Source organism: Schistocerca americana, chromosome 8 (assembly GCF_021461395.2).
Source record: "Schistocerca americana isolate TAMUIC-IGC-003095 chromosome 8, iqSchAmer2.1, whole genome shotgun sequence".
In the NCBI taxonomy this organism is placed as follows: domain Eukaryota; kingdom Metazoa; phylum Arthropoda; class Insecta; order Orthoptera; family Acrididae; genus Schistocerca; species Schistocerca americana.
The window spans coordinates 366,182,433-366,304,328 of NC_060126.1; the positions used below are offsets into that span (position 1 = coordinate 366,182,433).

At 41.2% G+C, this 121,896-nt stretch overlaps 1 protein-coding gene across 1 annotated transcript; it reads left to right on the forward strand.

Moving 5' to 3' along the window:
* Nucleotides 1-63,058: 63,058 nt before the first annotated feature.
* On the forward strand, nucleotides 63,059-104,327 carry LOC124545282. Its single transcript, XM_047124165.1, has 4 exons — nucleotides 63,059-63,168; nucleotides 77,632-77,658; nucleotides 84,545-84,818; nucleotides 104,096-104,327. Exons 1-3 carry the CDS (start codon nucleotides 63,121-63,123, stop codon nucleotides 84,785-84,787), a joined length of 318 nt encoding a protein of 105 aa, XP_046980121.1. The 5' UTR covers nucleotides 63,059-63,120; the 3' UTR covers nucleotides 84,788-84,818; nucleotides 104,096-104,327.
* Nucleotides 104,328-121,896: the final 17,569 nt, after the last annotated feature.

Genomic DNA, 121,896 nt, shown 5'->3' on the forward strand with positions numbered 1-121,896 from the left:
GCGGTGAAAGTACAAAAACAAATTGTCGTATATAGCTCAAAGCGTGTACCGGTGTTCTGTCATTATTAAATTCTTTACTTTTTCTTACAAATGCAAACTGCTTATTATCAACGTTCTCTTCACTGAATTTGAGAACACGTTCGGGTTTGCGTGTGAATCTGTTTGTCTGTGTCATTTCGTACTTCAAGTTACGTAACTTTTCAGATTTTAAGTCGCGTAGCTTTTCAGATTTTAATTCGCGTAGTCTCTGTAAATTGTTCACATTATACACGCTGCGTGACTCTGACAAATGCTCATAACGTGGCGGATTCTGTGACGTATTGGTGACTGAAATAGTTTTTAATTCTGTTACTTGAAAACTTGCGACATTTTGGTTGTTCTGTCGTTCACTTTTATTATTGACTTCCGTATTCGGAGTGTGTGAAACTTCCACTGACTCTAAATTAACTTCGTCGCGAATCTGTACTGCGTTTTTAGGGCATTGTTCAGTGATTGCATTAATTTCGTGTATCTGTGTTTCGTTTGCTGAACATTGTTCGGTAACTGCAATCATCCCGTCTTTATGTGATTCGGTTGTGCCTACACGTGTGCTACTGAATTCTTGTGCAACAGTGCCAACTTTTTCATTACTGTTATTAGCACAAGTCTTCGTAACCTCACGTAATTGTTCTTTACTGTCCTGACATTGTACGGTAACAGCTGTAATCTCTTCCCTAACTTGTTTGTTCTGTTCGTTAACGTTGTCGTGTTTTTCGTTCTGCTGTTTAAGACTTCTATCAATTGTTTCTCTAAGTTGTTTGAAATGGTAGTCGAAACTTTCATCAAGTTGTTGTTTGAGTTTTTCGTCATTATTGTCAAGTTTTTCATTTAAGTGTTTGTTATCTTCCCTATGTCGTCTGAAAATAAAGTCTAATTTCTCACTTTGCAGTTGTAGCAATCTTGTCACAATTCGTACCAAGTCAGAATTAACGTATATTGGTGGTGGATCTGGAATTGTCTCGCTTTCCGTGACCATTTGGTCATTCTGTAATTTACAAAAACGTTTATCAGTCGGATGTGCACTATCAGACACTGTTCCGGAATTAAATAAATCCGTCGTACTTTGTGTATCCTGTTCATTTTCATTAGACAAATTTGTCTGTGCGTTACTTGAGTTTTCCAAATCGGGTGTGTTAAGCTGGGTAGCGCTCATTACAATGGAGCGTCCCGCGTCATCAATTGTCGTCAAGTTAACAGACGAGACAATTGAGTTCGTTTGTTCATCATTAAGGTGAAAGTCATCATTAGTGGTTGGAATGCACTGATTGTTAGTGAACGCAGGATTGTCATCATTACACTGCGTGTCGCATGTCCTATCGGCAAAGTTGTTTGGGTCGGTAATTTCATTCATAATACCTCGCGATACACTATTCACAGTCTTTCGCGGCATTTTAACAATAGTCAAAATTATTCACAAAACAAATAAGCACAATGCAAAAGCAACACACAAATACAACAAAGCAGCAAATTGCCGTTGACCTGTAGAAAGAAAGTCACAAGATTAATAAAAGCGTTGCGCCAAATCCTAATTATCTAAGCAAATAAGAGCAGATATCTGACTGTCGCTCAAAAGACTCTCAACGAAATTCGATCCTGGACTGGGTGTCGCCAAGTGTAACCTCCCCACCGCAATTTTTGAAAGAAAAAAAGTCAATAGCAATACTTAATAGAAATGGGGGCCAAGTGTAACCTCCCCACAAAAATTTTAAAAGAAAGAAAATGTAGCAATACTTAATAGAAATGGGAGCCAAGTGTAACGTCCCCACAATAATTTTGAAAAATTATGGACAATATTATTTAAGAATGCTGATGGACATGGCTCTATGCGTAACCTGCCCACAAACAAATGTACTGACAATGGCAACAAAAATGTGAAATTCGCAATCTGACTCAAATATAAATCCTTCAAAAGTAAAGTCCATTCAGTGACAAGAAAATTCAATTAAACCGAAATATCGGTCTTTGGCCCTGTGTAAAACAATCAGAATTAAAGTCTTACCTCGGAATAAATGGATGTCACATATCTGCTCTTGTTGTTGCGCACCGCTTGGAGGAACTGCATTGCAAATAATAATATTCTGTTTTTTTTTTTTTTTTTTTTGATTCTAGTGAAATTTTTCTTCAAAAGAAGTGGAATGAAATGGGAAGTGCAACGAGATCTTTAGTTCAATAAAAAAATTAAATTTTTGAAAAAATGCTTTTGAAATAAAAATTATTATTGGGGAACTTGTTGGAGAATAATTACAATAAATAAATTTTTACATTATCTAATGATTATATTAATTAACAGTATACCTTATTCCTCATCTTGACCATTGTTGCCGACCGCCTACATCACACAACCGCACTGGGCTGCTACTACTGACCGACCGCTCTGCATGACGACTACAGACTGAGTACTGCTCTCAACTAGACAGAGCTACAGACTCGCAACGACTGACTGACTGCTACTCTGCATAGCGACAACTAACTCGCAAAGACTACTACTGACTGAGAACCGCTCGCAACACTCGCGCGGTCAAGCGCATACTCTCTGGTCACAGATGCTACAATGCCTCGCCATCGCTGCTGCGTTACATACGTGTTTCAGGGAGTAAGACAGGGTTGTAGCCTCTCCCCGATGTTGTTCAATCTGTATATTGAGCAAGCAGTAAAGGAAACAAAAGAAAAATTCGGAGTAGGTATTAAAATTCATGGAGAAGAAATAAAAACTTTGAGGTTCGCCGATGACATTGTAATTCTGTCAGAGACAGCAAAGGACTTGGAAGAGCAGTTGAATGGAATGGACAGTGTCCTGAAAGGAGGATATAAGATGAACATCAACAAAAGCGAAACAAGGATAATGGAATGTAGTCTAATTAAGTCGGGTGATGCTGAGGGAATTAGATTAGGAAATGAGGCACTTAAAGTAGTAAAGGAGTTTTGCTATTTGGGGAGCAAAATAACTGATGATGGTCGAAGTAGAGAGGATATAAAATGTAGGCTGGCAATGGCAAGGAAAGCGTTTCTGAAGAAGAGAAATTTGTTAACATCCAGTATAGATTTAAGTGTCAGGAAGTCATTTCTGAAAGTATTCGTATGGAGTGTAGCCATGTATGGAAGTGAAACATGGACGATAAATAGTTTGGACAAGAAGAGAATAGAAGCTTTCGAAATGTGGTGCTACAGAAGAATGCTGAAGATTAGATGGGTAGATCACATAACTAATGAGGAAGTATTGAATAGGATTGGGGAGAAGAGAAGTTTGTGGCACAACTTGACCAGAAGAAGGGATCGGTTGGTAGGACATGTTCTGAGGCATCAAGGGATCACCAATTTAGTATTGGAGGGCAGCGTGGAGGGTCAAAATCGTAGAGGGAGACCAAGAGATGAATACACTAAGCAGATTCAGAAGGATGTAGGTTGCAGTAGGTACTGGGAGATGAAAAAGCTTGCACAGGATAGAGTAGCATGGAGAGCTGCATCAAACCAGTCTCAGGACTGAAGACCACAACAACAACAACAACAACCTAGGTACAAGAAAAGGCCAAACGTTCTGCATGAATTGGCATTAATATAGTACATAATATTTCAACATAATTTCAAATGTGTTAGTATAACTAAGCATTATGGTTTTTAAGGGAAAAGGTCTACATAAAACATCCACCTAAAAAGAAAAAAAATAGTAATTTAAAAAAAGTAAAGTCTATATACTCCATTTAGCCTCCTGGTAGACAGATATACGTTCAAATCCAGAAAGCACACGTTACTGGCCTACCACACTATGCTGCATTGCTGGATCACAAATTTGTAATTTATATTTCTGGACTACACTGCATTACACTACTGTACTTCGTATCAGCACTAGGCTAGTTTCGTCATTTGTATGAATAGTTAGCCTCTGCCAGGCTGAGGCACAGGGGCGTAGCTGCTGTGCCACCCAAGGAGTAGAGACTGGCAGATGGCTGATATTTTTAGCTGCCAGTGAGATCAGATTACGCCACAGTTCCTCATCCTTTATTACACTACCGGCCATTAAAATTGCTACAACACGAAGATGACGTGCTACAGACGCGAAATTTCACTGACAGGAAGAAGATGCTGTGACATGCAAATAATTAGCTTTTCAAAGCATTCACGCAAGGTTGGCGCCGGTGGCGACACCTATAACGTGCTGACATGAGGAAAGTTTCCAACCGATTTATCATACACAAACAGCAGTTGCCCGGCGTTGCCTGGTGAAACGTTGCTGTGAAGCCACGTGTAAGGAGGAGAAATGCGTACCGTCAGGTTTACGACTTTGATAAAGGTCGGATTGTAGCCTATCGCGATTGCTGTTTATCGTATCGCGACATTGCTGCTCGCGTTGATCGAGATCCAGTGGCTGTTAGCAGAATATGGAATCGGTGGATTCAGGAGCGTAATGCGGAACGCCGTGCTGTCTCCTAACGGCCTCGTATCACTATAGTTCAATTCTTTTATCTTGGCGGTTCGCGCATGCCCGCCCAGACGCTGGAGATTGCTGCGTTGCCAGTTGCACACGACGCACGCGCCAATAGAAGCAGCGCCATAGTATAGCATAGTTCGCAAGCTTACGTGTAGGGGGGAGCGCTCAGTTCATGAAGTAAAGCCACCACGGCCGCATTAACCCTTTCGCTGCTACAGAGACGTGTTCCCTGCATTCCGCGCTGTGGGCGATTTTGTCACTGCACTGCTCGCCTGTGCAGACACATTGTGTTCCGACTGCTTTGACACTCTTTATCATTCGATTCCACAAAACTATTTGGCTCAAAAATTAGATTTTTACCTATCTTCTTGACTGATACCTTCCCCCCATAAATGACTTAATTTTGTTTCGATGTTCAACGCAGTAATTATGCAGCATTAAATATAGTAAACCTTTGCAAGAAATTTTGAAGAGTTTGCAGAGGTAAAAGTCCATAGAGTATACCTTCCGTATGGTCGATTTTAGTTGCCACAATGTTGAGAATGAAATGTGGACAAGATACCTATATATTTCATTTAATTTAAGTACCACATAAGTGTCGTTTGTAATATTGAGAAATATTCCACCTTTCGCGACTGTAACAAAAGTTTTACTTACACTGGGCACGTTTGGCTTTATTTTAAAGCACTTCAATCAATCAAAAGGAAGTAGACAAAATACATTAAACAAAACTGTGGACTTACAAAAACATTAGGACTTGAATATACCGTCTGTCAGTGAAGTGCTCAGAGCTATGTCAAATATAATTTTGTGTGTGGCACACACAAACAGCACTTATTTGTTAAAACACTGATGAGCCAACACAAACGTTGAATATTGTGCTACCACAGCACAAAACTACGAAAGGTGACTTGGCAATGGAGGAGACAAAATACAGTCCTCTTATGATGCTTCAAAAGAGAGAAAAGCGTCTGGTCTAAATAAGTCGCTTATTACAGTTGCAGAAGAGGGATATATTTCAATACCATTGGTAAAACTGCGACTGTGGAACAAAAACAAGAAATAGAACATGAATACCATTGTGTATGTGCCATACCTTTCACCGATGGAAGTGCTTTAAAATAAAGCCAAACGCGCCGTGTGTATATAAAACTTTTATTACAGTCGCGAAAGACGGAATATTTCTCGATATTACATACGACACCATGTGGTACTTAAATTAAATGAGATATTGTTACACAGTAAATATTATATGAAATTTAGGTATCTTGTCCACATTTCATTCTCAACATTGTGGCAACTAAAATCGACCATACGGAAAGTATACGCTATGGACTTTTATATCTGCAAACTCTTCAAAATTTCGTGCAATGGTTTACTACATTTAATGCTGCACATCAAAACAAAATTAAGTCATTTATGGGGGGAAGGTATCAGGCAAGAAGACGTGTAAAAATCAAATTTTTTGGCCAAATAGTTTTTGTGAAATCGAATGATAAGAGTGTCAAAGCAGTGGGAACACCATGTGTCTGCACAGGCGAGAAGTGCAGTGATGACAAAATCGCCCACAGCGCGGAATGCGGGGAGCACGTGTCTGCAGCAGCGAAAAAGTTAATGAAGAGGCAAAGCACTAGAAATTTCATTCAAACGAATAAAATTCGTGACGTAAGGCGCTCCAATATTGTTTTTCAATAAAGAAAATATTAAGCACCGCACAAGGTTTGAACTCATAACCCTTCTCTTGGCAGACCAACACCTTAACCGCTCCGCTACCTCAGCTCATTAAACAGTGTAACTCCACAAGGAGTCTAACACCTCACGCAACTACTTATAAACACTGTTGGTGTGACTATGAATTACTCACGCTTCGTCGAAGTACAATAGGAAATAAACAATTACCGCTGTTCTTTATTGCGAAAAAGCAGTTCGTGAGATTGAAACAAACACCTTTCCATGCTATCGCCTGAATTAGGAGTCTTATTGCTTATTTGGTTTAATTAATTAATAGAATATGAAGCAATTGGTATAAAGAATGCTTCTTCCAAACTTTCTGTAAAAGAAAGTCTGCTATCAAGACATTGCTTTTGTTCTATTACTTTATTTATGACTGAACGTTTCTAACACTGAAGACACTCGTCCGTGCTCTGCACTGCTGTCGAGATCTGGCAACGTCGTTCTCTGTTCATTGGCTGACTGTGTTTTGTGACGTCAGATGCGCAGAACGAACCTAAACTCGGCCGCCAAGATATATGACGCGCACTTTAGCAGTCGAGATGACAGGCATCTTATCCGCATGGCTGTAACGGATCGTGCAGCCACGTCTTGATCCCTGAGTCAACAGGTGGGGTCGTTTGCAAGACAACCATCTGCACTAACAGTTCGACGTTCGACGACGTTTGCAGCAGCGTGGACTATTAGCTCGGAGACCATGGCTGCGGTTACCCTTGACGCTGCATCACAGACAGGAGCGCCTGAGATGGTGTGCTCAACGACGAACCTGGGTGCACGAATGGCAAAACGTCATTTTTTCGGATGAATCCAGGTTCTGTTTACAGCATGATGACGGTCACATCCGTGTTTGGCGATATCGCGGTGAACGCACATTGGAAGCGTGTATTCGTCATCGCCATACTGGCGTATCACCCGACGTGATGGTATGGGGTGCCATTGGTTACACGTCTCGGTCACCTCTTGTTCGCATTGACGGCACTTTGAACAGTGGACGTTACATTTCAGATGTGTTACGACCCGTGGCTCTACCCTTCATTCGATCCCTGCGGAACCCTACATTTCAGCAGGATAATGCACGACTGCATGTTGCAGGTCCTGTACGGGCCAAACTTGGATACAGAAAATGTTCGACTGCTGCCCTGGCCAGCACATTCTCCAGATCTCTCACCAATTGAAAACGTCTGGTCAATGGTGGCCGAGCAACTGGTTTGTCACAGTACGCCCGTCACTACTCTTGATGAACTGTGGTATCGTGTTGAAGCTGCATGGGCAGCTGTAACTGTACACGCCATCCAAGCTCTGTTTGACTCAATGCCCAGGAGTATCAAGGCCGTTATTATGGCCAGATATGATTGTTCTGGGTACTGATTTCTCAGGATCTAGGCACCCAAATTGCTTGAAAATGTAATCACATGTCAGTTCTAGTATAATATATTTGTCCAATGAATACCCGTACCCGTTTATCATCTGTATTTCTTCCTGGTGTAGCAATTTTTATGGCCAGTAGTGTATGTTATACTCAACTGTGCTGCAAAGGTGTTCCTGTCCTGGTCTGTAACATTTTGTCTAATGGCATGATGGACTTTCCTTCCTGAAACCGTACTGCAGGGGGTTCGTACCTACGACCTGCCTATGGCCTGTGGTCGCATGATTCACTGCTTAACACAATTCGACGCTATTCATGACTCTTGGTCCCGGCACCATTCCAATCGCAGCCATTTGTGTTATGGTAGTAACGGCAGCCTTCACATGGGGCTGTAATTCCCTAATCCAGCTGCTGCGTGTCTCCAACCAGTGGTGCGGGATGTCGCAGAATGTTACAGTGAGACCATTACACATGCGCAGTTGTGAAGGAGTTAGATGTCACTTGATGCACAATGAGATGGTCCTCCCTTGCGGTGGTCAGACATGGCTACCGGAACCACGTCGACAAACATGCCTGTGCTCACGTTTCCACTCAGTCCAACATCAGGCCACTGGCATGTACGAATGCCCACAAATCTGGATATTGCACCATCCGACCAGCCAGCCAAATATAAACCCACAATGTGGTCTCTTTCAAACTCTGTCAGGTGCTGATAACGCTTCCCACACGAGTACACTGTATCTGTAATAGTGATTACTGAACGTCTGAAGCTGTTCACGTCTTACCCTACCAGGTCTGGTAATAACACTAAACGCAAACAATATTAACACACTCTGGTGGCAGTTGTACCTGTCACGTAGAATTGCAACTCTACTCATTTACTTACCCGTGAATGGGTACAAAGTCATAATGATCTCCGACCATGTCTTCTGGGTGCTTCACCTTTCTTGTCAGACAGTATACGTGTGGGGATGGGGTGCTGTCAGCAGGCCCGGATCTAAAGGGGGTGTGGAGGCAAACCAGGGTAGAAACAAAGCGCCTAGCATTCAGCGCACATTGCTCTATCGACTGTATCCCTATTGGTCTTTGAGCATTTTTGAATACATTCTAAGGTGATTTCTGAACGAATCATAAGTTGATTTTTGAATGCATGTGTTAGTATACGTGATGTCTTTGCCGGTGGAATCCCCATCGAATCTAGAAATGAAAAACTTTCCCGCAGACAAAAGGAGATGGCTGAACCGAATTAAACCAGTTTGACCTTGTGGCCGTTAATGCCCCAGTTACCTGCCCTGGTCGTTAGTGTACTTTTCCGGCAGTGTGTTTTTCCTCGCCGTGTTGATGCTGTCAGCACGGTGTTTAGTTTGACAGCCTTTTAGTTGTTTATTCATATTTTTTTCTTAAGAGTGGTTATTGTGGCTTGGCTGTTTTAGATGCCAATTTTGAAGACATAGTGCAGATGGTATCTTCGTCCTCTGCTGATATTTACCATTGGTGGGGTGAAAGGGACTTGATTACGTTGTTGGTCGGTCCTTCAGCCATCCCTGGGTCTGGTTGCCATCCGATTATTTAACCTTACTCTTGGCTGCCTGTCTCACCTCACCTTACGTTAGAGCTACCTCCTCAGGCCGACCCTTGGAACACTTCTGAGCACCACTGTTCTGTTGGTTTTAGATTGTGATTTTCATTTTAGTCTTATGTACTGTGTGAGGCCTTCAGCCACCTATTAATTTAGTTTGTTTTAATTTTAAGATATGGCTTTCAGCTGGCTTAAAGTAAAATTTGATGATTGATTTCTTTAAAAATTAAATTTGGAAGTTTTTTCTGTCTGAAATTCTTGTTATCCAGGGCTTAAGCCCTGAGTTGTTCAATGTCCAGTGTGTCGCCTTCAGCCGAGCTTTTACGTGAAATATTTTTAAGATAAGGCCTTCAGCTGACTTAAATTAAGATTTGAAGATTGATTTGTTTAGAAACTAAATTTTGAAAGTTTGCTCTATCTGAAATTCTTGTTATCTAGGCCCAGAGCCCTTAGTTGTTCAATGTCTTGTGTGTGGCCTTCAGCTAAGTATTTACGTGAAATATTTTTTTTTTTTTTAGTAAGGCCTTCAGCAGCGTGTATTCTTTAAACCAATTTTTATAGCTTGTGTTCAGGCCTTCATCGGTTCTTGTTTGTGGTGTGGTTTTGGGCCTTCAGCCCAGAAGCTATCGCAAGTTTTCTTAACAAGGCATTCAGCTGTATTATTTTAATTTGATCCTTTTAAGGCAATGTGTACTTAAGTCGTTCTTAGGAAAATAAAGGCTTGTGTGTTTTGTGTAACTAACAGTAACTGATTACGGCCCCCTCCACAACCATAATCTGATCTGCTCTATCCTGCGTAACCAGATTTCAGTTAGGTTACAGAGCAGTTTTGGAAAAAAACTGTGTAGTAGCACTAGTTTCAAACAATGGCCTTCATCTGAGGAGTAAATCTCTGAGAATGGACGTTTGGAGGACAGCATAGTGCGATAGTGAGTCGTGGACTGTGGCAACACCAAAAAAGAAGAGAATCGAAGTGTTTGAGATGTGCTACAGAAGGATGCTGAAACTCAGGTGGACTGATAGCATAAGGAATGAGGAGGTTCTCCGCAGATTCAGAGAAGAAAGGAACATGTGGAGAACATGGAAAAGAGGAAGGGACAAGATGATTGCACATATGTTGAGACACGGAATAACTTCCACGATACTAGAATAGCATCAGATGGTAAAGACAGTACAGGAAGAGAGAGGCTGGAATACATCAGACAAATAACGGTGGAAGTAGGCTGCAAATACTACCCTGAGATGAAGAGAGAATTCGTGGTGATCCTCAACGAATCAGTCAGAAGACTAATGACCAATTCTCCCCCCCCCCCCCAAAAAAAAGTATTGGCTGTCCATTATAATGTTCTGGATTCTATTAGTCAATTATCCATCGAGTCAATCATGTATCTGTGAAGATACATCATATCTTCGTTAGTTGTCGGCGATGTGGTACAGTACTGGACGCCTTTCGGAAATCTAGGACGACGGAATATATCTGTTCACCTGCACCTACTGCTTGTGTAATGTCGTGTACGAATAAAGCAAGTTGTGTTTGACACGATTGGTTTTTCCTAAATCCATGCTGAATCTTTGGGAGACGCTTGGTTTCCACCAGAAACACCATGATGTTTGAGGTTAGATTGTGTTCTGTGAATCAGCAAGACGCAGGCATCAGTGGTATACGTCAGTAATTATGTGCAGCTAACCTTTTACCCTCTTTGTAAACAGGAGTAACGTGCACTCTTTCCCAACCATGTGCGATTATTCTTTGCACAAGTAGTTCTCGTTAAATACATTATCTGATAAAAAAAAGAGACAGAAGCACTGCAAAAATGAGGTCGGGTGTCAATGTAACTTCGTACTCAGACACGCCATCAGTAGGTATGGAAATGATTAAAGATGCAATTCTCTGTAACAGATAGAACACCCACCACATAGTGTTAGTGCCATTTGTGTTTAGTGTTGTTACTAGAAATGGTAGGGTATTTAAGGGGTATGAACACCGTCAGATGTTGAGTGACCCCTACGAAGAATATGGACGTGTCGCATGTTCGTGTGAGGGAGCATATTTGTGGTCAAGGTTCTGGTCGACCACATCTGACCGCCACAAGGGAGGATCACCAAACACATCGAAACCCCTCTACGTCAGCATGTGGCATCCGAGAACGAATATGGACTCCCTGAAACATTGCGTGTCATCCAGCAGCACTGGTTGGAGACTAGGAGCAATCGGACTTAGGAATAATCATACCATGTGAAGGGTGCCATTAACACCACTAGACAAATGGCTGAGTCTGAAGTGGTGCCATGACCAACAGCATGGCATGAATGATGTCATATTGTTCTAGCCCAGATGATTATTGTGGTGGTGGTGGTTAGAGTTTAACGTCCCGTCGACAGCGAGGTCATTAGAGACGGAGCTCATGCTCGGGTTAGGGAAGGATTGGGAAGGAAATCGGCCGTGCCCTTTCAAAGGAACCATCCCGGCATTTGCCTGAAGCGATTTAGGGAAATTACGGAAAACCTAAATCAGGATGGCTGGAGACGGGATTGAACCGTCGTCCTCCCGAATGATTATTGTCAGCGAGCATGATGGTAACGTGAGAGAGGTCCCACTCTTCCATTGTTTTTGGTGTAAGAACAATGTTGATCCTGGTGTCATGGCCTGAGGAGCGCCTTGGATTTGAATTCAGATCACGGATGGTAGGGACTAACAGAACTCTGATGGCACAGTGGTAAATCGTGGCCATCCTGTGTCTCATGCAACAGTATCATGGGGCAATGCTCGTCCAAAAATTCCACATGTCTCTGTTAACTGTATGTGTGATGTTGAGGTGCTCCCATGGCCTGCAAGATTCACAGATCTGTCACTAATAAATGAGTGGGGCGAGCTCGGACGTCAACTCTATACCAGTGTCTCTATCCAGGATATCAAGGGTAGTTATAATTTTGAGCCACATTGCCTAAGGAGACGATTCAATAGCTTATGACACGTTCCCAACTGAACCAGTGGGTGGATCCAGGCCAAGGGAGGCGCAACGTTCATTGACATGTAGGATCCTACTGTCAAGTTCCCTGTAAATTTGACTCAATCTTATAGTCACAGAAATAACACCACATACCGTCTGAGACCGTGAAGTTTCATATTGCTTCCTCTTCTCCTCAGGGTGCTTCACATTTAACTAGGACAGATGCTCGTTCCGCGGTATATTCAATGATATAAACTACCGTCTATCGACATTCTCGAAACGAAAGGCATCATGCAGTACGTAATAGGAGTATTCACAAAGTAGGATTGTCTCTTGCCCTCTGCAGTGCGTTACGCAATAGCAGTTCATACAGGTCGGCCGCCGCCTCTGCCGTGAATCTTATCACAGCTCCGGACGCGCTGCTGTATCCGTCCGTTTTTGATGACCCTCCCCCATCCGGGTCGCTGCACGCCATATGCTGCTCTACCAGCGAGCACATCCTATTACCTGCCAAAGTATCCCAGGGCAGGGGTGACCAACTTTTTAGCTCACCTGGGCCACGCTGGAAAAAGACAAGTATCTTTGGGTCGCACATAATTTAGTTAACACCAACAATAATCGCTGACAGAGAGGCCAAAAGGGAGAAGAAGGAAAAAAAAGACGTGATGGACCAGGACCAATGAGAGAATAGCATCGTGTGGTGGGTGTTTCAAACTGAAAATATGCGATGTATCATAACCATACATAAACCGACTTTTTTTCTTAGCGATCGTGCGATAGATGCCCACGTCTTCCGCCGCACTGATACTAGTTTTGGGCCACATCCAGACCAAGAGCCACCGGTTGAACACTCCTGTTCTAGAGTGGAGCTGACTTCATCATGCCTTTCCTAAACGTTGCCCATCTCTCGCCCTACGTTTCTGTTTATATATATATACGTTTACGGTTGCTTTCCCCCTTTCCTGTTGCAGGCGCAAATGCTGCGCTTGGAAAACGATTGTTGGTAGGTCTCCCTATGTACTTGAAGCTCTCTAATTTGTTCTTTTCGTGAGACGTACACAGAAAATTTAACAGCAAACGACATCGTAATGCAGAACACCTCTCTTGCAACGTCTGCCACTGGAACTGGCTGACCATCTCTTTGAAGCTTTAGCATTTATTAAACGAATCTGTAAAGAATTGCTCTGCTCTTCTTTGGATCTCCTCCGTTGTGTGTATCAATCGTATTTTTTGCTGATTGTTGTGTACATAGTTCCACGTAGTCAGCGCGTACACAACTTTCCCACTAGAGCGCAGCCGACTAAGCACAACAGCGCAGGCGCAGTGCTCGTCCGTGTCCGCACTTCGAGATGGCGCTGCCTTAGAGATGGACCAAATTCTGCTTCCGCCAATCCGTGTATTAATATGTAACGCAGCCAATGAGATTGCTGCTAACGTGGAACCTTTTCTCCTCGTGGATCACACTCGCGCAGTGATACATGAACACGCGAGGTATTATAACGAGTGTACAGACCTCCAATTAGTCGGTCTGCATTTGTCTGCACCAGTCTGTACAAGTCTGCACCAGTCTGCCTTAGTCTGTATCAGTCTGTACGAGTTCTACATTTGTCTGTACCAGTCTATAATCAAGTTTCAGTCTGCGCCTAATAAGATTACCATATTCCTGTACATAGTGATGAAGATAAATGTATAGATACTTTTGTCAAGTATCAGAGATATATGTGAGAATAAGATTAACGTACCAATACCAAAGGAACTTCAGATTGTCAATTTTGGTCACCGTCAATCTGCTACTCTAAGCGTGCCAGTGGCATTTCTATCGTCTGACCTAATGGCAGAACATAAACACGCCACGATAAGACGACGAGACACATTGCTGACACTCGCCTACTTCGTTAGAGCGACAAGTCAAATAATCAGATGGTGTGTGTACTGAAGGTCTTACAGTACGCACACCACACTGATACTTTGGATTCTTATGATACATATATTTACATATACTGCAATGAATTTTATTTTGAGCTAGTCCTAGGTAGTGTTTCTGTTACGTTTAGGAAGTGATTGTTAAACTTTGCTGTTATGGACAATTTTGTTATCATTTTTAATTATTAGAACATCTTGATAGAATTTCCAGTTTCCCTCCTGATGTTCTATGTGTTGTTCTGATTTTATTTTAAAAATTATTCATTTCTGACAATAGCAGGTTTACAGATTAGTTACACAAATTTAACCTTTAATTGTGAAAAAGGTAAGTAACTTACAGAAATGTTTGATCCAGCACTGATTGAAGTATATCATCAAGTTTTATTTACAAATGCTCACTGTGGCTACTCTTTGAAACACGCCACCTGTTCGATATGTAATCAGTTTCCTGCCAAACCTTACGAAAAAAGTTTTCATATATGGTGGGACTTGCTTGTGTTCTTCGTTCCCGCAGCTCGTAGACGTTTCCCGGAAGCAGCATAACAAACACTCAGTCTTTTACGTAACCCCAAACACAGAAGTCCGTTGGGGTTAAATCAGCTGATCGTGCTGGTCAATATATTTGTTCCACCCCATGCAATCCAAGTTGGTACATTCCTACGGAGATTCTCGACAATTTCGCGGTGATAATGTGGTGGCAGGTGTTACTCACAGGAGAGGAATTCAGGGCGGGCCGCATCAGACCAGTCGGAAGACTCTTGGTAAGAAAGAAGGGACTGCTGGCAGACCCTGTTTCGATTAAACGATTTGCTAATCAATAAAAGCTTGTCTTCGAGATGGTAGGTATTTGGTCCTGAATTGTCTCTGAACTGTAGTATCGGAGCGGGATTCATGAAGCCATAAACAACGATACGAAACCATAAACAACGATACGAATAACTCATTTGCGCATGCCACCTAGCGGGAACGTGAGGAATTAACAGTGGTATGCAGGAAAATAAAGTTGAAAATATACAGCATTCAGTAATGAGATTTTCTCTCCGCAACGGAGTATGCGCTGATATGAAACTTCCTGGCAGATTAAAAGTGTATGCCGGACCGAGACTCGAACTCATGACCTTTGCCTTTCGCGGGCACGTGCTCTACCAACTGAGCTACCCAAGCACGACTCACGCCCCGTCCTCACAGCCTTACCTCTGCCAGTACCTCGTCTCCTACCTTCCAAACTTTACAGAAGCTCTGCTGTGAACCTTGCGGGAGGGGGCGTGAGTCGTGCTTGGGTAGCTCAGTTGGTACAGCACCTGCCGGCGAAAGGCAAAGGTTGCGAGTTCGAGTCTCTGTCCGGCACACAGTTTTAATCTGAAAGGAAGTATCATATTGCATTCGGTGCTGCATCAAACTTTTCTGTAATTTTTTACCCTTTTCACAATTACTGGTTATTTCTGTGTAATTAATTTATAAACATCCTGTAGTTTACCGTAAAATTGCTACATGCAAATCACCAGTGCTGCAGTTCACTAGTATCATGAGATAGATTTGTATTTTTGAGAGAGGAACGAGCGTAACTGATACGGACCGTTTGGTCGAATTGTGCCGATGAACCATCCATCGGACGAAATACGCCGGAAAACCGTTTTCTTATTAGAAGCAGACGCTACTCAGAGCGGCGGTCAAGTGTTTAAATATTTGCCCTTTCGTAGTTTGTAGACTGTAGCCACAATTCCTAACCACAAGCTCGACATTCAAAACTTCAACCACGAATGGGCAATGGCTTTGATGCTTGTCAATGATTGATGTTTGTTGGATTGTGTTGGCTTGTATGGCTGTCTCCAAGCAACAGGAACCAGAACGTCCGTATCATCACATACAGTGGTGACACATCTGTACATTCTTGTGATCTGTACATTCTTGTGATACGCTCCGACAGCAGCGTTCCAAGCTGCTAGTAAGCTACACTCTTAAACACGATGTCGGATAGACGATAATAGTATCATATACATTGATGTGTAACATAGTTCTTACAAAAAGGGGCGTACGTAATGCAATAAAAAGCAGCAATAACGAAAATAAGACACCATATTCACCGTTCTTAAATTACCTAAGATCCCTGAAAGGTATGAAACAGTACATTACATGATTTTTTGGATATAACAAGTAAACCCCCTACTCTAAAGAATCGAACCCCCATACATAATAACCTTCAGACTTCTGATTGCTTTACAAATGAGTTACTGTGTTAAATAGTTGACATTAAGCATGTAAGTGAGTAAAAGTTTAGAAAAGGTCTGAAATTAAGTGTAAAGGTTGTTGGAAATCGCTACGTGTTCTCACTATCAACTATGAGTATAGTTTGGATTATTTGCACTCCGTTTTAAGAAAACCTAGTTTTTTGGGTATCTCAACGTTTAAGACATCATAGCCCTGAACTGTGTGTCGTAAATAATATAATTTTACAGGTGAATTAAATGGCACATTTGGATACTGTCAGTAAATTGTGTTGCGAATAGAGTTAATAGTAAAGAAGTAATAAACTAAAAGTCATACCTGACGCTGAAGGTTTAAATGTAGTAAGCAATAAACATTTTTTTTCTTTTCGTCATTTGATGGGGGTGTCAACTAGAATAACTTTCGTCAAGGTTTGAAATTACGTGGAAAGTTTATTAGCAGCCGCTAAGTGCTCTGTTTCTCAAATTCTGGATGAAAATGGTCTGGGTAATTTGCACTTCGTGAATCATCATGCCTCAAGGCATATACACAGTCGATAACTTTAATACGTGGCTTATTGTGTTAAAAGCTTTTACAGAATATTATACCTCGTAATGTGTAGGTTATGACAGCATTTTAAATTTTTAAATTCAGTCAACACATTTATATATTTATTCAGTCAATACATTTATATACTAACTTTTTTAAATTCAGTCAATACACTTTATTTATATATTCAGTCAACATATTTTTAAATACGGGCAATATTTAAAATTGTTTCCCCTGGTGGCCGCTAGATAGGCAACCTGTAACCGTTATGGAGAAGAAAAAAATTTCTTTTTAGGAGAAAATGGATAGTAAGCATCAGAATGTGAAGTTTTTCGGTTATGCATCGAGTCAAGCCAGTTATGAACACGAGAAACGGGAAAATGGTTTTGAATACAGGACCTGCATTATTTAACGTACCACATAAGCCACCACAGCTGTAACTGAAGAGAAACTGCCACACAAACGTTGTAATAAGTTTCCCAAAGAAGGTGAAATGAATTCCACAGTCATTATTGTTCAGAGGCAGAAACGTCGAAGCCACTATCATCAATATCTTCAACACAGTCTTGTTTCAGTGAAGAAGAAAATTTATTTAAAAAAAAATAGTCAAGAAAAGTAAAGTCAAGTGAAATATAAAAAAAAGTGCAATTTATTACACTCTGTGAAAAACTGCTATGTCTTAAGGGAGCACAGATAGCAACAGAAATACGTGGTTATTATGCATGAAATACCGTGTTTAAGTTTTTATGGCGTACATGACGTAAAGAGATGGTCGGCTTCTCGCCGCTAGGTGCGCTAGTGCCTCTCCAACTTTCAGAAAGTATCAATTTTCACGGCTGTTGAATGTCACGATTGTGCTACGCAATGATCGAGTGCTACGAACGCTTCGCGTATGTGAGGAGAACACGAAACAGTGTTTGCAGTGGGCACGCCAACGTGTACACTAGATTGCAGTTCAATAACGAACCATTGTCTTCATGGATGGGTTCTACTTAAACTTTCAAAGTGATACAAGACGTTTTTCTTTTCGCGGGAATCTGGGATCCTCTATCTCCCACCAAATATCTGTAAAAAGGATAACTTATGGGCAACTGTCCCCAGGCTTTTTTTCTTTAGGCCCGTCTTCATGAAGACAGGTAGAATAAAACCCCCAGCCCATTTTATTAACAAAAACAATTTTTTAAAATGTTTTGTTTTGCCTTGGTCTCTGTTTTACCAAACTCAATGTAGGAGAATTTTACACAACGGGATCAAAATTGCATTAATTATTATAACGAAAGTAATTTTTGTTCTTTGGGGCCCGCAGTGCTAAATATGTCTTTTAATGACATGATTATTATGAATAATAGCGAGCTGCACTGCTATATAAATTGTTTATATTTTATATAATTCACGGTGAGCTCATTTCGGCATATTGCCATCATCAGGTGTTCTTACATGTAACATCGTTGCTGTCATGTCCTGTCTTTTTTGAATTATTACTTTCTCCAATGTACACGTAGGAGAAAGTAATAATTCAAAAAAGACAGGACATGACAGTAACGATGTTACATGTAAGAGCACCTGACGATGGCAATATGCTGAAATGAGCTCATCGCGAATTATATAAAATATAAACAATTTACATAGCAGTGCAGCTGGCTATTATTCATAATAACGAAAATACGAAACAAATTGTTTACCTTTAAATAAAATTGTTTATATTTATCACATTTTCACTTATTCAGAGACTATAAAACGAGCAATATTTATAACTCAGCAAATAAGGCTTGTAAGAGCATTAAAAATTTAAATTACGAAGTTCAAGGTAGTAGACGAGCTTGCTTTTGTCAAGACGTGGTGTATTAGCACATGCAACCACTCGAAATTCGTTGCTTTTTACTTTTACAGGATTTCGAATATCTTGCGTCATTTGACATCGTCGAACGCTTCTTCCACGTCAACAAATCCTACGAACGTGTCTTGATTTTTCTTCAGTCTTGCTTCCTTTATCAACCGCGACGTCACAACTGCCCCTCTGGTGCCATTACAGTCACAATTTTACATGACTGTCGTGGTCGACAGATATTACATGTCTGAAGCTTATGTCTGCCCTAAGCCAGAAAACGTGCTAATTTCATCCTGAAAATAGGTAAAAGTCGATAAGGAAGGTATTATTATCACGTTGGCAGATACAGTGTTATATAATTAAGCTGTTCACCTCAGATATTTCCAGAACTGTTTAACATATCGTAATTGTGTTTGCACCTGAACTGTGAGAGCGAGTTCGCTAAACGACGGATAGCCTCTAAAAAATGGTTCAAATGGCTGTGAGCACTATGGGACTTAACTGCTGTGGTCAGCAGTGTCCTAGAACTTAGAACTACTTAAACCTAACTAACCTAAGGACATCACACACATGCATGCCCGAGGCAGGATTCGAACCTGCGACCGTAGCGGTAGCGCGGTTCCAGACTGTAGCGCCTAGAACCGCTCTGGCCACATCCGGCCGGCGGATAGCCTCTGTTTATAGTTTTATTAATTACAGAGACGTCGTTATCAACTTCGCTTTTCTCAAAAAACTATAGTAATCTCTGCTGCTAATATTGTAGTTATAAGAGAGGCGAATTCAACGATGTTTTACTCTTCAAAATCCGATTACTACTTTCGAAATAATTTCAGTATTTAGAACTTAATTTGGCTTTAGGTAAGGTAAAGGCAGTTCTGGGGTTGCCGTTGATAAAGGAAAAAAGGCTGAAGAAAAACCAAGACACGTTCTTAGGATTTGTCGACCACGAAAAAGCGTTCGACCGTGTCAAATGGTGCAAGATGTTCGAAATCCTGGAAAAGCAGTGTTAAGCTATAGGAAGAGACGAGTGATATATAATATGTAGAAGAACTAAGGGGAACAGCAAGAGTGGAAAACCGAGAATGAAGTGGATTAAAAAGGGTGTAAGACAGGGATGTAGTCCCAGTCAATACATCGAAGAAGCAACGACGGAAATAAAAGAAAGTTCAACACTGGGATTAAAATTCAAGGTGAAACGATAAAATTCACTTATGACATTGCTATACATACATACATTAATCCTTGTTCCATAATCATGAATATGACATTTCGTAATGATGTGGAACGTATCACTCTAACATAAGTTTTCTTCACACAAAATAATTTTATTTATTTATTTATTTATTTATTTTTTTACAGTTACTACTTCGTATATCCTCAGTGGATGCAGAAGATTCACACGATCTGTAAATGGAATGAACAGTCTAATGAGTACTGAATAAAGATTGAAAGTAAATTGAAAGACAAAAATAATGAGAAGTAGTAGAAATGACAACAGCGAAATGCTTAACATCAAAGTTGGGGATCACGAGGTAGATGAAATTAAGGATCATGCTACCTAAAAAGCAAAATAACCCATGACAGATGGTGAAAGGAAGACATAAAAGCAGACTAACACTGGTGAAAAGGGCAAGAGAAATCTACTGGTATCAAACGTAGGCCTTAATGTGAGGAAGAAATTTCTGAAAATGTACGTTTGGAGCTCAGCATTGTATGACAGTGAAACAGGGATTGTGGAAAAACCGGAACAAAAGAGAAATGAAGCATTTGAGATATAGTGCTACAGATGAATGCTGAAAATTAGGGGGACAGCTAAGATAAGCAATGAGGTTTTCCACAGCAACGGCACGGAAAGGAATCTGTGGAAAACACTGACAATAAGAGGGGACAAGCTGATAGGAAAGTTGTTACGACATTAAGGACTAACTTGTGTGATACTAGAGGGAGCTGTGGAGGGTAAAAATTGTAGAGGGAGACGGGTTGAAATACATTCAGCAATCAATTGAGGATGTATGTTGCGCAAAATACTACGCAGGAGGGCAAGGGCAAGCCTGCAACGAGTACGGGCGAACGAAATAGATTCTCTAGCAGCCTCGACTCACAATCCACAAATTAGCCCCAGAGAAACTGCGAGTGACTGGAGTAATTCAGTCCAGTGGTTTTCGCATTGCGCGCACAAACAGTTTCCGTTGGTTTTATATGTTACTTCTCATCGGCATTTTAACCAGCGGGACTGCAGAACACATGTAGAATTATGTCTCTCGGTTCTGATGCGACATCGAGACATTAGGTTCTTTCATGACCCTGTTTGTAACTCCCTCATTATATTTGTTTCTGTATGAAATTTAGCCCAACTTTACTTCCGACTCTACAAAAATCTACGTGTAACCAAAACCATGTATTCGCAAACTATTATCCAACTTACATCGCATGCTAACCTTTAACTAGACAGAACCTAATCTGAATTGAACTGTAACTGATCTGAATACAACATGTCTTTAAATTAAATGCGCAAAGGATGTAAAACAATTATCTGGCCCTAATCAAAATTTCCACTTGCCTCCCGTCTTGATAACATTGTTGCATATTTCTCGAAAGCACAATGTCAAACAGCAAGCAGGCAGCGGATAAGCTAAAATAAATATTCAAACTGTCGCATTCCACATGGTGTAACGTGGTAATGTATAGTGCTAAACAGTGGGATGGGGAGCGTAACTATTCCTATGAAATGATATTCCAAGACAGCGATTTTAGAATGAAGTATGTATTCAAAAACACAGAGTAAAACTTCGCATCACCTCCATACATTAGATTGGTCTGAACAATACTACGCTTAACAAAGTGAACAATGATTTAAAAAGGGTACAATGTTAACAGAGAGTTTCTATAAAAAATCAAACGGATTAATCAATTGAAATCTTAATGCATAATTCAGGACATTGTGGTAGTCTTTCTCTCAACACTGAGCAAGTGAATAAGGTTAACTAGCTGCCAATAATAATTTGTAGAAATTAGATGGGCAGTGCTGCAGTCTTAAGTCAGACTTCTCTTCAAAAAAATGTAACTTTATTCAAAATTTTCCTTTCGCCTTCCAGTATGTACATCATATTCATCCTTGCTGCCCTTTACAATCAATCTTTCTTCGTCTAACACATACAACCACAAGACCACACAGCACTACTGAATACGTCCGCTATCTATCACCAATCAACTAAGAATGTATCAGACTGCGGAGAGGCAAAGACTGTGTCACGACAACACCAAAGTTTGTTTAACAGTAACGTGGCTTGCTCTCTCTCTGATGTGAACATCGACAACATACAAAAATGAAAATGACATGACCACCTTAAAAGTTCTCTTTATAAATCATGGAAGCCTGTATGTCAGAGATATGGATTACTAGGCTGCTGAGAATCCACACGGGTGAGGCAGGTTGAACACCACAAGTAGTGAGGTGAGAAAGTTAGTGTAGGATTATTGGAGACTATATGATTAGTCATTCCTTTACTGAAGAAACATTACCGGTTAAAAGATACAGTCAGTTTCTTACCAAAGTGCTGCCACATCTCCTGAAGAAGAGTACCCCTTGAAGTACACAGATGTACAGTCGGACACTAACGCCTACATACACCCCCATTTTGTAGCATGTTGCGTACAGCCTGGATGCACAGAGGTAGACGTGCAACTCTGTGCCTGCGTCCACGTCCGCAATAACATAAACCAAGGTTTTCAGACCGGTGTCGTGCACTGCAAGCGTGATAGATTCAACAGTGTCTGTTATACAGAAGTCAACAGCCGGCCGTTGTGACCGACCGGTTCTAAGCGCTTCAGTCCGGAACCGCGCGACCGCCACGGTCGCAGGTTCGAATCCTGCCTCGAGCATGGATGTGTGTGATGTCCTTAGGTTAGTTAGTTTTAAGTAGTTCTAAGTTCTGTGGGACTGATGACCTCAGATTTTAAGTCCCATAGTGCTCAGAGCCATTTGAACCATTTGAACAGAAGTCGACATACACTTCAAGTCTGTCGTTAGTTGCAAAGAACATTGCAGTGAACACAGTGCAAGTGGTGTGGTTTGTTGTTATAACAGACGTGTATTGCAGTACATAACTCGATCGCGCAACATGGATTTAAAAAGAACCGAAATACCGGTGAAGGTGAGGAAAAATATTATTGAGCTCAGTAAAAAGGGCTTTTCACTGCGGAAAATTGGGGAAATTGTTAGAAGGAGCCATGCAAGTGTCCAAACTGTAATACAAAATTACAGGGTTCGAGGAAGTGTAGAAAAAGCTAGATGTGGACGACCACCAAAATTATCTAACAGGGAGCGCCGACACATCATTAGAAAAGTGAATGCGGATCCCAGAATGACAGCTACGGAGTTGGCATTAGATGTCGCAAATACTAGTGGAAATAATGTTCATCCCATATCAGTACGAAGACTGATGCACAATCATGGATTTTAAAGTAGAGCAGCAAGGAAGAAACCGTTCATAAGCGGGGTAAATGAACAGAAGCGCCTAGAATTTGCAACTCTGCACCGAAATAAAGATTCCACATTTTGGAATACAATACTTTTCACTGATGAGAGTTACTTTAACGAGTGTGATCGATAGCAAAAGGAGTGGCGATAAAGGAATGAAAGTTGGAAGAATAGAAACATTTTCCCATCAGTGAAGTGTGGTGGTGGAAATATTCTTGTTTGGGGTTACATGTCTGGAGCTAGGGTAGGTTATTTAATATTTATTGAAGGTATTATGGATAAATGGAAGTAGTTCATCATCTTAAAATGGTTCAAATGGCTCTGAGCACTATGGGACTTAACTTCTGAGGTCATCAGTCCCCTAGAACTTAGAACTACTTAAACCTAACTAACCTAAGGACACCAGACACATCCATGCCCGAGGCAGGATTCGAACATGCGACCGTAGCGGTCGCGCGGTTCCAGACTGTAGCGCCTAGAGCCGCTCGGCCACCGAGGCCGGCTCATCATCTTAAACGAGAATCTGAAGCAATCTGCGAGGAAACTGGGACTAAGAACAGACTGGGTGTTTCAGCAAGACATGACCCCAAGCATACGGCCATCATCGTAAAAGAATGGCTACTTTAATGTACCAAAACAGTTGCAGTCGTCTCCCCAGTCACGAGACATTAACCCAACTCAACATCTTTGGGGAGAACTAAAGCGTAGGATAAAAAAATACAACATCAAAAGCAAACATGATTTAAAAACAACCTTAGTGATAGAGTGGAATAACTTTACACCTGCATACACAAAAAAATTGGTGGAATGATACCGCAATGATACCGCAGGAATCTCTTCACAAATACTTGCACCAGGGACTGAAAATGTGTAATACAGTAAACTGTGGGCACTTCTGACACTGTATAACATAAATGGAATTGTAAGGAAGTATTTATTATCACATTCCTTTGCGATTTCCGGTTTGTGGCTGTTGCTATCTGTGGTGTTGTGTATGGGATGAATGTGGTTTCGGATTTTAGATAGATCGTGTATTTCCATCCGATATCCATATCATAAATTCATCTCCGTGGACAACGAAGTCTAGTAATTCATTTGTATATAATCTCTGACTCAGACCAACCTCACTTCTCAACACGAAAATCACTGAATCAAAGAAGTAATTTCAAATACAATGTTGCAGTTTCTCTTATTGCCAACAAGAGAGCGAAAACTCGTTGGAAGAACAGCAGGTATGAAGCTAGTAATTAATTGCTGCAGCTTAAAGATCCATTAATTAATTCAGTTGTCCTCCGCTGAGTGGCAAAGAGATTATATATGAAGTTCTAAGAGACAGTAAATAAAATTCTTCATCCACGTAAAAATATTTTCAGACTTTTCAAAAAACACCACTCTCTTTTTAAAATATAAAGTGTATTCTTCTCCTGACTTCTCTGCTACGTAACAATAAAATATGTCGTTTGAGGAAAAATAGTCTTCGTACTCTCAGTAAATCAGTTCGTTACTCTTAAATACACCCCTGGAAATGGAAAAAAGAACACATTGACACCGGTGTGTCAGACCCACCATACTTGCTCCGGACACTGCGAGAGGGCTGTACAAGCAATGATCACACGCACGGCACAGCGGACACACCAGGAACCGCGGTGTTGGCCGTCGAATGGCGCTAGCTGCGCAGCATTTGTGCACCGCCGTCATCAGTGTCAGCCAGTTTGCCGTGGCATACGGAGCTCCATCGCAGTCTTTAACACTGGTAGCATGCCGCGACAGCGTGGACGTGAACCGTATGTGCAGTTGACGGACTTTGAGCGAGGGCGTATAGTGGGCATGCGGGAGGCCGGGTGGACGTACCGCCGAATTGCTCAACACGTGGGGCGTGAGGTCTCCACAGTACATCGATGTTGACGCCAGTGGTCGGCGGAAGGTGCACGTGCCCGTCGACCTGGGACCGGACCGCAGCGACGCACGGATGCACGCCAAGACCGTAGGATCCTACGCAGTGCCGTAGGGGACCGCACCGCCTCTTCCCAGCAAATTAGGGACACTGTTGCTCCTGGGGTATCGGCGAGGACCATTCGCAACCGTCTCCATGAAGCCGGGCTACGGTCCCGCACACCGTTAGGCCGTCTTCCGCTCACGCCCCAACATCGTGCAGCCCGCCTCCAGTGGTGTCGCGACAGGCGTGAATGGAGGGACGAATGGAGACGTGTCGTCTTCAGCGATGAGAGTCGCTTCTGCCTTGGTGCCAATGATGGTCGTATGCGTGTTTGGCGCCGTGCAGGTGAGCGCCACAATCAGGACTGCATACGACCGAGGCACACAGGGCCAACACCCGGCATCATGGTGTGGGGAGCGATCTCCTACACTGGTCGTACACCACTGGTGATCGTCGAGGGGACACTGAATAGTGCACGGTACATCCAAACCGTCATCGAACCCATCGTTCTACCATTCCTAGACCGGCAAGGGAACTTGCTGTTCCAACAGGACAATGCACGTCCGCATGTATCCCGTGCCACCCAACGTGCTCTAGAAGGTGTAAGTCAACTACCCTGCCCAGCAAGATCTCCGGATCTGTCCCCCATTGAGCATGTTTGGGACTGGATGAAGCGTCGTCTCACGCGGTCTGCACGTCCAGCACGAACGCTGGTCCAACTGAGGCACCAGGTGGAAATAGCATGGCAAGCCGTTCCACAGGACTACATCCAGCATCTCTACGATCGTCTCCATGGGAGAATAGCAGTCTGCATTGCTGCGAAAGGTGGATATACACTGCACTAGTGCCGACATTGTGCATGCTCTGTTGCCTGTGTCTATGTGCCTGTGGTTCTGTCAGTGTGATCATGTGATGTATCTGACCCCAGGAATGTGTCAATAAAGTTTCCCCTTCCTGGGACAATGAATTCACGGTGTTCTTATTTCAATTTCCAGGAGTGTAGTAATATTCAACTCCACACAAACTAATACCTTCTACTTCCACTCAACGTTAAATTTTTATTAATATGTATAACACTTTACTGTATAGTTAAATTGTGATGGCGTCTCTTGGGTAAAATATTCCGGAAGTAAAATAGTCCCCCATTCGGATCTCCGGGCGGGGACTACTCAGGAGGACGTCGTTATCAGGAGAAAGAAAACTGGCGCTCTACAGATGGGAACGTGCAATGTCAGATCGCTTAACCGGGCAGGTAGGTTAGAAAATTTAAAAAGGGAAATGGATAGGTTAAAGTTTGATATAACAGGAATTAGTGAAGTTCGCTGGCAGGAGGAACAAGACTTTTGGTCAGGCGAATACAGGGTAATAAATACAAAATCTAGTAGGGGTAATGCAGGAGTCGGTTTAATAATGAATAACAAAATAGGAGTGCGGGTAAGCTACTACAAACAGCAGAGTGAACGCATTATTGTGGCCAAGATAGACACGAAGCCCACGCCTACTACAAAAGTACAAGTTTATATGCAAACTAGCTCTGCAGATGACGAAGAAATTGATGAAATGTATGATGAAATAAAAGAGATTATTCAGATAGTGAAGGGAGACGAAAATTTAATAGTCATGGGTGACTGGAATTCGGTAGCAGGAGAAGGAAGAGAAGGAAACGTAGTAGGTGAATATGGATTGGGGCTAAGAAATGAGAGAGGAAGCCGCCTGGTAGAATTTTCCACAGAGCACAACTTAATCATAGCTAACACTTGGTTCAAGAATCATAAAAGAAGGTTGCATACATGGAAGAAGCCTGGAGATACTGACATGTTTCAGATAGATTATATAATGGTAAGACAGGGATTTAGGAACCAGGTTTTAAATTGTAAGACATTTCCAGGGGCAGATGTGGACTCTGACCACAATCTATTGGTTATGAACTGTAGATTAAAACTGAAGAAACTGCAAAAAGGTGGGAATTTAAGGAGATGGGACCTGGATAAACTGACTAAACCAGAGGTTGTACAGAGTTTCAGGGAGAGCATAAGGGAACAATTGGCAGGAATGGGGGAAAGAAATACAGTAGAAGAAAAATGGGTAGCTTTGAGAGATGAAGTAGTGAAGGCAGCAGAGGATCAAGTAGGTAAAAAGACGAGGGCTAGTAGAAATCCTTGGGTAACAGAAGAAATATTGAATTTAATTGATGAAAGGAGAAAATATAAAAATGTAGTAAATAAAGCAGGCAAAAAGGAGTACAAACGTCTCAAAAATGAGGTCGACAGGAAGTGCAAAATGGCTAAGCAGGAATGGCTAGAGGACAAATGTAAAGATGTAGAGGCTTATCTCACGAGGGGTATGATAGATACTGCCTACAGGAAAATTAAAGAGACCTTTGGAGAAAAGAGAGCCACTTGTATGAATATCAAGAGCTCAGATGGAAACCCAGTTCTAAGCAAAGAAGGGAAAGCAGAAAGGTGGAAGGAGTATATAGAGAGTCTATACAAGGGCGACGTACTTGAGGACAATATTATGGAAATGGAAGAGGATGTAGGTGAAGATGAAATGGGAGATACGATACTGCATGAAGAGTTTGACAGAGCACTGAAAAATCTGAGTCGAAACAAGGCCCCGGGAGTAGACAACATTCCATTAGAACTACTGACGGTCTTGGGAGAGCCAGTCCTGACAAAACTCTTACCATCTGGTGAGCAAGATGTATGAGACAGGCGAAATACCCTCAGACTTCTAGAAGAATATAATAATTCCAATCCCAAAGAAAGCAGGTGTTGATAGATGTGAAAATTACCGAACAATCAGTTTAATAAGTCATGGATGCAAAATACTAACGCGAATTCTTTACAGACGAATGGAAAAACTAGTAGAAGCCGACCTCGGGGAAGATCAGTTTGGATTCCATAGAAATATTGGAACACGTGAGGCAATACTGACCCTACAACTTATCTTAGAAGCTAGATTAAGGAAAGGCAAACCCACATTCCTAGCATTTGTAGACTTATAGAAAGCTTTTGACAATGTTGACTGGAATACTCTCTTTCAAATTCTAAAGGTGGCAGGGGTAAAATACAGGGAGCGAAAGGCTATTTACAATTTGTACAGAAACCAGATGGCAGTTATAAGAGTCGAGGGGCATGAAAGGGAAGCAGTGGTTGGGAAGGGAGTGAGACAGGGTTGTAGCCTCTCCCCGATGTTATCCAATCTGTGTATTGAGCAAGCAGTAAAGGAAACAAAAGAAAAATTTGGAGTAGGTATTAAAATCCATAGATAAGAAATAAAAACTTTGAGGTTCGCCGACGACTCTGTAATTCTGCCAGAGTCAGCAAAGGACTTGGAAGAGTAGTTGAACGGAATGGACAGTGTCTTGAAAGGAGGATATAAGATGAACATCAACAAAAGTACAACGAGGATAATGGAATGTAGTCGAATTAAGTCGGGTGATGCTGAGGGAATTAGATTAGGAAATGAGGCACTTAAAGAAGTAAAGGAGTTTTGCTATTTGGGTAGCAAAATAACTGATGATGGTCGAAGTAGAGAGGATATAAAATGTAGACTGGCAATGGCAAGGAAAGTGTTTCTGAAGAAGAGAAATTTGTTAACATCGAGTATAGATTTAAGTGTCAGGAAGTCGTTTCTGAAAGTATTTGTATGGAGCGTAGCCATGTATGGAAGTGAAACATTGACGATAACTAGTTTGGACAAGAAGAGAATAGAAGCTTTCAAAATGTGGTGCTACAGAAGAATGCTGAAGATTAGATGGGTAGATCATATAACTAATGAGGAGGTATTGAATAGGATTGGGGAGAGGAGAAGTTTGTGGCACAACTTGACCAGAAGAAGGGATCGGTTGGTAGGACATGTTCTGAGGCATCAAGGGATCAGCAATTTAGTATTGGAGGGAAGCGCGGAGGGTAAAAATCGTAGAGGGAGACCAAGAGACGAATACACTAAATAGATTCAGAAGGATGTAGGTTGCAGTAGGTACTGGGAGATGAAGAAGTTTGCACAGGATAGAGTAGCATGGAGAGCTGCATCAAACCAGTCTCAGGACTGAAGACCACAACAACAACAACATGTATACATGTATGTACTCTGTGCAAAAAATTGAAGGATCAGTAGGCAACAAATTAAATCCACATTTGGCTTTGCACAAAATACTTTATTTTTCGACTCGGAAAAGAAAACTAACTGAACTAACAGTGAAAAAGTAAAAACTTACATCTAATCTTCGCCGCACTTGCATGGAGTAAACGAACGAAGCACGTGTCACTGGCTATTCCCACGTTCCCACAGCCCCTTTTTGGAAACTCTGTAATTGTCCCTCATTGCGACGCATTAGTTTGAAACTGGGTTCAAGGTCCCTACAACCTTCCTCTGCAAAAGCCTGGTGCCCTGCGACCTCACCCCCGGGCTCGGCGACCGTTCGGACAGAAAGGTGTCGACACATGCGTAAAAAATTCCAGATCTTAGGAGTACATATGAATTGTAATGTGGGTTAATGATGTTAATTGGCACCAAATTCCATCACAATTCTTCGCAACGCCACCGTGGACGTGTCACAGAATAAGTAGGTCGTTACAACCCCTCTTACCGAGATGTCACCCATTTCTCTTGACGTCTCTGCGTTGGAGCCCAGAACACGACACTCAACGTTGGAATCTCGCGGGTTTCTTATGGGTGGCCAAATAAAATATTTTAGACGCACCGCTGTTCAGAACTGACATGAAAAGGCCTCAGGGATGGCATAAAGGGTGTCAATGAAACGATCGCTCTCCCTGGGGCCGTCATTCCCACACTTTTCGCGATCGAAAACGATAGTACGCAGTGCGATGAGCAATAGGAAGATATTCTTGACAGAATTTGACACTACTGACACCCTCGGACATTTCAACCGTTCTCTAAGAACACTGTGTGGCTGTATCCCAATTGAACGTCATCGTAGCATTTGTGCTCTGGTGTACACGCAGGAACCACAACGGACCGTTCAAAACCATTTGACGAAGTCTGAACGTGATCAGAAGCAGCTAAGAGTACTTATGCTTTCCCAGCCTTCCTGTTGTCCACACACCTGTGGCTCGATCAGGCGGGAATGTAACATTAACATGTTAATGAATAAAACGGCAAAGGTTCCCTCTAATATGTACCCCCGCCCCACAGTCTGCAACACCCACGGTGCCATCCACACAACTTTGTTGAGCACGTTACAAGTGCAACTGTCAGAAACGCCGAGAAAAATCATGGAGTTACAGTTACCCTTTGCCGTTTTAGTCTCACACATGTTAATGTTACACTCCCGCATGATCATGCCACAGAGGGCGGGAAACAGGAGGATTGAAAAACCATAGTACCCTTTGCTGCATCGGGTCTCGCTCAAGTTTCGTCGAATAGTTTTGAATGGTCGCTAGTGGTTTCAACCTGTACACGAGAGCAAAAATTACGACGCGTTGCGTCACAAAGGAGTGCGATCACGTTCAATTGGGGTACAGCCCATAATGTCCTTAGAGAAGGGTTGAAACGTCCGATGTTGTCAGCAGTGTCAAAGATTGTCAAAAACATATACCGTTCCTCATTGCAGTACTGCGAACTGCCGTTTCCGACCGCGAAATGTGTGGGAATGAACGCCCCGGGAAAAGGGGTGGTTTCATTGACACCCTTTATGTCACCCCGTGAGGTGTTTTCGTGTCAGTTCTAAGCGGCGTTCCGTGTAATATGTTGTCCTCGGCCACCCATAAAAAACCGCATGATTTCAACGCTGCTGTTCTGACATTCATCGCTCAGACGTCAAAAGGAGCGTTGAAATGTGGGTAAGAGGGGCTGTGACGACCTTCTCATCGTGTGACATTTCCACGGTGGCGTTGGACAGAATCGTGTCGAAATTTGGTTCCAGAGTGACATCATTAACTCACCTTATCTACATCTACATCTACATTTATACTCCGCAAGCCACCCAACGGTGTGTGGCGGAGGGCACTTTACGTGCCACTGTCATTACCTGCCTTTCCTGTTCCAGTCGCGTATGGTTCGCGGGAAGAACGACTGTCTGAAAGCCTCCGTGCGCGCTCTAATCTCTCTAATTTTACATTCGTGATCTCCTCGGGAGGTATAAGTAGGGAGAAGCAATATATTCGATACCTCATCCAGAAACGCACCCTCTCGAAACCTGGCGAGCAAGCTACACCGCGATGTAGAGCGCCTCTCTTGCAGAGTCTGCCACTTGAGTTTGTTAAACATCTCCGTAACGCTATCACGGTTACCAAATAACCCTGTGACGAAACGCGCCGCTCTTCTTTGGATCTTCTCTATCTCCTCCGTCAACCCGATCTGGTACGGATCCCACACTGATGAGTAATACTCAAGTATAGGTCGAACGAGTGTTTCGTAAGCCACCTCCTTTGTTGATGGACTACATTTGCTAAGGACTCTCCCAATGAATCTCAACCTGGTACCCGCCTTACCAACAACTAATTTTATATGATCATCCCACTTCAAATCGTTCCGCACGCATACTCCCAGATATTTTACAGAAGTAACTGCTACCAGTGTTTGTTCCGCTATCATATAATCATACAATAAAGGATCCTTCTTTCTATGTATTCGCAATACATTACACTTGTCTATGTTAAGGGTCAGTTGCCACTCCCTACACCAAGTGCCTATCCGCTGCAGATCTTCCTGCATTTCGCTACAATTTTCTAATGCTGCAACTTCTCTGTATACTACACTATCATCCGCGAAAAGCCGCATGGAACTTCCGACACTATCTACTAGGTCATTTATATATATTGTGAAAAGCAATGGTCCCATAACACTCCCCTGTGGCACGCCAGAGGTTACTTTAACGTCTGTAGACGTCTCTCCATTGAGAACAACATGCTGTGTCCTGTTTGCTAAAAACTCTTCAATCCAGCCACACAGCTGGTCTGATATTCCGTAGGCTCTTACTTTGTTTATCAGGCGACAGTGCGGAACTGTATCGAACGCCTTCCGGAAGTCAAGGAAAATGACATCTACCTGTGAGCCTGTATCTAATACTTTCTGGGTCTCATGAACAAATAAAGCGAGTTGGGTCTCACACGATCGCTGTTTCCGGAATCCATGTTGATTCCTACAGAGTAGATTCTGGGTTTCCAAAAACGACATGTCACTCGAGCAAAAAACATGTTCTAAAATTCTACAACAGATCGATGTCAGAGATATAGGTCCATAGTTTTGCGCATCTGCTCGACGACCCTTCTTGAAGACTGGGACTACCTGTGCTCTTTTCCAATCATTTGGAACCTTCCGTTCCTCTAGAGACTTGCCGTACACGGCTGTTAGAAGGGGGGCAAGTTCTTTCGCGTACTCTGTGTAGAATCGAATTGGTATCCCGTCAGGTCCAGTGGACTTTCCTCTGTTGAGTGATTCCAGTTGCTTTTCTATTCCTCGGACACTTATTTCGATGTCAGCCATTTTTTCGTTTGTGCGGGGATTTAGAGAAGGAACTGCAGTGCGGTCTTCCTCTGTGAAACAGCTTTGGAAAAAGGTGTTTAGTATTTCAGCTTTACGCGTGTCATCCTCTGTTTCAATGCCATCATCATCCCGGAGTGTCTGGATGACAACTTCTTAGCTGTGGCATTTTTTTCGCATGTGTCGACACTTTGCTGGTTCAAGCGTCGCCGAGTCGGAAAGAGATGTCACAATGCGCCAAGCACTTGCACACTTACAAAGGAAGTTTGTGGGCACCTTCGACCCAAATTTCAAACTTCTACATCGCAGTGGAAAACAATTACGGGATTTATAAAAAGTGATCCTTTAATTCTGTTGCACACTGCAGATAGCGCCTCAGTGAAAATAAACAAATCGGGTGTGTGATTAATCGTATTTGAAAACCTGCGATTAAGTGAAAATTTTATATTCATCCCGTCCAAACATTCCACGCCGAGCTCCTTGATAGTGTTTATTGACTCCAAAACTGCGAATATTCTGGCGTCTCAGTGCACAAAAGTAACAACCATAATTTTGACGACTAATTTGTATAAGTTCATAATGAAGAATCACCATATTTGATGCACCGGAGAAGACCGGAGATCGCAGCATCCTTCGCCACTTACATGAAGATGGCTTGATAACTATGGTAAGAAAAGTAAGAAAAGTAAGAAAAAAGGTTAGTTCTGTAGATAACTCACCTTACTTCTCGACATAGTCTCCTTTTAGGGATATACACTTGGTCCGGAGATGCTCCAGCTTTTTCACCCCAACGGAAAAATACTTATTGACTGCAAATATCATACCTTATTTGATGGAAATTTCTTCCCAGCAAGCCACAGTTTCAAGTCAGGGAACAGAAAGAAGTCACTTTGGGCTAAAACTGATAAATAGGGTGGATATGGAACCAATTCAAAATCTAATTCATGTACCTTCGCCATTGTTAGCGCTAATGTGTGGAATGGTTAATTATCCTGGTGAAAGAGCAATTTTTTGTGTGCCAATCTTGGTCATTTTTAAGCCAACGTAAGTTTCAAACGATCCAACAATGAAGCATAATAGAATCCAGTTATAGTTCTGCTTTCTCCAAGTAATCTAAGACGATTACTGCTTGTGAATCGCAAAAAACAGTGGTCACCCCCTTACCAGATGACAAAATGGTCTTTGTTTCTTCGGTGCACTTTCACCAGCCTTTCCCCATTGTTTCGTCTGCCGTTTTAACTCTGGCGTGTAATGATGGATCCAGGTTTCATCAACAGTCACAAATCACCGCAAAATGTCTTGCGGATTGCGACTGAGCATCGCCAGACATTGCCTTGCAATATTGCGCCAGGTGCACGTTTGGTCGACTGTGAGGAATCGTAGCTCACGTCTCGCACACAGCTTCTTCACAGCCAATTATCTGTGCAGGATATTATGCTCTCACTCGGTTGAGATACCTAGAGTCTCGGCAGTCTCATAAATTTGTGTTCGGTTGGTTGGTTGGTTTGGGGAAGGAGACCAGACAGCGTGGTCATCGGTCTCATCGGATTAGGGAAGGATGGGGAAGGAAGTCGGCCGTGCCCTTTCAGAGGAACCATCCCGGCATTTGCCTGGAGTGATTTAGGGAAATCACGGAAAACCTAAATCAGGATGGCCGGATGCGGGATTGAACTGTCGTCCTTCCGAATGCGAGTCCAGTGTGTAACCACTGCGCCACCTCGCTCGGTTTTGTGTTCGGTCGTTTGCATTACCGTGTCACGGGTTTTGTCAATGGTTTCCCTTGTGGTGACCTCAATTGGACGGCTGGAGCACTCTTAATCTTTGGTGCTTGTCCAACTACGATTGGATTCATTAATCCAAAAGGAAACGGTCTTCCGTGATGGTGCAGACTCCACGCAAAATACATCCAGTTTTGTTTTTATTTGTATGGCAATCCAATTCTTCAAATAGAAATGTTTAATAACAACACAAAACTCGATTTTCTCCATTTTCAATCACACTCGGCATATTGACCAATTCAGACAGCTGCCAACAATGAAATGTACAGTGTTCATTGTTGAAATTCTCTACACTATCCTTGGAATAATCAAGCTTAACAACCACGAAAAAGCTACAAAAATGTTCCATTATTTCATGGAAATTCGCAAGACTTACTAAACCACCTTTGTACACCATCAGGTGGAAGCAGATATCGAATTTACATGTTTGGTTGCTGCAATGTATCAACAAACGGCAGGGTAATGCAAATAAATGAAAACATGTACCAGTTAAGAGAAGATTCATCAGTTCAGTTGAATATTTGAATCAATATTGAATTACACTGTGCAGCACAATAAAAGGGAGCTCTTTTTGAAAACCAATAATTGTCTCCCATTGCGACTCTCAAGTCTGAAATTTGGCTCACCCATTCAACAGAGTGGCGCACTTGTGTCTGGGGATGCAGACTCTCAGGAGTGTCGAATGGGTTGCCTGTCCTCAGGCGCTACAGCAGCAGCGGAGCTCCACTCAGCTGAATAGGTGTCAAAATTTCTGTCAGGTACACTTTTAAAGTGCTTAACAGGTGTGCTGGTGGCACCAAAGGTGTTGCCGAACTGGTGAATCTTAGAGGGACCCTTTACCGTTTTATTCACGTATTTCAATGTTGCAAACCTCTCCCCTCCCTCGATGAACACGCGACAGGAGGTGCATACCAGAGCAAAAAATGAGGTTGCATTACAGTCCAAATGAGTGAGATCATGTTCAATGGGACTGCAGCCCGCAATCTCCTTACGGAAGGATTGATCCATCTGTAGGGTTTTAGCAGTGTTGAAAATTGTCGAGAATGTCGTCCTGTTGCTCATCACACTACAAATTGTCGTTTTCGACAGCAATATGTGTGGGAATCAACGCCCCAAGGGAGGAGGTGGTCTCATCGACGCAATTGTGCTATCTCCTGAGGCTATTTTGTCCCAGTTCTGAGTGGCGGTGTGTCCGAAATGTTTTCCTCAGCCACTCTCTAACATTCTGCGTTGTGTCTGTTTGTTCTAAGTCGTGCCTCCCTACCACTTTCGCGCAAAGACGCTCTGAGCGTGTTTTTTAGGGAATTGACTAGTTTGAACCTGGGACCTGTTGCTGGTAAGGAGACGCCAGACCACACATGACATGTAGAGTTCAGAAGAGTTCAGTGAGACTAGCGATGATGTAATCAAATACTTAATGATTTCAGCGTCAGCTCCACTGCACTCCCTGTAAAAGAATCTTAATACTAACTAAATTTAGTGGAAGGGGTTCAAGGCTTTCCTATTTTTAGTTAGCTGGTAAAATAACATCGAGAAAGTAGTTAAGTTTACCATTGGAATTTTTATTCTACTCACAAAACATTGTTTATAAATTGCACTATTGATAAAAGGAAATATTTTAATACAGGATGATAAAAATCAACTGCGTTCAACAAAAATGTGAACAAATATTCCCTGAATGGGTTTCCAAGTTCTACAATGGATCGAAGGATGACCTATGCCATATCACATCTATAATCTACGTTTAAATTAAATTTCATAAAAGAGAAAACTATCAAAAATGGTCTACAGTGACCCTTAATTATCTTTAATTAGTTATTTAACTTGTCATAAATTACAGTGGCTGATCTGGCTTCTCAATAATTATATAACAGAAAAATCATCGCGTTTCAGATTTTAACTTCAAGTAGCAAATGTGAATACCATGAGCTTTAATTGACGATCGACACTAATATTACTCAAAAAGGGGATGTAACAGATGAGACTTCTGCAGTTATGAGTGAAGCCTTATGTGCACTCATTACCTTGTCGGTGGTTAGTCAGCGTCAGGGAGCGGCGGGCGGCGCAGCTCCACACACCTCGCCGTCTCGGAAGCAAGTGTTTCTAACTTCTCCTTGCCCGTGGTCTTGCGGTAGCGTTCTCTATTCCCGGCGGGGCCAGGGATTTTCTCTGCCTCGTGATGACTGCGTGTTGTGTGTCTTTCATCATCATTTCATCCCCATCGACACGCAAGTCGCCGAAGCGGCGTCAACTCGAAAGACTTGCACCAGGCGAACGGTCTACCCGACGGGAGGCCCTAGCTACACGGCATTTCCATTTTTTACTACAATTTACCGAAGTTGGTTTAAGAAAAGCTATCTGGCTGTGTTTTCAACTGACCAATCAGGGTCTCAATGTTAACCTTAAGCTCCGCCTACAAAAATTCTGTCTATCCAATGAGAAACGTTACACTTTTCGTGGTGGGGCAATGTTTTTAATTTTTGCTACGTAACAGAGACACGTATAGTCTCACGCTAAAACTTGCAGCTGGTGTGGCCCTTTCAGTGTTATCGTAAGATCTATACTGTTCTTCTGGAGGGCTCTATCTTTTAATATGAGCTGGGGGGTGGTCTTGGCGGTCGGCTGGCGACGTGGGTGTCCGTCCCTTATCGTAGGGCCTCCTAGCCTTTATGACTGCTCTCGTCTTCTGTTCTCGTTTCTCCCCTCGGAACTGCGTCTGTTTCACAGCGGGAAGGTATGACACGCATTTAGGCGTTCTTGTGTTAGTCTGTGGTATTCCATTTGCTCACTCGTTGATCGTATTACTTTGGTTAATTTAATGTCAGGATTTATTCGGAGCTATGTGACATACTGCCGGATTTGCTATCATGTCAGGGTTTTCATGGAAGGTGTTGGATTTGCCTGACACCTTACAACCCACAGCATAACCAAATGATTCCTATGCTGAGCGTCGTGGGTCAGACCTCCATTGCAGAGGCGTCAAGAGAAATGCGGTTAAGAGGAGGTGTGGCACAGTTCTCATCGTGTGACACGTCCACGTGGCGTTGGGTAGAATTGTAATGAAATCTGCTGCCAGGGTGGCGTCAGTAACCTGTCTTACACCTCACATAAACTGTTCTCTGACCTCTTTTTCGCATGTGTCGACACCTGGCTGTTCGAAGCTTGATGAGCCCGTGATTGATGTCACACGGCTCCATGCTTTTCATTACATAGAGGAAGAGGCAAATTTTAAACCTGTGTGCCGTAATGGGAGACAATCAGGGAGTTTCAAAAAGTGACTCTTTAATTTATTGAACCGCACAGAAAAGCTGTTTTCTTTAATCTGTGAGACTTGGTAGTGGTATGAACTCTCTTGCAGGCTACACTAAACGACGGAATGTGTAGAACAAGCCCACTGGTAGTTGATACACTGCTCTTGTCGAACAAGGCACCAACTTTAGTCACAAATACACTGTCTAGGAAATACTGTCCCAGAACTAAATGAAACATTGTTCCCATCACTTAGTTCTGACCAAGGTTTTCAGGGGGTTTCCCTTGGTTGAAATGTAAATGCTGGACCTGGAAATCGCTTCAAGCATATATTCCCAATTGCAATTCCCTGTGCCCCATTACCAGCTCGCCCGAAATTTGGTTGAAAAGTCTCTGACTCCACAACGGGTCGACACTTGAACAAACCGCTGTACCCAGAGAATGAAAAACATACAACACATAATTCCAGAACTTCCCAAATATTGCCATTTAATGATTCCTACGGCCCTACTCGCCTGCTGAGATATTTGGCTGAAAAGAACGAAATCTAAAATAGCCGCCTAGCCTTCGTGAGTGGGAAATGAAAAATAAATGAATAAATACTCACTTATTCATTTTGTCCTCTTCTTTGGGAAGTAATGATCCCGCACAGCTCTCACTATCTGGCACTGTTTAGCAGGGTCATGTAGGCATCATTGTAGTGATGAATGATATAATGAGTACAGTAGCACAAGTAACTGGTGAAGGAAAGATGAAAGCTATGGTGTTTGCAGATGATCTGATAATTTGGGGGAATAAGGAGGAGGAAGTAGAAGAGCAGTTGGACGGAGGGGAACGAACAGCACAGGAATACGGGATGAAATTTAGTATAAGTAAGAGTGAAATGATTATCACAACAAGAAAGGAGAGAGGAACAACTGGAATAACAACTGGTGGGGAACGACTGAGGAGAGTGGAGTGTTGCCAGTACCTAGGAAGATTGAAAAAACGACAGAGAAATAAACGAGCGGTGGAAAAAAGTAGAAGCATTTCGGAAGAGTGTCAGAAGCCTGATATGGAGCAAGGATGTACAGCAAATCAGTAAAAATGTTATAAACCGGTCATACTATGTCCCGATCCTGAAATATGCATCCGAAAACTGGGTTATGAGAGGAAGAGAGAAAAGCAAAGTGCAAGTTATTGGGATGAAATTCTTGAGAAACAGTATTGGAGTGACAAAGATAGACAGGTTAAGAAATGAGAGGATCAGAGAGTTAATGAAGGTGGAACCACTACAGGAAGAGATAGAAAAATCAAGGCTGAGATGGTATGGACATGTTAAGAAAATGGAAGAGAAGAAGATACCTAGAAGGATACACGAGTTGAAACTGGAAGGAAGAGACCAAGATGAAGACCGAGGGACTGAGGGCTGAAAGGAGTAGAGGAATGTATCCAGAAGAAAGGAGAAGACTGGACCAAGGTGAAGACGGAGAGATGGTGGCAAGACAGAAGACTATGAAGAGGCCTATGTTCCAAACAGACCCGTCCAGAGGCTGGAAACTGTCCAAGATCATGACGATGATGTCGGCGACTAGTCAATACATAACTACGAGCCTACGTGACGCTGCTAAATTCTTAGCTCTGATGATGGTTGCATTTCCTAAACCGGTAGTAAATTTAAATAAAATATTTTCTGACCAAGAACTTGAATATTAGAATCTAGAAAGTGTTTTGCTTCTCCTGAGTATCCGGCAGTTATTGAATATCGTCTGCTCTTCTGCGACCTATTCGAGTTAGGCCTACCATTGATCTGTCCATACCCTGTCAATACTCCATTTCAATTTTGCAAATTCGGCTAATGTCAATGCCTCGCACGTGTGAGTTAAAACGTGAAGAATACGTTGGCTGCAGACTCTTCTTTTCAAGACCACTGACATTTTGGGCTTTAATGGACTATCGAGTTATTTCCATAGTTTCATATGGCAGAAGATATCAGACTTAATGTCGCATTGTTGTTCAGTAGCTGATCAAAGTACACACACTCTTTAATTTCTTCTAGAGTTTTTGTGCCGATGGTCATGTTTGCATTCTCCGCCGACTTATTAAACATCGTGTTCATTTTCAAGATGTTTACCTTAAGTCCAACTTTTCTACAAACCAGAGGTCGCAGTTTTCCTGTGCTATCAGCGAAGAGCATGCAGTTTCAAAACTGGAAAAAACACGTTCGCCATTCGTACTGACCGAGTCGCCAGTTTTAAACTGACATTTTATTTCCTGGCTTCACAAGTTGTATAAGAATCGTTGCAACCTTATGTATTATTTAAGAGTCATTTTGATACTTCTGACCTGTACAAGTACGCTTCTAGTTTTCAAACCTAATGTGTGGATTCTGGTGTTGTTAGCGTGCAGTGCTCACAAAAGACACTGGATCCCAACACAAAAACGTTCCATTAAAACAAAAAACAAAGAGCAAAACGCGAAAAAAGAAATCAACAAAAGAAAAAAACGACAATGCTTTGCACAACTCGTCACGCGTTGTAAGTGGGAAAAATTTCTCATTTCCTATTTCGGAAATGAGATAGTAATTTGACTGATCGTAGATAAATGGTGTCGCAACATGGCTCTTCCGGGAAATGAACACTTTTTAGCTTCAGACGTGGTTCCAGCGTTCCAGTCACGTTCCATAATGAGGTTTACGAATCTACAATGTGAACATGAGCGTAAGAACAACTCTCCATAAATCGAGCTATGCTAGAAAACAGAGACAACGTTCAAAAGTTAATGTGTAGAAATCACAGTAGTAATGAGTTCCTCAACACTAAAACGATCTTTCTCCCTGTAGTTAACAACATTCCGCTGCTTAGCCAAGATGAACGATAAGCAATAATCTGGATAACGATACACGGGAGAAAGTATACCGGCTTGACACTGATATTGTTAGCACATTAGAAAGAAGAAAAATACTAGGCTTGGTAGCGAAGAATTGTGTTTGTATGTCAAAAACGCACCTACACATAGTTTCTTTTGTGTCTGTGCGCTTTGTCCATCATTTTACCAGTGCGTAGTGCCATCGCTGAAGTGCGATCCTGGAAGTTAAGAAAAATCCTGCTGCTGTAACCTCTCTATTGGAGATTTTGAACAACAAATTTCTTTCAAAATGATTATGGGTGAAAATTCAGAAACTGCCAATACTTGTGACTGGAATAGATGTTCATATAATTCGTATTTCAAATATTTTAGTTTCCCGATTCCCAAAGTAATTAGTGGGTAGATATTATGTCCTGACCCAAAGCCGTACCGACGTGTACTTGTGCCCCTAGCAGAACTACCAAAGCTCCAACAACCTACTTGACTAGCTATTCTGGCTTAGCGTAAGTCATTTATGGAGAGAGGAAGTGTTCTCCATAAAAATAGAGCGGCTTGCCCGTATGTTTCAGACGTCAACGTGGACAAAGTACGGCAGGTATTTGCAAGAAGTCCAACAAAATCTGTGCTTAGAACCGCCCATCTCGTAGACGATCAACAGTGCACAATGTCTTGCATAAGAGGTTTGGTCTGCAGCTGCTACAGGTGTTAAAGGCTGCGGACAAACCTCAGCGCTAATAGTTTACAGTGGAGATGCTAGGCAAGATTGAGGACCACCTGAAAGAAGCAATGGTGCACCTTGGTCTTCAGCGATGTAGGCTGATTCTCGTTGCACGCAAGTTGCGGTCTTCCGCGCGTACGACTTAAACTGGGTGTAATCTGTCTAGAACAATGCCTTCGTCAGAGACATACTGCTCCCATCCCAACCCTTATGGTCTGGGCCGGCCGGGGTGGCCGAGCGGTTCTAGGCGCTACAGTCTGGAACCACGCGACCGCTACGGTCGCAGGTTCGAATCCTGCCTCGGGCGTGGATGTGTGTGATGTCCTTAGGTTAGTTAGGTTTAAGTAGTTCTAAGTTCTAGAGGACTGATGACCTCAGAAGTTAAGTCCCATAGTGCTCAGAGCCATTTGAACCATATGAACCTTATGGTCTGGCTCGCGATAAGCTACAACTCTAGTTCATCTTCGGTCCTGTTCCAAAAGGATAATGCTCGCCCTCACACTGCCCGTGAAACTCTGTGTTCTGCAACACCAGCACGATCGCTAGACTCGGGATGTGATGGGACGATAGCTGATCAGTGTGACTCGTCCACCCATAACTCTTACAGGGTCACGTGAACAGTTTAAGTTAATGCAGAATAACGTATCCCAAGACAGTATTCGTCACCTTTTTGATCGATTGCATGCCGGTGTCAGCGCCCGAATTGTTGCTCATTGAGGTTCCACTGCATCTTAATATAGCATAGGTCTATATCTGGTACCTCGGAACCGCCAAAGCTTGCGCTTTTCTCACATGATATCCTGCAAACCATGGATGGAGAGCAAGAGGCAGATTCCGCACCTAGATTTCCAGAAAGTGTTTGTTTGACATGGTGCCCCAATGCAGACTATTGACGAAGGTCCGAGCATGCGGATTAATAATTGGCAACCAATGCTATACAATCGCAATAACGTCATGAGACGTTCAATTGACTCTTTTGTTAGAACATGTTACGCATTCGGGATTACACCCATCTTCAGACATCTGTTACAAAAAAGTACAAAACACAAGTAAACAGCACATTCAACACGTATCAACGTTACAGAAAATGATATCGGGTCATATGAGTTACATACCACAAACTTCAACTCTTTTCTCACCAACCAGGCGCCCCCTACCGAGGGCGCTTCGCTGCTAGTTGACTTGTTTGGCGTCAATATACTCTCTGCTTCAAGAATGCTTGTGTCGCAGTTATAGTCATATGTTATTGGACACTTACTTTGAGTTGTCAAGGCTGTACGCCTGGTTGGTGAGAAAAGAGTTGAAGTTTGTGGTATGTAACTCATATGACCCGATATCATTTTCTGTAACGTTGATACGTGTTGAATGTGCTGTTTACTTATGTTTTGTACTTTTTTGTAACAGATGTCTGAAGATGGGTGTAATCCCGAATGCGTAACATGTTCTAACAAAAGAGTCAATTGAACATCTCATGACTTTATTGCGATTGCACATCACCGGTTGCCAATTATTAACATAAAAATGATCGCAGGCCTCAGACAGGATTTTATGTCCCGTATTTCATACGGATTTAGTTCCCAGATATGTGGGTGGCTCGAAGACTTTTTAAGTAATAGAACCCAGTACGGTGTCTTTGACGGCGAGTGGTCATCAGAGACAGGAGTGTGATAGGTGCGGTCTTATTCTCTATATACATAAATGATCTGCCGAACGGACTGAACAGCAGTTTACAGCTGTTTGCTGATGACGCTGTGGCGTACAGGACGGTGTCGTCGTTGAGTGTCTGTAGGAGGATACAGCGCGACTTAAAGAGAATTGCTGGTTGGTTCGACGAATTGCAGCTTGCTCTAAATGGAGAAACATATAAGTTAATGCGGATGAATAGAAGAAACAATCCTGCAGCATTCGAATACAGGGTTAGCAGTGTGCTGCTTGACAAAGTCTTATCGGTTAAATATCTAGGCGTAGCGTTTACAAAGCGATGATATGAGATGGAATGACCACATCAAGTTGGTAATCGGGAAGGCGAATGCTCGATCTCGTTTTATTGGGAGGGTTTTGGGAAAATGTGCCTCCTTCACAAAGGAGACGGCGTATAGAACACTAGAGTGAGTACTACTCGGGTGGTGGGATCCCCTTCAGGTCGGATTAAAGGAAGACAGCGAACCAATTTGGGAGTGTGCTGCTAGATTTGTTACCGGTAAGTTCGATCAACAAGCAACTATTACAGAAATGCTTGGTGAACTCAAACGGGAGTCCCTGCAGGGAAGGCGACGTTCTGTCCGCGAGGTACTATTGCGGAAATTTAGAGAATCGGCATTTTAACGCCGATTCTACAGCCGCCGACTTACATTTCGCGTAAGGACCACAAAGATAAGGTGGGCTCGTACGCAGGCTTATACATAATTGCCGGCCGAAGTGGCCGTGCGGTTAAAGGCGCTGCAGTCTGGACCCGCAAGACCGCTACGGTCGCAGGTTCGAATCCTGCCTCGGGCATGGATGTTTGTGATGTCCTTAGGTTAGTTAGGTTTAACTTGTTCTAAGTTCTAGGGGACTAATGACTTCAGCAGTTGAGTCCCATAGTGCTCAGAGCCATTTGAACCATTTTTTTATACATAATTGTTTTCCGTCGCTCTATTTTGGAGTAGAACAGGAAAGGAAACGTCTGGCTCGTGATGGTGCGTCGTACCCACCTCCACGCATCGCACGGTGGCTTGCGGAGTATGTATGTAGGTGTAGATTGCTTCGCTCGATACTTCCTCAGCTTGTCGATACTCCTATTGGATAAATGTATGTAGATGCATATATTAATCTGTAACTAGTCATTCCTTATAGGGGAGCGGCGGTTAGTATGGGCCAAATAAGCCAAAATTTGTGTAAAACATCTTTTATTGTTTTGAAATAAGGTGTAACTGCATAAAACCATTGCTTAAACATTTCTCTTGGAGTAGGTGAAGAGACAAATATTTGTAACCAAAACAACACAGAGTGAGAAAATATTTTCTTGAACTTACGATTCGAGATGTTAACTAAAGCGTCAGGTAGTATATACACTATGTGATCAAAAGTATAGGACATCCGGCTGAAAATGACTACAAGTTTGTGGCGGCCTCCACTGGTAATGCTGGGATTCAATATTGTGTTGGCCCACCCTTAACCTTGACGATAGCATCCACTCTCGCAGGCATACGTTCAGTCAGGTGCTGGAAGGTTTCTTGGGGGTATGGCAGCCCATTCTTCACGGTGTGCAGCACTGAGGAGAGATATCGATGTCAGTCGGTGAGGCCTGGCAAAGAAGTCGGCGTTCCAAATCATCCCAAATGTGTCCTATAGGATTCAGGTCAGGACTCTGTGGAGGCTAGTCCATTACAGGGATGTTGCTGTCGTGTAACCACTCCGCTGCAGGCCGTGTATTGTGAACACGTTCTCGTTCGTGTTGAAACATTCGATCACCATCCCCGGATTGCTCTTCAACAGCGGGAAGCAAGGAGGTGCTTAAAACATCACTGTAGACCTGTGCTGTGATAGTTCCACGCAAAACAACAAGGGGTGCAAGCCCCCTCCACGAAAAATACGACCACACCTAAACACCACGGCCCCCGAATTTTACTTTTGGCACTACACATGCTTGCAGATGACGTTCATCTGGCATTCTCCATAAGCACACCCTGCCTTCGAATCGCCACATTGTGTACCGTGATTCGTCACTCCACACAAAGTTTTTCCACTGTTCAGTCGTCCAATGTTTACGCTCCTTACACAAAGCGAGCCGTCGTTTGGCATTTACCGGCATGATGTGTGGCTTATGAGCAGCCGCTCGACCATTAAATCCATATTTTCTCACCTCCCGCCTAACAGTCATAGTACTTGCAGTGGATCCTGATTCAGTTTGGAATTCCTGTGTTATGGTGTGGATAGATGTCTTCCTATTACACACTACTATCCTCTTCAGCTGTCGGCGGTCTCTGTCAGTCAACAGACGAGGTCCGCCTGTTCGCTTTTGAGCTGTACGTGTCCCTTCACGTTTCCACATCACTATCACGTCGGAAACAGTGGACTTAGTTATATTTAGAAGCGTGGAAATCTCGCGTACAGACGTGTGACACAAGTGACACCCAATCACCTGACCTCGTTCGAAGTCCGTGAGTTCCGCGTAGCGCCCCATTCTGCTCTCTCACGACGTCTAAAGACTACTGAGGTCGCTGATATGAAGTACCTGGCAGTAGGCAGCAGCATAATGCACCTAATATGAAAAACATTCGTTTTTGGGGGTGTCCGGAGATTTTTAATAAGATAGTGTACCATACAACAAAATATAGGTTTTAAGTAAAACAAAGGTGTTTTGAGGTTCACGAAGAAATTAATCTGTATCAGATAATTAGAAAAACAGGATTTGGTCGATTGAACCTGACGCAACGCGTTACACTAATGTAATCAGTTGTTCTGTAAGACGTTTCTAGGTGCTTGTTCCGAAAGATTTGATACACATATTAACCCGCCAATTTCTTTTCTTCGTTAAATTCGTGAAGTATTTTTAAATTTTCTTCCAAATCGTAAGACAACTTTTGAAACTCAGTCTTAGCTACGCGGCTTTAACGTGGAATCTAAATCTCTGTGTTTCTTCAAATTTTATCCTGAAAACCCCCACCTGAGGTGTCTTAGATGTCTGCTCATTCTCTACAATGTTTTTAATGTCCTTTGCAGAGCAGTTCTACGAAAATTAAAGCAGCCCTTTGGGACATTTCGACTTCCAAAGCACTTGAAACCTCTTGCTTCCTTGGTCGCTCGGATCACTCGACTCTCGCCAACACGCTTGTTCTTGAATCTTGGCATCGTGCCTTAAAAGCAAAAATTAACATATATATATGGCCCGTAACTCGATTTGGGCATGGCCGATACCGTTCGACTCACACTGCCCCTTAAAACATGGTGGAAACAAAACCGGCCTGAGTGAGTGGAATTTCATTATTACAATACAGCCTACATTAAACGACTTATGTATTAATACTAGCATGGTAATGTTACTTCTTACCTTCAAAAATTATAAACCGGTGCTGAAGATTTCACCGTCACAAGCTTCGACGCTCAAAAAGAAATAAGAGATAAAATTTACTTATGACAGAAACTCACCAGCTACATCACTCAACTTCTGGCAAATGGCGGAGTGATCCATGCTCTTTATTCCCAGCACTGTGTGCGTCCGCCGTTTGGTGGCAAACACGAGGAACACCAAGCGCCCCATACTACCAGCTGGCAATAGCAATTACTGTTCTCCTGCTCCATATGTACTGTTTCTAAAATAAATTTTGAACGAATTGGAAAACTCTCAATATGTGTTCTAATTTTCCTTTCCGACAGTGCTTGGATAAACATCTGATAACATATACTTTAAAAATTTACCTTCGAAACATATAAATGGGAAACCGTGTCAGTGGTCTTCTTTAACTCTATCAGCTGTATCTTGGTCCGCCCCGTTAGCACCGGAACGGAATTTTTTGCCGGCACGGTAGCTCAGCGTGTTCGGTCAGAGGGTTACGTGCTCTCTGTAATAAAAAAACTGAATTACTCGATTAACAACGAACTTCAATGGATGTTTTACGACGTCCGCCCTGAGCAGATGCAACGATCAAAAGCGAACAAATGAGATTTAAAAAAAAAAAAAAAAAAAAAAAAAAAGTAGCTGAGTGGTCAGCGTGACAGACTGTCAATCCTAAGGGCCCGGGTTCGATTCCCGACTGGGTCGGAAATTTTCTCCGCTCAGGGACTCGGTGTTGTGTTGTCCTAATCATCATTTCCATCCCCGTCGACGCGCAGGTCGCCGAAGTGGCGCCAAATCGAAAGACCTCCACCAGGCGAACGGTCTACCCGACGGGAGGCCCTAGCCACACGACATTTCCATTTTTTTTTACCTGTATCTTGAAAGCAGTTGTTCCGTAAACTAACTCCACGGCATAAACAGGTATGCTTTATTTTGCATCAAGATCAGTTGCGCATTTTACAAGACAATTATAATAAACTTCGCGTCGCTCAACAACCTGGTGCAAGTCTATCACTTGGACGCAACTCCAGCGATTTGAGTTTCCTTACACACTTCTAATCTCAACAATTTCACGAGATACCCGTTCACTAATATTAATAAAAGAAATTGTATTGAAACAAATGATATTTTAATTTTAATTTTTAACTAAATGAAATTTTTATATTTCATCTGTAAGTGCGGTATAATTACACATTGAACACCTTTCCATCGATACAAAACTTTCCAATACTATTATGAATTAATGACTTACATGGGCTTGACGAGTATTACAAATCTGTTTTATTTCAGGATTGATCTAGGACAAATTCACATGCATTTCCCCATCTAACTTTCTCAAGCTTCCACGTTTAACTTTTTCATGTTAGTCATAATATAAAATTCGCTTTCATACGAATGTGTTGAAGGAAACTGCCATAAAGCAATGAGTGCTGTTTTACACTAGTGAGAGTAATCTTGCTGAACAGAAATCTAGAATTTGCATAAATCTGATTCTTAATACTTATGTTTTAAAGCGCAGTTATTCTTCAGGTCTGCTAGTTCTTCCTCTTCAAGAAGTTCACAAGTACTGCAAAGCGCGAAAAAATTTCTTATCCAGTGTTACTGGTTTATATCTAGTGTTGGGAAATATTCATCCAACCTCTCTAATTGCACTATATGATCTTGAATCAATGCTTGTATTTTGTTGCTAACTGTACTCCTTTCATATGTGATCTATGATTACATTGGACGAGGAGGACGATGGTTTGTACTATTTTATCAGAAATTTTTCATTTGTTCTACATTCTGAATTTACCAGTCACTCGACACATTTGATACTACAGCTCGACACCTCAGGGAGACGGAGCAACGACTCTGGTAAATTCTGCACAAGAGTTATGACACTGATTAATTCGATACGCCGTCGTTTATCTGATTTGGTCACTCAGTGCACACCCAATACTTTGTAAAATTACAGACTGAATTCGTGCACAGTTCTGTTAGCAGATGCTGCTGACACAACTTAGTATAGTGGTAAATGGTGCAACGATTCCCGCAGACTTCTTTCCAAGGCCGCTACTAATTCGTACAGTTCATGCCAAACCGATACGCCGCCTCCTGCAATCAGACCATCATTCGAAGGTAGGAGCACGACAACAGAGATACCGCTTGCTGCTCAACGCCGGCCACTGCGCAAGCGCGGTGGGGGAACACATAGTATCGGACGATCAACGATTAGAAGTAGAATGGCACAGTTTCAAATGTTCAAAAGTGTGTGAAATCTTATGGGACTTAACTGCTAAGGTCATCAGTCCCTAAGCTTACACACTACTTAACCTAAATTATCCTAAGGACAAACACACACACACCCATGCCCGAGGGAGGACTCGAACCTCGGCCGGGACCAGCCGCACAGTCCGTGACTGCAGCGCCTTAGACCGCCTGGCTAGGCACAGTTTACAAGAAAAATTAAGAAGGAAAAGCATGCTCCAAGACAGCTGTCGCAGTCTGTTGAAAGCTGACCGTAGCAAATGCTAAAACTAACTTATCGGTAACGTTTAGATCACTTTAAGAGTGACAGCGACCAAAACAGTACAAAAAAAATTGCAAATTGCCCCACTATTTACTACATGGTAACGAAGTTTCCGGTTCTGAATATCCATGCTTAACAATTGTATACAGCAACTCGTTCGACGAAAGATGAGTACCCAAGGACTGGAAAGTTGCGCAGGTCACACCAGTGTTCAAGAAAGAAAGTAGGAGTAATCCACTAAATTACAAGCTGATATCACTAACGCCGATATACAGCCGGCTTTTGGAATATATACTGCGTTCGAACGTTATGAGTTACCCCGAAGAGAACGCTCTATTGATACTCAGCCAACACGGGTTTATAAAACATCGTTCTTGTGAAACACAACTAGCTCTTTACTCGCACGAAATGCTGAGTGCTATTGACAAGAGATTTAAAATTGATTCTGTATTTCTAGATTTACGGAAGGTTTTTACAGTGTACCGCACAAGTAGCTTGTAGTGAAACTGCTTATAGAATATCGTCACAGTTATGTGACTGGTTTCGTGATTTTCTGTCAGAGAGATCACTGTTCGTAGTAATTGGCGGAAAGCCATCGAGTAAAACAGAATTGATTTCTGGCGTTCCCCAAGGTTGTGTTATAGCTCTCTGCTGTTCCATATCTACTAGGTCTACAACTTTGCTTCCACCGTTTTTTCTCGAAGTTCAGAGCTTTATTGCGAAAAACTTACAAAAAAATTATGATTCATAGTATTGCCCATCGCTGGCCACTACATTCTCGCTTCTTTCGGATAGCATACGAATCCCATGGCAGAAGAACTGGGCGTCTTTTGTGGGGATCCATGAAACGATACAATTTTGCACTTGTTCATATGATCGGAAGTACTGGTCAGCCAGACAGTATGACACTGATCGAAAAAGGTGGTAGTCAGAGAAAGCAACGTATGGAGAATACGGCGGGAAGTATAGGACTTCTCCTTTCAACGTTTCCATGTATATTTTGACGGATTTTGCGACGTGGGGTCGAACACTGACCTGCTGCATAATTACCTTTACGTGTCTATCGCTGTATTGAGGCCATTTGTGTTCTATATCTACATCTACATCTACATTTATACTCCGCAAGCCACCCAACGGTGTGTGGCGGAGGGCACTTTACGTGCCACTGTCAGTACCTCCCTTTCCTGTTCCAGTCGCGTATGGTTCGCGGGAAGAACGACTGCCGAAAAGCCTCCGTGCGCGCTCTAATCTCTCTAATTTTACATTCGTGATCTCGTCGGGAGGTATAAGTAGGGGGAAGGAATATATTCGATATCTCATCCAGAAACGCACCCTCTCGAAACCTGGCGAGCAAGTTACACCGCGATGCAGAGCGCCTCTCTTGCAGAGTCTGCCACTTGAGTTTGCTAAACATCTCCGTAACGCTATCACGCTTACCAAATAACCTTGCGACGAAACGCGCCGCTCTTCTTTGGATCTTCTCTATCTCCTCTGTCAACCCGACCTGGTACGGATCCCACACTGATGAGCAATACTCAAGTATGGGTCGAACGAGTGTTTTGTAAGCCACCTCCTTTGTTGATGAACTACATTTTCTAAGGACTCTCCCAATGAATCTCAACCTGGTACCCGCCTTACCGACAATTAATTTTATATGATCATTCCACTTTAAATCGTTCATACGCATACTCCCAGATATTTTACAGAATTAACTGCTACCAGTGTTTGTTCCGCTATCATATAATCATACAATAAAGGATCCTTCTTTCTATGTATTCGCAATACATTACATTTGTCTATGTTAAGGGTCAGTTGCCACTCCCTGCACCAAATGCATATCCGCTGCAGATCTTCCTGCATTTCGCTGCAATTTTCTAATGCTGCAACTTCTCTGTATACTACAGCATCATCCGCGAAAAGCCGCATGGAACTTCAGACACTATCTACTAGGTCATTTATACAGGGTGTTACAAAAAGGTACGGCCAAACTTTCAGGAAACGTTCCTCACACACAAAGAAAGAAAATATGTTATGTGGACATGTGTCTGGAAACGCTTACTTTCCATGTTAGAGCTCATTTTATTACTTCTCTTCAAATCACATAAATAATGGAATGGAAACACACAGCAACAGAACGTACCAGCGTGACTTCAAACACTTTGTTACAGGAAATGTTCAAAATGTCCTCCGTTAGCGAGGATACATGCATCCACCCTCCGTCGCATGGAATCCCTGATGCACTGATGCAGCCCTGGAGAATGGCGTATTGTATCACAGCCGTCCACAATAAGAGCACGAAGAGTCTCTACATTTGGTACCAGGGTTGCGTAGACAAGAGCTTTCAAATGCCCCCATAAATGAAAGTCAACAGGATTGAGGTCAGGAGAGCGTGGAGGCCATGAAATTGGTCCGCCTCTACCAATCCATCGGTCACCGAATCTGTTGTTGAGAAGCGTACGAACACTTCGACTGAAATGTGCAGGAGCTCCATCGTGCATGAACCACATGTTGTGTCGTACTTGTAAAGGCACACGTTCTAGCAGCTCAGGTAGAGTATCCCGTATGAAAGCATGATAACGTGCTCCATTGAGCGTAGGTGGAAGAACATGGGGCCCAATCAAGACATCACCAACAGTGCCTGCCCAAACGTTCACAGAAAATCTGTGTTGATGACGTGATTGCACAATTGCGTGCGGATCCCGTCAGCCCACACATGTTGATTGTGAAAATTTACAATATGATCACGTTGGAATGAAGCCTCATCCGTAAAGAGAACATTTGCCCTGAAATGAGGATTGACACATTGTTGGATGAACCATTCGCAGAAGTGTACCCGTGGAGGCCAATCAGCTGCTGATAGTGCATGCACACGCTGTACATGGTACGGAAACAACCGGTTCTCCCGTAGCACTCTCCATACAGTGACCTGGTCAACGTTACCTTGTACAGCAGCAACTTCTCTGACGCTGACATTAGGGTTATCGTCAAGTGCGCGAAGAATTGCCTCGTCAATTGCAGGTGTCCTCGTCGTTCTAGGTCTTCCCCAGTCGCGAGTCATAGGCTGGAATGTTCCGTGCTCCCTAAGACGCCGATCAATTGCTTCGAACGTCTTCCTGTCGGGACACCTTCGTTCTGGAAATCTGTATCGACACAAACGTACTGCTCCACGGCTATTGCCCCGTGCTAATACATACATCAAATGGGCATCTACCAACTCCGCATTTGTAAACATTGCACTGACTGCAAAACCACGTTCGTGATGAACACTAATCTGTTGATGCTACGTACTGATGTGCTCGATGCTATTACTGTAGAGCAATGAGTCGCATGTCAGTACAAGCACCGAAGTCAACATTACCTTCCTTCATTGGGCCAACTGGCGGTGAATCGAGGAAGTACAGTACATACTGACGAAACTAAAATGAGCTCTAACATGGAAATTAAGCGTTTCCGGATACATGTCCACGTAACATCTTTTCTTTATTTGTGTGTGAGGAATGTTTCCTGAAAGTTTGGCCGTACCTTTTTGTAACACCCTGTATATATTGTGAAAAGCAATGGTCCCATAACACTCCCCTGTGGAACGCCAGAGGTTACTTTAACGTCTGTAGACGTCTCTCCATTGAGAACAATATGCTGTGTTCTGTTTGCTAAAAACTCTTCAACCCAGCCACACAGCTGGTCTGATATTCCGTAGGCTCTTACTTTGTTTATCAGGCGACAGTGCGGAACTGTATCGAACGCCTTCCGGAAGTCAAGGAAAATGGCATCTACCTGGGAGCCTGTATCTAATATTTTCTGGGTCTCATGAACAAATAAAACGTGCTGGGTCTCACACGATCGCTGTTTCCGGAATCCATGTTGATTCCTACAGAGTAGATTCTGGGTTTCCAGAAATGACATGATACGCGAGCAAAAACATGTTCTAAAATTCTACAATAGGCCGATGTCAGAGATATCGGTCTATAGTTTTGCGAATCTGCTCGACGGCCCTTCTTGAAGACTGGGACTACCTGTGCTCTTTTCCAATCATTTGGAACCTTCCGTTCCTCTAGAGACTTGCGGTACACGGCTGTTAGAAGGGGGGCAAGTTCTTTCGCGTACTCTGTGTAGAATCGAATTGGTATCCCGTCAGGTCCAGTGGACTTTAGTCTGTTGAGTGATTCCAGTTGCTTTTCTATTCCTTGGACACTTATTTCGATGTCAGCCATTTCTTCGTTTGTGCGAGGATTTAGAGAAGGAACTGCAGTGCGGTCTTCCTCTGTGAAACAGCTTTGAAAAAAGGTGTTTAGTATTTCAGCTTTACGCATGTCATCCTCTGTTTCAATGCCATCATCATCCCAGAGTGTCTGGATATGCTGTTTCGAGCCACTTACTGATTTAACGTAAGACCAGAACTTCCTAGGATTTTCTGTCAAGTCGGTACACAGAATTTTACTTTCGAATTCACTGAACGCGTCCGCATAGCCCTCCTTACGCTATCTCTGACGTCGTTTAGCTTCTGTTTGTCTGAGAGGTTTTGGCTGCGTTTAAACTTGCAGTGAAGCTCTCTCTGCTTTCGCAGTAGTTTCCTAACTTTGTTGTTGAACCACGGTGGGTTTTTCCCGTCCCTCACAGTTTTACTCGGCACGTACCTGTCTAAAACGCATTTTACGATTGCCTTGAAGTTTTTCCATAAACACTCAACATTGTCAGTGTCGGAACAGAAATTTTCGTTTTGATCTGTTAGGTAGTCTGAAATCTGCCTACTATTACTCTTGCTAAACAGATAAACCTTCCTCCCGGTTTTTTATATTCCTATTTACTTCCATATTCAGGGATGCTGCAACGGCCTTATGATCACTGATTCCCTGTTCTGCGCTTACAGAGTCGAAAAGTTCGGGTCTGTTTGTTATCAGTAGGTCCAAGATGTTATCTCCACGAGTCGGTTCTCTGTTTAATTGCTCGAGGTAATTTTCACATAGTGCACTCAGTATAATGCCACTCGATGCTCTGTCCCTACCACCCATCCTAAACATCTGAGTGTCCCAGGCTACATCTGGTAAATTGAAATCTCCACTTAAGACTATAACATGATAAGGAAATTTATGTGAAATGTATTCCAGGTTTTCACTCAGTTGTTCGGCCACTAATGCTGCTGAGTCGGGAGGTAGGTAAAAGGAGCCAATTATTAACCTAGCTCGGTTGTTGAGTGTAACCTTCACCCATAATAATTCACAGGAACTATCCATTTCTATTTCACTGCAGGATAAACTACTACTAACAGTCACAAACACGCCACCACCAGTTGCATGCAACCTATCCTTTCTAAACACCGTCTGTGCCTTTGTAAAAATTTCGGCAGAATCTATCTCTGTCTTCAGCCAGCTTTCCATGCCTATAACGATTTCAGCTTCGGTGCTTTCTATCAGCGCTTGAAGTTCCGGTACTGTACCAACGCAGCTACGACAGTTTTCAATTACAATACCGATTGCTGCTTGGTCCCCGAATGTCCTGACTTTGACCCGCACCCTTTGAGGCTGTTGCCCTTTCTGTACTTTCCCGGGGCCATCTAACCTAAAAAAAAACGCCCAGTTCACGCCACACAACCCCTGCTACCCGTGTAGCCACCTTCGGGGTGTAGTGTTTCAGTGCTGGGCTCGAACGCATCAATTGCTTTCCATGAAGATGTCTTGTGACTGTCTTCGTCTATTTCAGTAGCTACGAATACGTTCTGTCTTTCACCGCCAAGCCCGTCTTCGATATAAAAATCACCGTTCTTAATGCGTTGAAAACATTCTCTGCGCGTTCTCCCACTATTAGTTCCCTCACCTTTGGTCTTACCCATCATTTTAAGAGCCACAGCCGCAGATTTCTTCATGTTAAAGCAAAAAATTAAAACTTCCTGCAAATGGCGAGAAGTGGGTACGTAAGTTGACGTACTTAATCGAGAATAACCTTATGACGCAGTCACAAATCGACTAATATTTTTATGGCATTGTCTTTACAGATGCCTAAGCTTATTGTATTACATCTATGACCAGCCACCCGAATCCCACTTGCCGCTACTGCTGTCTATTGCAAAACGGTGGAAACAAAATTGTAGACCTAATATGTAAACTACTTAGGAGACAATCTGAGCAACTGTTTTTGGTTGTTTGCAGATGATACTGCCGTTTATCGTCTAGTATAGTCATCAAAGATGAAGCCAAATTGCAAAACGATTTAGAAAAGATATCTGTATGCTGCGAAAATTCTCAATTGATCCTAAATAATGAAAAGCGTGAGGTCATCCACGCGAGTTCTAAAAGGAATCTGTTATACTTCGGTTACACGATAAATCAATCAAATCTAAAGGCCGTAGATTCAACTAAATACCTAGGAATTACTATTACAAACAACTCATGTTGGAAGGAAGACACAGAAAATTTTGTGGGGAAGACAAACCAAAGACTGCGTTTTATTGCAGAACACTTAGAAAATGTAACATATCTACTAAAGACATTGCCTATACTACGCTTGTCCGTCCTCTTTTGGAGTACTGCTGCGCGATCTGGGTTCCTTACCAGACAGGATTAGCGGAGTACATCGAGGAAGTCCAAAGTAGAGCAGCACGTTTTGTATTATTGCGAATTAGGGGAGAGAGTGTCACTCAGAAGATACAGGATTTGGGGGGGGGGGACATAATTAAAACAAAGGCGTTCTTCGTTGAGGCAGAATCTTCTCACGAAATTTCAGTCGATATCTTCCTCCTCCGTATGCGAAAATATTTTGTTGACGCCGCCTTGCATAGGAAGTAGCAGTCATTATAATAAAATAAGGGAAATCAGAGCTCACACGGAAAGACGTAGGTGTTTTTGTTTTCTCCGCGCACTGTTCGTGATTGGAATAATAGAGAATTATTGTGAAGGTTGTTCGATGAACCCTCCGTTAGGCACTTAAGTGTGATTTGCAGAGTATAGATGTATATGTAGATGTAGAACTGATCCAGCGAGAAAGAAGAGGTGTTGCGTCCAAGCTCTGGAATACATAAAAATTAATCAGTCTCAAAGGAGCTCTTAGTGTCCACTAAATAATTTTTTGAAGATAAGCAAATTGACACATAAAATGCATGCGTATTTTGTTAAGGTATGTAAGTAGTTCATCGTTATATTATCACTACTATTATCGTTAATTTTTTTGAGTTGATGATTCTAAATTACATCTCTGTTTGATTAAATCCAACTTGTTCAAAGCGTGTGGAAATCAAGCCGTCAGCTCGACACTGCAAACAAAAAATTTGAAACAGAAAAAAATCCGAACGACTGAGGTTGCATATCAACAAAAGTAACAGAAAAAATGGCATTGATCAATAATTCTAGAACTGGATGGACAGGAAAGAAACGTTGATGCCACTGTCTTCTTACAAAACTCATCATTTGATCAAATTAGTAAATTTATTGCCTTACTTTCACGCCTTCTAATTTTTTGTGTCAACTGGTATCATTAAAGTTTATCCAAAGGTGTTCTGGAAGCTACAGTTTTCTTTTCTTCAGGTTTTGTAATATAGCTGTGCTTTTCCGTCAACAGCGTTGGAAGGAATTATTTTGGTAATAATAACATTTATATTAAAACCAGCGGAAAATGCTCATATTGGAGCACAAAAAAGGCGAGTATGCTCCAGTTTAAAAGACTGACTGAAAAGTGGGGTGCCATCTGTCTCATCCTACCTTCCTCAGCACCTTAAAAAAATTTCTAAAAAATTTTGGCATGCGAACTTAACCGCGCTTTTTTTTAACCTGCAACTCACTTCAGACTCAAGCTACATTAGTGTAACCTGCTCACACCCTCTAGTCCATCGCTGTGAAGCCGCTCATAGCCATCCACGTCACTTGCCCATTCTCACTCACTTATTCACCTCAACTCATCCTCATTGCTCATAGCCATCCACGTCACTTGCCCATTCTCACTCACTTATTCACCCCAACTCATCCTCATTATATCTTTGGGTCTCTCTAACTGTCACTATCTCCTGTCTCACAGCCACAGTCGCCTTTGTTCTGTCCTGTTAGTGGCTCCTCTCACTGTCATTGTCTCCCTTTTGCTCTCTCTTACTACTACTGTCTCATTCATTCCTTCCCACTTGTGCTGTCTCTTCTCCCTGTCACTATCTCTCTCTTCCTCGTTGTCATTATCATAGACTGTCTCTCATTACTATTGTCAATCACCCACTTTCACTTTCTCCGTGTATTTAGTGCTCTTCCATGGCACTGTCTCCTTCACTCTTTTCCTAGCACTGTTCTGTCACCGTAAACTATGTTCCACCGCCACTGTGTCCCTGTCTTTCTTTCACACTGCCATTGTCTCCTGCGCTCTTTCTATACCATAATCACTGTCTACTATTTTCCAGTATTTGTGACTTTCCCGTCTGTTTCCCATTGCCATTATCTTCTTCAGCATAAAAAAAGAGCGAATATGATCGTACGCAAAAACCTTTTTAAAAAAAATTTAAAGTTGCCGAGGAAGGTAGAATGAGGCAGCTAGTATCCCTCTCTTCAGACAGTCTTTTAAACATGAACATATTCGCCTTTTTTGTGCTCCGATAGGAGCATTTTTTTCCCTTTCTTTTCTCCTTGCCACAGCGGGACACGAGACTCATGAAAATAACTTTATGGACTCGTAAACTTTTGATAGTTTACTTATGTGCCATTAGCATAACGCGAAACTAATTTCGTAACTCAGGCCGGATTTTCCATGTACAAAGATTTTGCGTGTGTTTCAGTACTACAACATTGGGTGCCAGAAACAACGCTTCAGATGATAACGGAGACACATTACAGCATATTTCTCCGTGTTGCGACAGTTTCGAGGTAGTTAGAGTTGGGATCTTAGGAACATAAGATAAAAATTAAACCCACTTGCTGTGCATAGTCGTCTTGGAGCCTGTGGCTAGGTTTTGGTACACGATAACGAGTAAAGGTTTTTGAAAACGGGAAATTGACACTTGTAGATAAATACCTCGAAAATATAGCGGTAAAATTTGAGAGATTCTGGGCAATTATTTATTATTTAGATCTCATCTCATATCGGATTTCACGTGCGTATTTACCCCATCTGAATTAAATTTTCAGAGGCGTTCGAGATCGTGATCTTACGAATGTATAGTATAATTTCAGCCGTTTGCTGTGCGTAACTGTCTTGGAAACCGCGGTTCGGTTTTGGTGCAAATGGTCCCTTGGCCAAGGACTATCCAAAAGGCTTGACTCTACCTTTCTATCACCAATAGGAGGGCCTCGGCGATGTGTGATAGACTCGCTATTATTTTCTACATGCATAAATTATCTGGAGGACAAGGCAAGCAGCAGTCTACCGCTGTCTGTTTATGATGCTGTGACGTACGCGAAGGTGTCGTCGTTGAGTGACTGTAGAATGATACAAGATCACTTAGACAAACGGACTGTGCGGCCCCTCCCGCCCAAGGTTCGAGTCCTCCCTCGGACATGGGAGTGTGCGTTGTTCCTAGGATAAGTTAGTTTAAGTAATGTGTAAGTGTAGGGAGCGATGACCTAAGCAGTTTGGTCCCATAGGAATTCACACACATCTGAACATTTGTGTGCTGCTTGACACAGTCATGTCGATTCAATATCAAGGCATAACGTTGCACAGCAATTTGGAATGGAATGAGCATGTAAGGACTGAAGAAGGGAAGGCGAATTGTCGACTTCAGTTTATGGGGAGAATTTTAGGAAAGTGTGATCCATCTGTAAAGGGGATCGCAAATAGGATGCTAGTGTGACCCAGTGTTGAGTACTGTTCGTGTCTTTGGGATTCGAATCAAGTCGAATTAAAGGTAGACATCGAAACAATTCAGAGGTGGGTTGTTAGATATGTTACCGGTAGATTCTAACAACACATAAGTATTATAAAGATGATTCGGGAACTCAAATGGGAATCACTAGGGGGGCGACGTTCTTTTCGAGGAGCGTTATTGAGAAAACTTAGAGAACTGGCTCTTGAGGCTGACTGCAGAACGATTCTAGTGCCACCAACGTACATTTCACTTAAGATTAGAAAGATTAGCGCTCTTATGCAGGAACAAAGACAATCATTTTTCCCCCGCTCTAATTGCGAATGGAACAGACAAGGTATTGACTAGCAGTGGTACAAGTTACCCACCGCCACGCACCGGAGTATGTATGTAAATGCTAATTTAGAATAGAAGCCAAGGCATGGGTCCCAGGAGAATCCGATAATATGCTCGGCGTTTTGGAGCATACGCTATGTGATCAAAAGCATGCGGACACCCGGTTGAAAATGACTTACAAGTTCGTGGCGCCCTCCATCGATAATGCTGGAATTCAATATGGTGTTGGCCCACCCTTAGCCTTGGTGACAGCACCCATTCTCGCAGGCATACATTCAATCAGTTGCTGGAAAGTTTCGTTGGGAATGGCAGCCCAATCTTCACGGAGTGCTTCACTGAGGAGAGGTATCGATGTCGGTCGGTGAGGCCTGGCACGAAGTCGGCGTTCTAAAACAGCCCAAAGGTGTTTTCAGGATTCAGCTCAGGACTCTGTGCAGGCTAGTCCATTACAGGGATGTTATTGTCGTGTAACCACTCCGCTGCAGGCCGTGTATTGTGAACAGGTTCTCGATCGTGTTGAAACATTCGATCACCATCCCCGAATTGCTCTTCAACAGCGGGAAGCAAGGAGGTGCTTAAAACATCAATTTAGACCTGTGCTGTGATAGTTCCACGCAAAACAACAAGGGGTGCAAGCCCCCTCCACAAAAAATACGACCACACCATTACACCACCGCCGTTTGGCATTTACCGGCGTGACGGGTGGCTTATGAGCAGCCGCTCGACCATGAAATCCATGTTATCTCACCTCACGCCTAACTGTCATAGTACTTGCAGTGGATCCTGATGCAGTTTGGAATTACTGTGTAATGATCTGGATAGATGTCTTCCTATTACACACTACTATCCTCTTCAAGTGTCGGCGGTCTCCGTCACTCAACAGACGAGGTCGCCCTGTTCGCATTTGAGCTGTACGTGTCCCTTCACGTTTCCACATCACTATCATATCGGAAACAGTGGACCTAGGGATGTTTAGGAGTCTGAAAATCTCGCGTACAGACGAATGACACAAGTGACACCCAGTCACTTGACTACGTTCGAAGTCCGTGAGTTCCGCGAAGCGCCCCGTTCTGCTCTCTCACAATATCTAATGACTACTGAGATCATTGATATGGAGTACCTGGCAATAGGTGGCAGCATGATGCACCTAATATGAAAAACGTATGTTTTTGGGGACGTCCAGATACTTTTGATCACATAGTGTATTAGATAGTGCATGCTGCCGCATGCGTACCGTTTAACATTTCCGATCAAATATTTGACGAACCATAATATGCGATTTAATACCTCTGGCTATATACTCCGTTCACTTTTATTCTTTGTCAAGGAGATAACGAACACGAAGTTCACTTCTTGAGCGCTATTAGCAACCATCAGGCTAAAGACCATATCACGGAGGCCACTGGAATACTGAAAGAAAGGATTCATATAATTGTTAGACGACTTATACGGGAAATAGCTGCTACAAAGATGAGCATTCAATAAAAATCAGCCATGTAACAGTACCATTTAGTATAGCATACCATTATTTAATTTATATTTTGAAGTTCGTGGCTACAGATAATGTTATCTTGCCTCTGTCTTGTTAGTGAAATTTGATTAAAGTTTAGTCTAGGTAAGTATTAAAGTAAAATAGTGAAAGAAAGACAGGATAACGTAACCAATTAAGAAAAATAACAAAGCCGCATTATAAACAGGTGACTGTCTGAGGATGTGCAGGTGTTTCACTTCTTCGAATTGTGGACAAGAAGCATTACAGGTTGTTTGTCCAAAGTACATTCCAGACCTAACATTCGACTAACTGAATATGGGGAAACGTCCTAAAACCACCTTCAGACTGGCTTGTATTGTTAATTCTTAACAGCCCAGGTCTTAACCGATGCCGTCTTCGTGGGATTTAGGGTTGGATATCGCCAGTTATAACACAAAGCACGTTTATATACCGGTAGTGCTGGACGAGAGGCTGCTCTGGTGATTGGGGGTTGATTTCGTGTTGGATGTCCAATAGGGCTTTTGCTGCAGCTTGATGGGCGCTGTACCACCAAGCGAGAGAGAATATTTTGAGGTTTTTATTTTGGCAATGTTCTGTAACGTTTGGAATACGTCTTGATTGCTGGACAGTACCAAAATCGACTCCGCGCCAAGGAAAGGGCCAAAATTCCCCATGAACAGCACGATAAGCAATTGAACCCTAGTTATGTAGCTACTGTCAAACTCACAGTATGCTATATCTGCGGTTTTGAAGACGTACTGATAACCATTTCTAAAAATGTGTCAGAATTCTGAAAGGAAGAAAATGTCTACATCCAAGTTCCGAGAAGGGAGAAGCTGCCCCGTCTTACTTCCAGTCCTCCTTCCCCTACAGATGGGAAAAACCAACTGGTTAAAATTGATACCGGTATTTTAGTTCTGAATAAGCTGTATTTTTCGGTATTTGTTTGGTCTCCTTGTAACAGATCATTTTTTGTTTTACTAATAACTTTGTAGGCAGCCGCTGTACCAGTTTTTATAGGAGTGATGCTCTTTTTACTAATAACCGTGTAGACAGCCGCTGTGTCAGTTTTTACAGGAGTGATGCTAAAACTTTCGGTTTTTCAATAAAACGTTTTTAAAAATATGTAATATTTATTCATAAAATTTCCATTGGTTTGAAATATTGCGTGATTATAGAAAATGGAAAAAGCAATCAGAGCTACGTTAATAAGAACGCCGACGGAAACGAGCACCAAATAGATAATATAAGAATCGCTAGAGCATTGCTGAGACATACTTTCCTTTACTACCCAGAAGAAGCGATCCATGGTGGTGGTGGTGGTGGTGGGGGGGGGGGGGGGGGGGGGGGAGCAGAGTAGAAGGTATATGGCAGGCTTGTCACTTGTAATGCAGAAATATTTATTGTCGGTATGAAAGTCCTGACTTTTGGATGATAGGTAGCTTCCTTGAATGATATTGTTTCCGATGACAGGAATAGGCTTATAGATCAGCACAATATATAACGAGTATTTATGCACATATTGGATACTAAATATTGGATTAATTAAACTGAAATTTTAACTCTCGCCAACTGGTAAATGTTTTATTTTGCTTACTATCTAAATTGCTCATTTCAATTATTTGAAGGAGCATTTTTAGTTTTGTCATCAAAAAGTCGATTGTATTCAAATTCCGGTTAAAAAGTAAATAAATATATTTGGCTACAAAACAGGTTTATCATTAGAAATAATCAAAGAAAAAGAACGCTACCAATTTTACCCAAAACCTTATTTGTCTGTCATTTGTATGAAATACTAAAAGAGGAAATTAAAGCAACAGTAACAAACTAAAAACTTTGATTCGTTGTTTATAATAAAAATAGAAAGCAACTGATCTGCTGTCTATGTTTGCACAGTATGCCTTTATCTGTTTGTAGCCCTTACACACAGACAACACGAAAAATAGAGTTCTCCATCCCAAATTTTCATACTTTAACACTAACTATTCGTTATGCCCAAATATTAGTATAATTCTCGATAGAAACATGATTTTTGAGCAGAGTTTTTCAAAAAAGTACGATCAGTTGGAGAAAACTGTTGATTTTTCATAGTATTCAACCCCTCATAACTTTTCGAGGAAAGCAAAGAACAGCATATGGACAAAGTTTTTTTTTATTTGCCTATTTTATTTGATATTTTGATTCTAGGTATCTTGAAACTTAAAATGCAAATGCCTAACTGAGTAACAGAATTTTTCAATCACTATTCGATGTCTACATCTGCTACTGAAAAGAATAATAATAAAACACCGAAAATCGATTATTTCAGAAACCGGTTATTGTGAGCGGTTTTAACTGTCAGGTTAAACTAGGGAGGAAAGAAACCGGTATAACCGAACCGTTTGTTTCAGCGATATCGCCATCTCTACCCTGCTCTACCCCCAACCCCTTTCCCGATGCCTATACCAGTCAATAAGATAAGGTTCGTAACCGGAAAAGTAACAAATAATCCTTAGTCATTTACAAAACGATCAAAGCTTGTTGCCTAATTACTGCATGGTAAGTGACAAAAAATCCGTTAGGAAGCGTATGTTCCATGCTCGGATAGCAGGGGTCTCCATCCAGGAACGGGAAGTACAGAGATCACTAGCTGGAACGTTTCAATATGTATCCCACTATAGTTTCAGTTATTGTGAGTCGTTGACCTGTACGCTGCCAACGCTGAAGTTTATCCCTAGGCGGATATGTAGCACACGCGAGAACCTGAAAAACAATGCATGCTATCTGCGCCACGTGGATCGGGGCCCAGGAAGTGGCGGCGTGCAGGACGAACCATGTTCTGCACGGATTCCTCGCTCCAGGAAGACCGCATGCCAATATAAAGCGCTCTGTGCAGCAAACAAGCTATTACTGTCCTGCACCAACAGCACGAGCGCAGAAGCCATGAGCCACCTCGGACTGTTTGCCGTAGCAGCGGTAGCTCTTCTTTCGGTGAGACTAATTCGCTAATGTTCTTGCCATTAACGCTTGCATTTTGTTCTGGAAACTTTCTAGAAACATGACCGATAATTTCGGAACGTGAATGTGAAACCATCTTTGAATGCTAACTAACTTTAAATTTTCTTTATGAGTGGCTACCGAAACCAGATTCTTTTTCTGTTATTTTCCGCTCAATGAGGACACGTTTTCATAAGCGACTGTGAAAGCTGTTAGTTTTAAACTATCAAAAATTGTAATAATTGTTATTAGCCTGATGAAAGATGTACAGAAAAATTGTAAAGCTCCATCTCTGACAATATTATCGTTTACCTATACTTTTTCTCTAAAATTGCAAATGGAATCTAGTAAAACTTTTATTATCGTTATCATAAAATATGATATGAAGCCGTACAACCTGTACTTTGAAAACACTTATTCCGACATGTCAGTATTCAAACATTTTCTGGAACCACCTTTTCTCGGACATTTCAGTATTCTGATAGAGAACAAAAAACTGAAATTAATCATTCTTCCTATAAATCACGAAAAAACAATTTTCTAGTATCTGACTGCGAATTTTAAAATATTGTCTAATATCTCTTAACAGTTATACTGCAATGCTCCTGTACGCAACGGACAACTTACCTTGTCTTGCAGCTGTAACTGCGTGATCAGCAACGTGTTAAATAATTCAAAAGAAACGCTGCGATCCATGCAGAGTGCAATCCATGGTTACAACTACCGATGCAACTACTAGTATGTCTTTTATATAGAATCTGAACGATCAGAAGTGGTTTGGTCAACAAGCCCTAAGCGGTGTATAACAAAAAAAGAAAAAAAAAGAAAAAAAAACAGGACATAAAATCGCGTCTTAGGCTTGCGATCATTTTTATGTTAATAATTGGCAACCAATGCTGTACAATCGCAATAAAGTCATGAGATGTTCAGTTGACTCTTCTATTAGAACATGTTACGCGTTTCGGGATTACACCCATCTTCAGACATCTGTTACAAAAAAGTACAAAACATAAGTGAACAGCACACACAACACGTCTCAACGTTACAGAAAATGAGATCGGGTCATATGAGTTACATACCACAAACTTCAACTCCTTCCTAATCAACCAGGCGTACTGCCTTGACAACTCAAAGAAAGTGTCCAATAACATACGACTATAACTGCGACACAAGCAGTCTTGAAGCAGAGCTTATACTGAGGCTAAACAAGTCAACTAGCCGCGAAGCGCCCTCGGTAGGGGGCGCTGCATGGTCATGTGCTCCATGCGTTACATGTAATTTAATAATAGTATACTCAGCATATAACATCTAACAGGGTGTAATGTAAAAATTTTGGAGTTTTTAAAAATTAAAAAGAAAATCCTTTAGTGTTAAGGTGTACGGAAGTACCACTCCGGTTGCTAGTCGTAATTACACATTGTCCCCTACCCTACACTCCTCGGAATATGGGACCTCATTATCTCACTCAGACAGTGTGAACGTTACAAATTTTTACGCAAATCGGAGAATACGTTCACAAAGCAAAGTTATAATTTTATATCGTTCGTCTCTCGTTATCAATCAACGATAACCTCTATAAATAGCGCCTTGCTACAACAGTATCCTTGACTCTATTAAAATTTTATCGTATTAAACTAATTCGTTAATCTCAACCTTTCAGAATTAAATGGAATAACTTTTCATTTATAATTAATCACTTTGCAATAAAACATAAACTTGCTTTCCCTATTTAAATAATTATTAATTATCTTCCTTTCCGTTGCAAGTTATTACCTGAAAAAATACTATTCCTTCTTTTCTTTTTCTTTGAACTTTGCTTGTACCAGTATCCCAGTCTTTTTAGTTTATTCACCTTTGGATTTACTTTATTCCGTAAAGATATATTCAAGATATTAGTCTGCTTTCAAATAAACCTTTGATTATTTTTTCTTGTAATAATTTATGGATAAAGGACATGTCAGGTACTGATTTTTTCAGTTTAAAATCGTTTTCTTTATTTCCTTCAATTAATTCATTTACAGGTACAAGTCAGCGTCTTATTTTATTGGTGCTGGTTCTCTATTCAAAACCCCACTAAGCGAAAACATAACTTTAAAAAAAATTAAAAAACCAAAAACCTGAGTGTCACAGCCAATTTTCAGCTATATGAAGTTCAAATAATCAGGCAAACCTCAATCACTCCGGGAGTTGACTTATGTGACCCACTGATATTTAAAATCCAAAACACAACACTCGATGATCTCTTTCAGAGAGAATTAGCGTGTTCTATAATAAATGGTTCTTGATATGTCGTTTAGGGACAAGGGGAAAAGCCACCAAATTCTCAATAAATTTCCGACTGTTTCTCCATAAAAAAACTATTACGTACGACGACCGTTCTCTTTAATGTAGACTACACAATCAGCACATCCAACGAGATTTCCGGAATTTAATATATTACGACGCTCACGGTGAAGTCACACAATAAATCCAACCAAATACTGCTATGTCACTATTCCTCAGTACTTGCGTACACCTATACTATCACAATAACAAAATTCAAGGCTACTATCCCTTAGTGCGTGCTTCAATCCTCAACCACAAAATAACTAAACGAATTCGCGTGAACACGTCTCTTCAGGTACACCATCCAACAGAAAGTCTCACAAAAATATTGAAACCTGGTTCTCCTACCATTGTGTAGCTATTAAGCAGCACAAGACACTATTAATCACATCTACGAGAAATTAATCTCACACTTCAATAAATCAGAGCTTTTCTCTATGCCTGGCGTGTCTACCAAAATCGGCAAAATAATCATTGTATACACAAGCCGATAGTCTTCCCAAAATACCTTTCTTAACGACTTAGAATTGCTTTGAACACATTTTAGTTCTATCTCCATTATATACCAGTTAACTTATCGTGCGTGTGAACTGATCTCATCACATCATAATCTCTCTTGAGGCTCACTACTTCAGCAATCTACTGAAATTCTAGAAGGACAAACCAAGAACTATTCTCTGTGAACAAAAGAATCACACTAATTCTCTCGTTAAAAATAAGCGTTTCTTCTTAGCAGTCGCCGGCAAACGTTCTTAGTGGCCAGCTGCCTCGCAGTTGTTATTTTTGCCGCACGCCGCGATTCAACAGTTGGCTGAGCATTGTAAACCCGCTGACTTGACAGGACACAGCTTTTCTCGACCATCAAGAGTTACATATCTGCAATATTTTAACACAAAAATATAACAAAACTTTATAAACAACTTGACAAACTCTTTATTCCTGTAGCACATAAAAATCGATAGTATTGTGTATTTAAACCAGAGACCTAGAAACGACGGAGAGGCTTTGTCCCGCCGTAACCCTCAGTAGTTCACAACTCCACAACAGGCCACAGCAGTCCGCCCATCCCACCGCCCCTCCGCACCGAACGCAGGGTTATTGTGCGGTTCGGCCCCCAGTCGACCCCGCACCCCTCCCGGGAGCATCTCATACCAGACGAGTGTAACCCTAAATGTTTGCGTGGTAGGGTCAATATGGTGTACGTTTACGTGGATCATGATGTTTGGTTTGTGGGGTACTCAACTGCGCGGTTATCAGCTCCCTTACAGATTCCCAACTTTGCTCAGTCCAATCTCTCCACTTTCATGAATGATGATGAAATGATGAGGACAACACAACCACCCAGTCATCTGGAGGCAGATGAAAATCTCTGACCACACTGGGAATCGAACCCGGTACCCTGTGCTCGGGAAGCGAGAACGCGACCGCGAGACCACAAGCTTCAGATGAGCATATGTGCAGACAGTGTCTGCACAGCAATCGCTGACATAGCGTACCTGAGGTGGAATAAGGGGAACCAGCCCGCATTCGCCGAGGCAGATGGAAAACTGCCTTAAAAACCATCTACAGGCTGGCCGGCACACTGGACCTTGACACTAATCCACCAGGCGGATTCGTGCCAGGGACCGGCACGCCTTCCCATTCGGGAAGCAGCGGGCTAGACCGCGTGGCAAAATCGATAGTAAGTTGAGGTGATACAAAAAAGTCATGCACATTTTTTTGTGCTGAAGACGGTTTGACGCATTACATCATAGTACAGTTCGTAGTTGAGGCTCTGTACAGACTCACCCCTATTTATGTATGAAAATATATTTTTAAATCATGTACAGTACTACACAATGCAATTCGAATATTTCCCAACAGAATTAAGTAATGAGAAACACTTTTTTTTTTATTTATTTATTTATTTATTTTTATTTTATTTTTTTTTTTTATTAGGAACTCCTGACGTCTGGGGATGTCTTACAAACAGGCAGTAGCTAGTCTTAAAACTGTTACTTGTAATTCCGGTTAACTTCATGTAGTAGAGTTTTGGAGATGTGGATGCTAAGGGGTACAGCTCCTATAGCCGACTAGAAGGCTCTGGTTGTGGAACTTAGGAGTGTCCTACCAATCTTCACATCATTTTCACGTTCTGATGTTAACAACGGTGGGAAATCAAGTGAGCAGCTGAATCATCAGTCCCTGTACATCTCCATTATGTATCTTTAATTGACGTTTAATATTAATGTTTTGATAGCAGGAGAGATACTTTCTTGTTTCTGGATTTGACAATTCAGTACACTGTAGGAAAGATATGCTATTTTTTTTTAAATTTATCTCTATAGTGCACCAAAATACAGTAATATATGCATCACCATCTAGCTCGAGTTTCGCGAATGATAGAGGAAATAAAGGCATGAAATATGTGCTACTACCTTCAATTGTTAATCATTTCTTTGTTTTCTGGCGGTGTTTCCGGTATAAAGTGCATTATCGGCAAATTTCTTTTCGTGACTGTATTGTGCATACTTCTTGCGAGTTTTATTTTCTTGTGGATAACTGCCGCAGATGGTGAGTCAGTAAAAAGCATAATGTGAAGTAAGATGTTAGCCGACGACATCACAGTTTCCAACACATTATCACAACAAACTACACTAAAACAGACGTGTGTCGGAGAGATTTTGAATGTATGTGTATCGCTCAAACAGTATATTGTCGTAATACTAAAGTGTGAGTATAAATACAAGATCTGCCTATTACATCATGTTAACTTCGCAACTTAAATCTACATCTACATTTATACTCCGCAAGCCACCCAACGGTGTGTGGCGGAGGGCACTTTACGTGTCACTGTCATTACCTCCCTTTTCTGTTCCAGTCGCGTATGGTTCGCGGGAAGAACGACTGCCGGAAAGCCTCCGTGCGCGCTCGAATCTCTCTAATTTTACATTCGTGGTCTCGGAAGGAATAAGTAGGGGGAAGCAATATATTCGATACCTCATCCAGAAACGTACCCTCTCGAAACCTGGCGAGCAAGCTACACCGCGATGCAGAGCGCCTCTCTTGCAGAGTCTGCCACTTGAGTTTGCTAAACATCTCCGTAACGCTATCACGCTTACCAAATAACCCTGTGACGAAACGGATCTTCTCTAACTCCTCCGTCAACCAGATCTGGTACGGATCCCACACTGATGAGCAATACTCAACTATAGGTCGAACGAGTGTTTTGTAAGCCACCTCCTTTGTTGATGTACTACATTTTCTAAGGACTCTCCCAATGAAACTCAACCTGGTACCCGCCTTACCAACAATTAATTTTATATGATCATTCCACTTCAAATCGTTCCGCACGCATACTCCCAGATATTTTACAGAATTAACTGCTACCAGTGTTTGTTCCGCTATCATTGTTAGTTCCGGGGTTTGGTGTGATGGACGTAGTAGTTTTTTTCACTGGGGGTACTGCAGTGGCGTGGGTGTTGGGAAAGTGGATCAGGCTCATCAGTGGTTATGTAGGATTTGCAGCAGAGATAGGAAGATAGTGGAACAGGAGGGGAAAATTGCTGCCCTTCAGGCTGAGCTAGATCAGGCTAGGGAAGATCTGGACAGGTTAAGGAGGGAGAAGGGCAAAGAGAGGTGGGAAGTGGCAACAGGTAGCAGAAGGAACAGGCCTAGAACTAAGTCTGACAGTTTTGTGGTGAATGTCAAAAATAAGTTTGACCTGTTGCTTCAGTTAGAAACTGATGAGCCTCAAGCTGAGGTAGGACACAACGAACTTTCAATAGGAAATTGAAAAAGAATGTAGGAAAGTCATTGAAAAGGAAGAAAGTTTTGTTGTTAGGCAGTTCTCATGCCAGAGGTGTAGGCCAACTTCTGCAGGAGGAATTAGGACCAGAATACCAGGTCACAAATATTTTCAAACCAAGTGCTAGTCTGGATCAGGTGACAGAGGATTTAGGTTCACTCTGTAAAGGATTTACCAGGGAAGACACCGTGGTTATTGTGGGAGGGCCAGGGAACAGCATCGACAGAGATCCTGGGTACAGTATAGAGTGTGACCTGGTAAAGATTGCGTCGGGATCGAGACACACCAATGTTGAATTTGTATCTGTCCTGAGACGCCATGACCGGCCTCATTTGAACTCTTCTGTTGGGAGAGTTAATTTGGAAATGGAACGGCTGCTTGGGTCAGGTGCGGGGGCTCATATTGGTGTGGTTCCTGTTGATGATCTCAGTAGGTGGGATTATACCAGGCACGGCCTACATCTCAACAGGAAAGGGAAGGGGAAACTGGCTGGGGTAATAGCAGGAAATTTAAGGGGGGGAGGCACTGCCATGAATGGTAAAATACCAGTGGTTACAGGTGTTGGAGCAGCACCTTTTTTAGGATAGGTAAGACAGAAAGATGTCAAGTTCTACGAGAGGTCAGGATTGAAACAAATCTTCAGTTTAGGAAAGAAATTAAACAGCACAATTCTAGCACATTGGATCACCAATCACAGCTATCAATTATAAATTTTCACCAATCACCAGAAATTTTATCTCCACCAAGTTGTATCTCAGTCCTAGGTAATTGCATTGATGAATTAAAGTCACCCAACCCAGTTGACATAATCTGCCTCTCTGAACACCGTGTGACCACTGGTATAGGAACTAGGCCTAAGCACAATGAGAAACTCAGACAGGAGAGTACTGCAAATGTTAGAATAAGGAAAGGTTCTCAGAAAAGTATAATTAAAAATAATGTAAGTATATTTCATCAAAATATTGGGAGTTTAAAGAATAAAGTAGATGAGCTTCTGGTTTGTTTAGAAGATTTAGGAGCTGAGAATGAAATAGATATACTATGCCTGTCTGAGCATCACATTGTTACTGATATGGATAAGGTAAATGTAAGTGGATATAAGCTCTCTGCACATGTAATGAGAGAAAATATGGAGAAAGGAGGAGTTGCCATATATGTCAAAAGTTATCATTGTGCAAAAAGTATAGAAACAAAAAAGTTTTGTGTAGAGAAACATATAGAAGCATGTGCCTGTGAGCTTAAATTAAATAAGGGCACATTTATAATTGTAACTGTATAAAGGTCCCCATCAGGAAATTTTCATCTATTTCTGAAAAATTTGGACTCCTTGTTGTGCTATCTGTCAGACAGGGGGAAGCAAATTATTATTTGTGGGGACTTCAATGTAGATTCTCTGAAAGAGGGTAATAGGAAAAATGACCTTGAAGTATTACTCGGTTCTTTCAATTTGACACCCGTTATTGATTTTCCTACTCTGGTGGTAAAGGATAGCAGCTCACTGATAGATAACTTCTTTATAGACCAAGATAAGTTTAACCATATAAATGCTTAGCCTGTTGAGAATGGTCTTTCTGATCATGGTGCACAGCTAGTTACAATATATGACATAGCTCCATTCAGCAATACTAAACAGTCCTCCAAAGTAGTACGTTCAGTCAACGATTTAACAATTGCAAATTTCAGGGAAAGCCTACAGCAGATAGACTGGGATGAGGTGTACCGTGAACCTGATGCCAATTTAAAATATAATTTATTTCATGACATTTTTGTAAATGCATTTGAAAACTGCTTCCCCAAGAAAATAGTTAAATATACTCGTAAGAAACCTTGTAACAAACCATGGCTTACTAAGGGTATAAAAATATCTTGTAACCGGAAAAGGAAAATGTATCTGACAGCAAGAAGGAGTAGTGGCCCAGAAACTATCAAAAATTATAAAAACTACTGTGTTATATTAAGAAAAGTTATTAAAAAATCCAGGAGTATGTGTATCATGTCTGAAATCAGCAACTCTGATAATAAAATTAAAACAATTTGGAATATTATTAAAAGAGAAACAGGTCAACCAAGAGCAGAGGAAGACAGTATTACCATGAAATTGAATGAAAACTTTACGAACAAAAAGTCAGAAGTTGAAAATATTTTTAATAATAATTTTCTAAATGTTGTGGATATAGTAGGATCCAGGTGTTCATTAGAAGATGCTAGGCTGTTAATGGAAGAGGCCATACCTATGCAATTTGATACAATTGAAATCTCACCCACTTCTCCCTCTGAAATTAGGAAAATAATAAACTTGCTTAAAAGCAAAAACTCACATGGAATTGATGGCATTTCCAGCAAAATACTAAAAGCTTGTTCTCAACAGATAAGTAAGATTCTCAGCCACCTGTGTAATAGCTCTCTGGAACAGGGCATTTTGCCTGATAGACTGAAATATGCTATTGTTATACCTTTGCATAAAAAGGGGGATAGATCTGATGTCAACAATTACCGTCCAATCTCCCTTCTAACAGCTTTATCCAAAATTTTTGAGAAAGTAATGTATTCAAGAGTAGCTTCACATATCTGTAAAAATGAAGTACTAACAAAATGTCAGTTTGGTTTCCAGAAAGGTTTTTCAACAGAAAATGCCATATATGCTTTCACCAGTCAAATTTTGAATGATCTGAATAACCGAACACCACCCATTGGGACTTTTTGTGATCTCTCAAAGGCTTTTGACTGTATAAATCATGAAATTCTGCTAGACAAGCTCAAGTATTGTGGCATGAGTGGGACAGTGCACAAATGGTTTAATTTGTACCTAACTGGAAGAGTGCATAAAGTTGAAATAAGTAGTTCTCGTAACATGCAAAGATCAGCACATTCCTCAAACTGGGGAACTATCAAGAATGGGGTCCCACAAGGGTCTGTCTTGGGTCCTTTGTTGTTCTTATTATATATCAATGACTTGCCATTCTATATTCATGAAGAGGCAAAGTTAGTTCTCTTTGCTGATGATACAAGTATAGTAATCACGCCTGACAAACAAGAATTAACTGATGAAATTGTCAATACTGTCTTTCAGAAAATTACTAAGTGGTTCCTTGTAAACGGACTCTCACTGAATTTTGATAAGACACAGTACATACAGTTCCGTACAGTGAATGGTATGACGCCATTAATAAATATAGACCTCAATCAGAAGCATATAGCTAAGGTAGAATATTCCAAATTTTTAGGTGTGTCCATTGATGACAGATTAAATTGGAAGAAACACATTGATGATCTGCTGAAACGTTTGAGTTCAGCTACTTATGCAATAAGGGTCATTGCAAATTTTGGTGATAAACATCTTAGTAAATTAGCTTACTACGCCTATTTTCACTCATTGATTTCATATGGCATCATATTTTGGGGTAATTCATCACTGAGGAATAAAGTATTTATTGCACAAAAGCGTGTAATCAGAATAATAGCTGGAGTCCACCCAAGATCATCCTGCAGACATTTATTTAAGGATCTAGGGATATTCACAGTAGCTTCTCAGTATATATATTCTCTTATGAAATTTGTTATTAACAACCAAACCCAATTCAAAAGTAATAGCAGTGTGCATAACTACAATACTAGGAGAAAGGATGATCTTCACTATTCAAGATTAAATCTAACTTTGGCACAGAAAGGGGTGAATTATACTGGCACTAAAGTCTTTGGTCACTTACCAAATAGTATCAAAAGTCTGACAGATAACCAACAAGTATTTAAGAAGAAATTAAAAGAATTTCTGAATGAAAACTCCTTCTACTCCATAGAGGAATTTTTAGATATAAACTAAGAAAAAAAAAGAAAAAAAAATTTAAAAAAAGAAAAAAAAAAGAAAAATAAAGTTATATTAACTTAAGTATGTTGTTAAATTAACCTAATTATGTCATGTATTGGAAAATTTGACTCGTTCCACATCATTACGAAATATCGTATTCATGATCCATGGAACTAGTATTAATCTAATCTAATCTAATCTAATCTAATCTAATACAATAAAGGATCCTTCTTTCTATGTATTCGCAATACATTACATTTGTCTATGTTAAGGGTCAGTTGCCACTCCCTGCACCAAGTGCCTATCCGCTGCAGATCTTCCTGCATTTCGCTACAATTTTCTAATGCCGCAACTTCTCTCTATACTACAGCATCATCCGCGAAAAGCCGCATGGAACTTCCGACACTATCTACTAGGTCATTTATATATATTGTGAAAAGCAATGGTCCCATAACACTCCCCTGTGGCACGCCAGAGGTTACTTTAACGTCTGTAGACGTCTCTCCATTGATAACAACATGCTGTGTTCTGTTTGCTAAACACTCTTCAATCCATCCACACAGCTGGTCTGATATTCTGTAGGCTCTTACTTTGGTTATCAGGCGACAGTGAGGAACTGTATCGAACGCCTTCTGGAAGTCAAGGAAAATAGCATCTACCTGGGAGCCTGTATCAAATATTTTCTGGGTCTCATGATCAAATAAAGCGAGTTGGGTCTCACACGATCGCTGTTTCCGGAATCCATGTTGATTCCTACAGAGTAGATTCTGGGTTTCCAAAAACGACATGATACGCGAGCAAAAAACATGTTCTAAAATTCTACAACAGATCGATGTCAGAGATATAGGTCTATATTTTTGCGCATCTGCTCGGCGACCCTTCTTGAAGACTGGGACTACCTGTGTTCTTTTCCAATCATTTGGAACCTCTGTTGAGTGATTCCAGTTGCTTTTCTATTCCTTGGACACTTATTTCAATGTCAGCCATTTATTCGTTTGTGCGAGGATTTAGAGAAGGTACTGCAGTGCTGTCTTCCTCTGTGACACAGCTTTGGTTAAAGGTGTTTAGTATTTCAGCTTTACGCATGTCATCCTCTGTTTCAATGCCATCATCATCCCGGAGTGTCTGGATGTGCTGTTTCGAGCCACTTACTGATTTAACGTAAGACCAGAACTTCCTAGGATTTTCTGTCAAGTCGGTACATAGAATTTTACTTTCGAATTCACTGAACGCGTCCGCATAGCCCTCCTTATGCTAACTTTGACATCTTTTAGCTTCTGTTTGTCTGAGAGGTTTTGGCTGCGTTTACACTTGGAGTGAAGCTCTCTTTGCTTTCGCAGTAGTTTCCTAAATTTGTTGTTGAACCACGGTGGGTTTTTCCCGCCCCTCACAGTTTTACTCGGCACGTACCTGTCTAAAACGCATTTTACGATTGCCTTGAAGTTTTTCCATAAACACTCAACATTGTCAGTGTCAGAACAGAAATTTTCGTTTCGATCTGTTAGGTAGTCTGAAATCTGCCTTCTATTACTCTCGCTAAACAGATAAACCTTCCTCCCTTTTTTTATATTCCTATTAACTTCCATATTCAGGGATGCTGCAACGGCCTTATGATCGCCGATTCCCTGTTCTATACTTTCAGAGTCGAAAAGTTCGGGTCTGTTTGCTATCAGTAGGTCCAAGATGTTATCTCCACGAGTCGGTTCTCTGTTTAATTGCTCGAGGTAATTTTCGGGTAATATGGCGACTCCTTGGGTTGCTTCTGTTAGCCATCCATAGCATAGAAACCGTTACTGGAACATCATGCTTCCTTGCAGACTGAATATACATGAAAAATGATGAATGTCTCTATTTTAATATTTGGTTTTTTCGTATTAATACTTTCATATTACGAAAATATGCGTCTTCAGTGATCCACCAGATAAAACAAAGTAGGGATGCTATGCCGATTCTGGCTCGCCTAGTCAAAAGGATTTAATTTGTCATCATTATGAAGTCACTATCCACACCTCTTTTTCAGTGATATCATCAGATGTCAGATGGTGGGAAATTTAAAAATTAATGACGGAAGATGATAGTAAATTCAAAACTTATACATGGCGGATGGAAGTAAATTAAAAAAATGCAATAGGACGCTACCAGAAAATTTTTTACAATCAGTTACAGTGTAGTAAGGCTGTCAATAAAGTATCGACATGTTGACATTTTTTCCAAAAAAGTTCAGATATACATCGGCGATATTTTTCCCCTGTTGTATCGATATCAAAAAGGCAATATCGAGCGCCAATATTTTTATTTTATATTTTTTCACAATATTTGGTAAATATTTGAAGATGTTCTTTCGAAGTTGTAGTAGAACACAATTTTACTTTCACTGCTTGAAGAAGTTTTACTACTCTTTGAGCTTCCATCGTGTCCAATCTTTTCTTCTGACTGTATGAAGCAAGTAGACGTAGCACAAAAGAAGAAGTCAGATTGCACTGAGGGTTGGCGGAATGAATGGAATAACAAGATTTCCGATGTGAAGAAATACCGCACCAGCTGTCCAAAAAAATAATTTTTAAGTGTGCTGTTTCTTCACATCGACATTCTTCAAAAACATTTGTGAAAATGGTGAAGAAATACAAAACTGGTGTTTGTGGCGGGCAGAGATATGTGAGTGGAAATGCTGGTGTAATCGATGCTCGGTGGTACCAACAGAAACTGCAGCGTTAACTTCCCCATGCAGTGATGCTATGACTGCGAGGTCGTTGCGTTTGCAGAACTGCAAAAACAGGGAAGTCGACATGAAATGCTTTGGACAAATCGATATGTGATGAAAACTAACGAAGGACCCATCAGACTACTTTTATTGAACCACTTACATGTAGTTACCATTCTTAGCAAGGTGGTTATTACCAAGCATGAACATGCATAATTTTCTTTTCAATTCTTGCTGTAAGGCGGATAGGCAGGCTGCTAGCTTGTTAATGTACAGAATATCTAATAAAAAAATCAGTACTTAAAAATACAGCTCTACAGCCAGCAGTGCATTTACAATGTGCAGCCGAAATTTTTATAGGCAAGTATGTTGATAGTTTCTCGATACTTTTTCGATATATCAAGAGCAAATAATGATATTTTTTAAATATCGAGATAGATTCCCGATATTCACTATAAATTTTTTGCCAAACTCTCCATTTCAGAACTATACACAGTAATTTCCCACAGAATCATTTATCGAAAAAAATTCGAAAGCACACACACACACACACACACACACACACACACACAAAAGACATCCAACTTCCTTCATCTGAATTAGCAGCGTTTGCAAAGGTATTCGTTTATACATCTCTCACACACACACACACACACACACACACACACACACACATACACACACACACACACACAAGCGTCAGAATTCTGTGCTTGTTCAGAACTATTGTCTCTAACAGTATTTCCAATGTCAAAAAATAAATAGGTAAGCACTTAATATTCTCTCTCATCAGAAAATTTCATCTGTTTGCATAGTATATTAGGGATGGAGGAGTTTGTGGAGAAAAATTAGACAAAAGTATTCTATACATAAATTTCCTTATAAAAAGATTGCATTCCAAAGAAAAAGTAATGTCTGTTCCTGCACTTTCAGCTGCCCACTTTCAATGTCAGTCAAACATTACAGTAATTCTGTGCTAGGGTATTAACTTTATCTTGCAGTACAAAACATTTGTCATGTTCTGCTGATAATGCTAAATCATCAACCAGAGGGAACTACATGACATTTGGGTGAAATAGCATATTGCCCAGTAGCTGCTGACTGGTATTACGCAAATTGTAGTGACTACCATTACTGTGAATGGTGACCTTCGTTACCCCAATAGTATTCATCATGCATTTGGGGTAATGTTAGCCACCATGATTGGGACAATGGCAGTTCCTGCCAGGGCCAACTTGCATTTTTTTTTCAATATTTACCACCATTTGCCATCTTTATTTTTGTAATTTCCTTCCAACTACCATTTTTAATTTTTAATATTATCACTATTTTTAAATTTCCTGCCGTCTTGGAGATGTCATACGCTCAAGATCATTGAAGACATCAGTGTTCTTGTGATGGGCATGTTATTACCTTCATGATCATGTGATGTCCATGAAGGTAAAATCAGGTCAGAATCCTCATAGCATTCCTACTACAACATCTCGAAAACTTATGATTTCTAGTACATTTGTTACACTAAAGTATCCAAGAGAGCCCTAGTACAACCATTTTGACCAATGAAATGTTGCAACCCTCCCTGATATAGAAACCAAGAGCCGTGTTTGCCTTAAAGTATTAACAGCTGTAGTAGCATGTATAAAATTATTTCAGTGAATGGAAGCCCCCCCCCCCCCCCCAGCACCAAAAAAGGCAAAGTCGATTTCATTTGCCGCAAAAGTTTTGAACAGATGTACTAGTATGTATGCTTTAACACTTTGTTGCTGAAATCTGCCTTTGTTTACTGCTGACAAGTATAAAAGTTTACTGACATTTCGTCTTCTTTTTTTTTCATTTCAGGTAGCCGTTCACAGTGATGCAGCAAGTGTAAGTAACAATAGATTGACAGTCACAAAGCAAATCATCCAGTGATATAAACAAAATAGAAACAGAATCCTCAATAAATTAACTTAAAGTCTATGAACGCAGACTTAAACAAAATCTGTGTTATATACAGAGAGACGTTCCGACTACTGTACCAATTTTATGCAAGAATTAGAACTTGATTTGGTCTAATCTGAATTAATAATAAAACTGTAAAACTGACATGCTTGTCTGTTTGAACACGCTTCTCCTAAGCTACCGGACGAATTTTCACAGGGCTTCACAGATAACTTCAGCATACCTTGGGGCACTGTACAGACTTTAGCTTACAAAAATCGGATCACAGAAAAAAACATCGTGATTTAAAGTTTTACCAAAAGTTTCTTGTCTGCCCATTTGAACATGTTAGCCTTCAAAATTACTAGACGAATTTTCATGGGATTTTCGAATGTAACTTGAGGACAGCCTGGGACACCATATAGGCTTTATTTCATCACAACCATATAACGAAAAAAAAAAAGATATCCATACATATTATAAAAATGTATGTATGTACATATGTTACACATCATCCAAAACCCAGGACCAATTTCAACCAACCTTGGTAACATATACTTACAGTCTGAATAGAACTGCTATGGAGGTAATAACCACCTACCTATCCAAGGGATGGGGGTGAAAATGAAGTGTAGGCCATAACACGTGAATACTCAGTTTTTATTCATCCAGTATTTGACTTGCATCAGATTCTATACATAAACACACTACAAGCTTTATGAATTTTTTTCTCGCTGACAACCCCTACAAAATGATGAAAGGAAAACAGTGTATCGCTTAATACAGATTCACTGCTCATTTTTGCATCAGGCATGGCATTTCAATTTATTGTTTCTTTACTACAACTGTAGGCCTATTCATAACACATCTTGCAGACAGTGTTCACATATACCACTGAAGGTACCTCCAAAATCATATCATTGTGCGACTCGTAGTTCAAGATATATAATGTCATATTACTAAACCAACGAACCAATTTCGATGAGATTTGGTAAGGAGACAGTTTGAACCCAGAGTAGGCTGCTTTAGACAGTGTGTAATACAAGTTACTTATTGATTTAGAAAATATAATGCGAATTAGGGAATTATATTTACTCTTTGAAATATCTATTTACTCTTTCACTTTTGAAATTTGTCATATCTGCGAAAATAGTTCTATAAGTTCGTATGTACTATGTGATATGATTCAAAGTAAAGTATGCAATGCTTATACAATATTGAGTGTGTTTGTTCCATACTTCCACACTATTTCTTGCATAATGTACACATTGTATAATGTATAGCCACTTCAATAGCAAGATGCATAGATGCGGATGCGCCCAGCTGTCCATGCTCCTCTGCACGCACTCCTTGGCAGCACCATTGCGCATGCCGATGCGGTGTGTGATGGGACAGCTTGGGATGGAGAGCAAAGTAGAGAACACATCAGGGGATATGCTTAGCCTTGAAGTATGCTACAAGCTGGGATGTGCAGATGATTAGCATTTTAGAGAAACTGCACAAAGTAGATAGGAGTAACACAACAAACATTCCTTGTATAAGGGAAGATTATGCAGCTATTTTTCCTACTGTACTGTATATACTCAACAAGTAAACTTCCTTTATTTTCTGTCCTTCCTGGTGTTGTAATTTTATTGATGTTAAATGGACTGGATAGTATGTTGAAAGGAGGCTATGAGATCATCAACAAAAGTAAATCATTGGTAATGATTGTAGTTGAGTTAAACCAGATGATGCAGGGGGAATTAGGTTAGAAAATAAACTAAATGTAGAAATGAGTTTTGTTATTTGAGAAGGGAAGTAACTTGCAGTAGGAGAAGTAAGTAGGACATAAATTGCAGACTGGCAATACCATGAAAACCTTATCTGAAACAGTTAGATTGGATAAGTAGTAAAGAGGTATTGAATGGCTTCGGTGAGGAAAGAAATTTATGGCCCATCTTCACTAAAATAAGGGGTTGGTTGACAGAACACATCAATGGACGGCTGGAAGAATATGATATGTCGCATTTCATGACTTTATAGGAAGTGTGTGTGTTCCATGTTTTCGTGGACAGAACTCTGGGGAGTGCTGCAGTGGTGACATGGCAGTACATGTTATTCCTCTGCACTCTTGTGGATGATGTCACTTATAGGAAGGGCTAAAGAATCATGCCATGACACAAAACCATTTCAGAGTTAGACATGTGCTATTACGAATGTGCTGTACAGAAGTAAACAATACACATTAACTAAGATATGTGACACAGCATACATTAAAACAGAACATACGGGAATGGTTTGAAAAGTTCTCAGAACGGAAGAGGAAAAAAGTACTGACATCACTGAAACCCTTTTTTATTTTTCAATGTAGTCTTGGGCCAACGATGTTCCAATGCCTTGATCCCATCTCGAAAATGAGTTTCCTCCAGTCCTGCAAAAAGTTGTCAACTCTGGCTATCAATTCTTCGTTTGAAGTGAATCTTCGTCCACCAAGAGAAATTTTCAGTTTTTGGATGAGCTGGAAGTCTGACGTAGCCACATCAGGTGAATAAGGCGGGTGTGGCAACAATTCATACCTTAGTTTGTGTAATTTTGCCATGGCAAAAGCACATGTGTGCGTGTGCGCATCAAGAGTCGCGGCACCCATCTTGCAGATAATTTTTGCATTTCTAATTCTTCACTTAAAATGTGATATGCCCTTTCAGATGACATCTGGCAAGAATGAGCAATTTCATGCAATTTCAATTGGCAATCCTCCATGACCATTTTGTGCACTTTTGCAATGATTTCTGGAGTAGTGACACATCTTGGCTGACCACTGCACAGATCATCATCTGAGCTATCCCAACCATATTTAAATTCATTTTTCCACTTGGCAACATTTGAATAGGAATTGGCAGAGTCCTCCAGTGTATTCTGGAAATTGGCATGTATGTCCTTTACTTTCATACCTTTCTTTACAAAGTACTTAACACTGCTCGAATCTCGATTTTTTCCATCTTCACAAATCACTATGCGGGAACAACAGAGCCATGTCACTGCCACAGCTCTCTTCAGAGAGCACTGACGTTACACTCGTTTACAGGAAACAGTCCAACGAATATCATGTGAACAACTCGTTGCGCTAGTGCTGACATCTCATGGTGATTCCAAGAACTTTTCAAACCACCCTTGTACAACAGAATAAAATTCTTGTGAATTTGGTGGTGTTCTTGTTTGTCCATCAACTGAGTAATGTTCAACACAGATAATTACATCAAACTTGCTGTTGCCTTTAACAAAACAGGCCTTTCATCTAATTTCTGCACATTGAAATGTAACACATAGCAGATTCATTCGGAGGGCAGGTTTTGGTAGAAGTCAGATGTTCTTGTTTATTCATGAGCTGAATCATATCTATCAGATCCACATTTTTCTTGTTACTGATCAGAAGCTACATGTGGTACAAGGCAGCAACTGATCAGGGTCAAGTAACCCATAAGTAAGTGGAAATACTGGACAACAATTCCTCGGTCTCAGAATATTGTGTTTTATCCTTGCATAGAGTGAGACAGGGTGATCTTGGGGTATTTTGAGCCAGTATACACTGACAGTCCTTGAAGTCATTTTGGCTTATTTCTGTCACAGAGGACGATTTTTTCATCCAAGATTTGGCAATGACATGTGCCCAATCTTCAGGAGCTATAGGTTTAAATAATTTTTTATGACATTCAATGAGGACGAAGGTCCAGTCACATGGTAAGAAGCTATGGCCAGGGACCATAATTTTCTGATTTCTAGAAATCAAATACATATGTAAGGACACACTGCACCAATTTTTGTTCTGACCAACACAACAGTCTGGCCAAATTATCAACTTCCCTTCTTCACCATGGGTTAGCTTCTGAAAATTTATTACAATATGTTTTAATATACATCATGCAATTTCTTTAGAGTCCCTTTTGGCAACCAATTAATGCCATAAATACATAGAAGCAAGCCAAATATTCATGTTGTGAACAGCAAAGTTGTAACATGTGTATTATCTTTGGTAGTACATAGTTGAACACATAAGAGAAGGGTAGTAAAGTACACTCATGTTCAGAAAAAAAAAGAATACCTCGAATGACTAGAGACAGGACATTCATATTTGCAGGACATGTACATTAGTAATCTCTGCAAAAATGATTAGCATTTCAATCACATTGGCCTGTGATATCACGGTGCAACACCACCTACCGGTGAAATGTGCCCGTGGGTCTCGTTGTCACTATAAACCAAAGTTAATGGACCAGTGTGACTTGAGAAAATGTGCAGGATACCTTGCAGACATATGCCTGAGCTGTACCATCAAATCAATGAGTCTGAAAGAGGGAAAATTATTGGCATGAGAAAATGTGACGCAGTCATCTGGGAAATAACTGCTCGTCTGAGATGAAGTGTTTCAGCAGTGCAACAGGTGTGTCTAGAATGGTTGACGGATGGTCATAGAACACAATGAAATGGGTCAGGTTGCACCACCCAGACCACCCCAAGAAGATCGACATCCCATCCAAATGGCATTGTATGACAGACATGCGTCCTCCTCAGCTCTGCCACACAGTTGAACAGTGTAACACATCGTACATGATCAGCAGTGACAGTCTGCCATCATTTATTACAGCATGGGTTACATGCATGTCATCCACTTCTCCACCTACCTTTTACAAACGTGCAGAAACATGCTAGATGGCAATGGTGTATATAACGACGTCACTGGGGACAGGAATGGGATCAGATAGTATTTTCAAACAAATCCAGATCCTGTTAGTGTCAAAATGATAGCAGCATTTCGTTTCGCCACAGACAGGGTTTGTGGCATCATAGTGACCACATTCCCACAAGACCTACAGCGCCAACTCTAGGCCTAATGGTGTGGGGTGCTATTGGTTACAACCACAAATCACAGTGTTTGTCCAGGGCACTGTGACCAGTGTGACCTACACGAATGACATCGTACAACCTGTAGCCATATCCTTTCTGCACAATATCCCAGACGCCATTTTTCAACAAGACTGTGCACGGCAACATGTTGCTGAATGAACATGTGCCGTCTTGGTGTCACAGGATGTCAGCCTTTTGTCCTGGCCCGCCAGATCACCAGACTTGTCCCCAGTCAGAAATGTGTGGAATATGGTAAAACAACAAGTTCAGTGCTGTGGCCCGGTGCCAACCACCACAGATAAACTTTGGAACCAGGTGAATGCAGCATGGATGGCCAAACCACAGGGCACCATTTGCGCCTTATACACATCGATGCCATTACACATGGAACAACTTATGAGGAGCCATGGCTGACCCGTTGGCATCTGCTGTTTTACTGTGTTGTATTTCATTTTATTTCTAACTGTTTCCTTTCCTTTTGTGATACATAGCCTATGTAACTATTGCAATGACGATCTTTATTAAATACATGAGCAAATGAGACAATTTCAATTATGAACAACATTTAAATGAATTTTACCTGTACATAGGTCCTCACCCCATAGCGGCCAATATGAAGGCATCCTGCACTCCCCATAACCCACTCTAGGAATTGGCCAACTTACAGACTTACAGTTAGCACACTGTAGAGGCAGACTAAGGCTCGACTATACCGAAGTCACAAAAGTCATCTGATAGCGATATGCACACATACAGATGGCAGTAGCACCACATACACAAGATATAAAAGGGCAATGCGATGGCGGAGCTGTCATTTTACTCATATGAGTCATGTGAAAAGGTTTCTGAAGTGATTATGGCCGCACCATGGGAATCAACGGATTTTTAATGCAGAATGGTAGTTGAAGCTAGACATAGGGTCATTCCATTTCATAAATTGTTAGGGAATTCAATATTCCAAGATTCACAGCGTCAAGAGTGTGCCGAGAATACAATATTTCAGGCATTACCGTGGTAACTGACAAGCAACACTGCATGAAATAACTGCAGAAATCTATGTGTGATGTACAAAAAACGTATCCGTTAGACAGTCCAGCCAGATTTGGTGTCAATGAACTATGACGACACATGACCGACGCAAATGACTTTGCCAACAGCACATCACCTGCAGGATCTCTCCTGGGCTCGTGACCATATCGGTTGGACCCCAAACAACTGGGAAACTCTGACATGGTTAGGTGAGTCCCAATTTCAGTTAGTAAGAGCTGATGCTAGGATTCGAGTGTGGTGCACATCCTATTAAGCCATGGACCCAAGTTGTCAACAAGGCACTGTGGGAGGTGGCGGTAGCACTGAAATGATGGGGGCTGTGTTTACATGGAACGGACTAGGTCCTCGGTTATGTTCAGCAACTTGGAGACCATTTGCAGCCATTCATGGACTTCACGTTCCCAAACAACGATGGAATTTTTATGGATGACAATGTGACATGTCACCAGGCTACAGTTGCTTGTGATTGGTTTGAAGCACATTCTGGACATTCAAGTGAATGATTTGGCCACCCAGATTCCCCAACAGGAATCCCATTGAACATTTATGGGACATAATCATGAGGTTAGTTCGTGCACCAGCAACACTTTCGCAATTATGGATTGCTATAGAGGTAGCATAGCTCAATATTTCTACAGGGGACTTCCACTGACTTATTGAGTCCATGCCACTTAGAGCTCCTGCATTAAACCAGGCAAAAGGAAGCCCAACACGATTTTGGGAGGTATCCCATGACTTGTCATCTCATTGTATACAGTACACAGGTAAATGTGGATGTAGATTACAGCATTTGTACAGAATTAGAGATGTTCTTTCAGAATAGACTTGTTTGGAGAACTTCATCGAACCAGCCTTCATACGTAAGACCGTAACAACAATAGTATTGCTCTTCCCACAGGTGGTGAATCATCATCAGTGGTCCAGCAGCTTCAGAGCCACCTCTGGTGTCACTGATGGATCAAAGACGGTGGTGAAGCGGCAGGCAGACAGCATTGGGACAGACGGTGGAATGATTGGTGGTGGTGCTGAGGCAGCCAAAGGTGGAATTGACGCCGCCAAAACCGCCATACAGACACCCATTGAGATGGCCAAGACGGGTGCCGCAGGTGGCATCCAGGCTGCCGAGAAAGTTCAGGGCTGATGCCAGCTGGAGAGCAGAAAACATTCTACTGGTAAATATTGATTGTCTGTAACGGGAAGACTCTTCACTGGTGGCTTACGGGAATGCTAAATGGCACATCAGTGTCACCAATGGAGGAGCAGTGCAATGGGAGTGGAGGTGACACCTATATCTGCATTTGTTCACAATGTCCTGACTGAATTCACAGCAGGGTACAATGAGCTGAGGAAGCAAGCTCTGCCCACTGATGTCCAATACATTGACTGTCTCAGTGAGAAGGGGGATGTGGGTGCAACAAATTGTACATTTCTCACACAGGGCAGAACTACACATGTGCCTACTGCTGCAGCATAGCTGTTACAACGTAATGACTAGTGTACGCACAAATGTTGTCTCTTAAGATTGTTAGTATTGGCAGCAATCAGACATAAAACACTAGTGGCCCAAAGTTGACCAACTTCTGATGATTCAGAACTAGGGAGACTTGGTCAGGATGTTGTGAACAAATAGTACACCCAATTCTGTAATAGCCAGCTGAGAAGAATACCTGTGAGGGGTAAAGCAGGGGGCTGGGAGATATGCATACCTCTTACTCCCCTCCACCCTGCTGCTGTCCATCATTGGTGTTATTGGCTGTTCAAAAAATATTTCCTCACTAGTAACGTTCATTGGCAGTCATATTGTGTTTCATTGCATGTCATTTATGGTCTCCAGTTTCTTTTTTTTATGTACATCACTAGTGAGAAAGAGACAAATCCTAGTGAGATATGCATGCAGACATGACATCCAAATTGCATCAGTAAACAGGTAAGGAAAACCTTCCATTGGCAGTGGTTTAGCTGAATAAATCGAAGTGTTGATTATGACAAAAAAATCATTTAGTAGTTGCATACACAGTAACACAATTAATAAAGTATTTATACAGCAGCTGTTGATACTATTTACACACAAATAGAGAATCTGACTGATTATTTTGGAAGTATCGGCAAAATGTCATGTGACTAGGGCCTCCCCCCCATTCGCCGGATGCAAGTCTTTCGATTTGACGCCACTTCAGCGACTTGCGAGTCAATGGGGATGAAATGATGATGATTAGGACAACACAACACCCAGTCCCTGAGCAGAGAAAATCTCCGACCCAGCCGGGAATCGAACCCGGGCATTAGGATTGGCATTCTGTCGCGCTGACCACTCAGCTACAGGGGGCAGACATTGGTAAAATATATAGGTGATATAAATTAATATATTTATGAGAGGCAGTCAAATGAAAACTGAATACTGGCCACAAGAGGATCATGGAATGGTTCCATTCAAATTAATCACCACTTCCATTAAGACATTTATCCCACTGGGAGACGAGATGATCAATTTCTGTTTCATAGAACATGGTTAGCAACAGATGGATCCACAACAACATCCACTCTTGGACTTCTACATCTGACTGAAATTGGAAATTCGTGGTAAGGACTATGGGACCAAACTGCTGAGGCCATCAGTCCTTAGGCTTACACACTACTTAATCTAACTTAAACTAACTTGAGCCGAGGGAGGACTCAAACCTCCGCCGGAACTGTGCGAACCATGACAAGACGCCTCAGACCGCATGGCTACCCCATGCAGCATCTGACTGGAACAGACATCTTCAGGTCGCCAAAGGTGTGAAAATCACATTGTGAAAGATATGGACTGTACAGAGGATGTTCCAGTGTTTCCAAACCAAATCACTAAAGAGTAGCCTTTTCCAATTGACAATGTCAGGGCAGACATTATTGTGCAACAGGATGATTCTGTCCAACAGAATTCTGACAGCCCAAGGGTAAACAACAAAGCTAACAGTGAAAACATCCCACATCTCTTCTGCCAAAGAAATCCAAAGCTGTTCACAAAAGTTCTGTTAAGGTCATGATGACCTTCTTCTTTGACTGCAAAAGCATGGAACCACAGTCAATGTGCTGTGCTATGAAGACACTTTGCAGAAACTGTGACACACCCTAAAACCAAATGCCAAGGAATTCTGTCAGACACAATAATCCTGTCGCATGATAACACGAGCACCCAGGCTGCCAATCAGATGAAGGCTATGTTTCAGTGATTTGGTTTGGAAATACTGCTATGTCCTCTATACAGTCCAGATCTTTCACCATGTGATTTTCACATTTTTGGTGACCTGAAGAAAAATGCATTTGAACTTTGATTTTAGTCAATCAAGGAAGTACAAGGATGGGTGCGGTTGTGGATATGTTAGCAGCTGACCATATTCTAGAAAACAGGCATTGATCATCTCATCTGCCAGTGGGATAAAAGTCTTAATGTATGTGGTGATTACTTTTGAATAGAACCATTTTATGATCAAGTTGTGGTGGGTGTTCGATTTTCATTTGACTGCCCCTCATACATTGCTCAGAACTGTACAAGCCACTCACAGTTATGTCCTATAATTACATTTCTGAAAATGTTTTTAGAAAAGTGTGCACTATTCTGTCTAGGGCATGCCACCAGCTCACAGCAACATTCCTGTTGTGTGCATTCTTATGAGCTACAGGCACTAATCCACACTTTTGCAAACCACTCTGAAGTGCATGGCAGAGGATACCAGTACTTCCAAATGTACCATGTGTTAAGAGTTTCTTCCATATCTGCATCCACATTTGGAAACCATTGTGAAGTGCATGACACAGGGTGCTTTCCATTGTACCAGGTACTAGGGCTGGCATACCACTCCATTCACATATAACCACAAGAAGAATGATTGTTTAAATGCCTCTGTCCTACACATAGTTCAATCTTATCTACAAGGTCCCTAGGGGAGTAATATGTAGGGTTGTAGGATATTTCTAGATTCATCACTTAAAGTAGCTCTTGAAACTCTGTAAGTATACTTTTGTGGGATACTTTATGTCTATCTTCAACTGCAGTTCAGGTTTTTCAACATTTCTATGATGCCCTGCCATGAGCCAGACAAATCAGTGACAATTTGGCTGCCTTCTTTGTATACATTCAATAGCCACTGTTAATGCTATTTTGTAAGGGTTCTACACACCTGAGACAGATTCTAGGATGTCACATGTGTGTTTTGTACACAATCCCTACTATTCTACAAATCAGTCAAAGCCTCCCACCTGATTTACCGATGACTTAGCCCATTGATCATTCCATTTTATATCCCTACAAATTGTTACACAATGGTATTTGTATGACTTAAGTGATTCCAATTGTGATTCATTGCTATTGTAGTCATAGGATACACATTTTCAAATGTTTTTAAGCAAACTGGCAATATTTGAACCACTTTAAAATATTGCCAGGATCTGATTGATTATCTAAGTAGTTTCCACAGGCAATAGGCCTAGTTCATTATAGAGAGACACACCATATGCGAGAAGTCTAAAGTTAAAACATTGTCTACAAGGTCATTAATATAGAATAGCAACAGCAAGGTTTTCAAAACAGTTATATACGCCTACCTGAAGTTACGTCTTCATCTGTCAATGATTCTCCATCAGGGATGACCAAGAATTCCTCAGTCCAGGAATAAATTTCATTCGTTCTTTTAAAAAAAAGCATAAGTATGGAACTGATTGAATGCTTTTTGGAAATCAAGAAATACTGCATCTACCTGGCTACCGCACTTTGACCTATATGTTTCAAGATGTCATGTGAGTGAAGTGTGAGTTAAGTATCACATGAAATGTTTTTGGAATCCATGCTGGTTGGCACAGAAGTCATCCTGTTCAAGATACATCATTACATTTGAGCTCAGAATACAGTCTAAGAATCTAAAACCAATGGATGTCAAGGATATTGGATGTTATCTTTTTAGATTACTTCTGTTACCACCCACTGGATAAAGCATTTCGTTCGAGGTGTGTACTATGGTTGAAAGAGGCGCTAACTCAAATGCAAATTTGGTGAATAAATTGACAGGGATTGCACTGGTTTCTGGAGTTAGACATTAGCGACTGCAGTTCCTCGGTACTGCTGACACCTGTATCTATTTCACTCATCCTTGCAGTGTTGTGAGAATCAAACTGGCTTTTCTTTCATAAAGAAACATTTGGAAACAGGGTTCAGCATTTCTGCTTTACTGCCCTCAATTTCAGTTTCTGTTTTGTCCATGAGTGTCTGGACACTAACCTTTGTGCCTCTAACAACATATGATCTCTATATGACTAAAATTCCTTTGAGTTTTATGAGAGATCTTTCAATAACATTCTGTTACAGTTGTAATTGAAAATTTCATATATTACCCTCATAATAGCCAAAGAAGTTTCGTTCAGCATATTCCAATCTATAGCTCCATTATGCAGTAGTTCCTGTTCCTTTAGAAGGTACTTTATTGTGACTGTAGGGCATATATCATAGAAGGTCCCTCCCATTGTGAACTCTTCTAAGTACCAGTACACATCTATCATGTTCATGGTTAACTACTCTTTTAAACTTGATCCATAGTTCCTCTACAGTCTACCATCCAGAATAAATGTTTCAGGTTTCTCATGGAGATATGACACTACTACCTCTTTGTCTAGCTTGCTGAACATACAAAATTTTCTTCTTGGTTTAGTTGCCCTTTGTATTTCATTAATTTTTGTTGCTACAACTGTCTCATGGTCACTAATAAAGTTTCTATGTGGACATCCTCAAAGATGTCAGGTGTGTTTGTTGCTGCTAGATCCAACATAATTCCATCATGAGTGGGCTTCCAAACTATCTGTTCTAGGTACTTTTAAGACTAGATATTTATTAAAGTTTCACAGGATGTACTGTCATGCCCACCACTTACAAATATGTAATTATCTGAATTGATTGTTGCGTGATTTAAGTTCCCTCTGAAGATGATAGTATGACTGCGGGACTTATGTACTAGCAAATTGAAGTTTTTCCAAAGTTTCTGGTTACAAATGGTGGTGAGCTTGGTAGGCAATAGAAAGATCCAATTAAAGTTTATCCCCATGCTTAATACTGTGTCTTGCCCTAACACTGTGACATTTGCTCTCAATTTCTACCTTGGTGGATCTGAGTTTCTTGTTTACCATGACAAATACACCACCATTTCACATTAGTCTATTCTTTTAATATACACTTAAATTTTCCACAAAAACTCACTGTTATCAATTTTTGGCTAACCATCTTTCTAAACCTAGTATTATGTGAGCTCCACTGCCTCTTAGGAGCACATAAAGCTATGGCATTCTGTTGTGAATGCTTTGACAGTTAACCTCTATCATTTTAATACTCCACCCAAAGGGGTGTTTGTTTGGATTTTACACAAATGTTTCCCAGTCTCCTATAGTCATAGTTATCGGCACTAAAGGAGAGTTGCTTAATCCAAAAAGCCGTAGTGTGTACACACACACAGTCACCAATCTGGGTAGAAGCCGCTGAAGTGAAATGTGCACCTGGGATATTTTGAATGATGTAAGTCTAGGAAGTCACAGCCTAGCTTGTCACAGAACCTTTGAAGTCTCTGATTCAAGCTTTCCACTCAACTAAGAACCAGCAGGCCAGGATCAGTTCTGAGGACAGAGCTGCAGAGTGTGAGTTTTGTCAAATCTTCATGAACAAGGCTGGTCTTCAGAAAGTGCTCTGCCAGTTGCTGGAATGATCCAAATATTACCTTAGAGCCCTGATGACAGATACCATTTATTCCAATGTACACCACAATTTGTCTCTTTGGCTGCTGGAACAATCTCTTAAACTTGTTGAATGAGGCCCCCACGCATAGACACAAGGTGCATCTGCATTTCTACTCCTTAATGCCATTTCCCTAAGGAGTAGTAGTATTCAAAATATCTTTGAACTGCTTGTAGTGTGTTTAAAATTAGTTGTGACTTTTGCTGTTTGGCTCGCTGGAGGGTATGTGATGCCACCGGGTAACACCAATGGCGAGCCGGCTTTCCCTACTTCACTGCCGGGTGTTTGGTTGGTAAAGAGCCACTGTTGCAACACCATGGATAAACAGTACCACATTGTGTCAAGCATTAGATGCAAATCTGCATTCATCAGCTATCATTGTATTTTTGGCACTGAAGTGTTTTGCGGTATCAGGTATTGTGAACAAGTGTTTTGTGTTGATGTTACATTAATAACAACAGTGCAGCATATCTGAACATGAGATTCACATTAAAATTTGTCGTCCAAGAACACATTCACTGGCTGTGGAGGTAAACATTCCTCTGAATTCAACAACAGTAATGGACAATGCTCATACCACTCTCCAACAATGCAGTGGAGGAAAGTGGATATTTTGCTCCAGGTAGAAAGAAATGTTCCATTGGATGAAGTTCAACATAGCATGCATAAGGCAGAGTTAATGGAACTTGTAGTGTTGTACAAGCCAAACACCCATGCCACCAGGTCAACAAACTAGCTAATGCTAAAGGAAATAATTTCATCAGCCTTTCTCTTTATCATGCTCATTTAAATCCAACTGAGAATCTGTGGGTCTAGATGAAAAGTAATGTGGCAAAAAACACTAAGAAATGTACATTCAGTGAGGTTGAAATGCTGACAAAAGAAGCTGTTGCAAATTTTACACCACATGACTGCTATCAAGTTGTTAGCCACACCAAGAAGCTAGTTGAGGAGAGGGTTCATGAAGGACTGAGACAAGTATTGAGTAATGCCTAACTTTTCTTATTGCCATGTTAAAATCTGCTTATTTTGCCAAAACACAACAGAGTGTCACTAACATTATAATGCAGTTGAAAAAGAAATTATGACAGAATACTGAAACAGTATAATATTAAACAAGCAACTAAGGGCAGAACAGGTAAATAGTTTATGAAAAACCCCATTCTCAGTATAAAAATCAATGTATAGTTTCTTCACTTATATAGCTGCAAAACCCACAACAATTCTCATTTCACCAGCTATCAATGGTTCATAAAAATTACATTATTTCAATGAAAAAAATGCAGTTACTTGAATACCATGGTAGATATGGAATTTTAAATATTAAACTATGGAAAATCCAGGGTGGAATGTAACAATACCAGAGAAGGAAAGTTGCTACTCACCATATAGTGGAGATGTTGAGTCGTGATAGGCACAACAAAAAGAGTCACACAATTAAAGCTTTCGGCCATTAAGGCCTTTGTCAGCAGTAGGCACACATACACACATGCAAACACACACACACTCACATAAATGCAACTTACACAAACGTCTGCAGTCTCAGAGACCTGAGACCACACTGCAAACAGCACCGCCAGCGCATGATGGGAGTGGCAACTGGGTGGGGGGTAAGGAGGAGGCTGGCATGGGGAGAGGAAGGGATAGTATGGTGGGAGTGGCAGATAGTCAAGTGTGAAACAAATACTAACAAAGAGATAGAGGGGCTGGCCAGTACTTACCTCAGCTCAGTACAGCCGATAGATACACATAAAACAGAACTGAAAATTTACATTCCTAGCTTTCGGAACTTTGTTCCTTCATCATGGAGGAGAGAGGGGAAAAAAGGGAAGAAGGGAAAGTGGATTCAGTTACTCACAACCCAGGTTATGAAGCAACAGGGAAAGGTAAACAGGGAGGGTAGCAAGGATGGAGGCATGGTTGTCAGAGGGAAGCCAAAGATATTCTACTGTAAGTACTGTGCCAGCTTCAAACCAAAGAGGATGCATACAGAAGTAAAGAGGTATATAGTATAAAGATAAACACAACTATGTAGGATGAAAAGATGCGTGAATGGCTAAAGAGGAAAGGGAAAGAGGAGAAGACTGAAGAGTGAATGGGAGTGAGGTTGTTTAACGTAGGTTCGGTCCAGGGGGATGGCGGGATGAAAGGATGTGTTGGAGTGCAAGTTCCCATCTCCGCAGTTCAGAGGGACTGGTGTTGGGTGGGAGAACCCAAATGGCACATACGGTGTAGCAGGTTCCTAGGTCCCTAGAATTATGCTGGAGGGCATGCTCCGCTACTGGGTATTGGGCATCTCCTAGGCGGACAGTTCGTCTGTGTCCGTTCATGCGCTCAGCCAGTTTGGTTGTTGCCATGCCGATGTAAAAGGCTGTGCAGTGCAGGCATGTCAGTTGATAAATGACATGTGTAGTTTCACACGTAGCCCTGCCTTGAATTGTGTATGTTTTACCAGTAGCGGGGCTGGAGTAGGTGGTTGTGGGGGGATGCATGGGGCAGGTTTTGCAGTGGGGTCGGTTACAGGGGTAGGAACCGCTGGGTAGAGAAGGTAGTCTGGGAATATTGTAGGGTTTAACATCTAGGTCTATTACAGGGGTATGAGCCATGAGGTAAGGGATTGGGAGCAGGGGTTGTGTAAGGATGGATGAGTATATTGGTGGATGGCGGAATACCACAGTAGGAGGGGTGGGAAGGATAGTAGGCAGGACATTTTTCATTTCAGGGCACGACGAGAAGTAATCAAAACCCTGGTGGAGAATGTAATTCAGTTGCTCCAGTCCCGCATGGTACTGAGTTACAAGGGGAATGCTCCTCTGTGGCCGGACTGTGGGACTTTGGGAGGTGGTGGGAGACAAGAAAGATAAGGCACAGGAGATTCATTTTTGTACAAGGATGGGAGGATAATTACGGTCAGTGAAGGTTTCCGTGAGACCCTCGGTATATTTTGAGAGGAACTGCTCATCACTGCAGATGCGACAATCACGGGTGGCTACGCTGTACAGAAGGGACTTCTTGGTATGGAATGGGTGGCAGCTGTCGAAGTGGAGGTATTGCTGGTGGTTAGTAGGTTTGATACGGACGGAAGTACTGATGTAGCCATCTCTGAGGTGAAAGTTAACATCCAGTAAGGTGGCTTGTTGGGTTGAGTAGGACCAGGTGAAGGAAATGGGGGAGAAGTTGTTGAGGTTCTGGAGGAATGTGAATAAGGTGTCCTCACCTTCAATTCAGATAGCAAAGATGTCATCAATGAATATGAACCAGGTGAGGGGTTTAGGATTCTGGGTTTTTAGGAAGGATTCCTCTAGATGGCCCATGAATAGGTTAGAATAGGATGGTGCCATGCGGGTTCCAATATCCGTACCGCAGATTTGTTTGTAGGTAATGCCTTCAGAGGAGAAGTAATTGTGGGTGAGAATATAGTTGGTCATGGAGACTGGGAAGGAGGTTGTTGGTTTGGAATCCATAGGGTGTCTGGAAAGGTAGTGTTCGACAGCAGTAAGGTCATGGGCATTAGGAATGTTAGTGTACAGGGAGGTGGCATCAATAGTGATGAGCAGGGCACCATGTAGTAAAGGGACAGGAACTGTGGAGAGTCGGTCGAGGAAATGGTTGGTATCTTTTATATAGGAGGATAGGTTCCGGGTAATAGGTTGAAGATGTTGGTCTAAGAGAGCAGAGATTCTCTCAGTGGGGGCACAGTAACCAACCACAATGGGGCATCCTGGGTTTATGGACTTTTTGGAAGCATGTAGAAGGTGGGAGTGTGGGGAGTGGTAGGTGTAAGTAGAGAGATGGACTCTGGGGAGAGGTTCTGGGATGGGCCTAAGGATTTGAGTAGTGACTGGAGAAATTCTGGAAAGTTAACAAGGGGTGGTTTGGAGGCAGTGGAGGTGGATCACAGTTGGATGGAGGAGAGAACTGAGTTAGGCAAGGTTCAATATTGGTCTTTGGTTGAGTCTGATTGGTCGGGTTGGTAGCGAAAAAGTGTTTCCACTGTAGGGACTGGGAGAAGGAGAGAAGGTCTTTAACCAGTCCTGCATGTTTGAATTTGAGAGTGGGGCAAAAGGTGAGGCCTTTGGAAAGGACTGATATTTCTGTGGGCCTAAGGCTTCGGGAGGAAAGGTTTGTAACTGTGTTGTGGGTCTGTTTAGGTTCTGGGTTCTGTGTGGTGGTGGGAGGGAGTTTTGGAGGGTGTGGTAATTGTAGTAGGTCTGCGGGACAGGGTTTGTCAGCCATGAGGGGGTGTGGAGGAGGTTTGGAGGTGGTTGTGGTTGTAGAAGGGGTGGACTGTGGTACACCAAGGCGGGAGTAGGAAGTGAGTAGGATGGGGAGCTTTTTGAGGTGGTGTTGTGCATGGTGCTCAAGTTCCTGCAGGGAAAGAGTTTCAATGTGTGTTATGGGTTCCAGGAATTTGGGATTGCATAGCAGGAGGATTTTGCGGATGGAGAGAAGGTACTGCAAGGAGGATTGGGCTTGATTGATACGGTTTTGCAGGACTACGTTGGTGAGGGCTAAGGGTTGGCGGAATCTGAACACGTGGAGGTCACTGTGGAAGGAGGGGTAATTTGATGGTAAGGCCATTAGGGGGGATTTAATGAGCCAAGCAACAACACAGGAACAGTATGTGGGACTGGTATCTGGCTAGGGATAAGGAAACTTTTCTGTATTGATGCAGGTGGAAGGAGCAAGGATCCACGGTGGTGCAAAAAATTACATAAGAAAGTAGAATTACATCCGAAAAATTACACAAAAATACGCCCAAATACGTGTGAAAAGTACGAAAAGCACGAAATGGACGCACAAGGGGGGGGGGGGGGGGGACACGAGATGTAGTCTGAGAAAGATGACGATAATGGAATGTGAGAACTCACTAATATTTGCAAGAAGTCACAAGGATCAAAGTAGAGAATAACTAATCAATAATAAACATATATTACTGTGGGTAGCAGGTTTAAGGGTGGATAAGCATAAGGAAGACAGCAGATGTGACTGGACGAGGAGGATTTAGTGGGTGCGAACAGGCATAGATGTAAGATCGTGTGGCACCGGAAAAGTGTGGGAGATAACATGCAAAAATCTGGGAACTGAAACAGGGAGCATGATCAGTTTGAAGGTATAGGCTTCATTATATCAGCGGGAGTAATGTGGGACCTAGGATGCTGCACTAGCAATCAGCGTGGTCTTGAGGCCATCTGTTGCACATGGTCGAGACAGTTGAAACAGTGTGGCAGTGCGGTTTGTATGGCAACAAGAGAAACACAGGAAAGGAAAGAAAGAAGGGTGGACATTGAGTATAGCAGATGCAAAAGAAAGTAGTTACAAAGGAAAACAGCACAGGGTTAGGATCGAAGAAAACCCATCAGGCAAAAATCAAACAATGGAAATTCCAGGATGGAATGTAACAATACCAAAGAAGGAAGGTTGCTACTCACTATATAGTGGAGATGCTGAGTCACGATAGGCACAACAAAAAGATTCACACAATTAAAGCTTTCAGCCATTATGGCTATTAAGGCTGAAAGCTTTAACTGTATGAATTTATTTATTTATTTATTTATTTATTTTTTGTCTATCATGACTCAGCATCTCCACTATATGGTGAGAAGCAACTTTCCTTCTCTGGTATAGTTTTAAATATTAGTCATATGCTGTCATTCACCAAAATATTCAATATCTCAGACCATTTGTCAGATACAAGGGATTTATGAATACTTCATTCTGCCTCTTTCACAGGCTTTCATATAATGCAACATGTTATCTACATCTCATATGCAGCAACATATGATGTAACATATACCAAATGCAGATTCATAGCGACCCATATATTGCACTTGCAGTAGTTTACCTAATGCAACATGTTATCTACATCTCATATGCAGCAACATATGACATAACATATACCAAATGCAGATTCATAGCGACCCATATTTTGCACTTGCAGTAGTTTACCTAATTCCAAAATATCACAATAACTGTGACCATTAGTGATATTATAGGCAGTTCATCATGAAGCTGACAAAATAAGCTATGAGGTGTGAGAATCAGATTATTATTGAATAATGTCTTTAAAATCATTTGAGGAAGATCACAGATTGGCCAGCTCGTGCAGCTTGCTTTTCACACAGTCAAAAGAGCTTGACAGATTCTGCACCAAGTAGGCCTGGCATCATCGTCACCTGCTGATACACTCAGCACATGTCTGCAACTACACTTCCCTCCAATCATTCCATGCTGAACTTTCAAAAGTTACAACTAATTTCATACACACTGTATGTTAACAGACACCAATTTCATACACACTATACTTCCCTCCAATCATTCCATGCTGAACTTTCAAACGTTACAACTAATTTCATACACACTATATGTTAACAGACACCCACCCTTTTGCATTTACCTCCCAGAGGCATGGCAACCAATAGGTTTCCAAACAAGTGAAGTGAGTCTCAGTGGTTCAATTTCAGTTTTGGTGGAAGAGAGTATCTCAAACTTGTTGGTTATAGGAATTGTTATAACAGCCTATGTTCTCCCAGGTCCCTGCCTCCCTTGATTGGGACACCTGCCCTACCATTGCTTTCCTGATCCCTGTGTGTAGGGAGAACATGAAGAATGATTTCTTAGATGACTATGTGCACACTGTAATAAGGCTAATCCTGTATTCACAGTCATGACAGAAGCAATACTAGGGGTTTCCAGTAGATTCCTGGATTCCTCACTTAGTTGTGGTTCTTGAAACTTTATCAGTTGATCAATGTCCTTCAAGGACCTGCTAATTCAAGTATTTCAGCATCTCTGTGACATTCTCCTGTGGTTCGAACAAACTTGTGAATATTTGTGCTGCTCTTCCTTGTACAGTTCAATATCATCTGTAAGTCATATCTGCTGTGGGTTACTCACACTTCAACAGTATTCTGGGATGGGTTGCACAATATTTCGTAAGCAATACTCTGTGTAGCCCAACTGCATTTTTCCCAGTATCCTGGCTATTAGCCAAACGTCTGTCACCGACTTTACCTGTGACTGCGCCTATGTGATATATCTCTACAAATTTTGTATTTATAACCCTGTATTCACCTGACCAGTATTTGTATCAGATGACTGATTCCACTTGTAACTCATTATTACTGCAGTCACGGATAGTAGTGTAACTGTCTGGAGTCTGGATAGTACATTAGGTGACAGTATTGGGTTGTCAAGCTCAGGATCAGGCCAGACTATTGGCCCTCAGGCATGAGAGAAGAGTGGCTTGGTGCGAACATCCTGCTCTGTACCCAAACACGCTAATAAAACATAATTAATAAACAAGCATTTATTGTTCCAAAATGCATTTTGTCTTCATTCACACCTGCCGGCAGGCAGCAAGGTGCTAGCTGTGCCACAGTATGCTGACACATAAACATGCACTGCACTGTCTCAGCCATTGCAATTGTGGGGGTGCGTACTCGGCAACCTGTGATGTAATAGCGTGTTGGCCACAGCATTGCTGGTATTGTCTGCACTGCCTCTGGTTTTAGCAGCATGGGGCAGTGGGTTACAAGAGCACGTTCGTTGACATCGTAGACTGCACCCTGTTAAGTACCCACTGGCCCTGCACAGAGTGTATGGAACCAGACTGGGTCGCTCTGCAGCCTCCAGCAGGAGTCAGGCCCACAGCATCAGAGTATGTCTGCAGGAACGGAAGATGGGTAGTGGCTGTGGCATGTCACTGTGCAATGATGATTATTGGGTGCTCCCTGATCTACCAGTTAGGCCTCTAGAAGGCCTGATGGTAAATGTCACCCACAGCTTCCCATTAGCCTTGACTCGAATGGCAGCACTGTGGCTTGCAGTGGCAAAGTCCACCTGGTAGGACTCGCTGTTCCATCAGACTTTAAAGATGGTCTTAACAGTTACAGGATGTAACGACACACATCCTACCCACAAGTTTGTCAACTGTGAACTGAGTACAAGTAGATCAAGCCACTGGACAGGTGTAATATTTGTAAAGGAGCTGCCTCGAGTGTGTTGCTAATGCTTGGTGATGATGACTTCACTTCACCAGCTTTTCATGACTGGTCAGATTTCTGGATGCTTCAGCTGTAGCTGAAAGGCATCTTAACTTCATCTTTCAGAAAAAGTGGAGGACATATTCTGCAGCATTGGTGCTCTGAGTAACCATTCTTACATCTGACTTATGGCTTGTTACTTGATGCTGCATGGTCAACACAGTGACAGCATCCTCCTCTCTCTGTGATGTCATTCTGTTTTACTGGCACTTTGGACACTCAGCTCTTACAGTGTGTATGAATTACCTCTATCTTGTGATGACATTAATGTGCCATCAACAGTCCTTCCTTGTTGGCATTCTGCCCAACAGGTGCATATTACTCTGCTTTCCTCACCTCTTGTATTAACAGGGGAAGACTTCTAAAATTCTACTCGAACATGAGCCTATTATTATGGGACACTTCATTCCTTCATCCTTCAATAATTTTTCCTCATTTAATTAGTAACACATTGCTCTTATGCACACTTAATTATTCTTTATTCATACTGGTATTCCAGCTAAAGGGTGTCTAATAAACTGGTGACGCTGAAGGACATACTGGTTTCATCTAATTTAGAAGGCCACATAAATCACATTAAAACCACTAAATTACTGGAAACTGTGACACTTATAGTCATGATACCATTATGCTGTCTACTACAATACTGATGGAAATACTGAAGCATTTGCTCTACTGAGATTCAGCCCTTCTGTGACACTACTAATACTTCTAGTGAGCATAGGAGATTCGTGTTCAAGGTAACATTCAGGAAGGATAATTCTAAATCCCCCCCACCCCCCCACCCCCATGAGCCATGGACCTTGCTGTTGGTGCAGAGGCTTGCATGCCTCAGCGATACAGATAACCGTACCGTAGGTGCAACCACAACGAAGGGGTATCTGTTGAGAGGCCAGACAAACGTGTGGTTCCTGAAGAGGGGCAGCAGCCTTTTCAGTAGTTGCAGGGGCAACAGTCTGGTTGATTGACTGATCTGGCCTTGTAACACTAACCAAAACAGCCTTACTGTGCTGGTACTGCGAACGGCTGAAAGCAAGGGGAAACTACGGCCGTAATTTTTCCCGAGGGCATGCAGCTTTACTGTATGATTAAATGATGATGCCGTCCTCTTGGGTGAAATATTTCAGAGGTAAAATAGTCCCCCATTTGGATCTTCGGGCAAGGACTACTCAAGAGGATGTCGTTATCAGGAGAAAGAAAACTGGTGTTCTATGGATTGGAGCGTGGAATGTCAGCTCCCTTAATCGGGCAGGCAGGTTAGAAAATTTAAAAAGGGAAATGGATAGGTTAAAGTTAGATATAGTGGAAACTAGTGAAGTTCGGTGGCAGGAGGAACAAGACTTCTGGTCAGGTGAATACAGGGTTATAAATACAAAATAAAATGGGGGTAATGCAGGAGTAGGTTTAATAATGAATAGGAAAATAGGAATGTGGGTAAGCTACTACAAACAGCATAGCAAACGCATTATTGTGGCCAAGATAGATACGAAGCTCATGCCTACCACAATAGTACAAGTTTATATGCCAACTAGCTCAGCAGATGACGAAAAGATTGATGAAATGTATGATGAGATAAAAGAAGTTATTCAGATAGTGAAGGGAGACAAAAATTTAGTAATATGGGTGACTGTAACTCGATAGTAGGAAAAGGAAGAGAAGGAATCTTAGTAGATGAATATGGAATGGGGCTAAGGAATGAAAGAGGAAGCTGCCTGGTAGAATTTTGCACAGAGCATAACTTAATCGTAGCCAACACTTGGTTCAAGAATCATAAAAGAAGGTTGTACACATGGAAAAGCCTGGAGATACTGGAAGGTCTTAGACAGATTGTATAATAGTAAGACAGAGATTCAGGAACCAGGTTTTAAATTGTAAGACATTTCCAGGGGCAGATGTGGACTCTGACCACAATCTATTGGTTATGAACTGTAGATTAAAACTGAAGAAACTGCAAAAAGGTGGGAATTTGAGGAGATGGGACCAAGATAAACTGAAAGAACCAGAGGTTGTAGAGAGCTTCGTGAAGAGCATTAGGGAACTATTGACAAGAATGGGGGAAAGAAATACAGTAGAAGAAGAATGGGCAGCTTTGAGAGATGAAATAGTGAAGGTAGCAGAGGATCAAGTAGGTAAAAAGACGAGGGCTCATAGAAATCCTTGGGTAACAGAAGAGATATTGAATTTAATTGATGAAAGGAGAAAATATAAAAATGCAGTAAATGAAGCAGGCAAAAAGGAATACAAATGTCTCAAAAATGAGATCGACAGGAAGTGCAAAATAGCTAAGCAGGGATGGCTAGAGGACAAATGTAAGGATGTAGAGGTGCATATCACTAAGGGTAAGATAGATACTGCCTACAGGAAAATTAAAGAGACCTTTGGAGAAAAGAGACCACTTGCATGAATATCAAGAGCTCAGATGGAAGCCCGGTTCTAAGCAAAGAAGGGAAAGCAGAAAGGTGAAAGAGTATATAGAGGGTCAATACAAGGGCGATGTTCTTGAGGACAATATTATAGAAATGGAAGAGAATGTAGACGAAGATGAAATAGGAGATATGATACTGCGTGAAGAGTTTGACAGAGCACTGAAAGACCTAAGTCAAAACAAGGCTCCGGGAGTAGACAACATTCCATTAGAACTACTGACAGCCTTGGGAGAGCCAGGCCTAACAAAACTCTACCATATAGTGAGCAAGATGTATGAGACAGGCAAAATACCCTCAGACTTCAAGAAGAATATAATAATCCCAATCCCGAAGAAATCAGATGTTGACAGATGTGAAAATTACTGAACTATCAGTTTAATAAGCCATGGCTGCAAATTACTAACACACTAAGACACAGCTGCAAAATACTAATGCGAATACTTTACAGATGAATGGCAAAACTGGTAGAAGCCGACCTCGGGGATGATCAGTTTGGATTCCGTAGAAATGTTGGAATACGTGAGGCAGTACTGACCCTACGACTTATCTTAGAAAATAGATTATGGAAAGGCAAACTTACATATCTAGCGTTTGTAGACTTAGAGAAAGCTTTTGAAAATGTTGACTGGAATACTCTCTTTCAAATTCTGAAGGTGGCAGGGGTAAAATACAGGGAGCAAAAGGCTATTTACAATTTGTTCAGAAACCAAATGGCAGTTATAAGAGTCGAGGGACATGAAAGGGAAGCAGTGATTGGGAAGGGAGTGAGACAGGGTTGTAGCCTATCCCCGATGTTATTCAATCTGCATATTGAGCAAGCAGTAAAGGAAACAAAAGAAAAATTCAGAGTAGGAATTAAAATCTATGGAGAAGAAATAAAAACTTTGAGGTTTGCATGACATTGTAATTCTGTCAGAGACAGCAAAGGACCTCGAAGAGCAGCTGAACAGAATGGGCAGTGTCTTGAAAGTAGGATATAAGATGAACATCAACAAAAGCAAAACGAGGATAATGGAATGTAGTCGAATTAAACCAGGTGATGCTGAGAGAATTAGATTAGGAAATGAGATGCTTAAAGTAGTAAATGAGTTTTGCTACTTGGGGAGCAAAATAACTGATGATGGTCGAAGTAGAGAGGATATAAAATGTAGACTGGCAATTGCAAGGAAAGCGTTTCTGAAGAAGAGAAATTTGTTAACATTGAGTATAGATTTAAGTGTCAGGAAGTCGTTTCTGAAAGTATTTGTATGGAGTGTAGCCATGTATGGAAGTGAAACATGGATGATAAATAGTTTAGACAAGAAGAGAATAGAAGCTTTCGAAATGTGGTGCTACAGAAGAATGCTGAAGATTAGATGGGTAGATCACATAACTAATGAGGAGATATTGAATACAATGGAGAGAAGAGAAATTTGTGGCACAACTTGACTAGAAGAAGGGATAGGTTGCTAGGGTATATTCTGAGGCATCAAGGGATCACCAATTTAGTATTGGAGGGCAGTGTGGAGGGTAAAAATCGTAGAGGGAGACCAAGAGATGAATACACTAAACAGATTCAGAAGGATGTAAGTTGCAGTAGGTACTGGGAGATGAAGAAACTTGCACAGGATAGAGCAGCATGGAGAGCTGCATCAAACCAGTCTCTGGACTGAAGACTACAACAACAACAACAATTCTAAATTGACAAAACTTACAGTTGTTTTCCGGACCAATACAAAACTGACTGTGTCAGTTTAATAATAGTTATACCATTGACTGTAGCCAGGAGATGGAATGTTTTGCACACTGTTACGGGTTGTACCCTTAATTTGTATCCTGCTGTCCTGCAATTCCATCCCAATCATGTCCTTTGGTTATCCTTGCTCATAACAGTTTACTATTATCATATCTGGAGTAAAAGCTGAATAGATCCAGCGCATACCCACATTCTGGAAATAAGGGTGTAGCGACAGCATTTCTTTTTTACATTCAACTGCTTCCATCTCCTTATATGCTTTTTCCCCAATCTGAACTATTCTAGTTGGACAGATCATAATGCTCTCTCTGTGACACTCTTGTAGTTCCTTTATTGGCATTAGCAAAGGGTTCTGTTGTCATTGCAGTATTAATAATACTTATTGGACCTTCATTTGTACCTATTTCCATCTAGTTCCCCATCTCAATAGGTATGGATGAACTGTGCAGCTGTGATAATGTGCAGCCATGCTTGCTATCGAGAATTGCACCAACACATGCAATCTTGCTGCATCCAGGCTGATTTCAACTGCTGATGTATGGTGAAACAGTGACAGGCTACACAATTCCACTACACATTGCAATTCCACAGTGAATTCTCCTCATGCCTTCCAAAGCCCAGATATGAACAACTGTGAAGGTAATAATATAGAGCTTAGTTGTCCATGCACAGTGTGATGGACTGACTCCTGCAATGCAGATACTTACATTTCTGCTTCATTCACACAATCTGCCAGCATGCATAGTTATCTCACCACAATCAGTCTACCATTCAGTTAATTCAGCCAGGTCGCCACTTTATTCAAATTGTTCTTTACTGCTCATACTGTATGCCATGTATATTGTGCCAACTCTGAGGTTAATTCTCATACTACTTTGGTGTTATTTAGACACTGTACTCTAAGTTTGTGAAGTTAGTGTTTTGCCACAGTTGTTTTATTAGCGTCCACTACTCTGCTTCAGATGCCTGATCTAATTTCTGTTTAGTTTGATGTCTTCATCAGTTTATCAATAATTATTTAATGTTAATGTTTTGTATTTTCATGTTTATTTACATTGTATTACAGACTCTGTCATATGCAAAACAGAGGATTTCAAAGGGGTTCAAATTGTTACCATTACTCCCACCTGTAGTTAAGAGGTCAGATTGACCACACCACGGCGTTAGTGTCCCATGTTTGCCACTATGTTAGTTAAAGGTTAAGGCACAAGTAGCTGCTTTGTATGCTAAGCTGATAGGGGCACTAGAGGCACCCCTGACACAAAGTTAGTTCACAGGATATATCATAATCAGTAGCAAAAATAACCCATTTCCACACTAATAGATTTCAGTTTATTTTTAAAGGCCTTACCAATAGCTCAAGGAATAGCAACTAAGTTAAGAGGGAAGAAGGAAAATGAGGGAGGGGCAAACAATTTGTTACTTGTATGAAAGAATGTTCTCTTATGTGCATCACTCAGCATCAAATGGCTTTCTTTGTTTTATGTTCCAGCATACCTGTCTTCTCTCCAATCCACACTGATGACACCAGAAACAACATTCCAGGCCTTCAGGATCATCATTGCACCTTTCAGTGGAGTCTTATTTTTTTAATTTCTGACATGAAATGCAATTTATAACTGACAAGGAAAAAATACAAGATAAAGTTAAAAATAAGTTCATCAGGTGGTAATTGTGCTATAAGACAGAAGGAAGACAAATAAAACATTGTGACAGAATGATAACAGACTATTATTTTTTACTCAATTGTGCTTGCTATATATGTACAAATATACTCAGGCTTAACAAATGTAGCCCCTAGTACTTAAAATTTGTCTGCTGATCAGTAAGATTGTATTATAACAATATGGTAATCACAGTCAACTTTCTACTATCTAGTGCCCTGAGAGCACCAGTGGAGAGAATCTGTGTGTACTAATGACACTGAAAACTGGTAAACATTAGTAGTTTCACAAATTCATAACATACTAAAATCCACCCCTGTAACCAAGTGGTCAGCATTGATTGCTACCATGAGAAGAGCCCGTGTTCAATTCCCAGCCCTGCCAAGGGTTTTTCCTTGTTGAGAGGACTTGTGTGGGATCCATTTAGCCTTGTGACACCAATCAAGGAGATTCTCAATCGAGAAGTAGCAACTCAAAGATCTGGAAAGTCGGCAAAATGGCTGAGAGACTGGAGTGCTGACCACATGCCCCTCCACACTGCATCCGAATGACTCCATGTGCCCGAGGATGACAGGGTCATCGGTTATCATTCATTAGGCTTTCAGGGTCTGGATGAAGATCTCATTTATAACATACTATAAATCTCAGATATGATAGTTTCACCTCAATCCTTTCATTGAAGGGTTGCACTGGAGATAAATTTTCTCTTTCAGAAAGTATGTGCCTCAACATTAATTAAACAAATTCTAATCAGGATTTCCTCAAATTTTGGTACTAGATCTGTTACTATTCGTAATATTTGTCAATCATCTATCAGTACATTGAAGTAACAATGGTCTACATGTCCAAATAATAGCTTTTATACATGTGCATTTAATGAAACCACAAATTCCTTGGTGTCCAGAGGAATAGCAAATTGAAGTGAAAAGAACACAGTGATATGTTTCCAGAAGTATCTCTGTGTTGGTCTGCACACAAAGTGTTTATGTATTTTAGTTACTTTGTAATAGGCTGTTCCAGTACTGCCCCTTGGGCATGAGTGCTGGACAGGACCCCGCAACTCGCTCGGAGGCCGGTGCATTTGGTAAAGGCTACCTGCCACATAACACAACTTCAAGCATTCTATGCATGTGTGAGTCACTTGGCCACTGCTGCTCATGGGTGTGAGCCCTGGGAATATGGTCATGTACCCTACAGCCAGGCTGGCTGGCTACTCATGCCTCAACTGTTTGCACCCCGCCCCCTCCTGCCCTTGCCTGTGAGCAACTGGCTATCCACAGGTGGCCACTCAAGCTGGAACAGCCTACTTTATAATGTCGCTGTTCACATTTTGAGCACCAATGTACTACGCCTTCTATTCTGTTGTGCAGCCAGGAGCCCTGGCTGTAAAATGGGAATGCTTACGCGTTCCCCTGTTCCCCCAGGTATAAGCTACATCCTTGGATTAGCAAATGCAAGAACAGTTATTGTGCTTATAAAGAATGGTATCAACAAAATCTCAGAAATGAGTAGTGAGGATTCGACTTCTATTGCATTTCCGTATCAAAAAAGTGAATGGATTCTCACGAATATGATATGCACTACACCTGATCACAGTGAACCACATAGTGAAAAAAATCAGGGAAGCAAATAACACTCATTGTAAATACATGTTGATAACAGCAGACATACAGATGGCAGAGGACACATGGTTTTAAACATAATTCAAAAACTTGACCCATTAGTGATGAATCGACTTGGACAGCAGAGCTGGCATAGCTACTAACATAGGCACTGCACAAAAAGAAGAGCGGTAAATAAAATTTCAAAGTGGGTGGTCAATTCTGGATTGACCAGCGGTAATCACAATATAATTAAAATAATTATTAATAATAGAAATAACACCAATAAAAACCTAATTACAACAGAAAGATTTAACTTGAAGAAAGCAAATTGTGACAAGCTACATGAAATGGTATCAAATGTCAGTAGAATATTATAAAGTGTAGACCTAAGGGTGCAAGCATTGCAAGAAATAATAAAAAAATATGCAACTCAAATGTATCCCTAAAACTGCTATCACATCATTACAGGAGATGTCATGCTCACTTGAGCTGATGGACATTAGGCAATGTACAAGGCAAGTTAAAAGGGAGATCAGAAGTCCCCAGCTGCTACCATCAAAGCAGCCCTACTGGCTTCAATGGGAAATATACCTGAGAAACCAGCTGAAGACCAATGTGTGGTGAAAGCCATTTAAAACATAGACAGAGAAAATAAAAAAATCAATCATTTTATCCACAGTGAAAACACAAAGATGGATCAAAGACTCGTGAATGGAGACAGTCAGCTGAATAGCTGCTTGGCAAACACTTTCTGGATGGTCTTCAAGAAGATTACTAACTCCCCGTGGAATGTAGATTTGTGCTAAACAATAAATACAAAATTTGTGTAATAACTACACTGTTCACTGAAGAAGAAATAGCCCTAGCTATAATGAAATTGGAAGCCAAGAAAGTTCTATGACTAGATAATATCCATGCCAAAGTTCTCAAACAAATAAAAGTACAAACTGTGCCATTCCTAAGCAGAAGTACCCAACAATTGCATAATAATGGGTAGGGTGCCTGCTATCTGGAAATTAGCAAAAACTGTTGCAACAAAAAAGCCCAAGGACAAAGTTCTGGCCAGTCTCAAAAGCAATAGAGCAGTCTGTTTAATTAATACTCATGCAAATATTCAGGAAAGGCTCCTCTGGGACAGGCACAAGGAGCTTCACAGACTTAATCAATGCCAGTTTCGTTTTAGGAAAGGGAAACTGATGTGTTACAATCAATAATTTCATTGTCAGATGGAACATTATGATCTCTGTATAAAAACACTAAATATGTTAAGCTTGATTTTGTTTTTAGGGTTGAATAGAGCTCAGGCAGATGGGAGTATGACTCATTCATTAGTTAATAATAACCATTCAAGTGAAGAAACCAGTGCACATAGTTATTCTTATTATGGTCCTGTGGCACCTTTTACTAGATGGAAGGCAAAGGAGTTACGGTAGCTGTACTTCGAGGCTGTAAAAGGAGGTAAGTGAAAACGGATTAATTTCTGGCTGGCTTGGACTATGTCCAAATCGCCATGTGTGTGATACGTAAAAATTAAGTGAGCATAATTCTCTTCCTTTCCATGAGCTTGCAGACTTTAACTTTCCAATTTCGTGGTCAAAACATGAAAGGAAAAATAGTTTTCTCCAAGTCATCTCTTCAGAGAAGCCTTCTACCTCCTGCATACCAATCTAAAATGAGACAGGTATTATTTTTTCTAGATCATAAAATTAACCATAATCATGAAGTATGGCACTATAAAATAATCCATTGGTACCTCTCTCTGCAATATAAATCTCTTTTATGTGCTGTGTCTAACAATTTCATTGAGAATCATTCTCAGATTGTGGGCATATCTGATTTTCAAAATTATTAAATTATTTTTCTCTCACTATGCAGTCAACAATTTTTCTGTCCCCATCCAAATGCGAGTCACACAGAAGGAGATTTTACAAAATGTACTGAAGATGCATGTAACCAGGCCATCCAAACAGTAGACACATGTAACAAAAGTTGCATAATAGCAATATTAACTGACATCATGGGAGCATTTGATAATTTATGGTGGCTCACAATGTTTGCCTGATGCTGTAAACTGCAGGTCCCCCAGTGTCTATACTACGGCTTTATAGATTACTGTTGGGATAGAATTGTGGAATGGTCAGCCAGCAGACAAAAAGTAATAAAAAGAACTACCAAAAAGTGCCTGCAGGAGTCAATTTGCAAACCAATATTTAGAGATTTTGCAATAAAATCTCAATTATGCCAATTGGAAGTAGATCACCAAATCGTTGGAGTGGTGGCATATGCTGATGGTGTCTTCGCTGCAGTATCAGGGAACTCAAGAACTGATTTGAATGAAATGGTGAATGGGGTCCTCTCCTGGATGCAGCGATGGTGCATAAACAACAAATTAACCATAGCCCCACAGAAAATCACATACATGCTTCTTGAAGGTCAACTTTCATTACATAGAAATCCTATATTCTTTGGCAAAATGCCAACTGAGCTTTTTTGGTGTTCCTCAGAATCTACTCATTAGACTTTACTGTAAGATGTGCAGATCTTAGACTAAAGGGTAATAACCAAAGCTGGACTTCTGAACAGTTATGACATCGTACATTATCTAATTGGATATAGTCCATATACAATTTACCTCTACCGGTTTAGCAGGAGAGACAATGATGTCTGTCATTGTGGTCATACGGGAACAACTGACCACATTATCTGTAACTGTGATGCCAATAATGAAATCAGGGAACAGACAGAGTCTAATCAATCACTCTAAGAACTCATAATAAATAATGAATGATGGGTAATAATAAACAATGCTGCTATCACCATTTCCCAGCACAAAAAGGATAAATTTACCAGGGTATGGCAGTTATAAAATTCCTCCCATCCTGCACATCATCAACATAGGAACACCAATGTGAGTAACAAATTGCTATGGAATGCATCTAGTGTAGTGAAAGCTGTGAATGCAAATGTTGCTTTATGAAATGTACATGTGTGACCAAGATCACAGCAACAAGAGGCAGGACCTGCAGTACCAAATTGGTGAAAGAGACAAGGATATGCACATCACAGGGAGATGCATAAGATGTGAAATGTACTACAGTACCATGAAAGACCAAATGTTTTTCCTAGACTGTGTTCAAATATACAAGAAAAGTGATTAAGGTGGAAGAGATACAGTGGTAATATGCTCTGACGCTGTTACAGAACATTTTTATATTTGGGTGATTGAGGAAGAATGTCAGACAATTTGTGAGGTGATTCTGCGTGGGAAAATAAACTGAAAAAGTCCTGTGAACATGTGTCCAAATTTTGATCATTACAGAATTGGAATGTGTTGAAGGCTACACACATCCATGAATAATTATGAAGACAAGTGTGAATAATACAGATTGAAATGCTGTGTAAGCGCTATTGTGGATGGAATAATGGTGAGACAGATGACTCGTCCATCCTACAAGAGGTCCCCCACCCATTTCAATGGAGTTGTCAAAGTGTTGGAGGGTGTGTTTTGTTGCAGATTGAACATCACCTTAGCAGGCCTTAATGCATGCAACAGTGTGGGTGATGCGACCAATGAGTTTTTCACATATATCCACCTTTGTAACATACACATTCTCCTTTAACCAGCCCCATAAATAAAAGTTAATGAGGTAAGTCAGGTGATCTGGCAGGCCAGTTAACAGGTCTACCATGGCCAATCCGCCTGTTGAGAAAATGAGTTGTTAAGATACTGGGATACTTGTGTGATACAGTGAATTAGTGATCAGTCATGTTGCAGGTATACTTGCCATTGTTGCTCCAATCTCACATCTTCAGTAAGGGCAGGTATGTCTTCTGCCAGGGAATGTGCATATGCTGTAGCTGTCATGCGATTTGGTAGGAACTCAGACCCTATCACCAGATCATCAATCATTACCATATTACACATTCACTGTGAACCTAACTTGGAATCTTGTTTCCCTAGTGTCATGAGAGTTCTCCATCACCCATGATGAGAATTGTATACGAGAAGTGTGGGTGTTCATGATTCCATTGAATGTAAATGTAACCTCAACTTTAAAAACATGTTTTGAATGACATCTCTGTGTGCAACCAACCACTCACAAAGTTTTTGTCTGCTTACTAAGTCGCCTGGACGCAGATGTTGCATGGGCTACACATGGAGTTGGTACAAGCCCTCAAAATGTAATGTACGCCACACTTGCATTTGTGGAATATCAAGCAGATGGCTAATGCACCATGCACTGATGGTAGGACTCCACTGTACCATTTCAATAATTTCTTCTCTTTCCTCACATTTCTTCTCTTTCCTCACATTCTGATGTTACATGAACACTGGTAGTGTTCCAGATGCATGTAATGTTTTAAAACCCCTGGGAAATACCCTGACACAGGTAGTTCATCAATCAGGAAAATGTCTCTGGTATTTTGTCACAGCTGCAGGGGCACTGTCATTACAGTATCTGTGCACAAACAACTTGTCTGCATATTCTGCATAGATGAATGTATGCAGTACATTGGTATTATGAATTGTGAATTGCATTTTATTTCTCTCATGACATACATTTGCAATCCACTTGGTTTGCTTATAGGAGACAGGTCAAAAATTTATAATTCAGTTACAAAGATTTTTACACTAATAAATAATAGCACTAAAGTAAATAATAATGCTATAAGGATATTTCTTGGAATATGTAACACATTGTATCCAGCTCCGATTTCCAGTTTGTCCTGCATGAATTCATTCATGAGTAATAACATTTCAGTGTCAGTGCCTCTTAGTTTTCTTTTAAGTGGACCTAAATTCTTGTTTCCTTTTAATTTATTACAAATTTTCTGAGGCAGTGGGTGGGGAGCATAAAATTGTTGCTAGTATCATGTGAATGGACAAAATGGTTTCCCTCAAAGTATTCATTCCTGGTGTACAAAAATATAATAATCTCATATATGTATAGGGTTGGCAGAGTTAATATTTTAAGTTTTAGAAATAATGGATGACATGGTTCTTTATGATTTGCAGCACACATATTTTGAATGATTTTTTTCTGTATTTTTAGTATCGGCACTACCTTTGTCAAGTTACCCCAAAAAACAATATCATTCCTAATAATGGATTCAAAGTAGCTTGTATATGCTACTTTTTGTGTGTCCATGTCAGTTGCAGCTGGTAATATTCACATTGTAAATGCAAAGCTGTTCAGTTTGTTTGCTAAGTATTTAATGTGTCCCTGCCAGCTCAAATTTTTTATCTACATTTAAACCAAAGAATTTGTCAACTTTTTCTATATCTTGATTGTTGTGGACCATCTTAATCTGCTCACATTTTGACTGTCTGGTTTTGAACTGCATCATGTGAGTCTTAGATATGTTTAGATTCAACCCATTTAGCTGAAACTAAGTTTCTAAGGTAGTGAGGGTACTGATCACAGATTTGGGAATTTTTTTTCCGAATCCTGATCTTCAATTAAGACAGCTGATGGGGAGCTGATATCTAATGGTAAGTCATTAACATAGAAGAGAGACAGGACTGGGCCCAATATGGAGCCTTGTGGAACACCCTGTGAAAAAATTTTTAAAATTTTTTTTATATTTATTTTATTTTATTTTTTCCAGGCAGGAAAATAATATGCACCATTTAAGGAGATTCTAACTCTTTGCTTTCTGTTTGATAAGTAGGATTTAAGATATTGTATGGCACTGCTGCTAATGCCATATTTTTCAAGTTTGTAAATAAGCAATGCATGGTTTACAGAATCAAACACCTTTGTGAAGGGGCAGAAAATTCTTGCCACCTTATTTCTCTTCTCTAATAATGTACTTATTTTCTCAATGGAACTGTTCATTGCATCTATAGTGTTTGTCTCCAGCTGAAAATCAAATTGATTGTTTAGGATAACAGAATATTTCACAATGAAGTTTTGGATTTAGGTAATAGCAAGCTTTTCATATATTTTAGATATGACTGGAAGAATTGAGATAGGATGATAATTTCCCATGATCTGTCTAGATCCCTTCTTGGAGAGTGGTTTGACTTCAGCATATTTCATTTCCTTTGGTAAACAGCCCCCTTCAAAACATTCGTGGACACAATGGGCTTGCTCAATTAAAACACACTCAAGCATGGCATGCACACAGCCTCATGACTGCTTACTGATCCATGAATGTACACTGGGTATGCTTGCAGACATCACAGTACTGCCATCTGCTAGAGAACCCCCACACCTCTTGTAGGGTGGATCAGTCATCTGACCCACCATTATTCCGTCCACCACAGTACCTACACAGCAATTTGGAAAAATATTTACAGCTATCTTCAAATTGATTCATGGTTGTGTGTAGTCTGCAATCAGAGATGTGCTCATAGGACTTTTTTGGTTTATTTTCACATGTGGAATCACCTCACAAATTGTGTGACATTGCTCTTGAATCACCTTGTATAAATGCATTATTTTTTTAATATGAGGGTAGTATTTATTGTTTGAAATGGCTCTTACTATCAAATCTTGTGTGTCCAGTATTCATTCTTCTTATTAAACTTTCATCTCACAACTTTTAGCCAATACAAATGCATGTAGTCTATCAAGTAACATTGCTACTGATAAATAATATGTTCACTAACATGTATAGACACATATTTAAAAAAAATAGTTTCTACTCATCATATAGCAGAGGTGCTGAGCCACAGATAGGCACAACAAAAAGACTGTCAGAAAGTAAGCTTTTGGCCAACAAGGCTTTCATCAGAAATAAAACACACACACACACACACACACACACACACACACACATACACCATGGCTGTTGAGGCCAGACTATGAACAGCAGTGCATGGTGGGAGAAGCAACCGGATTGTGGGGGTAAGGAGGAGGCTGGGCCAGGGAGGCTGAGGGATAGCAGGGAAGAGGTGAGGAACACCAAAGTACTGCTTGTGGGACCTTTTTTTTATATATTTCACCTAAGACAATAAGTATTAGCCAGCAATTCTGTCTCATAATTAATTTACTTGTTTAATGCTACGTGTTTGTGCAATAGTGATAAATAGGTTTAAGGTTGCATGAGTGAAGTGTAGGACACAATTTTATGATACCTAACATCCTAAACTACTTCAGCACAATTGACATGTTACCTATTTAAGATTTTTGTCCAGTGTCCCTATGAGGAAATGTCCATGGAATGAAACTCCACCTTGTATGCACTGTGAGCATTCCAACTCTCATTTCATCATCATCCCCATGATACAAATGAACAAACCCAATGAGTGTGACTATGGCTTGTGACTAAGGCTTGTGTTGCCATAGTTGTTGAAGTAGCTCAATCCTAAAAAAACACAAAAACAGCGAGAAGGGCAGTTTCTGTCACAGAACCTGAGGTCAACTCATGCCTCTTTATCAGCTTGTACACAGCAGCACTTGTGTGCTGCTGTCAGTATCTTCTCTGTGATTTTTTTCATAGCAGTAGTTCAGCAGCTGCAGAAGAAAACTTTTATTTGGTTGCCAGTTTTGGCAGTTTAAACTGTCATCTTCAGAAGTGAAGTATGCTCAAATCATTGAATAAAATAAATGTTTTCTTGTGCAGCTGAAGACTGACTTTTTGTCTTTGTTGGGGTATCTTCTCTTCTAGTGCAAGGGCTCAACATGTAATTCAATTGTATATGTGGCTCATGGTCTTAAAACACTGTGTGTTTCCAGTCAGTAAGAACAAAAGGCTGCCAGCCAACAAATACATAGCTCCAATATTCTTTGGACATATATACAGTGGAAAGAATCTCAATCTCAGTGGTGAAATATCTGATTTCTGCTCCTCTCAGTTTATAGCTGTATGTGGTGCTGATCCCAGTATTTCCCTCCGAGTCTACCTGTGTCAGACATTTGCCAGTTCCAATTCAGCTCACATCAATATACATGCGAACCACCTGATCAAAATCTGCATAACCCAGGCAAATGCTCCTCTAAAGTTGCTCTTTTATCTGATGAAAGGCTTCTCTCTGCTCCTTCAGTGTTCTACCTACTACAAAACCTCATACAACACTTGCATAAAAACTGCAATGTGCCCACAATTGAATCATTGTAGTCCTCAAAATTACAAATTCTATAACTCTGGTTGGATATTTTTTCTGCTGATTTTATAGTATATTTTCCACAGTGTGGTGCTTTCCTTCTGGTGAGATTTCAGAACCCAAAAATTCCAACTTCCTGGTGCAAAGAAATAGAAATGTACACTGACTCTCATTATCTCTAAGTTTCACTGTAAGCACTACAATTGATGCTAAATGCTCAGAAAATATTCTCTACGCACAAGCACTTCCATTGGAACAAGCCGTTTGGCCTCTGATTCTGTGAATCATTCAGTACTTTTATGCAAATTAAAAACTGGTTGTGAAGGAGTGTGATTGAAGACAGTGTACTATGTTATATTAGAAGAATGAAGGACTTGGATTTGTTTTACAGATTGAGGCAATGTTAGTGACAGTTGGTGGCCAGATACCCTCCCTGATAATACATAAGAATCAAGGAGAGATCCTAACAATAAAATCAATATAGAAGATGCTTCAGCTCTGGACTTCCATATGGATGTATTCTTGGGCCATTTTTGTTTGTTTGAGGTAACATAACACAGCCATAAAATTTGAAGTTAGTGAACTGTGCTGAGGATACACCATTTATTAGGTGGAATGCACTTAACATCTAGCAGTACTAAACCATAAAGAAAATTTTGATCTCATCACAGAACATCTACTCATGAATAAATTTACACTGAATGAGGATAAGACAGTGGTGATGAAATTCTTGTTAAATTATAACCAATTTGAAGTGGATACAAATACTGAATCACTGTTTAGAGATGAAGCATCTGATACACACAGATTTCAAGGCATTGTGATGAATGAACATCTTACATGGAAAGAGCACACGAGTTTCAGTTACTAAACTCAGCAGAGATAGATACATAAACCCAACTAGTCAATGTAACTCATTATTTGTTCATACCTCAAACACACAACAAGCAAGCACGCACATGTACAGAAATGATACAAAGCAAAACTAAAGCCAAAGATCTTCATTTCCTTCATTGAAGTTGTTTGGTTCACTGTCAATAGTAACCAAGTGCCCCCCTCCCCCTCCTCCCCAGTTGTTTGGAGCACAGAAAAGAGGAGGGACTAACAAGGCTGGTGTGGAACCACATCTGGTGTCATATGGTGGTCAGCCCGCATCAGGAGGACCACACAGCAAGCTTGCATGATTAGCCACATCATGGCCAGCCTGAAGAAAGGCTCAAATGGGTCTTTTATTGGTGACCAATGGAGGTCAAGGGCATGATGCCTGAAACAATGTAGTCTAAGAGTCAAAGGGATAGTCATAAGCATCTGCCCACATGGGAAAGGGGTGTCTCCATTGAGTGCCAAAAATCTTATGAAGGTGCAAGCAGCAGAACAGTAATGGAAAGGCAGCCATCTCTCGCAATTTTGGCCTCGATTTTGTCCTCATCGCCATCAAATGGTATCTCAAATGAGTGAAGCAAAGTTATGTGGGTGGTGGATAAGTCATCATATATGGATGGTAGAGCAAGAAACACGAAGAGTGTGCTGTCACAAAGTTGGATGGAGAGGTTCTTGATGTGAAAGTCAGAGATATCGACTCTGAACACAGTAGTACTGGGATGAGGGAGAGAAGAGCAACTGTGTATCCTTACTACACTTCCTGATAGGGAAGCATCACACAAAAAAACAGAACACTGGGGAGGGGGTGTCACATTGGGTGGAGTTGATGTCACACGAGGCAGGGGTGTCATTACATGTCACTTCTCCATGAGGTGCAGTAGCTGAGGAGGGCCTGTCATCCAGGGTCCAAGAGGGTTGTACTCTTTTGATGGAAACAATTTGGCATTTTCGATTGAGTAAGATGCCCATTGTGTTACTCACATGGCTGAGTCTCCTGTGTGGGTCTAAGTATGATGGCTGAAGTGCTGCCCAAACTGTGTCATTGTATAACATGGCAGCATGATGATTTCACAGTGAGCCAATACATTATGGCACGATGTGTGACCATGGGGCTGGGGTGTGTATGTTTACAAGATGTGAGCAGACATGCTCGACTAGGGCGGGAAGCTTGTCCCAGGGAGGGAGCTCGGAGTCTTTCCATGAACTTGGCTGGTGACACTAGGGGCTTGCCATAAAGGATATCTGCAAGAGGAACATTCAAGTCATCTTGTTGGCCAGAGCGAATATCGACTAAAACTCACAGTAGGGTGTCCAACTGGGGACCATCATGGCACATTAGAGCAGCTTTGAGTGTGTGGTGTTAGTGTTCTACAAGTTTGTTGCTCTGTGGATGATAAACAGTTCTATGGAACTTGTCAACAACAGCAGAGGGCACATAACTTAGTGAAGAGTAAGGACTTAAACTGCCATCCCTATTTCATGGTGCTAGATGAGGGACACCTGAATGTGCAATCCATGTGAAGATGAAAGCGTACATGACCAATTCGGCTGTCACATCCAAAAGAGGTACAGCCTTGACCCATTTGGTTACTTGATCAGTGGCTGAAAGAATATGTCTATACCCCTTTGCCCAGTGGTGGTTGTGTCCGATGTTCAATGTTGCTTCAGGACACAGAATGCAAGCACTTGTCCATGTGTTGTAGTCATTACTCATGCCAGGCCAAACAAAATGCTCCATGATGAGGCATGTTTTAGTAGCCTTGATGCTTGGGTGCTTGAGGTCTTGGGTGGCCTAGACAACCATCTATCACAGAGGGACTAGGACAAGGCGGCGGAGGCTGACCGTAAACGTATAACATGATATAGGGACTGAAGAGCCAGGAAGGCAGTGAGACACCAAGGTCTGCATTGAGTTGGGGCCCTGGTGCAGATTTTGAAGTCCAATGTTGATCACCTGTCACAGTACCAGCTTGTGCAAAGGGAAAGTGATGGAGTTCACTGTAGAAAGGAAATTCACAATCACATCGTCCTGTGCTGGGTTGCAAATAGCATTGGCAAGTGGCTTATGGACTGTAAAAATCATAAATGTGCTTCCTTCAGTATCAACACTGAAGTATCTCATGGCTTCATATACCATGAATAATTCACAGTTGAATACTGACCACTTGCATTGGGAAGCTCTGAGTCTCTTTGACAAGAACCAGAGAGGTTAGGTTGTATCACCAATGTGTTGCAGAAGAACAGTGCCAATTGAAGTGTCAATCATGTCAGCTGTGAGGGCAATGCATGTGTCTGGGACCAGAAGCATGAGTATGAAAGCATTTGAAAGAGCCATCTCGAGTGCATTGAATGCTTGAATCATTTTGTCTGACCACTGTAGCTTTCATTTCCCAGCCACAGGGTCTGTGAGTGGACCCTTGATGGAGACAATGTAGGACAAATGTCTGCAGTAGAAATTTACCATAATGAGAAAATGGCCTAAATTACTGTGAGTTGTGGGCAGGAGTAGACCATAGATGAAATCAACATAATCAGACATTAGAAAGATGTCATCAGTGGTGATGGTGTGACAGAGAAAAGTTGCACTCACACATCCTAACTGTGATTTGTCATAGTTAATTTCTAAGCTGTTGTCACTTAGGGCAGCCTGAACCCAGGCCATTTGATTCCCATGTTCCTTGACAGAGCGAGAGAAGATCGGAATATTGTTGAGGTAGGCATAGACATATGGAAGACTGAACAAGATAGAGTCAATGAACCTCTGCTGTGCCTGGGCTGTGTTTTCCAGCCTGTAGTGCATAGAGAAGAACTGAAATAGGCTGAACAGTGTAATGACTATCATTTTAGCAATGTTTTCTTGGAACATAGGGATCTGAAGGTACACTTTCTGGCAATAAAGAACACTAAATATTAATGCCCCATCAAGCAGATGGGTGAAGTCCTGGATGTGGGGGATAGTATAGTTGTCAATAGTGCTGCAAGTATTTCCAATAGTCACCACACAACTGGAATGAACTGTCTTTTTTAGGCACAAGGTGAATCAGTGATGGCCAATCACTGTCTGAGGGGCATTCAGTACCTGCACTTAAAAGATCATTAATAGTTGCTTTTGCACCCAAAAAAGGGTGGCAGGCAGTGAGCCTTATGATGTATGGGAGGACCTTCCATCATGGTTAACCTGTGGCAGGTGCTGTTAGTGATCACACCTAATTGTCCATCTTGCACATGCAAGGAAGGACCACAGTTGGAAACATACTGATACATGATCGTTAGGACACGTATGACATAAAGTGTCAATTCAGATCTCATGCAGCCACATTTACAGGCTTACATAAATTTTTTAACATTATTATTTTATTTATCTGGTCATTTTAAAACTAAATTCATTACACTGCTTCATATTTATGTCTACATCTATAATCTGCAAACCACTGAAGTACATGGCAGAGGGCACGTTCCATTGTACTAGTTATTAGGATTTCTTCCGATTCCATTTACATATGGAGTGCAAGAAGAATGACTGTTTCAATGCCTCTGTGAATGCTGTAATTATTCTAACTTTATTTTCTTGGTCCCTATATGAGCAATATATAGGGGTTGAAGTATATTCCTAGAGTCGTTATTTGAAGCTGGTTCTTAAAACATTGTCATTAGACTTTCTCATAGAAGTTTACATCTATCTTCAAGAGTCTGCCAGTCCATTTTCTTTGGTGTTTCTGTGGCACTGTCCCATGGGGTCAAAAAAAACCTGTAACCATTCATGCTGCCCTTCTCTGTATACATTAAGTATCCACTACTACTCCTATTTGGTATGGGTCTCAAAAACTGGTCGCATGAGTGATTTGTAAGCAATCTCCTTTGTAGACTGATTGTCCTCTGTCATGGACGTCACAGTTGCTTGCAGTGCGTAGATGTAGATATAGATTGCATTTTTCCAGTATTCTACCAACAAACCAAAGTCTACTGTCTGCTTTATCCATAACTGAACCTATGTAATCATTCCATTTCATATCCCTAGAAAGTGTTACACGTAGATATTTGTATGATTTGGCTGATTCCAGCAGTGACTCACTGATATTGCAGTCATAAGATACTATGCATTTTCGTTTCGTGAATTGCACAATTTTATATCTGTGTACATTTAAAGCAAGTTGCCAGTCTCTCCACCACTTTGAAATCTTATGAAGATCTGACTGAATATTTATGCAATTTCTTTCAGACATTACTCCATTATAGGTAACTGCATCATCTGGAAAAAGTCTGCTGAAGTTACTATTAATATTGTCTGCAAGGTCATTAATATACAACATGAACAGCAAGTGTCCCAACACACCTCCCCAGAGCACACCTCAAGTTATTTCTACATCTGACAGTGACTCTCCATCCAAAATAACATACTACATTCTTCCTACTAAAAAGTTCTCAATCCAGTCACAAATTTCACTTGATACCCCATATGCTCATACTTTCGACAAAAATTGTAGGTGTGGTACTGACTCAAATGCTTTTCAGAAATCAACAAATACTGCAGCTGCCTTACTGCCTTGATCCTTAGCTTTCAGTGTCATGTGAGAAAATTGCAAGTTGAGTTTCACATGATCATAGTTTTTGGAATCCATCATGGTTGGCATGGAGAAGGTCATTCTGTTTGAGATATCTCATTATGTTTGAGCTCAGAGTATGTACTTAATTTCATTTCAATTTTATAGAGGTTGAACTGCTACTAATTGATACTTACATAAAAATCTCATTCTCATTTTGCAATTCTAGAATGATTTTTAGAAGAAGTGAAACTAACTTTTCATTTGTATTTATGTAAAGAACTATTGTAAATGTAGGAACATTTTCCAACCAATAACATTCATGATATAATTGATCTTGTGAAGTGTTGTCTGTGAATGTATTTTGTAAATTTCAGTACTAAAAAACTAGGAACCAAGCAAAACTTAGTAATGCAATGTAGGAGGAGTGACTTGTTGCTCAATATTCTGATATCACTTTGTGAGTGCCAACCTGATTTTGATTGTAACCCTCAAACTTTCTGTCTGTAATAATGATTGATGCCACCTGTAATTATGGAAATGATATACAAGCAATGGTAAATCAGCCATGAGAGAGCCAGTTTTGTAACAGTTCTTGTGTGTGAAACTTGTGCCAGTTGAAGCAATAAATATGTAATTGTAGAAGTGAAACAGCTGGTCAAACTGATTACCTGAAAAGTGTCTTGGCATACAAATCATTAACTATGCTGTGAAGAGGTCAGGAAGTTGCATCAAATTTGGTGGAGCAGATTCTCACAATTCCTTTTACAGCTACTGCATTGCCAAAGTTCACCAGAAATGAAGACGAGTATTTTCTGCTAACTTTTACACCCACAGAAACAATGTATTAACTTGAGATAAACTGGGATTGCACCTCCCTGGCACTGTTGTAATTAAATTGTGGTGGAGAATATGGGATTATAGCTGCCCTGCAAATGAGATTTTGCTAACAGAATTTTGAGTTTCAGTTTCATTTGTGCAGTAATGGATGCTAATACAATGGGAAATTTAAAAGAAAAGACTGACATGGAAATCTGAAATGGACAATCTATTGATGCTGAAAGGTAAATAAAGAGATGTTAACTAAAAAGTGGACACAAAGAATTATCTTGTCATGGACAACTGAGATAAATGTTTTGATTGTTTATTCTTTCTTTTTTCTGTGGAGTCGAAATTTCAAGAGAAGACTGGAATTTAGGGTAAAGACTGAAATTTTCATTCAAATTTGTTTACCAATATGGCACTCAATATTAACCAAAGCAGTGTACCAGTAGAAAATCAGGAACATGTAGCAGACAATGTTGTGAGTTCAAACAACAGCATCACTGGCAATGAAAGTGAAATTGAAGTAAACAGTGAAGGAACACAGTACCACATTTGTGACAATGAAGCAAGAGGGAGTGTAATGTGAGTGCTTGTTCACTATTCCTTGGTTTTAATGAAACTAAAGCTGCAGTCTCAGACAGTGGAATTGCAGAATTATTGTCAAGGTTGTTAACTGAAACAACTAGTACTTTTACTAGTTCTTTAGGTGTCAGAATTACTGAGACAGCTAATACTTTAACTAATACCTTAGGTGCCCAAATTGCTGAAACAAACAGTACTTTGAAGGATCTTGAAACACAACTGAAAAATAGTAATACAAGAATAACTAAAAATGAAGAGGAGGTAAAACAGCTTTAAAATGAAGTAGAAACATATTGGAAAAAGATTGATGCTCAAGTTGGGTCTGTGGAAACAAAAACTGGTACTCTTGAAACAGAACACTATGTGAAAATTGCTCATAGATAGCACAATCTCAAAGTCTTCCAGAAAAATGTAGAAGATAATTGTGTTGCATTGAAAAATATGTCAGGTTTAGAATTTAAATTCAAAAAAATTAGAAGATCATTCTAATAATAGATAATCAGAGTTACTCTAAAGTCACTAATGTAGAAACACTTGTAACTACCAATAAAGACACATACAGCAGTGAAAAGAAAAATATGAAGAAGAAATTTACTGAGTTGCAGGAAAATTTTGTAGATAAAAGTCTTAGCAATAATTGTGCTGCCTTATGGAGTGACATTCCATTAAGCAATTTCCAGGTGACAGTAAAATTCACCCTGTTGACTCCTTGCACCTATGTAGGGACAGCTTTGTAAGTGGCATGACTGCAAATATAAAAATCAAATTTGTAAAGAAGTTTTTGGATGGGGAGGCACTATCATGGACAAATCAAAATATTAATGATGAATTTGAGAATGTTCTTTAAATAAGTTTTGGTCTAAAACAGAGCAAGCGAATTTTTGAATGGGCTGGTAAATAGAGAGGGGCAGGAGATCATGAAAGCACTTTGCAAAAAAACAACTCAGGAGACTAATTCATTTAAACAAACCATTTGATGAATTCATTCAGATTGATGCCTTGAAAAAGAAGGCTTCTGACTAGAGTGTGGTGGGGATCTGTGTATGGACTGGACAACCCTGTAGAGAAATTTATAAAATATGTGAACATATTCAACAGATCCTTGTAATGAAATGGAAATCAAGACAGTAATATTAGTAGAA

Bases quoted from the DNA above. Each gene is read 5' to 3' on its own strand.
- LOC124545282 (XM_047124165.1), top strand. From the start codon at position 63,121: ATGAGCCACCTCGGACTGTTTGCCGTAGCAGCGGTAGCTCTTCTTTCG. The intron at 63,169-77,631 runs GTGAGACTAATT...TTTTCATTTCAG, and splicing joins CAGCGGTAGCTCTTCTTTCG to GTAGCCGTTCACAGTGATGC. The intron at 77,659-84,544 runs GTAAGTAACAAT...CTCTTCCCACAG, and splicing joins TTCACAGTGATGCAGCAAGT to GTGGTGAATCATCATCAGTG.